Source organism: Xenopus laevis, chromosome 6S (genome assembly GCF_017654675.1).
Source record: "Xenopus laevis strain J_2021 chromosome 6S, Xenopus_laevis_v10.1, whole genome shotgun sequence".
NCBI classification, from domain to species: Eukaryota; Metazoa; Chordata; class Amphibia; order Anura; family Pipidae; genus Xenopus; species Xenopus laevis.
This window is the reverse complement of record NC_054382.1, coordinates 125,335,149-125,479,327: the sequence shown is the minus strand read 5'-3', so window position 1 is coordinate 125,479,327 and position 144,179 is coordinate 125,335,149.

Genomic DNA, 144,179 nt, shown 5'->3' with positions numbered 1-144,179 from the left:
CATCACTCATTATGTCCATCTCTATCGTGTTCTCTGCCAGAATTAAATCTGGTGTAAGGTCCTCATCTCCTTCATCTTCTTCTGGCAATAATGGTTGCGCATTACTCAGTTCAAGAAACTCATTGGAAAATAACTCCTCTGACCCCAGTGAAGAAGGGGCACCGGTGGTGGAGGAAGTGTTACGTGGGGTGGCCATAGCAGTGGAGGATGAGGAGGATGTTGTGGTAAAGTTAGAAACGGTAGAGGATGGGGTGTGCTGTGTAAGCCAGTCAACTACCTCTTCAGCATTTTGGGAGTTCAGGGTCATTGGCTTTTTAAAACTGGGCAATTTGCTAGGGCCACAGGATTGCATAGCAGCACGGCCCCTAGCACGGCCTCTGCGTGGCGGCCTGCCTTTGCCTGGCATTATTTTTAAAAAAACAACAACAACAACAAAAACTCAGTTGGTTTTTCTGGAAACGATAATACACACAGCTAGATGGCGGGTTGAAGAAAACACTGTGCAAATAATGCCTACAAAGTCAACGTATACACTACTACAGCGGTGGATACGGATTACGTAAAATATATGAATGCTGCTTGAAAAAAAGTAACTCAAGTGGTTTTTCTAGAGACGATAATATTATCAATATTTAGACAAAATGTGAACAAGCTCACACAGCTCGATGGCGGGTTGAAGAAAACACTGTGCAAATAATGCCTACAAGGTCAACGTATACACTACTACAGCGGTGGATACGGATTACGTAAAATATATGAATGCTGCTTGAAAAAAAGTAACTCAAGTGGTTTTTCTAGAGACGATAATATTATCAATATTTAGACAAAATGTGAACAAGGTCACACAGCTCGATGGCGGGTTGAAGAAAACAGTGTGCAAATAATGCCTACAAGGTCAACGTATACACTACTACAGCGGTGGATACGGATTACGTAAAATATATGAATGCTGCTTGAAAAAAAGTAACTCAAGTGGTTTTTCTAGAGACGATAATATTATCAATATTTAGACAAAATGTGAACAAGCTCACACAGCTCGATGGCGGGTTGAAGAAAACACTGTGCAAATAATGCCTACAAGGCCAACGTATACACTACTACAGCGGTGGATACGGATTACGTAAAATATATGAATGCTGCTTGAAAAAAGTGACTCCGGTGTTTTTCTGGAGACGGTAATATTATGGATATTTAGAAAGAATGGGAACAAGGTCACACAGCTCGATGGCGGGTTGAAGAAAACAGTGTGCAAATAATGCCTACAAGGCCAACGTATACACTACTACAGCGGTGGATACGGATTACGTAAAATATATGAATGCTGCTTGAAAAAAGTGACTCCGGTGTTTTTTCTGGAGACGGTAATATTATGGATATTTAGACAGAATGGGAACAAGGTCACACAGCTCGATGGCGGGTTGAAGAAAACAGTGTGCAAATAATGCCTACAAGGCCAACGTATACACTACTACAGCGGTGGATACGGATTACGTAAAATATATGAATGCTGCTTGAAAAAAGTGACTCCGGTGTTTTTTCTGGAGACGGTAATATTATGGATATTTAGACAGAATGGGAACAAGGTCACACAGCTCGATGGCGGGTTGAAGAAAACAGTGTGCAAATAATGCCTACAAGGCCAACGTATACACTACTACAGCGGTGGATACGGATTACGTAAAATATATTATGGCTGCTTGAAAAAAGTGACTCCGGTGTTTTTTCTGGAGACGGTAATATTATGGATATTTAGACAGAATGTGAACAAGGTCACACAGCTCGATGGCGGGTTGAAGAAAACAGTGTGCAAATAATGCCTACAGGGCAAATAATGCCTAAAAGGTCAACTTATACACTACTACAGCGGTAGTAAAATAAAAAAAGTAAAATAAAAAAAAAATGAATATTAAAAAAAAAAAATTAAAGTTGGTGCTGCTGAACTACTAGGAGCAGCAGATTAGCACACCAGTCCCACTCCCCAACACTGCTAGACTAATAGCACTGGGCTCTTATAGTAGTAGTAGTAGTAGTAGTAGTAAAACAACAAAAAAATAAATAAAAGCAGTCCTTACAAGGACTACTGTTATTGCAGCAGTCAGCAGATGAGATCAGAAGCAGGACAGCTGCCCACTGCAGCTACATACAGAGCACTGCAGTAGAAGGTAGATTACTAGCCAGCAAAGCTACCTAAGCTTAAATGTCCCTCAAACCCCTGCAGACTTCTGTCCCTCCAATAACAGAGCAGTATCAAAACGATTACTAGCCAGCAAACTTTCAACTGTCCCTGAAATCACTAACAGGCAGCAGCTCTCTCCCTACACTATCTCTTCAGCACACACAGGCAGAGTGAAAAAACGCTGCAGGGCTTCGGTTTTTATAGGGAAGGGGAGTGGTCCAGGGGAGAGCTTCCTGATTGGCTGCCATGTACCTGCTGGTCTGGGGTGAGAGGGCAAAAAAAAGCGCCAACAATGGCGAACCCAAAATGGCGAACGTCGCGCGACGTTCGCGAACTTCCGGCGAGCGCGAACACCCGATGTTCGCGCGAACAAGTTCGCCGGCGAACAGTTCGCGACATCTCTACTACGGAGTACACTACAAAGGAAGAAGTAATTGCTCCATGTATTTTATTTTGTCTTTCCTGCTGATAAAAACAACAGCCTTCTAATCACAGAGTTGTGTAAGCGTCAGTAGGGTGCAGGGCTTGATGTTAAGCTTTGTTTTACTCAACATTACAATAATGCTGGAAAGTAGGGGGTCATGAAAGGGACAGGATGCTTCCAAAGCCAAAAATAATAGGAAAATGGGTCAACGCTGGCTCTACAAGTTCTTCAAAGAGTGTGTGAGACGCACATTAGTTTCCTTGATGTTGTTCAGTAAGAAAGTAAAAACTTATTCAGGTACTGATGGTTAACAAGCTTGTCTTGTACCCCCCCAACAATACAGACTTTATTTATACAGAGTTTCAGATATACAGTGAAATGTGATATCACTGTGATAAGGATATTTTACTAATGTTTCTCCCTCCATAAACCCTCCAATGGTTTGACTGTAGAATGGATGGTACGTGCATCTTTGGTTTAATTTAAATTGAAGGTGCAAATTTTTGCCAGGTTTCATAACCCACGGCAACCAATCATTATTTCTGTAACTGTTAAATTCTTCCTGCTGATTGGTTGCTATAGGTAACTAGGCCTATAGCAAACTTATTAGATTACCCCTTTCAAGTCACTGTCGGCAATTCATAGTAAAGGGGAAGGACCCAACCCCCCTAGCTTCCATTCCTTTTCACTTAATTATTGTGACTCCGGCTAGAATATTAAAATCATTATTAATTATTTGGTAACTGAATTATTGAATTGCTCTAACAAATGTCATGCGTTAGAACTAGGCCAATGTGCAGTGGCGTAACTTTAGAGGAAGCAGACTCGGACTTTGCAGTCTGCTTCCCCTATAACTAATAAAAACCGCTCCTCCCCAGATGCCCTCTTACCCGCGATGAAGGGGATGCAAGTTGGGGGCAAGACGTGGGCAAAGTCAGGGTGGGGCATAGGCAGAGTTGGGTGGGACGTGGGTAGGGTTGCCACCTTTCAATAAAATTTGCACCGGCCGGTGCTTGGGGCGGTAAGAAGAGGTGGGACATGACTGCAAAGGGGGCGGAGTTGTGGCATGCAATTGGATGTGACGGCAAAGGGGGCGGGGCAAGATGTCAAAAGGGGCGGCGTGCAATTGGTCAGGCGCTGAAGAAAAGGTAGATTTTGTGCAGATTGGGGCAGGCCAAGGGCTTTAGTTAGGTATATTATAAATTTACCGGCAGCTACATTGCCGGTAAATTTGTAATACCGGCCCCGGCCTTGGCAGGTGTTTTACCGGCTAGGTCAGTAAAATACCAGCCAGGTGGCAACCCTAGACGTGGGCAGGGCAGGAAGTAGGCGGGGGGATGGGGATAGGAGTGTGCCTGACCCCTCTAAAGTTTTTTTGCAGAGGGGCTCTGGGCTCTCCAGTTATGCCACTGCCAATGTGTCAAGTCTCTCTCCTTCCAAAACTTATTAAAAACAGATGTATTTTGCTGGAAAGGAGGAGTGAGTGCCTCGCTGGTTACACTATAAGCAATAATGTTAAGATTTGTCAGAATTAGAGCATATGCCTTTAGATTGTAGTATGCCTTATGGCACCCTAAACCCACACAGAAAATGAATATAAAGTTGCTCAGAGAGCTTAACTTACCACTTGTACAATTTAAATTAATTTACTATTTTTGAATATGTCTTGAGATTTTAGCCGATTTTATAAAACAGGCTTTTATTCAGAGCTGTTTCGTTGTCGCCTGTAGAATTAACTTACTATGGAGGAGGCATTGCCATTTGACATGGCTCAGAAAAGTTCTCACAAGGTCCTAAATTTTAAAGTTGTATTTAATTTGCATATTCAAGCAGCATGACCCATAGCCTCAAAGGGGAATGTATAGGGTACTTGATATGGTAAATTTAAAGGAACAGTAACACAAAAAAGTAAAAGTCTTTTAAAGTAATGGGCACCAGTGGCTCTTGCAACTTAACTATAGAATTGGTTTATTAAAGAATGTAATCCACATAGGAGTTCAGTTAGCGATAAGCAGGAACATAGAACATCAGTGGATAGGCATATACTCACAACACTAATGGTCACTATATATATCACCGCAGGGTAAAAGAGAATACACAGCATCAAATTAAGTTCTCCCAACTTTCAGCCTTTACCCTAAGTGGAGCTCCAACGATGTCTCTCTAAACCCTAGCTCTGACACAAAGGGGCAAATTCACTATGCGCCGAAGCGCCTGACGCTAGCGTCAATTCGCTAGCGTTGGTCATTTTCGTTACTTCGCAAATTCACTAACGAACGCTGGCGTAAATTCGCTAGTGTTACTTCGCACCCTTACGCCTGGCGAATTTGCACAACGGACGTAACTACGCAAATTCCCTAACGCGCGCATTGTACTGAACGCTACCTTTTACTTCCTTCGCCACCTCAGACCAGGGGAAGCGCAATAGAGTAGATAGGGATTGCTTCCAAAAAAGTTCAAATTTTTTCTAAGTCCCAAAAAACGCTGGCGTTTTTTCTATATTATGGGTGATAGACTGAAAAAGATTGAAAAATTTTTTGGGGCTCCCCTCCTTCCCCCTTACTTTTCCTAACTCATGGCACCTTAACTATACAGTGGGCACATGTGTAGGGCAAAAAACATTTTTTATTTAATGTTTTGAAGGTTTCCCAGGTATTTGTAGCGATTGTACGTATTCCTCCATTGAAATTTGAATGTGGAGCTGTATGCAAATTAACCATCGCTAGTGTAACTTCGCTTCGCTTAGCGAATCAACGCTAGCGCAACTTCGCAACCTTACGTTACCCGTGAGCGCAACTTCAGATTTTAGAGAATTTGCGCATCGCTGACGAAAATGTGGCGAAGTGTGGCGAAGTTACGCTTGCTGCAACTACGAATCTTAGTGAATTTGCCCCATAGTTCCTATTTCTTGGCAATTAGTACCCATGATCATAATACCATTCAACACTCCTCGGTTGAGCCTCTGCTGCTTAGCTAAATAACCCTATCACTCTATCACTCCTAGTGACCTATTAAAGTGAGTTAGCCTATCACTTACTAAACCTGACCCTGTCTATGTTCCAAGTGCAACCCTTTCTGCCTGCTCAGATAAGGGGACTGGAAAATGGACTCTGAGCACGTGTTCTCAGCATATATATTATATTGCCACCTAGTGGCTAAGACCGAAATAACCAGTGGTCAGGCTTTGACCCTGGAAGTAGAGCCTGTGTTGTAAGTCTTTTTTACATTGTGGAACAGGCATATCTTTGATTGTGGCTATTTTTATCTTCATCTGAACAAAATATTCCCATAGGTACTTTATAGAGGACTTGCAAAAATTGAATTACTGTCTATTAATAGCAATGGGTAAATTTGCGCCTTTTCGGTCCTACGAAAAAATTTTCCGCAAAATTCACAAAACAGCGAAAAATTCACAAAACCGCGCCGGGGTCTTGTTTTTGATGCTGGCATCCATTTTTGGACGCTGGCGCACATTCGGTGGCGAAAATGCACCGGTGTCCAAAAAAACAGACGCCGGCAGACGCCGGCATCCATTTTTTAAAAATTTTCGCCTGTTTTGCAAATTTATTTGCCGGCGGCGAATCGCGCTAATTTGCGCCTGCCGAATGAATTCGCCCATCACTATCTATTAAGCTTTAAATTGCTCTTTCAAGTAGCTCCTGTGTAACTAAGGAACCCTTCAGTGGCCAAACTTTATGGGATTGCCCTATAGATAGGGAATACATTTATCAGTCACTTACAAATGTATTGCCCATGTTTGAGACAAATATAGATGTGTATGTGCTCTCAAAGACAAAAAAAACACTTGGGCAGGCAGCCATGTTGGCAATATACATAACCAGAGTGAAAAACATATTCATCCCTCTGTATGTGATGGGTCCTTAAAGGAGATCTAAAATGTAAATATATAAAGAAATAAGGCAGACATATTGTACATCATGTTTTGGGTCAGCCCAAGGCAACCACAGCCCTTTAGCAGTAAAGATCTGTGTCTCCAAAGATGCCCCAGTAGCTCCCCATCTTCTTTTCTGCTGATTCACTGCTAGAGATGTCGCGAACTGTTCGCCGGCGAACTTGTTCGCGCGAACATCGGGTGTTCGCGCTCGCCGGAAGTTCGCGAACGTCGCGCGACGTTCGCCATTTTGGGTTCGCCATTGTTGGCGCTTTTTTTTGCCCTCTCACCCCAGACCAGCAGGTACATGGCAGCCAATCAGGAAGCTCTCCCCTGGACCACTCCCCTTCCCTATAAAAACCGAAGCCCTGCAGCGTTTTTTCACTCTGCCTGTGTGTGCTGAAGAGATAGTGTAGGGAGAGAGCTGCTGCCTGTTAGTGATTTCAGGGACAGTTGAAAGTTTGCTGGCTAGTAATCGTTTTGATACTGCTCTGTTATTGGAGGGACAGAAGTCTGCAGGGGTTTGAGGGACATTTAAGCTTAGGTAGCTTTGCTGGCTAGTAATCTACCTTCTACTGCAGTGCTCTGTATGTAGCTGCAGTGGGCAGCTGTCCTGCTTCTGATCTCATCTGCTGACTGCTGCAATAACAGTAGTCCTTGTAAGGACTGCTTTTATTTATTTTTTTGTTGTTTTACTACTACTACTACTACTACTACTATAAGAGCCCAGTGCTATTAGTCTAGCAGTGTTGGGGAGTGGGACTGGTGTGCTAATCTGCTGCTCCTAGTAGTTCAGCAGCACCAACTTTAATTTTTTTTTTTAATATTCATTTTTTTTTATTTTACTTTTTTTTATTTTACTACCGCTGTAGTAGTGTATAAGTTGACCTTTTAGGCATTATTTGCCCTGTAGGCATTATTTGCACACTGTTTTCTTCAACCCGCCATCGAGCTGTGTGACCTTGTTCACATTCTGTCTAAATATCCATAATATTACCGTCTCCAGAAAAAACACCGGAGTCACTTTTTTCAAGCAGCCATAATATATTTTACGTAATCCGTATCCACCGCTGTAGTAGTGTATACGTTGGCCTTGTAGGCATTATTTGCACACTGTTTTCTTCAACCCGCCATCGAGCTGTGTGACCTTGTTCCCATTCTGTCTAAATATCCATAATATTACCGTCTCCAGAAAAAACACCGGAGTCACTTTTTTCAAGCAGCATTCATATATTTTACGTAATCCGTATCCACCGCTGTAGTAGTGTATACGTTGGCCTTGTAGGCATTATTTGCACACTGTTTTCTTCAACCCGCCATCGAGCTGTGTGACCTTGTTCCCATTCTGTCTAAATATCCATAATATTACCGTCTCCAGAAAAAACACCGGAGTCACTTTTTTCAAGCAGCATTCATATATTTTACGTAATCCGTATCCACCGCTGTAGTAGTGTATACGTTGGCCTTGTAGGCATTATTTGCACACTGTTTTCTTCAACCCGCCATCGAGCTGTGTGACCTTGTTCCCATTCTGTCTAAATATCCATAATATTACCGTCTCCAGAAAAAACACCGGAGTCACTTTTTTCAAGCAGCATTCATATATTTTACGTAATCCGTATCCACCGCTGTAGTAGTGTATACGTTGGCCTTGTAGGCATTATTTGCACAGTGTTTTCTTCAACCCGCCATCGAGCTGTGTGAGCTTGTTCACATTTTGTCTAAATATTGATAATATTATCGTCTCTAGAAAAACCACTTGAGTTACTTTTTTTCAAGCAGCATTCATATATTTTACGTAATCCGTATCCACCGCTGTAGTAGTGTATACGTTGACCTTGTAGGCATTATTTGCACACTGTTTTCTTCAACCCGCCATCGAGCTGTGTGAGCTTGTTCACATTTTGTCTAAATATTGATAATATTATCGTCTCTAGAAAAACCACTTGAGTTACTTTTTTTCAAGCAGCATTCATATATTTTACGTAATCCGTATCCACCGCTGTAGTAGTGTATACGTTGACCTTGTAGGCATTATTTGCACACTGTTTTCTTCAACCCGCCATCGAGCTGTGTGAGCTTGTTCACATTTTGTCTAAATATTGATAATATTATCGTCTCTAGAAAAACCACTTGAGTTACTTTTTTTCAAGCAGCATTCATATATTTTACGTAATCCGTATCCACCGCTGTAGTAGTGTATACGTTGACCTTGTAGGCATTATTTGCACACTGTTTTCTTCAACCCGCCATCGAGCTGTGTGAGCTTGTTCACATTTTGTCTAAATATTGATAATATTATCGTCTCTAGAAAAACCACTTGAGTTACTTTTTTTCAAGCAGCATTCATATATTTTACGTAATCCGTATCCACCGCTGTAGTAGTGTATACGTTGACCTTGTAGGCATTATTTGCACAGTGTTTTCTTCAACCCGCCATCGAGCTGTGTGAGCTTGTTCACATTTTGTCTAAATATTGATAATATTATCGTCTCTAGAAAAACCACTTGAGTTACTTTTTTTCAAGCAGCATTCATATATTTTACGTAATCCGTATCCACCGCTGTAGTAGTGTATACGTTGACCTTGTAGGCATTATTTACACACTGTTTTCTTCAACCCGCCATCGAGCTGTGTGAGCTTGTTCACATTTTGTCTAAATATTGATAATATTATCGTCTCTAGAAAAACCACTTGAGTTACTTTTTTTCAAGCAGCATTCATATATTTTACGTAATCCGTATCCACCGCTGTAGTAGTGTATACGTTGACCTTGTAGGCATTATTTGCACAGTGTTTTCTTCAACCCGCCATCGAGCTGTGTGAGCTTGTTCACATTTTGTCTAAATATTGATAATATTATCGTCTCTAGAAAAACCACTTGAGTTACTTTTTTTCAAGCAGCATTCATATATTTTACGTAATCCGTATCCACCGCTGTAGTAGTGTATACGTTGACTTTGTAGGCATTATTTGCACAGTGTTTTCTTCAACCCGCCATCTAGCTGTGTGTATTATCGTTTCCAGAAAAACCAACTGAGTTTTTGTTGTTGTTGTTGTTTTTTTAAAAATAATGCCAGGCAAAGGCAGGCCGCCACGCAGAGGCCGTGCTAGGGGCCGTGCTGCTATGCAATCCTGTGGCCCTAGCAAATTTCCCAGTTTTAAAAAGCCAATGACCCTGAACTCCCAAAATGCTGAAGAGGTAGTTGACTGGCTTACACAGCACACCCCATCCTCTACCGTTTCTAACTTTACCACAACATCCTCCTCATCCTCCACTGCTATGGCCACCCCACGTAACACTTCCTCCACCACCGGTGCCCCTTCTTCACTGGGGTCAGAGGAGTTATTTTCCAATGAGTTTCTTGAACTGAGTAATGCGCAACCATTATTGCCAGAAGAAGATGAAGGAGATGAGGACCTTACACCAGATTTAATTCTGGCAGAGAACACGATAGAGATGGACATAATGAGTGATGAGGAGGAGGTCCCCGCTGCTGCTTCCTTCTGTGATGTGTCAGAAGAAATTGATGCATCTGAGGAGAATGATGATGAGGAGATTGATGTTTTGTGGGTGCCTAGTAGAAGAGAGCAAGAGGAGGGTAGTTCAGATGGAGAGACGGAGAGTCAGAGAGGCAGTAGGAGAATAAGACTTAGAAGAAGCAGGGAGGACAGCCCGCAGGGATCAGCAGGGCAACAACATGTATCGGCACCTGTGTTCAGCCGGCCAACGCACCCGCCATTGCCGCCAATACCGCCAACTCCGCCAACTTCTACTGTTACCGCCAGATCGCACACTTCCAAAAAGTCAGCAGTGTGGGATTTTTTTAATGTGTGTGCCTCTGACAAAAGCATTGTAATTTGCAATGAGTGCAGTCAGAAACTGAGCCTTGGTAAGCCCAACAGCCACATAGGTACAACTTCTATGCGAAGGCACATGAGCGGCAAGCACAAAGCACTTTGGGAGCAACACCTCAAAGGCAACAGGCAAACTAAAAGCCACACTCCTTCTGGTCCAGCATCTTACTGCTCTACCTCTGCTCTCCTTGACCCGTCTGAACCACCCTCCACTCCGCCTTCCACCTTGACCACCTGTTCCCATTCCCAGTCATCTGCCACCAGCCAAGTTTCTGTGAAGGCCATGTTTGAGCGTAAGAAGCCAATGTCTGACTGTCACCCCTTGCCCGGCGTCTGACAGCTGGCTTGTCTGCACTCTTAGCCCGCCAGCTTTTACCATACCAGCTGGTGGACTCTGAGGCCTTCCGCAAATTTGTAGCAATTGGGACACCGCAGTGGAAGGTACCCAGCCGCAATTTTTTTTCTAAAAAGGGAATACCACACCTGTACCAACATGTGCAGAGCCAAGTTACCGCATCTCTGTCACTTAGTGTTGGGCCAAAGGTCCATATGACTACTGACGCATGGTCCTCCAAGCATGGTCAGGGCAGGTATGTCACCTACACTGCCCACTGGGTGAACTTGGTAATGGCTGGGAAGCAGGGAATGGGTAGCTCAACAACAACAGTGGAGTTGGTGTCACCGCCACGGATTGCACGCGGTTCTGCCACCACCTCTACTCCTCCATCGCTCTCTACCTCGTCTTCTTCTTCTTCTTACTCTGCTGCTGGGTCCTCCTTCTCCTCCTCCACACCTGTGCACCCCAGCTCCCCCTAGGCTATTCGACGTGCCAGGTACGCCGTTGTCACGCTGTCTTGGGGATGACGTGCCTGGAAAGCAAAAACCATACCGGATCTGTACTCCTGTCATCTCTGCAGTCACAGGCCGATCGGTGGCTGACCCCACACCAACTGCAGATCGGAAAAGTGGTGTGTGACAATGGAAGCAATCTGTTGGCAGCGTTGAGACTAGGCAATTTAACACATGTGCCCTGCATGGCACATGTGTTAAATTTAATAGTCCAACGTTTTGTCTCCAAGTACCCAGGATTCCAGGACGTTCTCACCCAGTCCAGAAAGGTGTCGGCCCATTTCAGACGTTCCTACACAGCCATGGCACGCCTTGCTGACATTCAGCAGCGCTACAACATGCCAGTCAGGCGTTTGATTTCTGACAGCCAGACTCGCTGGAATTCAACGCTCCTTATGTTGGAACGTCTGCTGCAACAACAAAGGGCCGTCAACGAGTACCTTTTTGAACTGGGTGGTAGGACTGGATCTGCACAGCTGGGGATTTTTTTCCCCCGTTACTGGGTGCTTATGCGCGATGCCTGCAGGCTCATGCGACCTTTTGAAGAGGTGACAAATATGGTCAGTCGCACCGAAGGCACCATCAGCGACCTAATACCCTTCGCTTTCTTCCTGGAGCGTGCCGTGCGACGAGTGACAGATGAGGCTGTAGACCAGCGTGACGAGGAGCTGGAAGCGCACGATTTCTGGTCGGAATCACCAGAACGAACCCAGGCACCTGCTGCAACGCAGGGAGAGGTGCCAGAAGTGGAGTCAGAGGAGGAAGGTGGCTTTGTGGAGGAGGAGGAGGAGGACCAACAGGAGCAGGCTTCCCAGGGGGCTAGTGGTGACCTTTTGGGGACCCCTGGTCTTGTACGTGGCTGGGGGAGGAGACCGTGGATGATGCAGTCCTTGATAATGAGGAAGCGGAGATGGATAGCTCTGCATCCAACCTTGTGAGAATGGGGTCTTTCATGCTGTCATGCCTGTTGAAGGACCCCCGTATCAAGAGGCTTAAGGAGAAGGACCTGTACTGGGTCGCAACGCTACTAGACCCTCGGTACAAGCATAAAGTGTCAGAAATGTTACCAACATACCACAAGTCCGAAAAGATGCGGCATTTACAAACCAGCCTGCAAAACATGTTGTACAATGCTTTTAAGGGTGATGTCACTTCAGGAACTCATCAACATTCCAGGGGCAGAGGTGCCAGTAATCCTGCCACGAGCACACCTGCAAGGACAAAGCCCTTTGGCCAGTCTGTAACGTCAGACATGCAAATGTTTTTCTGTCCAAGGCAGCGCCACAACCCTTCTGGATCCACCCTCAAAGAACGCCTCGACCGGCAGGTAGCGGACTACCTGGCATTAACTGCAGATATCGACACTCTGAGGAGCGATGAACCCCTGGACTACTGGGTGCGCAGGCTTGATCTGTGGCCAGAGCTGTCACAATTTGCCATGAACCTCTTGTCTTGCCCAGCCTCAAGTGTGCTCTCAGAAAGGACCTTCAGTGCAGCAGGAGGGATTGTAACTGAGAAGAGAACTCGCCTAGGTCACAAAAGTGTCGATTACCTGACCTTTATTAAAATGAATGAGGGGTGGATCTCGGAGGGTTACTGCACGCCGGAAGACTTGTTCTGACTTCTATGCAGCTGTCCTTCTCTTCAAGCCTCATGACTCCACACACAGCTGTCCTTTAGCGTCCTCCTCCTCCCTCCGCCACCGTTACAAACTAGGGTGCAAACCCTACTGGTTTAATTTTTTCTGGCCTCTGTGCTTCAGTGGCTGCAACCAAAAAAACTGGGCAAACAATGTCTACAAGGTCAACGTATGGCAAAAAATGACTATTTTCAGCATTTATATGGCATATTTTTTCTGGCAACTGTGCTTCAGTGGCTGCGTCCAAAAAAATGCATATTTTCTGCATTTATATGGCATAATTTTTCTGGCAACTGTGCTTCAGTGGCTGCGACCAAAAAAATGCATATTTTCTGCATTTATATGGCATAATTTTTCTGGCCTCTGTGCTTCAGTGGCTGCAACCAAAAAAATTTATATTTTCAGCATTTATATGGCATAATTTTTCTGGCCTCTGTGCTTCAGTGGCTGCAACCAAAAAAATTTATATTTTCAGCATTTATATGGCATAATTTTTCTGGCAACTGTGCTTCAGTGGCTGCGACCAAAAAAATTACTATTTTCAGCATTTATATGGCATATTTTTTCTGGCCTCTGTGCTTCAGTGGCTGCGGCCAAAAAAACTGGGCAAACAATGCCTACAAGGTCAACGACGTTGACCTTGTAGGCATTGTTTGCCCAGTTTTTTTGGCCGCAGCCACTGAAGCACAGAGGCCAGAAAAAATATGCCATATAAATGCTGAAAATAGTAATTTTTTGCCATACGTTGACTCAACGTATATGGCAAAAAATGACTATTTTCAGCATTTATATGGCATATTTTTTCTGGCAACTGTGCTTCAGTGGCTGCGACCAAAAAAATGCATATTTTCTGCATTTATATGGCATAATTTTTCTGGCCTCTGTGCTTCAGTGGCTGCAACCAAAAAAATTTATATTTTCAGCATTTATATGGCATAATTTTTCTGGCAACTGTGCTTCAGTGGCTGCGTCCAAAAAAACTGGGCAAACAATGTCTACAAGGTCAACGTATGGCGAAAAATTACTATTTTCAGCATTTATATGGCATATTTTTTCTGGCAACTGTGCTTCAGTGGCTGCGTCCAAAAAAACTGGGCAAACAATGCCTACAAGGTCAACGTATGGCAGTTGTTTAAAGAGAACAGTAGATTACTAGCCAGCAAAGCTACCTAAGCTAAAATGTCCCTCAAATCCCTGCAGACTTCTGTCCCTCCAATACAGAGCAGTATCAAGCAGATTACTAGCCAGCAAGCTTACTATCATCTGTCCCTGAAATCACTAACAGCTCTCCCCTACACTATCTCTTCCAAGCACACACAGGCAGATTTTTCAGATACATTTTTGCCCTTGATCCCCCTCTGGCATGCCACTGTCCAGGTCGTTGCACCCTTTAAACAACTTTAAAATCATTTTTCTGGCCAGAAATGTCTTTTCTAGATGTTAAAGTTCGCCTTCCCATTGAAGTCTATGGGGTTCGCGAACCGTTCGCGAACCGCTCGCATTTTTGCGCAAGTTCGCGAATATGTTCGCGAACTTTTTTTCCGACGTTCGCTACATCCCTATTCACTGCACATGCTCTGTGCTGCTGTCACTTACTGAGCTTAGGGACCCACTCACAATATACAGTACACATAGAATAGAAATGTCACAATATAAGGCTGATTAGTAATTAATACACATAATTACTACATGGCAGCACAGAAACCAGTGCAATTAGCATCAGAATTTAATAATCAGCAAACCTGTAGCATCAGCTTATATTACAGCCAGGGAAGCTCATTTTCTGGTGGATAATTAGTGACGAGCCCTAAGCTTAGCTTCTCAACAGCCAATCAGAGCCCACTGAGCATGTGAGTGCCACTGACACACCTAACAAAATCCAAGAAGGAAAACTCCTTTAACAGTGAAGGCCTGGATCATTACTACTATAGAAATGCTGAACCTTTAGGCTGATTCAACATATAAAATATGGCATTTCTAGCCATATTCCCCATCCACTCTGCTCGTCTCTAGTAGAGATGTCGCGAACTGTTCGCCGGCGAACTTGTTCGCGCGAACATCGGGTGTTCGCGCTCGCCGGAAGTTCGCGAACGTCGCGCGACGTTCGCCATTTTGGGTTCGCCATTGTTGGCGCTTTTTTTTGCCCTCTCACCCCAGACCAGCAGGTACATGGCAGCCAATCAGGAAGCTCTCCCCTGGACCACTCCCCTTCCCTATAAAAACCGAAGCCCTGCAGCGTTTTTTCACTCTGCCTGTGTGTGCTGAAGAGATAGTGTAGGGAGAGAGCTGCTGCCTGTTAGTGATTTCAGGGACAGTTGAAAGTTTGCTGGCTAGTAATCGTTTTGATACTGCTCTGTTATTGGAGGGACAGAAGTCTGCAGGGGTTTGAGGGACATTTAAGCTTAGGTAGCTTTGCTGGCTAGTAATCTACCTTCTACTGCAGTGCTCTGTATGTAGCTGCAGTGGGCAGCTGTCCTGCTTCTGATCTCATCTGCTGACTGCTGCAATAACAGTAGTCCTTGTAAGGACTGCTTTTATTTATTTTTTTGTTGTTTTACTACTACTACTACTACTACTACTACTATAAGAGCCCAGTGCTATTAGTCTAGCAGTGTTGGGGAGTGGGACTGGTGTGCTAATCTGCTGCTCCTAGTAGTTCAGCAGCACCAACTTTAATTTTTTTTTTTAATATTCATTTTTTTTTTATTTTACTTTTTTTTATTTTACTACCGCTGTAGTAGTGTATAAGTTGACCTTTTAGGCATTATTTGCCCTGTAGGCATTATTTGCACACTGTTTTCTTCAACCCGCCATCTAGCTGTGTGACCTTGTTCACATTCTGTCTAAATATCCATAATATTACCGTCTCCAGAAAAAACACCGGAGTGACTTTTTTCAAGCAGCCATAATATATTTTACGTAATCCGTATCCACCGCTGTAGTAGTGTATACGTTGACCTTGTAGGCATTATTTGCACAGTGTTTTCTTCAACCCGCCATCTAACTATCATCTGTCCCTGAAATCACTAACAGCTCTCCCCCTACACTATCTCTTCCAAGCACACACAGGCAGATTTTTCAGATACATTTTTGCCCTTGATCCCCCTCTGGCATGCCACTGTCCAGGTCGTTGCACCCTTTAAACAACTTTAAAATCATTTTTCTGGCCAGAAATGTCTTTTCTAGATGTTAAAGTTCGCCTTCCCATTGAAGTCTATGGGGTTCGCGAACCGCTCGCATTTTTGCGCAAGTTCGCGAATATGTTCGCGAACTTTTTTTCCGACGTTCGCTACATCCCTAGACTCTAGGTTCTTTTTGACTACTAAACTAGGCAACAATGCCACTAAAATACTAAAAATTATAATGGAATTTGGAACTGCACGGAAATCCCAAGTGTCATTTGTGGAGAATTCCTTATGCAGCCAAACAAAAAAATAGGGGTTGTTGCATCCTTGCATTATACAGGACATTTATGGCAATTTGGTATGATATAAACCATGATCTATACGAGTCTTCAAATTTGCCTTCATCTAGGGCCTCCATAGTCTGCTGAGCTCAGTTACTTGTTCTAAATTCTACATAACAGTTAGAGGGACAATTCCCTTTTTATTCTTTAATTGTTTCTATTGCCCTTTTTAACCCAGAGTGCATTGTATTTAGCTACAGTTCCTGTCATTTTAAATCCCAGTGCTTTTATATTATTCATTATGAACCTTGGATAAATGGGCACTCTTTTTAAAGAAGTGTTACAATTTCACCCTTAAAAATTTGGAAATACAGGTAATGTCATCCATTATCTGGAAATCCGCTATCCAGAAAGCTCTGAATTACAGGGCAGCCATCTGCTGTAGACTCAATTTTATGCAAATAATCCAAGTATTTAAAAATAAATTCCTTTTTCTGTGTAACAATAAAACAGTAACTTGTACTTGATCCCAACTAAGATATAATTAATCCTTATTGGAAGCAAAACCAGCCTATTGGGTTTATTTAATGTTTACATGATTTTCTAGTAGACCTAAAGTATGAGGATCCAAATTATGGAAAGATCCTTTATCAGAAAATCTCCATATCCCAAGCATTCTGGGGAACATGTCCCATACCTGTACCAACTTTTAGGGCTTTATTTATCAAAATCCATTTCTTTTTGTTTATTTTAATAAAAAAAAGTCTGACCAAACTAGAATCCACGATTGTACTTTATTTATTATTAAAAAAGCACTATTTAATTGGATCGAGGGAAAATCCTAATGGTGCGATTTTTTTCTGATATTTTTCCTGAATTGCAAGATTTTTCCAGGCTTTTGCCCCGATAAACCCAATTTTTTTAGATTTTTGCCCGAAAAGTTAGTTGAATTTTTGGACTAATTCCTGTGCAGACCACAGAAACTTACCAAATAGGATGAGGGATCTTACCCAATGACTTTATACAACCTCGGTAGGTCCGAGATGCCGGATTTTTGGATTCTGACTTTTTTCATGCTCGGGGTATAAAAAAAGGCAAAAAAATTTAGGTTTTTTTTCCACGAACGATTCAGATTTTATTGTTAAAAAAAACTCAAATTTTTCTTTTTTTTTTTCTTGTTTTTTGGATTCTGACTTTGATAAATAACCCTGTTAGTAAACCTGCCCTCCAAGAGAGGACCATGAGTAATCCTATCTTTTTCCATTTGGGTCTTAGTGTATCCTTGTCATGCACCACACAAAAGTAGCCGATTCTTGCTAAGCTCTTTAAGTGCTTATTATTATTATCATCCTGTCAGTATAATAAACAATCAGCTCAGAGCCAGACACGTGTTTTCCATTTATATCTGAAGAGAATGCCCGATATATTTGGGCGCGAGGTTCTGTTTTCACAGATATCTCAGTCAAATATTGGCCAATCCAGGAACCTCCCGGCTGCTGAGATACAAATTAAAAGCAGGGCTGTTTGGATTACTGGATGCTTCTATTACAACCATGATATGTATTTATCTTAATATGAAGGATGGCGGGTAACTGTCAAATTCAAATCTTATGTTAAACTGTCATTAACAAAGAATATGTGAAAGGTTGTCTTTTTTTGGAAATGGAATTCTGACTCCATATCTGTTGTCTTCTAAAGCTACAAAATGCCACATATGGAATTGTTTTGTCATGGTTTTTTTAGGACAAGTCTTAAGGAAAAGACATCTGGAATTGTCTGGCTTTAGAGAAGCAAACTACACTGGTCGCTCAGGCAGACACTCACCGATAGACACAATATTATGGCCTGAAACCTGTCTGTCCAACATCTCAAGGGGAATAATATGAAGTTGTTCCTCTTAGTGTTGCTAAAACAGCCTTTACCCTATACTTTTCTGGGAAGGGTTCCACTAGACGTTGCAACATTGTTGGTGGGATTTGCTTCCATTCATGCATTAGAGGCTGGATACTGATGATGGGGATCAGGACTGGCTGTCACGGCCGGCACCCAATACCAGAACAAGTGCCAAGCACCCTGGTCTCGGATCAGCTTCACCAGTAGTGTGACCACCGTTGGGCTTCGAGAGGAGCCCTCAGCTTACTTGGGTGCCTCCTGGACTTAACGAGGGGTACAAGGCGAGATGTTCTGGCTGGCGAAGGGGCACGGCTGTTAGCAAAGTCTTTTGGGCCGAAGGTCACGGTACAAATGGAACAGGCAAGGGAATCGTCAGACAGGCTGGGTCGAGGCAGGCAGATATCAAGAATCGTCAGGCAGGCAAGGGTCAAAACCGGGTAATCAAACAGATGGGATCAGGCAGAAAGAGTAGTCGAGATGCAGGCAAAGGTCAGGATTCGGATATCAGAATTGTCAGGAACAGGCAGGGATCAAAACCGGAATAACAGATAAAAGCTTTCAGGAACAGACAGCACAAGGCGTCAGGAACCACCAGAATCAAGATTCTATCACGGGCAACCATTAGCTATGCTGGGCAGCTATTTATACAGTTTGAAATTCACACCTTTGTGCGCTGGCGTCACTACGCCAGCGCGCCTGCGCCTTTAAATAGAAAGGAGGCGCCCCACGCACGCCCTAGAGAGCCGGCGCCTGCGAAAACACGCTGGCGCGGCCTAAGATGGCTGCGGGGAAGACAGACCATGCGGTGGGCGACCCCCCGCTCACAGTTGGAGTTCCAGTTCTTCCAATTCTTCAAAACCCATTCAGCATGGACCTTGCTTTGAAAGATTCAAGTAGGAATATTTACCCTTCTCGACATTTCACATGTTAATCAATCTTTCTCTTATTAGATGGTTAAAGGGCATGTAAAGTCTAAAATAAAATAAGGCCAGAAATGCTGTATTTTGTATACTAAATATAAACATGAACTTACTGCATCACAAGCCTAATCAAACAAATAATTTATGCTTTCAAAGTTGGCTACAGGGGGTCACCATCTTGTAACTTTGTTATTGTCAGGCTCTTTTGGAGATTCAATAGGAAGAGCAGTTAGAACTGCTGTTAGTGTACAGCTTGCTGAACTTGACCCGAAGGAATAGCTGCAAGTCAAAGCGTGGTCGGAGAACAGGCAGAGAGTCGGTAGGCGGGCAGAGGTAAAAGTAGTCAGGGACAGGCAGAGGTCGGAGGCAGGCAGAAGATATTCGTAAAGGGAATCAGGCAATAGGTCAGTAGGCAGGCAGAAGTACTCGTAGTCGGGAACAGGCAGAGGTCGAAGGCAGGCAGAAGGTAATCGAAGTCCAGATCAGGCCGAGGTCGGTAACAAGAAAGACAAATCCAAAGAATAATCAGAGAACACAGTAACTAGCACTAGCAAGGAAATCACCAAGCACTGTTTGCTCTTGCTGACGTCTTTTTATAGGGACAAGTTTGGCGCCAAAAACGTAATGACGCAGCGTCAACGCGCCCGCGTCCATCGCGACGCGCGTCCGAATGAACGGACGCGCGCCCGCGCAAAGACGCGCGCGCGCGAGACAGACGCCGGGAATCCTCAGGAACCTAAGCACCCCCGTGTCTGCGCCCCGGCTGCAGTTACAGGTACCTTACAGTTATACATCTTTGCAAGACTAAGACTGTGCACATGCTCAGTGTGGTCGGGCTGCTTAGAGATCGTCATAAACAAAGCTGCTTGAGTTCTGCATGGCTGGGAAGTAAGGCGGGGGCTCCCCCTGCTGTTCATAAGTATGATTGTTTCCCTGCTCAGTAGTTAGGGACCGTCTGACAATTCCTATCCACAGCAGTAAATGAAGGGAGAATTTCACTGCATACAGTCAGGTTTCTTATAAAAACGGTACACATTTTTTAATTAAAGTATATTGGGGATAGTTTTCTTTTTCATTAAAATAAGTAAAAATGGGATTTTATTTTTTTGCCTTTACATGGCCTTTAATACATCAAATATAAGCTTGGGTGAGTTTAGTGACTGGGGTGGGGCTTAGTTCCAGACACCCCAGTCCGACACTGATTATAGTTGTTGAGAAGGCCATTAATTTGTCCCCATAAATGGGCCCATAAGCTACCAGCTCTGGCGAGGCAAATAATATAATATAGTATATTCCCATCTTAAAAAAAAAAAATCATCATTCAGAACTCAGAAACAGGGCACTGTAAAAAATAATGCAGACACCGTTTCCCCTACAATAATCTAATAATTGTCATCATTATTATGTTACATTTGTATAACAATCGCCGGACAAAAGGCGGCACTTACAAGGTACAGTGAGGAACTTTACCCTCAATCACCACTAGAGGGCGTGAGCAGTGTTTGAATGCAGCTGGTAGGCCAACTATTGGACGCTGGCAGCAGATCCAGCTAATGCGTCTTTTTTTCTTTGTGTTTGCTATGGAGACCACCAAAATAAAGAGTAACAACTGCAGTTAAAGACAATGTTCATTTTCATCGTGCTCTAAATGTCACACTTCTTTTTTTATTGGACTGCTTTTGTAAGCGGATCCTGTATCAAGAGCTTAGAGTTGGTCACTCAGTACAAAAACATCATTATTGTCAATGGGGTACATAGCACGTCCAGGCAGCGGGACACTGGGATACATTGTGACTCCTTTGAGCTGAGGGGGTGGCATTAAAATGTTCCCTTTGGCCAATTTTTTTTTGGATCTTTTTTTCTTTTTTTCTTAAGAACAGCTGTGATTTACTACTTTGGAACCTTTTCTAAGAGCTTATCTCTGGCCTAAAATACCATGGAAATAAATAGAGGCTGGAGCATAGAATGCGCTTTCACTGTATCACACTGCACTGCCACCCGATTCTACTGGGAGGATTTGCATAGATTTCATATTTATTATTGGTTATTTCTTGTTTAATTATTCAAAGAAAATTCACTTTCCAGGAGCTGACCAACCCCTGACTTACAGGCTGTAAGTGACGTCACTATAAGCATGATGTGACAATACTTCTGGTGTGCATCACCCAGGAACAACTCAATTCTTTGTTTTTCCTTTTAACTTTGCCTTGTTTACTGTCAGGGCCCGAAGGCTCCGCTAGGATTTGCGGACCTAGGAGGAGGCTACAGTCCAACACAGTTCAAGGTAGCCAAAGGGGTTGAAGAAGAAGAAGAATAGTCAAGTTCAGGCAAAAGGTCAATACAGTCAGCAAGAGTTCTTAGACGATATAACAGGCCAAGGTCAAACACAGGAATCAATAAAAATCTCAGAAATCACACCCAGGAACACGAGAAGTAGAACCTATAATTGGGCAAGGTCTGTAGTGTTCTGGCGTCTTAAATGGTTTTCGTGCCAAACGAGCATGATGCTGGTCACGTTTTGACGCATTGGTGTCAGAACTGACCACGAGGACTGGGCACCGCTTTCTTGGCCATAACGTTGGAGACCGGAATGCCGATAAGTATTATTCCTTACATTTAACTGCCCACAGCCTACCCAACTCCCCCTGTAGGGTGCCCGTTGACCACCCACGTGGTCTGGAGACCAGGAGCGTTGTACCTTAAAGGGGTAAACTTTTAGTATGCTATAGAGCAGGGGTCACCAACATTTTTTTAGCTACAGTACATTCAAATATAAAAAAAATTTGGAGAGCAACATAGGCAAACAAAAAGTTCCAGGGGGTACAAAATGGCAAAATAGCTCTGATTGGCTATTGGTAGCTCCTATGTGGACTGGCAGACTACAGGAGGCCCAGTTGGGCAGTACGCATGATTTTTAAGCAACTAAAACTTGCCTTCAATCCAGGCATTCAAATATAAGCACTTTTTTTAAGGCCAGTGGGTGCAACATCCAAACGTTTGTGAGCAACATTGTTGGGGTTCACTGCTATAGAGTGACCAATTGCAAGCAAGTTTTCACTTAGTCTTCATTATTTATTTGTTATATATTTGCTATATATATATATATATATATATATATATATATATATATATATATATATATATATATATATATATATATATATATATATATATATAATCAAACAGAATGGAATGCACAACCATTAGTATGCAGAAACCTGGGTGCTAGTCTGAGAAGTATGTAGACAAAATGCAGGGATTGACAGCACTCAAAGGAAATACATCAAGTCAATAATTCAAATGAAAGTGGAGATTTATTGGTGATCCAACGTTTCGGAAATGTTCATCCCTGCATTTTATATATATATAATACACAAAAGCCATGAATATCCTGTAAATTATAGCCTTATAAACAGTGAGTTCTGATGTCATCAGTTATAAACGGTGAGTTCTGATGTCATTTCTGTCACATGACTCACTGAAACTTGTGTATTATAATAAATAAAGTACCCCCAGTTGCAAAATATGAGGATATTAGAAGTTATCTCGGAGTTCCATGACCTGTATAAAAACACTCGGCCTTCGGCCTCGTGTTTTTATATGGTCATGAAACTCCTCTGTAACTTATAATATCCTTATATTTTACAAGAGGGGGTACTTTATTCACTATATATATATATATATATATATATATATATATATATATATATAACCCTAGGGAGGTTATTTATTAAAGTACGAATGCCAAAAACTCCAAAAAACTTTTTTTAATATAAAATCCGAATTTTTAGTGGAAAATAAAAACTAGAATTTTTCGGAATTTATTAAACCCCGAGAGTGTTAAAAGTCCAAATAAAAAAGTACTCCAACTCAGACCTGCCAAGTTCATGTAGACATCAGTAAGAGAAGTCCTGAAGAGTTTCATGCAATAATCCGAAGATTTTGTGGTTTTTGGGCAAAAATCTGATAAAATATGAAAAAATCTGAGTTTCGGGTGTCACGATTTTTACTATTTCTTTGAGTTTTTTCTCACAAAGGAAATTTTCGGAAAAATGTATTGATAAACAAGGGAAAAAAACCTGTGAGGGTTTGGTCGGAGTAGCTTTTAGAAAATATTGAGATATTTTCGGATTTTGATAAATAACCCCCCAGGTGTTCCAGGTAGAACACAGATTACACTCAACTTCTTACGCTCAGTCAGAGCTCTACTAATATGAATACACCTAGAAGTAGGACCGGATACATACCAGTAAGGTGAATTAGGCACTTGCCTAGAGCCTGTCTGATCCAATGGGCTTGACCCAAGTGCTTTGCAGTTGTTCCTGAACTTGGGCAATACATCACACAGGTTTTAGCTGCTGCCTCTTTTTTTTTTATTAGAACAGACTAGATTTTATAGCTTGATAAAAATCCTGAAAATGCAAGTACAGAGAACTCAAATTAGTGTTTTATTGACATACTTTTCCCAAATCACAGGAAAAAACTAGAATTCCAGATGTAATAAAGTTTCTCCTTTGTGCCAGCTGTTAAAAGACATAGGGGCAAATTTACTAAAGGGCGAAGTGACTCATGTGGGCGAAAATTCGCCTGCGTGACTTCATTTCGGTACTTCGACGCTTTACTAACGGTCGCTGGTGTAAATTCGCTAGTGAAGGAGATAGACTCTAGGAGTAATTTTGGCTAATTTGCACTCTGTTGAATGGACGTAACTACGCAAATTCACTAAGATGCGGATTTTAGTGAACGTTACCTCTTGCGCCAGACTTGCCTTCGCTTTGCGAAGTGCAATAGAATAGATAGGACTTTTCTTTTTTCAGGGTGACAGGCTGAAAAAGAGCATACATTTTTTTTGGGGGTAACCGGCTTCCCCCCTACATTTCCTAACATATGGCACATAAACTATACACTGGGCTCATGTGTAGGCAGGGGCGCTCCACCAATGATGCGAGTTGAGACACTCGCCTCAGGCGGCAGCGCCCCCCTGGTTACCAGGGGCGGCAAAAATGCCGCTCCTGGTAACTAAGAGCCGAATTTCCAGTTTTCAAACCGGAAATTCAGCTCTTCTAGTGCAGAGAGCGCTATTGTGCTCTCTGCACTAAGCGTCGCGGACCGCCCCTGCCCTCTCCGGCGCTATAAAGGTTAGTGCCGTGGGGAGGGGTGGGGGCGGCGAAAGAAGGCCGCCTCAGGCGGCATTATAGCCAGAATCGCCCCTGTGTGTAGGGCAATATAACAACTTTATTTATTTTATCCCTGGGCTTGTGTAGTGTAATGTATTTGCTGCAACATATACGTCCATTCAAATTTAACTTCCCGCCATATGCAAATTAGCCAACGCTAGCGCAACTTCAATTCGCTTGGTGCAGTAACGATAGCGCAACTTCGCCAGCGTTCGGCGCCTTGGATGCAACTTCAGATTTTAGTGAATTAGCATTGTTCTGGCGAATCTACGCCTGCCGAATTGTTGCGCTGTGAGCGAAGCCGTCGCTGGCGAATTTTCGGAGGTTAGTGAATTTACCCCTTAGTAGGAAGGAGGTTCCTGCTCACACTCTTACCAAAAAAAACCCTACCCCCCACCCCATGTAAACCCCCTCCCTCCTCCCCCCCCAGGCTAACTGCCCCCCGGGGAAATGCCCCTAACTTTTTACTTACCCCTCGGCGCAAATTCAGGTATCGGAGTTCAGGGCAGCCATCTTCAGGGTCTTCAGTAAGCTGAAATGGAGACCGGCAAAGTGGTGCATGAGCAGTTGGAGCAATTTACTGGTTTGCGACAATTGCTCATGCACTAAAATGGACGGAAATTGCCGAAGCGCCGGAAGAAGACACGAAGACCCAGAAGATGTCTGCCGTGAACTCCGATGCCTGAATCTGTGCCGAGGGGCAGGTAAAAAGTTAGGGGCATTTCCCCGGAGGGGGGGGGATGGACAGTTAAGCTGGGTACAAGGAGGGAGGTGGGTTTACATGGGGTGGGGGGTAGGGTTTTTTTTCCTAAAATGTTGAATTCTCCTTTATGTTGGTGGGTACCAATCAGGGGTATAACTACACTTTGCCAGACCCCCCTGGAGGTGCCTGGTTCCGTCTTTCCTCTCCTCCCCTCCTGCTCACATGCCAGCTTGTCTGCTTCTGATACTTTGTATCACTCAAGTTTTTCCAGGACAAGAACAGCTATAGAGTTATAGAGGAAGTGGACCGGGCCCCCCTCTTCCCTGGGCCCCCCTCTTCCCTGGACCCCCCACGACCACTGCTTCCTCTGTAGTTAAAACACTGATACCATTAGGGAGCTAATAAATTCTTCCATTCACAATGTCTGCAGAACTGACTCATAAATGCCATGACTGACTCAGTTACTCAACTAGTGCTCCGAGGTAACAATGCGAGTTTTTAAGGAAGGGTTCCAGAGGCATTATGGGATGGAAATGCAGAGGTTGTGTTGGTGGTGTGACCAAGTGGTGGGTCTGAGAGAAATGGAGGAGATGAATAGAAACAAATGGACCCACAATAATATGTAGCACAATTATATGTAGCACATCAAAATACTTCTGTCTGGAAACAATATTTTTGTTTACTAGAGACTGAAGTCATGCCTCTAGCCAAATATCTATGAGGATTTTCAGTCACCCAGGTCATTATATACAGTATCTAGTAGAATTAAGTCTAAAGCAATTCGATTTTCTGAGTTATTTAGTTATTGAAGACGATGAAGAAGAAGAATGATGAAACGTTTTAAGAAAACTCAGAGAGTCCAATTGCTTTAGATTTAACTCTACTCAATAAGTCCTCTAACAAAGCATAATCTTAGGACAGTCAACTAATTTGGGAAAAAAGCAAACCCTGAACTTCATTATGACTTGTATCCCTTCTTATAGTTCATGCATTTACAATGATCTATCTGGGCATTAATTAATGTTGCAAAGTTAGTTTTAATAACGTGTGTCGATAATTCCAAGGGAAAAGGTATAATAACGAAAAAATATCTCATGGAAATGTCATTCTCCAAGTTCATTTCTAGGCTGCAGACGGTTATTATGCACCAGCGTGTTACCCACCTGGAGAGGGTTAACTTGGCAGGGTGGATCAAAGAGCATGGCCTATAGCCGTTACTCTAAATATATAAACTCATGGAAAAAGGTAAAGTAGAGGGAATTGAAGCATTTATTGAGCCAATAATTGATGTTTTTTTTTTCTTTTGTAGTTACACTGGTGCCTGTGTTATACAGTTGGTTTCTATTAATCACTACTACAATGAAAACCATCTTTGGAAATATATTGCCCAGCTGTTTTGGAGGGGGAGGCAGGATCCGACTCCAGACCTGCCGTTACCCTTTCTGCTCCTTGATGAAGGTTATAGATGGCTTGAGAATCAGGGACACTTCTAATAAATGCAGGACTAAAGTACCGGCCTATCTATTTAGGTTATCTTCTATTCTCTAACACTGCCATATGGATAGAGTTCTGCAGTGGGTCGGGTACCAGAAGGTTACCTGCAAAAAAAGTGGGTACCTTGCGTTATGAGGGTAACATTTCTGGGTGTGGGTATTAAAGCTGGTCTGCCGCTCATACAAAACTTTTTTCTGTCTCTACCAGTGATGGGCGAATTTTTCCCGTTTCGAGAAATGGGAAAAAAATTGACGACAGCGTAAATTATGGACACATCCGAAAAGTCTCTTGCATCAGTTTTGACGCAGAAGTCAAAGTCCATGGGCATCCGAATAGTGTTGACACGCAGAGATTTAGACGAGATTGAATTTTCGGACGCATTTGGACGAACGTGGAAATTCGCCGCAAACTCATGCCTGGTGAATAAATTCGCCAATCACTACCCAGGTGCTCTGTCCCAAGCTTTCAGCATAAGGGAGCGGACATCACCGTATTGTTTGTAGGGTAGGTCTTTATTGAAGTAAAAGTGTGGATTACAGCCTTACGCGTTTCGTGTTCTCACAACATTTAATCATAGGCAATCATAGACAATTGCAACTAGTTACAACTAATCGTCAACATGAAAAGTCATAGAATCACATGTCTCCATACATCTCAATTAAGTGGAAAAATTAAAACTGGGGCAAATTCATGCGGGAAAATGTAGAACTTTGCTTGAATGCTGACGATATACTTTCCATTGACATCTTGTGGTTTGGTGGTGTAATCTTCTCAAAAAAAAAACCCCCAGCTTTCAGCAATTTAGCACAAAGTCTGTATCTCAACCATGACTTTGCTGAGATTTGGAACGGAACAAGTACCTTGTGTATAATCCAACATTATTCATGGAAAGTTGTTGGAGGGGGACATGTTTTACATCTCAGATGCCTTTTTTTTTACTTTTATAAACAACGTGGCCCTAATCTTCCCCATTGATACCAGTATGTTGACTTCAAGGTTCAATAAGTATTTTCCCCGTGACGGCTTCCCTGCAAACACAAGGCTTTTCCGCTTCCAGCTTATGTTTTGTTAGCAGAATCCCCTTGATTGACATTTTCACATTGACTGACACAAAGGCGTGATTCCAGCTTCAGAAGAAATTCACGTGGCTATCGTATTACTGACGGGGACTTTCTTGTTTGTTTAGACTTTCAGCCTCTGCTTCTATCACTTGCCCTAAATACACATTTGTAGTGACCTAGGAAATGACCCAGAGGTGTTACTTCACTGCTGATTTACAATGGGACATCCATTCAGTAAGGAAAACAAAACATAACCAAACCTAAAAACGTAAAAGTTGACAGTCATATAGCAACATTTCTGGGAATAGTGTGGAGTTAGTAGATTCACTATTGTAATTATTTTGGCTATAATTGACTACTATCCCACTGCTACTATAGGCACTGTCTCTCCCTACTATACCTGCTATCCCACAGTCACACTCCCTTCCCAGAGACTATTATCCCACTGTTACTATAGACACCATCTCTCCCTACTATACCTGCTATCCCACAGTCACACTCCCTTCCCAGAGACTATTATCCCACTGTTACTATAGACACCATCTCTCCCTACTATACCTGCTATCCCACAGTCACACTCCCTTCCCAGAGACTATTATCCACTGTTACTATAGACACCATCTCTCCCTACTATACCTGCTATCCCACAGTCACACTCCCTTCCCAGAGACTATTATCCCACTGTTACTATAGGCACCAGCTGTCCCTACTACTGTATTCTGCTTACTGATACTATAGGGGTTGTAAAGCTCAAGAGCTAAGTATGTGGTTACATTTTGGAACTTATCTTATTTTCTTCCTGCTCAAAACTGTTGCTTAACAAGGCTGTAGTACCTGCAGATCCCAGGTCAGTAATCCTTGCTCAAATCTCCCTCTGATCTTGAAAGAATGACAGATTATATTGAGGACAAGGAAGTGCGTCTCAATCAAAAGCTTTCAGGTTCATTGTATCTGACGGCCTCACTGTGAACTAACCATGTGCATTTAACATACAGGTCATTATCATTAGCTTGGTTTCATTGCTCCCTGCAATAGGGATTTATCTCTTACATGTTTTAGCTTCAAAAGCTCATAATTAAAGCACATTTTATTATTATTATTATTATTATTATTATCATCTGTTCATTTAGCTCTCATTCCCTTCCATCCTCACCCCAGTGGAGCTTATAGTCTAATTACTATTATGTGCACACAACTCCATCGGAACTAGGGTCATATTACACAGATGCCATTTGGCCAGAATTTTTTTTCATTGTAGGGGTGACCCATCGGGGAATCCCACACAAACAAAGGGATTACATACAAATCCCACACAGATTGGGCCTTGGTTGGAATCAAACTCAGGTTCCTGCCATAAGACCAAATCTCAAAATTCAATTGAACAATGGCCTGTGAGATAAACAATTGTGTATCCCCGAAATCACATAGACTATAAATAGACTCAACATGTGGGAAAGTATATTTAAAAAAAAGAAAAATTCTAATGTCCTCAGTTGAATTTTTATCAAGATCACAATGGCCCCACTGGAGGTATTTCATTGGATTGTGGCTGTTTAGACTATATTAATGACCTCAACCTGCCCATGGGTTGCCTTAAACATGAAGTATGTTGGAAAATCAACCTTTTAAGTGGAAAGCGGAGTTAAAGTCGATTAACACTTACAAAGTATGTTAAACATTAAATCTGATACGATGTAGAATGTGGAATCCTCCTACTAATACCTAAGAGAGAATCTGCAGTTCCTCTGTTAAAATCTTTATTATGGTTACATGTTAACCAGAGGAAATGTTTCAAACCCCGCTCCTTCAAAGCCTTTACTCCATTGCACCTCACTGTTTTTCTATTTATTCCTGGTCTCCTCCAAACCTTTCAGACCCTCCATTTCTTCAGACCACCCACATCTACTGCCTTCTTCTGTCTAAAATCTTTCTCTTGATCTGCTCCTTTCCTCTGTAATTGAATCCCTAATTTCTCCATCAAAAGTAGGATCAAAGCGTCAACCATTTTGAACAGCAGAAATTGTTACTCTCCTATTTTATTTCTGTAAGTTTCGTACCTATAAAGACTGTCAGTTCTGTAGGGCAGGAACTTCCTTCCTCCTGTGTATCTAAAGCACATGCGGTGCCCGAAGTCGCCCGAAGGCGACTTTTCATCATAGCGGATGGGAAGACACGTGGCGGCAGTTCGGGGAGATTGTCGCCTAAAAGAAGAGGCGATTAGTCGCCAGGGAACAAAATCTCCCCTAATCTCCCTGTGTGAACTAACCCTTAATGTGCAGCCTCCTAACTGCTCCTGAACTGAACTCAACGGTTCCTCAGCTCCTCATACCTCTAAGCACCTGGAAACAATTTTTTATTTTCTCTCTTCCTGGCTACTTTCTAAGAATTTTAGGTCCCTTGGGTGTGAATCTCAAATACACAAACGCAACAATTAGCTCATTTATTCTCCCAGCGACAAGGGGAAACCTATCTCCTTACATGTGTGGCCTCAGTTCCTGAACCTGTGTTTGTGCATTTGCAAATGTAATGACTTAGACAGGAGAGCCAGGCATTGTGCTGAGTGGCCTGGGGAGGATTATTTATTTCAGGTGCTCATTCGTCTGTGATGATTTCCTTAAATTTCGCTCCTGTCTGTTACCCGGTCCTTTGTCCTCTCTCAAAACACATCACTGTAATGAGGTCTTGGCAGGTCCCACAATGTACAGAAAGAGAGATTATAGTCATGTGGTTACAAATCCAAGATTTTCTAGAGATGTAGCAAAAGTCAGAGAGTTAACAAGTAAAGCATCTAATACAAGATGAGGGAAATAATGTGTAAAAATGGGAAAACATTTTATTTTGGGACAATATAAATATACCCTATATTCTAATGACTATATCATACCTTTCAACACTGCTTATTTAATAAGTGTGCTAATGCACAAATTAGATGAGGGCTGTCAAGCTAAGAATAACAATTCACTTAAAATGACAGCTACGAAAGCACAAAATGTGTCTGTCTTGTCCTACATCCACTCCAGTATAATAGCTCCCTGATAAGGTAAAATTTTGATTTACACCTGGAATTGATGGTCCAATCGTGCTGTTCACTCTTGTACTCAAAAGTTTTCCCTGTTTGCCTCTTTGATTCTACTGGGAAGCTGCTTGCATTCTAGTCCTTCCTCTGTTTCCCCAGCCTAGGTAGGTCCCTGCAATGTTTTTGAAAATATCTGATGGGTCTAGCTACCACTTTGGGGTTCATATGTAATCGTATCTACATTCTCTTCTACTTACACATACTGCAGTTTAACTTGATTGCTGTGATTAGACGTTGAGTTGGTCCATGTGGAGACCATCTCTTCCATCAGGTTGTATATTCACAAACTGAGCAAGGTGCCATATTTAATTATCTCGAAACACAGCTACATGTTCAATATTTATGAGTTCAATGCCGACTTGGGAATCAAACACCAATGCAGACTCATGTTTTTCCTGGTGGGACCTATATGTCTCCAGCAGGGTCCACTTTCTTTGCTTTGACAAATACCTTTGGACCTTTGACATCAACGCATTATAGAATTTGTTCCTTCAAATGTATCATTTAGCTTGATATTTAAGATATTGGAAGTAGATGTGTAACTAGATTATAGCAAGTTCTTTGTAGCAATGCAATTAGCTTTGTTATGTTGAAAGTTTCAGAATGGTATTATGGAAAACCTAAATGACCTCGGGTATGGCGTTCCAAGAAGCAGTTATTTTAATTCAGACTGACTCATTTGCTCCCTGATCGTGCTATTTTTTGATTACTGAAATCCCCTACTAAGTCTTCTTCCCCCATAAACTTCCTCCAGGCAAATGAGTACTGGATGTTTTGGATAGGATTGTTTCTTTTACCATGTTCTCTACCAAGTCAACTACTGGCTTCTCATGGTTTTCAAGTTTATTGGTAAATCTAATTGTTGAAAGGAAAAATCCTACCCTTCTTGTGCTGGATTCATTACCTTCTTATCCAGGATTATTTCTAATCCATGCCTCCAAGACTTTCCTAGAGCCACACCAAGTCTTTACATCTTGAGTAATAGCAACATTTCATTGATTTTTTCCCCCTTACTTTGCCAAAAGGAATATTTTGTGCCTCTCGATGAAAATAATAGATGTTCTGGGTCAAAGATTGACAAAACAACAATGGCATTTTCATCAAAGTACATGTCAAAATCCTTTATAAGGAGTTTTTAAAGGGAAAAAATTAGTTGGAAATTAAAAAATCCTGAAAATAGGATTTTTTAAACAGCAGTAGCTGGTAAAAATTGAAAGAGTTTTCAATTTTGACTGTTTCTTTGTAACCTGCCCTGCCGTTAGCGCATCATGTATGAATACACCTGTGCCTGCATTTGGCAGCAATGTATTCATGAAAGGTCTGCTGGGTAGGCCCTCCCTAACACCCTGGGACATTGGTGGGTGCATTATGGCTACACTGTTGGCTAGTGGACTTGATTTTAAATGCACTTAAAGGGCAAGTAAAGTCTAAAATAGAATGAGGCTAGAAATGCTGTATTTTGTATACTAAACAAATAAAAAAACAAGCCTAATCAAACAAATAATTGATGCTTTCAAAGTTGGCTACAGGGGGTCACCATCTTGTAACTTTGTTATACATCTTTGCAAGACTAAGACTGTGCACATGCTCAGTGTGGTCTGGGCTGCTTAGGGATCGTCATAAACAAAGCTGCTTGAGTTCTGCATGGCTGGGAAGTAAGGCGGGGGCTCCCCCTGCTGTTCATAAGTATGATTGTTTCCCTGCTCAGCAGTTAGGGACCATCTGACAATTCCTATCCACAGCAGTAAATGAAGGGAGAATTTCACTGCATACAGTCAGGTTTCTTATAAAAACAGTACATATTTTTTTAATTAAAGTATATTGGAGATAGGTTTCTTTTTCATTAAAGAAAGTAAAAATGGGATTTTTTGTTTTTGCCTTTACATGCCCTTTAAGCAGTGTAGGACTCACATACGCACACAATCTCAAGCAAAAGTGCACAGCTTAGAGGGAACCTTGTTACCTACCCATATAGATTGCCAGTTCTGTAGGGAAAGAACCTCTTTCCTCCGGTGTCTTAACTTAAGCTTTGCAATTGTGTATTTTTATGAAGGGGCCAATGTAGCCGACGGTTTTTTTTTTTATATGTATTGCAATGTTTCTTTACCCTATCTTTACTATAAATAAATGAAACGTATACAAGTTGTGCTATATAAATATGGGTGCTACATAATATTTTTGTACAGGTATGGGGTCCATTATCCAGAAACCCGTTATCCAAAAGCTCCGAATTACAGGAACGCCATCTCCCATAGACTCCGTTTTATCCAAATAATCCAAATTTTAAACAAATATTTCCTTTTTCCCTGTAATAATAAAACAGTACCTTGTACTTGGTCCAAACTAAGATATATTTAATCCTTATTGGAAGCAAAACCAGCCTATTGGGTTTATTTAATGTTTACATGATTTTCTAGTAGATTTAAGGTATGAAGATCAGTTATCCAGAAAACCCCAACTCCCGAGCATTCTGAATAACAGCTTCCATTCCTGTACTTTGTAAATCAAAGATCATATTAAAATATAATTTATTCAACAAAGTGGTTCCCAAGCCTCCAGCAGCAAGGGGATAAAGGGGACTGATGGGTAGGGATGTAGCGGACTGTTCGCCGGCGAACTTGTTCGCGCGAACTTCGACCGTTCGTGTCCGCCGAATGTTCGCGAACGTCGCGCGACGTTCGCATTTTGCGTTCGCGTTCGATTCGAATACAAATCGTTCGACCATTCGACCATTCGAATTCCTTCGACTGCTAAAAATCGAACGATTTCCATTCGTTCGAACGATTGTAAGCATTCGATCGAATGAAAAGCATTTGATCGAATGCTTCGATCATTCGATTCGAATGAAAAACGTTCGATCGAACGATTAAAATCCTTCGATCATTCGAATCGAACGATTTTAGCGGGTGTTCGAAGTTCGCAAACTATTCGCGAACGTTCGCATTTTTTGCCGGTTTTCGCGAACGGCGTTCGCGAACACCAAATCGGCAGTTCGCTACATCCCTACTGATGGGTAATTAGATTTTAGCTGGATGTTTTATTAAAAACAAATATTTGCCTCCGTGCCTCATTCCAGAAGGTAAAGTAAGTCACCAGTTAAAGAGCTGTTAGGAAAATTATTCCTTGTTCCAACTACCTAGGAAAATAATTTCTCTGGTTAGTTTCCCTTCCCTATATATATTTGTGAAGATTCTCTTACCCACCCAGAGATGGAGGTCCTAGCTAAAGGGTTAAACTCTGCAATTGCTCCAAAACCATCCCGGTGGTAGATATTATCGCAGCCACTGAAGCCTCAATCCATAAAAACAAAGTACCACGAAATGAGGCTGAACAACTTCACATCCAAGTGTCTGCAGCCCTAGCCAGTGCCAAACCACCTCCATCACACCTGACATCACAGGAAAGAGAAGCACTGACATCCCTCAAAAAGGACTCGAATATCACCATCCTGCCTACGGATAATGGAAGATGCACAGTTGTACTTAATACATCAGACTACCATGCAAAGGTGACTACACTTCTGAGAGACAATAACACATATGAAGCCCTAAAAAGGGACCCAATCAACAGCTACAAGAAAAATGTCATAGACCTTTTAAAACAGCTGAAAGAAGACAAAGCTATTGATCGGGCCACATATCATTGCCTCAACCCTGGGGAAACCCCTCCATGTATATATGGACTCCCTAAGATACACAAGGAAGGGGCCCCTCTCAGAAATATTGTCAGCAGCATTAACTCTGTGACCTACAATGTGGCACAATACCTAGCCAACATCCTCGCCCCGTTGGTTGGAAATACAGAGCTTCCAGAATTTTACTGACAAAATCCAAGGGTTAGTACTGGGTACAGAAGAAACCATGATGTTACTTCTCTCTTTACGTGCATTCCCATCACAGAGGAGGTTAAAACAGTGAGAAAACGGTTGCTAAAAGACAACACCCTTGACAACAGAACGAAGCTTAACCCATGAGCAAGTATGTTCCTTACTGGACCTATGCCTAAGTACCACATATTTTAAGTACAAGGATAAGTTCTACAGGCAGAAGCATGGCTGCATCATGGGATTATCAGTTTCGCCCATTGTGGCAAACCTGTACATGGAGGAAGTGGAAAGAAAAGCCCTGGATAGCTTCAAAGGAATCACTCCCAGTCATTGGTTCCATTATGTGGGTTGAAATATACACACAGGAGGTACAGACTTTCACTGAACACAGTGGACCACAACATCAAGTTTACACAAGAAGATGTGCAAGATAACACACTGGCTTTTTTGGACTGTTTGGTAAGAATCATAGAGGGTGGTAAACTGGAAATAGAGGTCTACAGGAAACCTACCCACACAGACCAGTACCTTTTGACTCCCACCATCCACTAGATCACAAACTCTACATCACAGAGCATACAAGATGCCCACCAGCACAGAGGCTAAGTTGAAAGAGAGGGAACATCTCATAGGGGCCCTGAAATTGAATACCTCACAAATGGAACAGGTAGATAAAGCCATCAGGTGGACCAGGTTTAGATACTATAAAACTGTAACAAACCAGACACTTACTTAGCTAACCTATTACAAACTAAATCTCAGATTAATCAGATACCCCGCATTAAAACTTCACTGGGCACCATTACCTCTAACCCAGAAAAAATTAGGGATACATTCTTGGACTTCTATAGGAAACTTTATGCACAAACACATAAACCAGATTCTTGAGGTATACAGAATTTCCTTTCTCAATATCCCTCACCTACATTCTCTAACTCCGGTATAGATATGTTAAATGCTGCAATAACAGTTGAGGACATTGCTTATGCAATAAAGCATCTTAAGGTCGGGAAAGCACCAGGCCCTGATGGCTTATCAGCTAAATATTATAAAGTGTTTGCAGATATAATAATTCCTCACCTTAAATCTCTGTTTGACCATATTCGAGATGGTAAATCCATCCCCCAAGAATTACTGTCAGCGCATATCACACTGATCCCTAAACCGGATAAGGACCCTTTACAACCAAAACATTATCGCCCCATTTCCCTCTTGAATATTGATTTAAAAATTTTAACTAGCATATTAGCACGGAGGTTGTCCTCTATTTTGCCAGAAGGAATACATAAGGATCAGGATCTACCAAAACACCACTGGGCATATTAGCCTTGGATATAGAAAAGGCATTTGATTCCCTTGACTGGCAATATCTTAGAGCAATACTTGGCTCTGTTGGGATCAGTGAACCCTTTACTACTATACTCTCAATGTATTACTCTACCCCGTCAGCCTCCCTGAAATTACCCACTTCCTCCTTTCAAACTATTGTGATACAAAGAGGTACGAGACAGGGGTGTCCATTGTCCCCGGCCCTTTTCGCCCTCGCAATGGAACCTTTGGCAGAGGCTATTAGGAGTAATTAAAATGTTAAGGGCTATACTATAGCCAATACTGAACATAAAGTATCCCTTTTCGCAGACGACTTGTTGCTTACTGTTACACAGCCACTAACTACGTTTCCCAATCTTCTCCAAATTATTCAGGAATTCTCTAAGGCCTCGGGGCTACGACTGAACCAGGATAAGAGTGAGTTTATGCCTTGCAGCATCTCCAAGAGTATCAGTAAGCTTATTGAACTCAAGTTTGGGTTCCAAATAAATATCATATATAGGGATACACCTCACTGCCAATCTAGAAACAATGTATAAAAGTAATTACCCTCAACTGTATAGGAGACTGATACACTAACTACAGGAGTGGAGGCTAAAGCAGATTTCTTGGATAGGGAGGATAAATTGTATCAAAATGATGACTTTGCCTAGGTTGTTATATTATTTTAGAACTCTGCCCATTGCCATTTTGAGAAATGTCTTGATTAGTTTCCAACAAAAACTTATGGCCTTTTTATGGGGCAACAAGAGGCCAAGGATCAATAAACAAATTATGTTTTTCCACAAAACTAGAGGAGGATTGGGAGTCCCAAAGTTGCTCAATTATTACAGAGCAGCACATTGTGCCCAGATTCCCCCAATACATAGAGGACCTCATGCACCTTTGTGGGTGACCATGGAGACAAACATGGTACAGCTCTTCTCATTAAAGAGCTTACTGTGGAATCCAAACTCAGATATCAAAATTTGCAGAACTGTGTCTCCATTGACCTATATTATGGAACATACTTAAATTCAAATATCATTTGGCCTTCTGGACTGGTACCATTACATGGAAACACCCTTTTTCCCCCAAGCCGGTCTGAGTCAGCCTTTATCTGGTGGAAAGGCAGAGGAGTGACAACCGCTCATCAGCTTACTGATGGATCTAAGCCATTACATATGGAGGAACTTATCCAGAAATATCAGGCCCCGACTACTGAGATTTACCAGGCGATGCAACTATCACACTTTGCTACACATTTCTGGAATAAAAATATGGTCTCTTGAACCTTTTTGGAAGCTATCTGCATGACTTCCCCAATGAGTAGATATGTTTTATCAGCTATTTACAGCCATCTGAACCATGCTGCTCTACCGGAAGAATTCCAACATATGCTGGAATGGGAAAAAGACTTGGGGAAAACGTTTTCTCCGGAAACATGGCTCAAAAGCTATTTGAGAATTTTTAAAGGGAGTTATAATGTCACCATAGTGGAAACCTCACTTAAACTCTTTCACAGAGCGTACTATTTTCCAGAACGACTTCATCGTATATATCCAACTGTCTCGCCTCAATGCTTTAGGAACTGTTCTACTAGAGCAGGGGTCCCCAACCTTTTTTTATCCGTGAGCCACATTCAAATGTAAAAAGAGTTGGAGAGCAACACAAGCATAAAATATTCCCTTGGGATGCCAAATAAGGGCTGTGATTGGCTATTTGGTTGCCCCTATATGGACTGGCAGCCTACAAGAGGCTCTACTTAGTACTATACTTAGTTTTTATGCAATTAAAACTTGCTTCCAAGCCTGGAATTCAAAAATAAGCATCTGCTTTGAGGACACAGAGAGCAACATTCAAGGGGTTGGAGAGCAACATGTTGCTTGCGAGCTACTGGTTGGGGATCACTGTACTAGAGGGACGGTATGGCATACCTGGTGGAGCTGAGATTCGAAGTGAACAGCACCACAATATCCTGTTGTAATTAAAATGCCTTTGCACACTTATAGGGCATTACCGCAATGTTTTAGGCCTCATTTGGCCCTTTTTCAAGCCCCTGAAAAAGTGCCAAATTAGGCCTGAAACATTGCAGTAATGCCCTATAAGTGTGCAATAAAGGCATTTTAATTACAACAGGATATTGTGGTGCTGTTCACATTGAATCTCTGCTCTATTTGCTGGTGGGAAGTGGCCACTGGATAACCTGCACCCATACAAAGTAAGAAGATTTAACAAAGTTGTGCTGACTATTTTGCCTATGTACCTGGTGGAGCTGTCCTATAGCACAACCCTATGGCAAAAGATATCTCAGGTATTATCTAAACTCTTCTATACCCGTATTGATCCATGTCATGCTCCTTGGACATAAGCTTGAAGGCATGAACCAGTCGGCACAACATTTGACACAACATATCTGTATGGCAGCTAGGATTCATATTGCAGCACAGTGGAAATCAACTTGCCTCTCTTTCTTTTTTTTCTTCCTTTTTTATTATATCTTTTCCCTTTAAAGCAATGTATTGTACCATGCATTTATGTGTTGTGCATTACGATGTCATTGTAAACAGTCTTATGGGACAAGTGAAAAATGGTTGAAATAAAAAGACAGTTGACAAAAAAAATGCTTATAGTACCTGTGACTGAATCCTTACAACATGGCTTGCAGAGAAGACATTTATTGTGTATAAATTATTGAATGATTATTTCTACTTCCTTCCTTCTAATCACAGGAGTAGCCGGCCTGTTAATAAAACCTTCTTGGGTGGCATCTCGGCCGACTTCCAGGAATTTTTAATGGAAAGTCTGAGCACAGAAGCCCATTCTATAATTGCCATTTTAATGGACTTTAGCCATATCACTCTATACAAATAACATTTAACATATACTGCAATAAATCCTTCATGGTTATTGTTCAGATTATTAACCAGACCAGGGAGGGCGTTCTATTTGTTCTCTTTTTTCTTCCTGAGAAAGTTGTGATATATAACAATATGTTGCGCAATATGTTGGCGCTCTAAAAAAACACATTAATAATAATATTAATAACAACAACATGATTTTATTGTGCAATAACTACATATGAGCAAATGGAAGACTGACATATATATGGAGTTGGGTGTTCAATGCTGTCCAGGTTCTGGACCAAATTTTAGGAGACTTAGTTAGAGAGCCAGGAGTTTCCAACACAAGACTACCCAACTGGCTGCACCTGCCTTTCTAATAACACTTTTATTATTTGCAGAAAAATAAGAAGAATTAAGAAAATCGAAGAAGAGAAAAAAGAGCATGTACCAGGCTGACGGTAACTATATAGTAAGTGTGGAAACAACACCAGGTTCTGTGATGTCCATACATTGTTGGTGCGGCTTCCCCATATAAGATCATTTATTGCAGTGATGAATTTTAAAGTTGTTGTTCCGCTTTGAATTAACATTTAGTATGATGTAGAGAGTGATATTCTGAGACAATTTGCAATTGGTTTTCATTTTTTATTATTTGTGGTTTTTGAGTTATTTAGCTTTTAATTCAGCAGCTCTCCAGTTTGCAATTTCAGCCATCTGGTTGGTAGGGTCCAAACTACCCTAGCAACCATGCATTGATTTGAATAAGAGACTGGAATATGAATAGGAGAGGGACTGAATATAAAGATGAGTAATACAAAGTATCAATAACAATAAATGTGTAGCCTTACAGAGCATTTGTTTTTAGTCAGTGACCCCCATTTAAAAGCTGAGAAAAAAGGTTGAGAAGAAAAAAGTAAATTATTAAAAAACTGTAAACAATTAAGTAACAAAGGCCAAATGGAAATTGCCTAGAAATGGTCATTTTCTAACATATTAAAAGTTAACATTAAAGTGAACCACCCCTTTCATTCAAAGCGCATGTAAAGGCAAAAAAATATTTTTTAATTAAAAAATATGTACTGTTTTTATAAGAAACCTGACTGTATGCAGTGAAATTCTCCCTTCATTTACTGCTGTGGATAGGAATTGTCAGATGGTCCCTAACTGCTGTGCAGGGAAACAATCATTCTTATGAACAGCAGGGGGAGCCCCCGCCTTACTTCCCAGCCATGCAGAACTCAAGCAGCTTTGTTTGTTTCCCTGTAGTGCAGTTGGCGATTGTGTAGAGATTTGTATTGGATTTTAGTTTTGCCTTTACATCCTCTTTACTGTTTCCAACTCCAGCTGCAGGGACAAAGATCATGGAGCCAGATTTAAACAGATAAACTGGGATTCTATTTGGAGGATTATTTTGCTGCAGCCACTGGTTCTGCAGAGTTGGAGAAAGTTTGTATTAAACAATACAACAAACACAGGACCCAGTGCATTCTGTATATTCTGATTATTAATCAGTCTTGCTGTATCGGCTTCTGGCAGATATTATTTGACTTGTGCTGTTTTGATCATTTATGACGATCCCTAAGCAGCCCAGACCACACTGAGCATGTGCACAGTCTTAGTCTTGCAAAGATGTTACAAGATGGTGCGGCCAACTTTGAAAACATAAATAATTTTTTTAATAAGGCTTGTGGTGCATTAAGTTCATGTTTATGTTTACTATACAAAATACAGCATTTCTAGCCTCATTCTATTTTAGACTTTACTTCCCCTTTAAAATGCCGTTTAGGCAGCGTCCCTTGAATTCCAAATACTAACCCAACACACAGCAAGAATCTTTATTAAGGCATTAGATAACTGCAAAGCCCATACTGTACCCAGTTACAGATAGTCACAGCTGTGACCCAAATTAGCCAATTTCACTCTTCTCTTCTGTTTTTAGTGTTTTTCCACTTCTGTTCCCCCTTTTGTCTTTACTTTATCATTTTATTATGATTTTCCTATGTCTTTCTGTCCCATTTTTATTCTCTCCCCTTCCCTTCTTCTTTTTCTCAGCTTTTTTCTGTTGTTTCAACTTTTCATTTGACCCACCAGTTCCCAATTCCACCCCTAGGCTCTAGATTCACCCTTCTCGCTTCTAATTCAAAAGAAAGACTTTAGGGTACCATAATAACAATTAAAGCCATAAATGAGGCAATCCCCACTTTGGATTCAATTACATTAAAGGAGAACTAAAGCCTAACTAAAGGAGGAGCTAGAAATGTTGTACAGTGTGTTTTGAGCCTCTGTACCAGACCAAGGCAACCACAGCCCTTTAGCAGTAAAGATCTGTGTCTCCAAAGATGCCCCAGTAGCTCCCCATCTTCTTTTCTGCTGATTCACTGCACATGCTCTGTGCTGCTGTCACTTACTGAGCTTAGGGACCCACTCACAATATACAGTACACATAGAATAGAAATGTCACAATATAAGGCTGATTAGTAATTAATACAGATAATTACTACATGGCAGCACAGAAACCAGTGCAATTAGCATCAGAATTGAATAATCAGCAAACCTGTAGCATCAGCTTATATTACAGCCAGGGAAGCTCATTTTCTGCTGGATAATTAGTGACGAGCCCTAAGCTTAGCTTCTCAACAGCCAATCAGAGCCCACTGAGCATGTGAGTGTCACAGACACTTTCCAAGATGGTGACCCCCTGTGACAAGTTTGAAGTCCTGGATCATTGCTGCTATTGACAAGCTGAAACTTTAGCCTCGTGCAATAAGTTCACTATATAAAACATGGTATTTATAGCCATATTCATTTTTAGAGTTTAGTTCTCTTTTAAACTCAACACTTACTTGGTCACAATGGTGCTAGGATTGTAAAAAAAACCACTGCATTGTGGGTAAAAAGTGGCGATTGCTGTCTGAATCTGCAATTTGCACACTGCATTTGAGGTGTAGCTCCATACCAATCCTTTATTTTCAAGGAGAGTCAACTGACAATACTTCCACCTATAGGATTTGATATCACGCCTGTTGGGGCTTCCCTAAGATCTGAAATTTTGAGCTCATTACCCATACAGGTGACATCCTAGCCCTGTACTAAATGACTTTACACTACTTTTATTTTAAAAGAAACTGCCTTTGATTTGCCTTGGCATTTTTCTTAATCTCAGAGCAGCCCAGTGCAGAACAGATTTGATTTCATTACTAACTGTCACTTTCTACGAAGCTGATCGGTTCATCTTAAAGGGGTGGTTCATTTTTGAGATAACTTTTACTATGTTATAGACTGTCTGAATGTCTAACTCCTAGAAACTTTACAACTGGTCTTCAATATTTCTATTTCATAGTTTTTGAGTTATTCGCCAGCTTTCAAATCACTGACCCCACCTAAAGAACAAATGCCAGATTACAAATTTATTGTTATTGCTGCTTTTTACTACTCATCTTTCTATTTAGGTCTCTCCTGTTCATATTCCAGTCTCATATTCAAATAAAGTCATGGCTGCTTGGGTAATTTGGACCTTAGCAACCAGTTGAATAAAAAGCAAAATAACTCAATGCTGTTCACATTGACTATAATTCAAATACCCCTCTGTTGGTAAATGTTGAGTGGTAGCTAGTCTGCAACTGTGGGATAGCAGTTATAATAGGTAGAGATGGTGTCTATAGTAACAGTGGGATAATAGTCTCTGGGAAGGGAGTGTGACTGTGGGATAGCAGGTATAGTAGGGAGAGATGTGTCTATAGTAACAGTGGATAATAGTCTCTGGGAAGGGAGTGTGACTGTGGCATAGCAGGTATAGTAGGGAGAGATGGTGCCTATAGTAACAGTGGATAATAGTCTCTGGGAAGGGAGTGTGACTGTGGGATAGCAGGTATAGTAGGGAGAGATGGTGCCTATAGTAACAGTGGGATAATAGTCTCTGGGAAGGGAGTGTGACTGTGGGATAGCAGGTATAGTAGGGAGAGATGGTGTCTATAGTAACAGTGGATAACAGTCTCTGGGAAGGGAGTGTGACTGTGGGATAGCAGGTATAGTAGGGAGAGATGGTGTCTATAGTAACAGTGGATAATAGTCTCTGGGAAGGGAGTATGACTGTGGGATAGCAGGTATAGTAGGGAGAGATGGTGTCTATAGGAACAGTGGATAATAGTCTCTGGGAAGGGAGTGTGACTGTGGCATAGCAGGTATAGTAGGGAGAGATGGTGCCTATAGTAACAGTGGGCTAATAGTCTCTGGGAAGGGAGTGTGACTGTGGGATATCAGGTATAGTAGGGAGAGATGGTGTCTATAGTAACAGTGGATAATAGTCTCTGGGAAGGGAGTGTGACTGTGGGATAGCAGGTATAGTAGGGAGAGATGGTGCCTATAGTAACAGTGGATAATAGTCTCTGGGAAGGGAGTGTGACTGTGGGATAGTAGGTATAGTAGGGAGAGATGGTGCCTATAGTAACAGTGGATAATAGTCTCTGGGAAGGGAGTGTGACTGTGGGATAGCAGGTATAGTAGGGAGAGATGGTGCCTATAGTAACAGTGGATAATAGTCTCTGGGAAGGGAGTGTGACTGTGGCATAGCAGGTATAGTAGGGAGAGATGGTGCCTATAGTAACAGTGGATAATAGTCTCTGGGAAGGGAGTGTGACTGTGGCATAGCAGGTATAGTAGGGAGAGATGGTGCCTATAGTAACAGTGGATAATAGTCTCTGGGAAGGGAGTGTGACTGTGGGATAGCAGGTATAGTAGGGAGAGATGGTGCCTATAGTAACAGTGGATAATAGTCTCTGGGAAGGGAGTGTGACTGTGGGATAGCAGTTATAATAGGTAGAGATGGTGTCTATAGTAACAGTGGGATAATAGTCTCTGGGAAGGGAGTATGACTGTGGGATAGCAGGTATAGTAGGGAGAGATGGTGTCTATAGTAACAGTGGATAATAGTCTCTGGGAAGGGAGTATGACTGTGGGATAGCAGGTATAGTAGAGAGAGATGGTGTCTATAGTAACAGTGGATAATAGTCTCTGGGAAGGGAGTGTGACTGTGGCATAGCAGGTATAGTAGGGAGAGATGGTGCCTATAGTAACAGTGGGCTAATAGTCTCTGGGAAGGGAGTGTGACTGTGGGATAGCAGGTATAGTAGGGAGAGATGGTGTCTATAGTAACAGTGGATAATAGTCTCTGGGAAGGGAGTGTGACTGTGGGATAGCAGGTATAGTAGGGAGAGATGGTGCCTATAGTAACAGTGGATAATAGTCTCTGGGAAGGGAGTGTGACTGTGGGATAGCAGGTATAGTAGGGAGAGATGGTGCCTATAGTAACAGTGGATAATAGTCTCTGGGAAGGGAGTGTGACTGTGGGATAGCAGGTATAGTAGGGAGAGATGGTGTCTATAGTAACAGTGGATAATAGTCTCTGGGAAGGGAGTGTGACTGTGGGATAGCAGGTATAGTAGGGAGAGATGGTGCCTATAGTAACAGTGGATAATAGTCTCTGGGAAGGGAGTGTGATTGTGGGATAGCAGGTATAGTAGGGAGAGATGGTGTCTATAGTAACAGTGGATAATAGTCTCTGGGAAGGGAGTGTGACTGTGGGATAGCAGGTATAGTAGGGAGAGATGTCTATAGTAACAGTGGATAATAGTCTCTGGGAAGGGAGTGTGACTGTGGGATAGCAGGTATAGTAGGGAGAGATGGTGCCTATAGTAACAGTGGATAATAGTCTCTGGGAAGGGAGTGTGACTGTGGGATAGCAGGTATAGTAGGGAGAGATGGTGTCTATAGTAACAGTGGATAATAGTCTCTGGGAAGGGAGTGTGACTGTGGGATAGCAGGTATAGTAGGGAGAGATGGTGCCTATAGTAACAGTGGATAATAGTATCTGGGAAGGGAGTGTGACTGTGGGATAGCAGGTATAGTAGGGAGAGATGGTGTCTATAGTAACAGTGGATAATAGTCTCTGGGAAGGGAGTGTGACTGTGGGATAGCAGGTATAGTAGGGAGAGATGGTGCCTATAGTAACAGTGGATAATAGTCTCTGGGAAGGGAGTGTGACTGTGGGATAGCACGTATAGTAGGGAGAGATGGTGTCTATAGTAACAGTGGATAATAGTCTCTGGGAAGGGAGTGTGACTGTGGGATAGCAGGTATAGTAGGGAGAGATGGTGCCTATAGTAACAGTGGATAATAGTCTCTGGGAAGGGAGTGTGACTGTGGGATAGCAGGTATAGTAGGAAGAGATGGTGTCTATAGTAACAGTGGGATAATAATTGTGTTATCATTGACTCATCAGTGCTGTGTATCAGTATCCGTCTTGTTGATAACTGCTGAGAGATGGATAGGACGTTGCTGTAGTAATAAAAGAAGTTCTGGGCTTTAGTTTTATGGGAGACTGATGGGTTGAATGCTTCGTTCCACTACCCCAGTCTTGGAAGATCAGTGACTATGTATTATAACCACATTATTCCTATTTCCAGAGTTCTGTGTATTGTATTAGAAGTGCAGCCTCTTGAGTTGCTTATCATTCTGTACTTCTGTAAGGCTGGGGGGTGGGACATGGACTTTTTTTTTGCATCTGCAAATTGTTCACTGAAATTGGCTTAGTATGGGAAAAGTTTGCCAAAAATCTCCCTATTGAACTGCCCACACATACAAATTGCGCATTGTATACCCGTTTCAATTCTCGCATTCTTCTGCACATTCAACCACGGCACAGACACTGGTAATTTGCTGCGCGCATTTCTTCTGTAGAAAGGACTTATGACTTGCTCTCATGCAGCCAATATGTGACATTTCAGCTCAAACAATAATGTTTTCAAATGTTGCCAGTGAAGGCTGGAGGTTTCACTTAAACTGAAGTAAGACAGATGTAAGAGCCGCAGATGATTTTTTTTTTCATTCTGGTTGGGAAACAAAACAAGGCAGTGTTTACTGAGCATAAGGGCCGGCGGAGGGGGACGTTGGAAATGTGAGAGCAGGCTCTGTTGTTGATTTTAGCGTGGGCATTATTGAGTCGCTTATATGGACCTTCTTAAAGGAGAACTAAACCCTAAAAATGAATGTGGCTATAAATACCATGTTTTTTATACTGTACTTATTGCACGAGGCTAAAGTCTCAGCTTGTCAATAGCAGCAATGATCCAGGACTTCAAACTTGTCACAGGGGGTCACCATCTTGGAAAGTGTCTGTGACACTCACATGCTCAGTGGGCTCTGATTGGCTGTTGAGAAGCTAAGCTTAGGGCTCGTCACTAATTATCCAGCAGAAAATGAGCTTCCCTGGCTGTAATATAAGCTGATGCTACAGGTTTGCTGATTATTAAATTCTGATGCTAATTGCACTGGTTTCTGTGCTGCCATGTAGTAATTATGTGTATTAATTACTAATCAGCCTTATATTGTGACATTTCTATTCTATGTGTACTGTATATTGTGAGTGGGTCCCTAAGCTCAGTAAGTGACAGCAGCACAGAGCATGTGCAGTGAATCAGCAGAAAAGAAGATGGGCAGCTACTGGGGCATCTTTGGAGACACAGATCTTTACTGCTAAAGGGCTGTGGTTGCCTTGGGCTGGTACAGAAGCACAAAACATAATGTACAACATTTCTAGCTACTTCTTTAGTTAGGCTTTAGTTTTCCTTTAATGAACTCACACTACATTGTTTCTGTTTTCTCTGTTTAGGCTTTTTTGTTCTATAGAAATTGCCATGTTCTTTTTCCTTGGGAAAGTAAATTAAGGTGACTTTCTTTGTGACTTTCTACTGTGCCGAAACGTTGGGGTATTCAACTGGCTGGTATGTATCTATATGTGACAATACTGTTATGTATTTATTGCTTTGATAAGATATCATTTTGATTGATGTAGAGTGTGCTCTCATTCTATACATAAAGAAACCCTTTTTTATGCCACCTTTTGTTTGTATTTTTTGGCTTGTGCAAACCCAACATTTAGGGGGGTTATTTATCAAGGTCCGGATTTATCTCAGTATTTCTAATATCAAACTTCAAGCAACTCCGAATTCCCGAATGGACGTTATTTATGGAGAAAAAAGCCCGAAAAAATAGGGTCAGGCAAACTTCGGAGCTTTCCCAGAAAACTCCAAAGTATTCAGAGTTTTTGCAAAAAAAGTTTTTTTCTGAGTTTTTTGTGCCGAAAGCCCGAAATCATCGATATCAGTGTGGACATCAGAGCAGACACTGGGACCTTCCCCATTGACTTAGATAGGACCTTGAGAGTTTTTAGATGCCGGGGTTTCGGATTTGAAGTCTTTAGACCATCGGACTTTAATAAATTTTGAAAAATTCTTAGTTCTTTTTGTTTTTTGCACCGAAAACTACGAATTATTCGAGGTACGGATATTCGGACCTTTATAAATAACCCCCATAGAATATGGTGACCTCCGTTGTGCCCTGAAATGGGGAAAATGGCGCGTGAATACTTAAATAGAACTCGCACGTGTTTTGAGATGTAAAGGTACTTTGTAATCAAATAGGCCATTTATCTGATTCTTTCACATTTTGCTCTGGTGCTGGATAGTATAAGTTAAGGATGAATAAAAAATAATGTTATATTGTTTTCTAGGATTGTACTGGAGAATCAATGGCGCTCTGTACGTATCAGACCACTGCTTTCAGAGTTATGGCACATGAGATAATAATCATTTCATTTGTTCTGTTCAAATGCTAATCTATTTTCTCAAGCAACCAGGAAGATTTATAAATACATGGAAGTGAGCAATTACAATGATTTCTCTTTATTAATGAGACTACAGAACAGCACATGTTTCTATCTAGAACAGCGGCTCTAACTGAGGAGGAGAGTTCTACAAGCTGACGGGAGACAATTGTTAAGAAGGAAACAATTAAGAATTGAACTAATTTGTAAAGCAATATGTAAGGGCTTTGTGTATTTTCCAGACTCCACATCTGATGTTCAGATATATTAATCAATGTCTCATTGGGGAGGGAAAAAAATCACCAAAATCTTGTGCTCTGGGCAGTGTCTCCAAAGTACAGGGCTAACATGAGAAAATTGTATTGTGTGAGAGTCAAGCTTTCCTTATTAGGGTCAGGGCACAGATTCGGGGAGATTAGTCGCCCGGTCAGTATCGGACTGGGGGGGTGGCTGGGGTCCACCGGGACTGCTGTCCAGGGCTCCCCCCCATTCATACTGTGATGCAACGATCCGCTTGGCGCGCATGCGCAACTGGCGCCACACACAAACTGCGCGTCACAGAAAAACATTCTTTTTTTGTCACCTCAATATCGGTAGAGGCGGTCTGGCCCGGCCAGTCCAACCCTTCGCCCAGGCGATGAATCTCCTTTTCCTCTGGACGATTAATCTCCCCGAACTGCCTTCCACTGGCTAGAATGTAAATCGCTGGCAGGATAGCGTTTCTTTTTCCGAATTCGCCTGAAGTTTCCTTGTGAAGAAACTTCGATCGACTTTGGAAAAAAAAGTGCTCTGAGTCCTATCCCGGAGGCGATTTACATTTTACAGTTCAGGGAGATTAGTCGCCCCGAAGAAGAGGAGATTTGTCACCGGGCCACTAATCTCCCCGAATCTGCCTGTGTGCCCTGACCCTTTATATGTTGCTGCATGACGAAGCAGTATAATTCATAAATACTTTATAAAGGGATATGAGCAACCATACCTTTCTTTTTATTTTCCTTTTTATATATCCTTTTATGTTTTTATCTTCCCTTTTCATCCATCCAAAGTTCCTTGTTTTGTAAGTAACCAGTGACTGTCACCCATTGGTGATCCCAATACGGAACACCAATAGGTGCCACTATGGCCCAATCAAGTAATTCCAGTAATTTTATTGTATAAAAGTTCCTGCTGAATTGTGCTTAGTATGGGGGAATACTCATGCTGGCTTTGTTTTATGGCATCTCTCTCTGTACAGATTATAAACAACCTTTGGGGGCTGTTCCTGCTGAGTTTTTGTTCATGTCTTTGTACAGGCTATGAGAATGCCTAGGGCGTTATTTATTGTACATCCCTTTGGACTGACTGTACCCTCACAGATGTCATGCCAATCCTATAAATCTGAAACCATACCCCCTCTTTGGATATAATATTGTTATAACACAGTAGGAGGCCTACTCGGGGCATCTCAGGCAAGAGTGAAACCTAAAGTTATTACTCTTATTAACAAGTATAATAATATTTAAACATTGCCCATATAATATTTCCATTAGACACACTCCACTTGCTGTTGCACATGACAATACGTTCCAGGAGCCCAAAACATAATGTACAACATTTCTAGCTACGTCTTTAGTTAAAGGGGTTGATCGCCTTTAAAGGAACAGTTCATTGTGAAAATAAAAACTGGGTAAATAGACAGGCTGTGCAAAATAAATAATGTATCTAATATAGTTAGTTAGCCATAAATGTAATGTATAAAGGCTGGAGTGACTGGATGAGTAACATAATAGCCAGAACACTACTTCCTGCTTTTCAGCCAGGCCCGGACTGGCCATCAGTTAATTCGGGCAATTGCCCGTTGGGCCGCTGCCTGCGCAAAGTAAATGGGCTGCACCATACCAAAATCTTCTCCCTCACCAAACGATCCCCTGTGCGCGTAGTAACAGTGATCGAGGAAGATCACTTTCTTCTGTCTGAAGAGCCGTCCCAAGGGCCGTGCTTGTTTTCTTTTTTCTGTCTGGACTGCTCATCTTTAGCAGGGGGTGGGGTTTAAGTGTGCAGTGGAGAGGAGCGAGTGGGAGAACTAACGTAACTTACGTCCCCTGTGTGCCCTCAGCTATGGGACAAATGACAGGCAATTGCAGGCAGGGAAAAAGGCACCTGTATACGATTGCTTTGTCCAGTACTGAACAGGCAGGATGGATGGCAGACGCTGGTGCTGCAGATTCATCCTCTTCACCCCCCACTATCAGTGCAGAAAGAATGCTGGCCAAGTAAGGATACAAATCATTTTTATTACACTGCCTTGTGATTTTTAACCCTTTCCTTGTGCCATTTCTGGGGGAATTCATGGAATTCTCACTGTGTTCATCCTGCTTTTAGTTCTGGGGTATTATGCATGGAATTGCAACTGTGTCTTTTGGGTTTTAATAAGTTAAATTGCATCAGTGTCTTTTTTTAAAAAGAAATGTTTAGCTGTCTATATTCAATATTCCTCCCATAATGGGCATGGTCAGATGGTCACCTCACATTTCAGCAGGAACAGCCCCTAACTTTGCTCATAGTCTGTACAGAGATATCCCATAAAACTATGGCAGCATAGGTATTCCCCTGTACTAAGCACAATTCAGCAGGAACAGCCCCCTAAGTTTGCTCATAGTCTGTACAGAGAGATCCCATAAAACTATGGCAGCATAGGTATCCCCTGTACTAAGCACAATTCAGCAGGAACAGTCCTCTAAATTTGCTCATAGTCTGTACAGAGAGATCCCATAAAACTATGGCAGCATAGGTATTCCCCTGTACTAAGCACAATTCAGCAGGAACAGCCCCTAAATTTGCTCGTTTGGTGCCTGTTATTCAGAATGCTCGAGACCTGGGGTTTTATGGAAAACGGATCTTTCCAAAATTTGGATCATCATAGTTTCTAGAAAATCATGTAAACATTAAATAAACCCCATAATCTGATTTTGCCCCCAATAAAGACTAATTATATCTTTGTTTGGCTCAAGTATAAGGTTCTGTTTTATTATTACAGAGAAAATGAAATCAATTTTAAATATTTGGATTGTTTGATTATAAGAGTCTATGGGAGATGGCATTTCCATAATTTGGTGCTTTCTGGATAATGGGTTTCCAGATAACCAATCCCAAACCCGAGGTGGGCTGCTTTGATTTATTTTGCCAGGGCTGCTTTTTTCTCCCAGTCCGGCCCTGTTTTCAGCTCTCTAACTCGGAGTTAGTCAGTGACTATAAGGGGGGCCACATGGGACATAACTGTTCAGTGAGTTTTGCAATTGATCCTCAGCATTCACTTAGATTCAAAAGCAACAGATATGACTCATGTGGCCCCCCCTCAAGTCACTGATTGGTTACTGCCTGGTAACCAATCAGTGGAAAGCAAGAGAGCTGAAAAGCAGGAAGTAGTGTTCTGGCTATTATGTTACATATCCAGTCACTCCAGCCTTTATACATTACATTTTTGGCTAACTAACTATATTAGATACATTTTTTATTTTTCACAGCCTATTTATTTACCCAGTTTCTATTTTTACACTGAACAATTCCTTTAAATTAACTGTTAGTATGATATAGAGAGTGATATTCTGAGACAATTGCAATTGGTTTTCATTTTTCATTATTTCTAGTTTTTGAGTTGTTTAGCTCTCAAGTTTGCAATTTCAGCAATCTGGTAGTTAGGGTCCAAATTCCCCTAGCAACCATGGATTGATTTAAACAAGAAACTGGAATATGAATAGGAGAGGGCCTGAAAAGTAGATATAATGATAACATTGTAGCCTTACAGAGCTTTTGTTCTTCAGATGGGGTCAGTGACAACCCCCCCCCATTTGAAAGTTAAGAAAAAGAAGGCAAATGATTCAAAAAGTATAAGTAAGAAAAAATCAAAGACAACTGAAAAGTTGCTTAGACTTAACCATTCTATAAAACACTATGGGGGGAATTCACGAAAGTGTCGGGAACAAAAAAATGTCTTTAAAATGTCGTAGAAAGTGTCGTAGCAAAAGCCAACAAATTCACGGAGCGTTTCTCCGCCAATTTTCCGACATGTACGACACATTTGAATTAGTGTCGTTAAAAGTGTTTTTTGCGGCGCCATTTTTCCCGTCATTTTTATGAATTACTCGTAAACTCATTTTTTTTTACCGACAATTTTTCAGACACTTTAGGCTCTCCAAAATGAAAATGTCGGTCAAATTGTCTTTTGAAAAGTCTTGGTAAATGTCGTTTGTATGATGAAAAGATATACGACATTTTAGAAAATTGTCGGTCTTACGAGACATTCAGAGATGGTAACATCTGCCTTTGTGAATTTGCCGTTCGTACGACATTTTACAAATTTGTCGACCGCCACTTCTGGGTTACTTATTTTACCGACACTTTTGTGAATTCCCCCCTATGAGTTAACGTAAGGCAAACTACCCCTTTAAACTTTAGTTCTCCTTTAACATATTGCTGTTTACAGTGCTATGCACAATAGGGCATTGAAATGGTTTCATCATCAAGGGTTTCCTTTTCAGTTAAGCTTTAAAATAGAACTAAAACCTAACTAAAGAAGTAGGTAGAAATGTTGTACATGATGTTTTGTGCTTCTGTACCAGCCCAAGGCAACCACAGCCCTTTAGCAGTAAAGATCTGTGTCTCCAAAGATGCCCCAGTAGCTCCCCATCTTCTTTTCTGCTGATTCACTGCACATGCTCTGTGCTGCTGTCACTTACTGAGCTTAGGGACCCACTCACAATATACAGTACACATAGAATAGAAATGTCACAATATAAGGCTGATTAGTAATTAATACACATAATTACTACATGGCAGCACAGAAACCAGTGCAATTAGCATCAGAATTTAATAATCAGTAAACCTGTAGCATCAGCTTATATTACAGGGGAAGCTCATTTTCTGCTGGATAATTAGTGACGAGCCCTAAGCTTAGCTTCTCAACAGCAAATCAGAGCCCACTGAGCATGTGAGTGTCACAGACACTTTCCAAGATGGTGACCCCCTGTGACAAGTTTGAAGTCCTGGATCATTGCTGCTATTGACAAGCTCAAACTTTAGGCTGGTAAAATAAGTTTAGTATATAAAATATGGCATTTTTAGCCACATTAATTTTTAGGGTTTAGTTCTCCTTTAAGAAGTAAGAATATCACATTTATAGTCTATTGAAGGGTAATGCTCTCTCTACTTTCATCTCATTAATCTGACAAGGAGGTATTTACTTGCCTGTATGATTAGGCCAGTGTAAAGGTGGCCATAGATGTTACAATGGTTGCAGGAAAGATGGCGAATTGCAGAAATTCGCCACAAATCCATGCCTGGCGACATTCGCTCATCACTACACCATACAAACGCTGTCTACTTTATCCTTTACAGCGTAGTGTGTGTGGACGATATTTTAAACAGATGTGTCTCTGCTTAAATTCACACAACCCAAAAGCTTTAAAATGTGCTGATTTCTATAATTGTCACAAATGGACTTAATAAACAATTAAATGATTCCTAAAAAGGAAACATCGATCAGTTCATAATTTACTCTACAGAAATACGTTTGTGGCAATGAGTCATGATCTGGTTTTGGATTTCTGAGAAGCAAGTCCATTGACTTGGATCTACGACTGCCTAACAGACAACAGACTTCATTTACAAATAGCAGGCTCGGGGGTGCAACAAAAAAACACAAGCAGACAGTGGTTGTAAAACTCTGTATTGACACATTGCTATTGACTGTCAGGAACGTCCGTTAGCGCTCCAGTCTCTGGCGGCGTCGCATCCAAGATGGCGGCGTCCATGACCCACGTGGGCCTGCATGATGACGTCACGCGTCCTGCACAAAATTTGAAAATAAAAGAACTTCCAGGTCACGAGTTCAATGGCTGATTATACTATCAAGGGTCTGTTGGTTCCAAGTCCGGACCAAGGAGGAAGCTTAGGGGTTAAGTCTAGTGATGGGTGAATTTATTCACCAGGCATGAATTTGTGCGATTCGCTGCCGGCGAATAAATTCGCGAAACGAGCACGAAAATTCGCTGCTAGCGTCAAAAAAAAATTGTTGCCGGTGTCCAAAAAAACGGACGCCGGTGTAAAAAAAAAACGGGCGTCGGCGTCAAAAACCAGACGCTGTCGTCAAAAATGCCATTTCGCAAATTTTCCGCCGTTTCGCGAATTCCGCAAATTCGCTCATCACTAGTTAAGTCCGAGTTTGTGGTATCCAAAGGGGTCAGGCGTAATCGTAGTCAAATTCAGGGAAGAGTGCAATAAGGCAGGCAGCAAGAATCAGAGTCTAACAGAGGGTCAGGAATCCAGGACACAGTAATTTAGGAAAATAGGAAACCCAGGAACATGATTCAGCAATTCCTATAATCGGGCATTGAACCCATGACCTGGAAGTCCTTTTATTTTCGAATTTCGCACCGGGGCCGTGACGTCATTGCGCCGGAGTCAAGGCACATGCGTTGCCCAAAGGGCATCATGGGCACCTCCATTTTGGATGTGGCGCCTCCGGAGACAGGAGCGACAACGGGTGCTCCTGACATTGACCAGTTCTGTGAAATATTTTGTACATGTCTTAACTGTTACCAATGGAAAGTGCCCATGCTCTGCCCTTTTGATGCATATGCAACTTCTTCAAGGTACAACGTAATTGCATTCTGGGAAAAAAACAATGCATTGTGGAGGTCTGCACAGATTCTTGTATTTTTCCTCTTGCCCCTCCCCCCCCCAATACGTCTCACCCCTTTTGACAATTCTAGGCCTTCATTGAAGATCAATCTGTAACTTAAACCCATTGTGAGTTTTCCAATGTTTGTTTATTGACACTGGAACAAGCTTGAGAATGTTTCTCTTTTTACCAATAACATTATTTACATCTTGTCCTACAGTAATTCGCCTATTTCCCAGGACGCACGTAGAACATGTCTGCTATAAATTAACCAATTGACCTTAAAGCTCAGCAACAACAAGATTTGATCCGGGGAACAGAAATGTTTCCACCATCTTAACAGTTAAAAATCTATTCAGATTGGGTTTTGTTGTTTTCATGAATAACTCCCTTATGGTTCTGGTCCAGTAATGGATACAAAGTCTTTTAAGAGAGATTCTAGTTGTTGTGTTCTGCTTATAGTATGTTTCATACTAATGACATGATAGAAAGTGGCTTCAGATTATGAGCAACTACTGTAGCAACTCAACGTGGTCACTTATACAGCAAGTATGGCAGCTACTCTTTCCTCCCCTACTGCCACATGCGGAAATGGTCAATAGTGATGGACGAATTTCTCCTGCTTTGCTTAGCTAAAAAATTTGCGAATTTGCCTGTGAAATTTGCGAAACCGCATAACATTCGCGAAATGGCGTCGTCTACATTGATGGAAGTAAAAATTCAGACGCTGGCCAAAATTCGGTCGAGCATTAAAGTCAATGGGCACATTTAACTGACGCCAGCGGCGGAATTGTTGCCGGCGTCAACAAATTTTTGGCGCCGGTGAAAATTTGCCACCAAGTTTTCTTGCCAATTTCGTGAATTTATTCAAATGCAGAAATTTTACACAAATTCCCGACTGGCAAATAAATTTACCCATCACTAATAGTCAACTAAACCAATGGTTTAGGTATGGAGTTTGTTAAAGGATCTAAATCTGTTATTATGTGTTATTGGCTGTCAAAATTTAAATTCTGGCAGGTCAATTCTCCATAAATATTTGTGTGTTGAACTATTGGCATATATACGTGCAGAGTGGTACTATGCATCCAAAATTTTCCAGGGGGGCGGCAAGTAAGCTAATATCTCATAGCTTACTTCAGCTTCAGCTGTTGGACTGGTGGCTAGATATTCTCCTGTAGAACAGTGAGGTACATTCTGTGCATTTGATAAATACTGTTTTATTCATGAAAAATTAACCACGGGCATTAACAAGTGGAAATTAAACTACTATGACACGGACAAGTAAAATAAAAAATCAGTTTAAAAAGAAAACTGACCTTCGCAATGTTAAAGCTGAAAAGTGGCACTGTTATTAAAGGGCATGTAAAGGCAAAAAAATAAAATCCAGGTTTTTACTTTCTTTAATGAAAAAGAAACCTATCTCCAATATACTTTAATTAAAAAATGTGTACTGTTTTTATAAGAAACCTGACTGTATGCAGTGAAATTCTCCCTTCATTTACTGCTGTGGATAGGAATTGTCAGATGGTCCCTAACTGCTGAGCAGGGAAACAATCATACTTATGAACAGCAGGGGGAGCCCCCGCCTTACTTCCCAGCCATGCAGAACTCAAGCAGCTTTGTTTATGACGATCCCTAAGCAGCCCAGACCACACTGAGCATGTGCACAGTCTTAGTCTTGCAAAGATGTATAACAAAGTTACAAGATGGTGACCCCCTGTAGCCAACTTTGAAAGCATAAATCATTTGTTTGATTAGTCTTGTGGTGCAGTAAGTTCATGTTTATATTTAGTATACAAAATACAGCATTTCTAGCCTTATTCTATTTTAGACTTTACATGCCCTTTAAGGCAAGCTTTGCATCATACCAAATTCTTTTATATACATCAGAATGGGGCACCTGATGCCCATGTCCATGCTCTTAGTGCACAGTTAGATGGTGAGGAGGGAGGGGAACAGGCCCGGATTGGCAATCTGTGAGTTCTGGCAAATGCCAGAGGGGCTGTTGTAAGGTCCCATAGGCAGTCACTATTATGTGGGCTGGTGGAGGACTATTTGGGCCTCTGTGTACCTGGAATGCCAGGAAATATTTTGACTCCCAGTCCAGACCTGGAGGGGAATATGGGTAATGCAGTGCCATTGAGGAAGTGTAGCATGGAAAGTGAAAGTAATTGCCTGCCCCGCCTCTATGCCTAAGCCAAAAATATTTATTGGCTTTAGAAGTAATGGCATTATTTATTTATCATAAATCATATCTTTAATTGTTTAACGTCTTATTTCGTAGTTGTTTTATTATTACAGAGAAAAAGGAAATCATTTTTAAAAATGTATTTTATTTGGATAAAATTGAGTCTATGGGAGAAGGGCTTTCTGTAATTCACAGCTTTCTGGATAATGGGTTTCTGGATAACTGATCCCATAAATGTATCATGAATTTGTTAAGGGCTTTCCTTATTTAACTGAGCTGAGTTTTTCCCTGAGATAAGACATCCCTTGTAAAATGCATCAAGAAAAAACACATTCAAAAATATTTGATTGCCCTATAAAATGGTAGAGCTTTCCTTATTTAACAGAGTTAAGCTTTTCTCAAAGATTAGACTTGTATTGTTTTCTCTGCAGCAAGAAAAATATTAAAAAATAAATTGTAGGGACTTTCCTTATTTATCTGATCTAAGCTTTTCCCTGAGATGAGACTTCCCTTGTTACATGCAGCAAGAAAAAAACATTCAAAAATATTTATGATTGTTCTACAAAGTGGTAGGGACTTTCTTTATTTAACTGTGCTAAGCTTTTCTCACCAAAGCAATGTGTGGTTAGAGCTTTCATCAGTTAGCAGATACCCAACTATATACCTAGCCACTGGTTGGAGATACAGGTATGGGATCTGTTATCATGAAACCCGTTATCCAGAAAGTTCCAAATTACAGAAAGGCTGTCTCCCATAGACTCCATTATATTCAAATAATACAAATTTATAATAATTATTTCCTTTTTCTCTGTAATAATAAAACAGTATCTTGTACTTGATCTCAACTAAGATATAATTAATCCTTATTGGAGGCAAAACCAGTCTATTGGGTTTATTTAATGTTTACATGATTTTCTAGTAGACTGAAGCTAACAAGATCCATTATCCAGAAAACCCCAGATCCCGAGCATTCTGGATAACAGGTCGCATATCTGTCCTTGTTTGATAACATATCTACTATATACTTCACACATCTAAGTATTTTACAAAAATATTTATTGGCTTTAGAAGCAACGGCATTGTTTATTTATCATAAGTAATATCTTTAATTTTTTAACTTGGTAATTTTTAGCTATAAAGAACTTAGAAGCCTAAAACATACTTCCAGTTGCCCAGATAATTTTTTCATTTATTGAAACACTAATTCTTTCATTGTTAGAATAATAATGGGGTTCTCGATAACTGATCCCATACCTATATCATGAAATTGGTAAGGGCTTTCCTTTTTTTAGCTTAGCTGATGGGCGAATTTATTCGACAGGCGCGTTTTCACAGCAAATTTCTGAGTTTTGCCAACGGCGAATAAATTCACGAAATTGCAGTGAAAATTTGCCATCGAAAATTTTTTTTGACACCGGAGACAATTCCAACACCGGTGACAATTAAAGGTGCCCATTGACTTTAATGTACGACAAATTTTCACCAGCATCGGAATTGTTGCCGGTGTCGGAATTTTTTGGCTAAGCGAAACAGGAGAAATTCGCTCAGTGGCGTAACTAGATATTACTGGGCCCCACAGCAAATTATTTTTCAGGCCCCCAAAATGTTTAGAGGTTGACTTGTTTCTCCAATATTTATTGAAATTGTATATGAATTAGGGCCTCATGGGGCCCCTATACCTCCTGGGCCCCCCTGCAACCGCAGGGTCTGCTTCCTCTATAGTTAAGCCCCTGAATTCGCTTGTCACTACCTTTCACTTCAATGAAATTAGTTCTCTTCAGGTTGTACTTTCCCATATTAGACCTATAAAATTTTACAAGTCAAGCAAATCAAAATTCTCACTTCTAAAGTTTGACAGACACCCTTACTGCTGACTTTGTGTTGATCTTGGCACAGGCATTTGGTATGTGGAACTATTCCATGTCCCTAGAATTCTTTTTACTTTTTCTGTCCTCAGAGAACTAATTACATTGAAGTTGTTATCTTAATTATTGTGTCTAGAATAGAATTTTATAAGAAACATTGCCTTCCAGGTGCCACCTGCAGTTGTTCCATTTTATTGACATTGACACAAATTTCTCAACCCCAAATTAATCCAAAACTGTGTTCCTGAAGATTTTGGCTGGTCTATAAATCATTGATTTCTGGGAAACTCTCTTCAAATTGCAGTTAAAAGTTAAAAAAAAGAAGTTCCTGTTCTCTATGGAGGGGGAGTAAATGCTGCTGGAGTTCCTGAGGTAGGAGGCCTCAGTATTGACCTGTGGTGGGAACGGTATCAGAACTGGAGCAGAATTACATTAAGATAAACAAAGCCTTTATAAAGTCAGGGATAAGGCACCTTGTAAATAAGTTGAAGACAGTGGTAGGTAGGTCCTGTTATAAAACACACTAATGGCCTTATTTATCAAAATCCGAATTTTTTCTGACTATTTAAATAAAAAAAGTCTAACAAACTAGAATCGACGATTAGACCTTATTTAGTATTAAAAAAGCACGATTAAATCCTTTAAGCTAAAAATATACTCCAATTAAAAACGGGTGTTTCATTTTTCAGTTGGGATCCTCATTTATCTGCATTAAAGTGATACTGCTCTGATGTTCTCCTTGATAAAAAAATAGAAACCTTTCTCAAATCTTTCCTAAGCAGAAGAACATCAGACCAACCTTCTTTCTTTCTACTGACAACTTCCTTGACTACTTGGTGGTCAGACTGGTGGAAAACTAACCAGCAGGTGGCGCTGTTGTAACAAAATTCATTCATATTAACAGCACATGTATCCCTTAATATCTTGGAATGAAAGCAAAATAAACAGTGAATGTAAATTACATAAGAGCTTAGAATAGTACTCTCATCGATTTTACATTCACTTATTTTAAAGGTTTACTTATCCTTTAATACTGTAATGGTCCAGGCCTTCAGGTTTGCCTGCAGCAGTTACCCATTTTGGATGTTTTGTGTGTCAGTGGCACAGACAATAAAAAAGAAACAATTTTTTTGACCAACTACCGTATATACTCGAGTATAAGCCGAGTTTTTCATCCCCCAAAATATGCTGAAAAACTCTACCTCGGCTTATACTCGGGTCAAGCGCAAAAACGGTCGCCGGTGTCTAAGAATAGTCGCCGGCGCCTAAGAATAGTCGCCGGCGTCCAAGAATAGTCGCCGGCGTCCAAGAATAGTCTCCAAGAATATTCGCCGGCATCCAAAAACGAGACGCCGGCACCTCCAATGGGAGCAGAAACCTTCAATCTTTTTATTGAAACTTACCAGAAGCTGCTGCATTACTCACCCTAGGCTTATACTCGAGTCAATAAGCTTTCCCAGTTTTTGGAGGTAAAATTAGGTACCTCGGCTTATACTCGGGATGGCTTAGCAAAGTTGACAATATGGTGGTACAATGGTTATTATTGCTGGTTGCAGTCAGCCAGGGTATTATGTGAATGGAGTTGTATGTTGTTCTTGCATGGGTTTTATCTCCAAAAACATACAGGTAGGTAGAAGGTAGATTCATCTCCTGTAAATTTTATCATAGTATGTAATAGGGACCTTAGATTGTCAGCTATACTGGTGCACTAAACGATGGTTCATCTAAGAGTATTGTATTAAACACTTATTGAACTTGTCTTGATTCTGTTTTAACAGCAAGATTTCCACTTTCTATTTTTCTTTTCATTATACTGACATCATTGTTTTTTTTACATCTAATTTATTAATATGTACTCGCATCCCCTGGTTTTTCATAAACTTCATTTGCTAGCTAGTTGGCAGTTACATCAATTAAGTAATATTACTGCAATATCTCCTGGAAACTCAAATGTTACTTAATTCACAGAACTATCCAAAGCAAAATATTGAAAATGTGCAGGGCCAACTGTAGCCAAGTATAATACAGCTTCATGGCTGTATGAATTAATCTTCTCCATGTATCGGGATGATATTACTTCTCAGCTAATTGCACCTTGTTTGTCTAGGGGCCCATGTCTCATTGCCCTGCTAATATGTTGCATCTCAACCACCAATAATCACACAAGTCATTGGATTCATACAATACTATATTTGATGATACTAGCACCCTTGTTGTTTTCTTAATTTTCTGAATATCTAGCATTGTGACATTTATGTGATGCATGTAACCTCACTTTAAAGTAATGGTGTGATGTTCATGCAAATGGCCTGTAGATGTCACTGTGCTCATACTTATACTGTGCATACTTCCTGGTAGCTTAAAGGGATACTGTCATGGGAAAAAATAAAAAATATGTTTTCAAAATGAATCAGTTAATAGTGCTGCTCCAGCAGAATTCTGCACTGAAATCCATTTCTCAAAAGAGCAAACAGATTTTTTTATATTCAATTTTGAAATCTGACATGAGGCTAGACATATTGTCAATTTCCCAGCTGCCCCAAGTCATATGACTTGTGCTTTGATAAACTTCAATCACTCTTTACTGCTGTACTGCAAATTGGAGTGATATCACCCCCCTCCCTTTCCCCCCCCAGCAGCCAAACAAAAGAACAATGGGAAGGTAACCAGATAGCAGCTCCCTAACACAAGATAACAGCTGCCTGGTAGATCTAAGAACAACACTCAATAGTAAAAACCCTTGTCCCACTGAGACACATTGAGTTACATTGAGAAGGAAAAACAGCAGCCTGCCAGAAAGCATTTCTCTCCTAAAGTGCAGGCACAAGTCACATGACCAGGGGCAGCTGGGAAATTGGCAAAATATCTAGCCCCAAGTCAGATTTCAAAATTGAATATAAAAAAATCTGTTTGCTCTTTTGAGAAATGGTTTTCAGTGCAGAATTCTGCTGGAGTAGCACTATGTTTTGAAAAAAACATGTTTTCTGATGACAGTATCCCTTTAAAGGTGAAAGGGAAAGCTTACGGTTGTGTAATGCGTGCATGACTCTGCTAATAAAGCACTGTTATACTCGGCTACCCAAAACATAACAAATGGGTTGATAAGTGCAGTGCCATTGACATACAAAATATGGCCTAATACGATCCAAGATGAGAAGCTCCTGTGGACAGTTTTGAAGCCCTTAATCATTACTGTTATGAAGGCTGCTGAGCTGCTGGACTGGTACAGAATTTTCAGTAGATAAAATCCAGAATTTCTACCTATATTTATTTTTGGCTTTAGCTCTAATTAAATATATTTTGTATAGAAACTGATCACTAAAATCTTGTGTTCTGAAATGCATGCAAATCCCAAATTGGTGAGCCTTTCTCTATAGAGTTGAGGTCCCCCATTACCATTTCTGGAATCTCTAGTTTTTGGACCACATACTGTATTCTAGATAAGATTTTTACTTATTTCAAGTGACAAAACAGTAATGAGGTAGTTACCATTGAATTGTCACATATGGTTAATGATGGGCGAATTTGTCCTGTTTCATTTGCAAAACGCGAATTTTGAATTTTGGAAAGGCCACAAAGGCCCGGGCCTAGGGAGGCAGAATCTTAGGGGGCAGGTGTGCCGCCCAACCACACCCGCATTGAATCGGAAGCACTGGGGATTTGCAGAAGATACAATATTTCATGTATTCAATACTTCAGTACTCCATACTCAGTGCTGAAAATTTGCGTATGTGCAGAAAGGAAGGGGAGGGGATGGGGGAAAGAATGGAGGTGGGCCTAGGGATGCCTGCTATGGAAAACCGGCCATGCGCGGGCGATGCCGATGACAATTTTTCCACCGGTGACAATTTGTTGCGCGCCTATTTTGTTCAATTGCTTTAAAGTCAATGGGTGCCTATAAATTGTCGTCGGCATAAAAATTGTCACGGGTGTCAAAAATATCTCTGCGGTGAATTTTCACGTCATTTTCGCTAATTTATTCACCGCCAGCAAAAAGGTGCAAATTCGCCGTGAACTTGCGCTTGGCGAATAAATTCACCCATCACTACATGGTAATGGTAATTCTGCCTATAACAGCCACCTTTGGCACGGGGCCTAGCCCTCATCTATTCGGGGTGCCGCCAGGACAAGAATCCAGTAATTCTACAGTGGCAGACAAGGGCGCCAGACATATACTCTGTAGAAGGAGCCAGTAAGTAACGAGCTGGATGTAGTCAGCCAGGATGGGTTAGAAACAGATAACAGGAGCCGATTTTTGAGGCAAACCCAAGTTCAGGAACAAGCAATGGTCAGAACCAGGAAGTCCCACAGGGACAGGAACAGGTAGCAGGAGTCAAAGGTCCAACAATTGCAGGGAACAGAGCACCTAGAACAAATACGCTTGACTTGTAGTGGCCAGTGAATCAGTGCAGAGCAAGGGGTTATATAGATAGACTAATGATTGCAGAATTGCAATAGCTGAGTTCACCATGCCTACCAGGGAATACAAGGATACCTATAGCTGTGAACAAGGCCTTTAGGGAGGAACTCCACAATGCATCTGGAGCCGACACGTCGACATGCGACGAAATGCATGTAACGTGTTCGATGTTCTGAAGATAACAGGAAGTGAAGAAGAAATTATAGGAGAGAACTACAAGCTCGTTACATTTTCATCAGATAAATGTATATCTTATCTTCAGAACATCCGACACGCCGCATGCGTTTCGAAGTGACGGCTCCAGCCGCGTCGTGGAGTTCCTTCCATAGCTGTCAGCCTGAATAGCACAGTAGTATAGGAGATAACATAGCAGCTTCAGGTCACTGGTTCAAGCCCAAGCAGGATGTTACATGGATGGCCCAGAGAAGTCCTTATCAAAAGTCCTTTTTATAGCACATGTGATACAACGTGAAAACTGCAACTGAAAACGAAAGCCCATCTGCCAAAAGGGGTGAAAATCTCCTCCCAACCTTGTGCAAAATAAGCAGATATAATGTAACTCCTTCTAATATTCACTTATCAGTGATTATTCAGGTGTGACACACCAAACTGAAGTTGTTTCTTTTTTCTCGGCTAGTAAACAATGTTGTGGCTACTTGCTAAGGAACGGAACATAATGTGCTTTTTTTCTCAATGTGTGTTTTCACATTTTGGATCTCCTGGTCATGCCAAATTATTTATTATTTATTAATAGCCATAACTGTTCAGAATTTAATTTTCGTTTTAGTAAGTTTAGTTATTGGTCAAGTTTACAAGATCTCAGACTTGTTTTTGGTTATCTCAACCAACTGACATACTTACATATTGTACTTATTATCATTATTTACAGACCTTATTTGCATTTACTTACGGCCCAGCTATATTTGTTATGCAGTGCTCCCAACTTGTAGGACGTTTATCATTATTATCGAGACAATGGTATTGAATAATCTTTCAGTATATGCATAAAAATACTATATAATTGTTACACCCAAGTGCACAGTCTCTTTTTGAGAGTAAAGAGGTAGAAATAAGTCAAGAAATAGTCAAGATATTGGTGGCCAAGTTGGCTGCAAAATAGTTTATCTTTAGTGTCTCTAAAAGACCTTTTAGATTTAATCTAAAATACTTGCTCAGTAGCTGTTAAGGTCCATCAATAGCGCTACCATGTATAGGGCTACAAACAATGTAAATCAATGTTTGAAAAAAAAGGACCCTCTCAAGGTGGTGCTTCTTCATTATGCAAGGTGGCCATTACCCACCTTTACTAATAATACTGATTTTACAAAAGCCACAGTAGGCATCTAAACACCACATGCTATAGGAAGATCATGCCTAATGATAGGTGGACTTTTATCGCAATGGGGTTCGTGCCAGTGTTTAAAAAACATCGCCAATTATCTGGAGTTGAACTGTTTATTTAAAAGCTGTAGGTTTCTGTGAAGGTGAAGGTTAGCAACCTGTTTTGTTTCTTCTTTTACCTTTTAGGTCATAATTTGGAAAATGTACCTCCTTGGGCATTAAACATGAGGAGTCATTTATGAAGCAAGTGTAGTGTACAAAGTACGTCAGATGCATTAGACCACTGATCTCCAACCAGTGGCTCGTGAGCAACATGTTGCTCACCAAACCCTAGTTTTTTGCTCCTAGTGACCTTAAAGCAGGTGCTTATTTTTTAATTTCTGGCTTGGAGCAAGTTTTGGTTGTATAAAATCACATATCCTTCCAAACAGAGCCTCCTGTAGGTTGCCAGTCCACATAGGGGCCATCAAATAGCCAATCATATCCCTTATGTGGCACCTCCTGGAACTTTTTTCATGGTTGTGTTGCTCCCCAACTCTTCTGACAATTGATTGTGGCTTGTGAGTAAAAAAGGTTGGGATCCCTACATTAGCCTATACCTAATCAAGCTTTGCACTGTTAATTACTTTGCATCACCCCAAGTCAAAGGGTTACATTTTAAAGAAATGTGTCTCCCTTTAAGAGAAAGAAGCAGACTGATCTGGGGTGGTGTGGGGCTTTCTGCAGGTGCTATGGAAATCCTTTCAGGATTGTTAGTTTCAACTCATACTAAATATTTATCTTACTTCTTGTGTGTTTATTGTGAATTCTGGAGCTTTCCGTTCTAAGTTTCCTATTAAACTAGTGATGATACTTGCCCATGCCTGCCTAGTGCTCTTTTTATATTCTGTATTACCTTCAGATGATGGGCATTAGACTTGATTGTGTGAGATTCAACACACTCATATCTAAATAACTTGAGTGCCAGTTGTTCTTAAAGGAGTATTCAACCCCATCAACTTATATAAACCCTTACCCCCTACCCTCCATAGTCCCCCCCTCCCTGCTCCCCTCGCATAGGTATTAACAGCTGTAAATGCCCCATAGCCTGTAATTACCCTTCGCTGCAGAGTCAGCACAGCGGAGCTCACGGGCGCCATCTTCACCACTTTGCTAATCTTAGGTAAGTACTCGGCACATGGGCAGTTGGCGCAATCTTCGAGATAACTGCGCATGCTCCCCCTACATTTCCTACCATATGGCACATAAACTATACACTGGGCTCATGTGTAGGGCATTACAACAACTCTATTTTATCTTATTAAGGTTCCCTGGACTTGTGTAATGTAACATATACGTGCTTTGTACTTTCACTTCCCGCCGTATGCAAATTACCCAACGCTAGCGAACTTCGCTTTGCTTGCCGATGTAACGCTAGCGAAAATTCACCAAAATTCCAGCGTTCGACGCCCTGGACACAACTTGGCATTTTAGTAAATTTGCGTTGTCCTAGCGAATTTACGCCTGGCGAAGTGTTGCGATGGCTGCAAAGCCGTCGCTGGTGAATTTTTGCCGCTTAGTAAATTTGCCCCACAGTCTCTTTGGTGTTACATACCACATACTTCAGATACTTATTTCTTGGATTGTATTGGGCACAGGCAGAATATTATCAAAGGACAAGGAAAAGGCTAGACAATCACTTGCAATTAAATTAAAAGCTCAACTCCAATATTGAATTTTCATCAAAAACATACATTTTTCATTTAACATTTAGAGAATGCCCCACATTTATATTAGGAGTTCAGTTGGTGTCATATTGAATTCCCATTTGGAGTTAGCAGCATCCCATGTGGAGAACTGTGCAGTGGTTGAATTTTAACCCCCCCCCCCCCACACACACACAGGCACTTGACTGAAGAAAAATAAAGTAAAAGGTATTTGGTTCTGCAAATCCATTTGAGGAATACAAGATGAGCGATTTACTTGATTCTTTAAAAATGACCACATTATAGCTTCTTATTTATTTAAACTTGTTTTATGCCTTTCCTTGTCCTTTAACGCCCATAGGTAGTACTATCTAATAAACAAACTAGTCATCAGCACTTGTAGGATACTCACAGTTGTCCCCTTCTCCAGGAACCTCTTTATATCAAAGCCTAACCTCTTCTATGTTGGCAGGTGACACCACGGGTACTTACCCTTAGGGAGTTATTTACTAAATTCCGAATGCAAAAATCACGAAAAAATTTTGATTTTTTTTTTCTAAAATCGGATTTTTAAAAAAATCACGAATTTTTCGGAATTTATTAAACCCAGAGGATGGAAAAATCCGAATCAGAAAATCCAGCATCTCAGACCTGTCGAGGTTGCATTTAAGTCAATGGGAGAAGTCACAATGATTTTTTGATGTGCGCTGGGTTTTGTGCAATACCCAAAGTTTTCGGGCAAAAATCTGAGTTTTCGGGGTGAAACATCCAAAAAAATCGTGAAAATCGGATAAAAAAATCTGAAAAAATCTTGAAAATAGGATAAAAAATCAGAAAAAATCGTGAAAATAAGATTTTTTTCCACAAAGCAAATTTTTGGGAAAATTTAATAATAAATAATCCGAGCAGATTTGATCAGAGTTTGTAGCAGAAAATATTGAGATAAATTCGGACTTTAATAAATAATCCGCTTAAAGTCTACTTACTGGAGTCTCAGGCTGTTCAACTAACTACCCTCTACCTAACTCACACTCTTAGAGTCATCTATTACAGAATCTTCTCAAATATCAGCTATTCTTTCTGAGGCCTATCTCCCCTACAGAGTCCACATTGTGAGTCCTCTATGGATTCCAGACAGCCACGGACACTTAGGGGCAGATTTACTAAGGGTCGAATATCGAGGGTTAATTAACCCTCGATATTCGACAAGGAACTAAAATCGTTCGACTTCGAATATCGAAGTCGAACGATTTAGCGCAAATCCTAAAGGATTAGGATGCGTTTTTTTGATCGAAGGATTATTCGTTCGATCGAACGATTAAATCCTTCGAATCGAACGATTCGAAGGATTTTAATCCAACGATCGAACGAATATCCTTCGATCAAAAAAACGCAGGCAAGCCTATGGGGACCTTCCCCATAGGCTAACATTGAGTTCGGTAGCTTTTAGCTGCCGAACTAGGGGTCGAAGTTTTTCTTAAAGAGACAGTACTTCGATTATCGAATGGTCGAATAGTCGAACGATTTTTAGTTCGAATCGTTCGATTCGAAGTCGAAGTAGTAGTCGAAGGTCGAAGTAGCCCATTCGATGGTCGAAGTAGCCAAAAAAACACTTCGAAATTCGAAGTTTTTTTAATTCGAATCCTTCACTCGAGCTTTGTAAATGTGCCCCTTAAAGAACTGCCAGGGAAGCTTTAACCTGGAAAAGAAAATAGCTCCCCCACTACCAACTCTGAAATAGGCCCAGCCTTTGACTGAATGAACTCATCTGGGAACTGATTAAAATAAAGATGGGCAAAGTATCCTTTATTTGTATAACACTATATTACATATACATATTTATACAGCACTTACATAGACTTTAGTAACATGAGGGTCAATTTCTTTAGAAGCTAATGAACCACATGAGAGGAAAGTGGAGAACCTAGAGTAACCCATATGGAAACTGGAAGAACATGCAAACTCCTTACAGATAATTCCATGGTTGGTATCAGTCAATAATAATTCTGTCTGCCACCAGGTGCCCTAGCAAACAGAAAATAGTTAAAATTTTAACGTGGACAGATTTAGAACAAATTATTTTATAGAATGGTAAAAATGAAGATACTCAGCCAATTATAGATTATCTTAAAGCAGACATTTTTATATCATATCAAAAATACATTTAATACATTTATTTGAACGCATTTTGTCCTTTAATGAAACACAGACTGATCCTCCATGTGTTTCGCTACACTATAAAGAAAGAAAACAGAAAAAGCACAGAAAACAATTAGAACCTCAATAACAATGTAATGGATGAAGCCTAAGAAATCCAACACATCTTATGTTGGTAGAAAGATGCCAAGAGAAAGGCGGCAACATTTGGCTAAAACACAACGGTTACAAAAAAATAACCAAATTAAATCTATTATCTTTTTCAATATTTCATCAGATTGAAGTTTTTCTCTTTAAAAAAAAAAAAGAAAACTAGAATCGTACCTTCCAGTTCTTGTTTTTTAAGTTATATTTTCCAAATAATGCTAATATCCTGGTTCTTATCTTTCTTTGGACATAGTTATAAGCAATTGAAAACTCTCTTAGATGATATGAATATATCTAATCTAGCTGCGCATCTGCTCTCTTTGATCGGAATTAAGTTTATAGTTAGTGATGGGCGAATTTGTGCCGTTTTCGATTCGCTGAAAAATTCGCGAATTTTGTGCGAAATTCGCGAAACGGCGAAAATTTCACGAAACTGCGCCGGCGTCTCGTTTTTGACGCCGGCGAATCTTTTCCGCAAATTTTCGCGGGCGTTTCGCGAATTTATTCGCTGGCGGCGAATCGCGCAAATTCGCCGCGAATTCGCGCCTGGTGAATAAATTCGCCCATCACTATTTATAGTTTATGCATATTTATGAATCATTATATCACGCAAAAGAGCAAATTGTGTAAAATCTTTCCTGTGCGCTACGTTTAGAGTTTTGACTTTATCAAAGCAGGAACATTGAAACATCAATCTCTATGTTAGGTCTCTATGATAGTTATGCTACAATGTGAGTACGCTGGAGCCACTGGGTAGTTCTAAAGTCAGGAAGGTTGACATATTGCAGCTTGCTTCCAGCAGAACAATTGACCTCTGCTAAGGGGCAACTAACTTACGTTGAAGTGGGATATTGAATTTGACTCATTCTACTTCATTGAGTCTTTCCACCTCTTTACTTGTCTGTTATACAACTTTTTAGTTCTCCCATTGAATCCTTTACACTTTGGGCAGTACCCTTGTCAGCTAAAGGGGCATGTATACGTCTGCTTGTTCTCTCTTGCATTTCTGTTATGTGGCTGTCCCAATGGGCTAAATATCCCCCCTCCATGGGCTAAGTACTTCATTCTACTATCCTGTGATCCCAAGTTCCACCCAAATTTGCTTTCTATCCAGGACCTTTTTAGTCTTCTCCACCAGACCTGGATTTGTCTGGGGGCACTAGGGCGACCTTCACTCACAAAAGATTAAATACAATTACAATTAGCTTTAACAGGTTTCCCATACTTTGATGTAAACTGTTATTATTGGAGGCTGACAAGTGTGTTGGGGGGTTAATCAATCATTTGTGTTTGTTATATATATGGGAGTCAAGTTTAGGGCCATGGGTCAACACCCTGGTACAATGAAGGAGGAGGCTCAACAAAGTGGCCTCGGGCAGAATAAATGTTAAATACACGGTAGCTCTCCTATGTTTTGCTCTTTGGGGTTCCCAAGTTCTACTCACCTTATCCCAGCTCTCTAGCATCTCTTTGAGATTTTCTGGCAGAATTATTTAACTAATTGCTATGCAACCGCCTGGCAATATGTTGGACAAGAAGCAAGTACTAGAGCTTTAACGGATGCACAAGCATGCCCCTTAGTGCTCATTCTTAAACCCCTTACACTCATAATATGTATGCACGCTACACCTAGCTGCGATATAGGCAGTAAGCACACGGTCCCATTGCTGGTGCTCCCTAACGTGTGCAATGTCCAGGTTCCAGGAGTGGGAGAGAGTATGACCATGTGTCTTCCCCCACTTGCCCCTCATGAATATAGAGCTGTACATGATGGGGGAAGGAATGCAAATTCTCTGCTTTAAAGTTCAGATTCAGACATCTAATAAAAATGCCACATATCTTTCTGGGCTAAAACAGGTCTTCCCAAGCTAGTGAATGGTAGAAAATGGGTCACACTGATGAGCTGTTGCTAAGTGAAAAATGAAGGGAGATGGTGTTGGGGTGCTGCACCCCTCTGTTGTTGTGTAGAAATAAAATAAAGTGCTTTTTATTCTCCATAAGAATCCACAGGGTTCATACGCACAAAGCACTTGAGATAATATTGTGTTCGATTCAGATACAATCATAGGTAGAGCAGGGTTCTGTGACACCACTGTGGAGACAGCTTCATAGGTTTCAAGGTTAATCTTTAAGGTTTCTGGATCCCCTACAGCATAAATGGTTCAGAGAGTGAACATAACCTAAATCCCAATTCAGCACTGTGGTCTCTTTACTCAGACTAGCAAAGCCTAAGGGGGAGCTACCTTCAGAAATCACTCTTGGCTGCTCTTTCTAATTTTTCCTAATTTTGTTTACATTTTACTTTTACAAAAGCTAGCTCTGTACCTGACTTTACCTCTTTCACGGGGTCCCTGTTCCCCAACTATCACTAGAACGGTTGTCTCTCTAGGGCAGAACTCTTTCTGGGGCCTTGTTTATCCTAAGCTCCCCAGACATATTCACCTGGGTTAGCAAAAGAAGGCCAAATAGGAAGAACTTGCCCCTTTGCAATCACTATACTGATGCCTATGATTAAGTGCTGGGTAAGCATGAAACGTGTTAGGCTTTTTTGTGGGGTCTAATGGATTTTAAAATGAAATAATAAATTCAGTTATTTAACTAGAAATGCATGTGTCTGTAATTTTGTATTACTATACTGAACTGTGACGGGAAGTAGTCATTATCTCTAAGAGCAAATCACATGGATATATAAATGAACTAATCCAATAAGGGACTGTTAAACCTAAATAAACAGAGACACCAATCACAGCACTTCATTAAAAATAATTTATTTTTTCTCTGTAATAATAAAACTGTAGCTTGTACTTGATCCCAACTAAGATAGAATGAATCCTTCTTGGAGGCACAATCAGCCTATTGGGTTTATTTAATGTTCAAAGGAGAACTAAACCCCTGCCAAACGTTCCTCTTAAACTTTCTGCCATTGCTTCTTTCCCTCTCCCTCCCCATGATGTGCATTAGTTAAAAAAAAACTTTTAAAAAATCTGCCCCTTGCAACTCTTCGTATTATTTTCGGGTCTCAACGCCGATTTTCAAATGCGCATTTGAAGCAGATTCCTGACTTGGCCAAACTGTGTATACTCCCACGTGCTTTGTGCCAGCAAAGAGACCCGGAGAGAATACCAAGTGCCGGAATATGGTGATAGGGAGCTCTGCTTCTCTGCATTTAAAGGTGACCATACACAGGGAGACCCACTCATTTTGCGATGTCGCCAAATGAGCGAATCTCTCCCCGATATCGGTCTTTTCCAATAATAGGCCCTAGGGCCCAATGATCAAGCAGAACAGAGGCCAAACGGGCGGATAGCGGGACCACATCAATGAAAAAATGCGGCCGCAATCCGACGGGATTTTTTAACCTGCCCGATCGGCATCTAGCCAAATTTCGGCCAGATATCTATTGGGAAATTGCATCGGGTGGCTCTACACACGGGCCAATAGTGGGGGGCGGGCTGTTCTCCTTTAAATAGATTTTAGTAGATTTAGGGGATAATTTATCAAAGCTGATTTTATCTCAACATTTTCTGCTACAAACTCTGATCAAATCAGCTGGGGGTTTTTTACGCTTATTTATTACACTTATTACCGAAAATTTGCTTCAGATTTTCACTGTTTTTTCTGATTAGAGTTTCTCAGACTTCTTATGCTTTTTTGCCCGAGATCTCCGAAATATTGCACAAAACCCAGCGCACAAGAAATCATTGGGACTTCTCCCATTGACTTATTTGCAACCGGATTTTAGATGCCGGATTTTCTGATTCCGACTTTTCCATCCTCTGGGTTTAATAAATTTCAAAAAAGATTTTTTAAAAGTCTGATTTTATAAAAAAAAAAAAAAAATCACGAATTTTTCAGGATTTTTGCATTCGGAGATTAGTAAATAACTCCCTTAAAGTATAAAGATCCAAATTACTGAAAGAGCCCTTATCCGGAAAACCCCAGGTCCCAAGTATTCTGGATAACAGATCCTATAACTGTACTACTTAGATACAGGATATATTTCCTGACTCATTTTCTATTAATAATTTATTTTTCTCTGTAATAATAAAACTGTAGCTTGTACTTGATCCCAACTAAGATAGAATGAATCCTTATTGGAGGCACAATCAGCCTATTGGGTTTATTTAATGTTCAAAGGAGAACTAAACCCCTGCCAAACGTTCCACTTAAACTTTCTGCCATTGCTTCTTTCCCTCTCCCTCCCCATGATGTGCATTAGTTAAAAAAAACCTTTTAAAAAATCTGCCCCTTGCAACTCATCGTATTATTTTCGGGTCTCAACGCCGATTTTCAAATGCGCATTTGAAGCAGATTCCTGACTTGGCCAAACTGTGTATACTCCCACGTGCTTTGTGCCAGCAAAGAGACCCGGAGACAATACCAAGTGCCGGAATATGGTGATAGGGAGCTCTGCTTCTCTGCATTTAAAGGTGACCATACACAGGGAGACCCACTCATTTTGCGATGTCGCCAAATGAGCGAATCTCTCCCCGATATCGGTCTTTTCCAATAATAGGCCCAAGGGCCCAATGATCAAGCAGAACAGAGGCCAAACGGGCGGATAGCGGGACCACATCAATGAAAAAATGCGGCCGCATTCCGACGGGATTTTTTAACCTGCCCGATCGGCATCTAGCCAAATTTCGGCCAGATATCTATTGGGAAATTGCATCGGGTGGCTCTACACACGGGCCAATAGTGGGGGGCGGGCTGTTCTCCTTTAAATAGATTTTAGTAGATTTAGGGGATAATTTATCAAAGCTGATTTTATCTCAACATTTTCTGCTACAAACTCTGATCAAATCAGCTGGGGGTTTTTTACGCTTATTTATTACACTTATTACCGAAAATTTGCTTCAGATTTTCACTGTTTTTTCTGATTAGAGTTTCTCAGACTTCTTATGCTTTTTTGCCCGAGATCTCCGAAATATTGCACAAAACCCAGCGCACAAGAAATCATTGGGACTTCTCCCATTGACTTATTTGCAACCGGATTTTAGATGCCGGATTTTCTGATTCCGACTTTTCCATCCTCTGGGTTTAATACATTTCAAAAAAGATTTTTTAAAAGTCTGATTTTATAAAAAAAAAAAATCACGAATTTTTCAGGATTTTTGCATTCGGAGATTAGTAAATAACTCCCTTAAAGTATAAAGATCCAAATTACTGAAAGAGCCCTTATCCGGAAAACCCCAGGTCCCAAGTATTCTGGATAACAGATCCTATAACTGTACTACTTAGATACAGGATATATTTCCTGACTCATTTTCTATTAAAGACAACTGTGTTGCACACTCTGTCTACTTTTTTTTTTGCCTCTTCATATCTTGGCAGCCTTGAATGTTGGCACGGTATCCTCATAATGATTACAAAAATAATTATTGTCTGCTATGGGAAAAGAAAAAGTGGTTTAGTATAACTGTTCCCTTCGCATTATCGGAAAATGCTTGACATACTTTCTCACACAATTTCGCCCAATAAATGCGTGCATGTGGATGCGATACAGATTCTTCAACACGTTCATTATATTTACTAAGAGATTTATTCCCATTTGACACATTCGCGGCACGAGATGATAAAACGGAGCACAGTCACGGCTTTGAGCACAAGCAATTCTTTGGCTCTTTCTAAATGGGTTTCTTCAATTCTTATGGCACTTTGCTTCCAACAATTGAGAGATTGAGAGATTTCCATTGGTTGACAAAGAAACAGTTTTGTTTTGGGGCAGAAAGATACAATTATTGAGGATATTGATGTGTGCAAATCTTACTCTGTACTGAAGTTATATCTGGTCACCTTTGTTCACTTATTACTGATGAACTAATTTAATAATTTTATAAATATTAGTATCATATTAAGTATTATGTTAATAATATCTTGTATAAGAATATAAAATAGTCCAAAGCGTGGGCACCATGTGTAGCAACAAAACCAGGTTGCTAGTACAGAAAAAACTACACTGGACCAAGGACAGCAGTCCAAGGATTTAAGGCAAATAAAAAATCTAAATGCACAAAAAGAAAGGTTTATTACTCAACATTTAGGGGGGTTATTTACTAAACTCTGAAAAAATCTGCAAAAATCACGAAAAATCTGTGATAAAATCTGACTTTTAAAAAAAAAATCACGAATTTTCCGGAATTTATTAAACCCCGAGGATGGGAAAAATCCAAATCTGAAAATCTGGCATCTCAGACCTGTCGAGGTTGCATATAAGTCAATGGGAGAAGTCCCAATGATTTTTTGATGTGCTCTGGGTTTTTGCCAATACCCCAAAGTTTTCGGGTAAAGAAATCTGAAAAAAATCGTGAAAATCGGATGGAAAAAATCATGAAATTTTTCACAATTTTTTTTTTGGATTTTTTCCCACAAATGAAATTTTCTGGAAAGTGTATTAATAAATGAGCCCAAAAAACCTGTGTAGATTTGGTCGGAAATTTTTTTCAGAAAATATTGAGATAAATTCGGACTTTGATAAATAACCCCCTTGGGTCTCACATAGAGGCCTTGTTCTGGAGAGAAAATCAAACAAGCCAATTCTCTAAATCTTTGGAGTGCTGTCCTTGGTCTGTTATATATGAATCTATATAGGACAGGTATGGGACCTGTTATCCAGAATACTCGGGACCTGGGGTTTTCCTGATAACTGATCTTTCCATAATTTGGATCTTCGTGCCTCAAGTCCACTAGAAAATCATTTAAACATGAAATAAACCCAATAGGCTGGTTTTGGTTCCAATTATATTACTATACTATATTACTAATATAATTATATTATTATTACAGAGAAAAAGGAAATCATTTTTAAAAATTTGGATTATTTGGATAAAATGGAATCTATCAGCAATTCCGTAATTCAGAGCTTTCTGGATAATGGGTTTCTGTATAACGGATCCCATATGTGTATTATGATTATTATACTTACTTTGTCACATCCTTAAGTGTAAGTAAACTGCCTTGGAGCCCACCAAAACCCCCTATGGCCCCCCGCCAATACTGCAACCCTCCTCCAGCCGCCTCCCTGACCCCGCACATGTACCTTTCCATGGCAGGAGAAGGAGGTCGGGCAGCGGCGACAGATTGCGGGAGTTACTGGGTCTAAGCCTTGAAGAAAATGTTTAAGACTCAGTTGGAGGAAATAGCACAATGAAACGCAACTCAAAGCTTTTACGAGCGAGTTTTTATTCTCGTTCACTAGAAAAATGACATAATTCGTAACATTCGACTCGTAAAATAACATGCTTGACTGCTAAAAATACACAATAAGAGCTCGACAGGTTTTAGTTACTATATTTTTTTCATTCATCTTTTCAAGATTTGATTTTAAATTATAAATATGGAAACTGAACTTCTCCATTCATTAGTACAGGTATAGGACCTGTTATCCAGAATGCTCGTGACCTGGGGTTTTCCGGATAAGGGATCTTTCCATAATTTGGATCTCCATACCTTAAGTCTACTTAATTTAAATATTAAAGAAACTCAATAGGGTTGCTTTGCATCAAATAAGGATGAATTGTGTCTTAGATGGGATCAAATACAAGGGACTGTATTTGTATAAAAGAGAAAAAAAAGGATTAATTTTTAAAAATTTAAGTAATTTGTTAAAAAATGTTGTCTATGGGGCAGATTCACTACTGGGTGAATTTTCGTCAACGTCAGCTTCACACCCATCGCACCACTTCGCCAGGCGCAAATACGCTACAAATACGCTAATTCACTGGAATGCAAAGTTTCATCGAATGCTGGCGACTTTTCTCTAGCGTTACTTCAGCTGTGCAAGCATTTCTGTAATGGTAGCTTACCCTGGTGGTCTAGCGGGCCGGCGGGGACGCCCGCCACGCTGGTCTTCTCCTTGATGCACCGGTCAGCTAAGGGCGCGCGCGGCACGTCTATGTTCTTTTTAAAGGCGCAGGCGCGCTGACACGTGACGTCAGCGCGCAATGGCGCGAGGCCTTATGGGTATTTACACTATATTCTTTGCCCGTGATAGGATTAGTTTCCTGGTGGTTCCTGAGCCTTGTGCTAGTACCTGTTTTGCCTGAATTCTGTTTTGACCCGGCCTGGCTTTTGACTTTTCTGACCTCCGTAACCTGACCCTTGCCTGAAACCGACTCTGATTCCATCTGTCCCTCCTGATTGACTTCCTGGTTTGACTCCTGCCTGTTGTTTGATTCTGATTTTGCCTCACCCCATCTGATTGATTACCCGGTTTTGACCCTTGCCTGCCTGACGATCCTGCTATCTACCTTCCTCGATCCTGCCTGTCTGACCACAAATTCGCCTATTCCTGCTTGTACCGTGACCTTTGGCCTTAAAGACTTTATCTACAGTGGTGCCCCTCTGCCTATCCAGAACCCTCATCTTGCACCTCTCGTTTTAGTCCAGGTGGCATCCAAGAAAGCCGAGGGCTCCTCCCGAGGCCCAAAGGCGGTCACACTACTGGTGAAGCACGAGCCGAAACCAGGGTGCCTGGTGTTTGTTCTGGTGTTGGGTGCCGACTGTGACAATTTCGTATTGACACCTGTTAGTGAATTGGTAATTTCCCTACGGGTGGCAACGCTGGCGAAAAGTCACTAGTGTTAGCCACTTCACTCTTTAGTCAATCTGCGCCTATGGGAGATGACCTTCCAGTAATTTGGAGATTCCTGGAGTTTCCAGATAACGGATCCCATACCTGTAATGTCATTGTTATATTCTCAAGATGTGAAGAGTAAGCCATTCTCAGGATTAGCATTAGCAATACATTTGATGTCAGGTCCATTGGTTTCACAAGGCTCACAAAACTTGAGAACTTGATGGGCTTAGTTTCTTGATGACCATGACTTTTTGTAGGACAAGACACTTCTACTCCAGGATCTGATCTCTAAAACCGTTTGCCTTGTGCTGATGGATCATCATTCTCTAAAGGCCTTCTTCTGAAGTCCAATATGGAGGCATCAGTTCATCACATTTCAACAGTAGCACTACTATTTCATGTAGGAGACCGTGTTAGGAACGGCCTTATGGGTATTTACACTATATTCTTTGTCCGTGATAGGATTAGTTTCCTGGTGGTTCCTGAGCCTTGTGCTAGTACCTGTTTTGCCTGAATTCTGTTTTGACCCGGCCTGGCTTTTGACTTTTCTGACCTCCGTAACCTGACCCTTGCCTGAAACCGACTCTGATTCCATCTGTCCCTCCTGATTGACTTCCTGGTTTGACTCCTGCCTGTTGTTTGATTCTGATTTTGCCTCACCCCATCTGATTGATTACCCGGTTTTGACCCTTGCCTGCCTGACGATCCTGCTATCTACCTTCCTCGATCCTGCCTGTCTGACCACAAATTCGCCTATTCCTGCTTGTACCGTGACCTTTGGCCTTAAAGACTTTATCTACAGTGGTGCCCCTCTGCCTATCCAGAACCCTCATCTTGCACCTCTCGTTTTAGTCCAGGTGGCATCCAAGAAAGCCGAGGACTCCTCCCGAGGCCCAAAGGCGGTCACACTACTGGTGAAGCACGAGCCGAAACGAGGGTGCCTGGTGTTTATTCTGGTGTTGGGTGCCGACTGTGACAATTTCGTATTGACACCTGTTAGTGAATTGGTAATTTCCCTACGGGTGGCAACGCTGGCGAAAAGTCACTAGTGTTAGCCACTTCACTCTTTAGTCAATCTGCGCCTATGGGAGATGACCTTCCAGTAATTTGGAGATTCCTGGAGTTTCCAGATAACGGATCCCATACCTGTAATGTCATTGTTATATTCTCAAGATGTGAAGAGTAAGCCATTCTCAGGATTAGCATTAGCAATACATTTGATGTCAGGTGCATTGGTTTCACAAGGCTCACAAAACTTGAGAACTTGATGGGCTTAGTTTCTTGGTGACCATGACTTTTTGTAGGACAAGACACTTCTACTCCAGGATCTGATCTCTAAAACCGTTTGCCTTGTGCTGATGGATCATCATTCTCTAAAGGCCTTCTTCTGAAGTCCAATATGGAGGCATCAGTTCATCACATTTCAACAGTAGCACTACTATTTCATGTAGGAGACCGTGTTAGGAACGTACTACTGTACATTACAGCTCCTGGCTAGGTGGTATAGCCCAGGGATATTGCATTGCAATATATATCACATATTAAAGACTTTCAAGCAACTGTACAGCTAATGCAGTGCTAGCTAAATTTTATTAAAACAAGGAAATAATAGGTTTCACACAGGGATATAAATATGGCAGTGGAAAAGTTCAGGAAAGGGCAACTAAATGTTATACAATGAATGTTATACAATGAATGGGAAAATGAAGGCAGGAGGCAAAACCGTCACATCTCGGTTTGTTTTCTTTGGAAATGAGGCGTGTATCAGGGATACCTTAACTCTCTACAAATAAATGGAAGGTTCCATCAAAGAACTCTCCAAGGATCCACAGGTATGGGCAGAGAGCAAGAGATCAATTCTGCTTAAATGAACACTAAATTACGGCTGTTGCACAGTTAAGGGCTGGGAACAATCAGTCATTTTAATTCTGTGAGTTTGTGTGTTTATATGGAAGGCAATTATTTCATTTCTCCCACCAGCTTTGATTTAAGGGTTGCTCAACTGATAACTAAGGGTCGAATTTCGAAGTGGAAAATACTTCGAAATTCGACCATCTAATAGAATCCTCCGACATCCGAAGTCGGAGGATTTTATTCATCGTACGATCGTATTCCGATTGTAGTTACGATCGTACTTCGAATCGTAAGATTCAAACGATTTTGCAATGTACATTCATTATTTATTTTGTTTTTATTCCAAGATATTATGGGATACATGTGCTGTTAATATGAATGAATTGTGTTACAACAGCGCCACCTGCTGGTCAGTTTCCCACCAGTCTGACCACCAAGTAGTCAAGGAAATTGTCAGGAGAAAGAAAGAGGCTGCTTAGGAAAGATTTTTTTTTTCAGGAAAACAGGCAGCCAAAATCCTGACCATAAGGAATAATGCTATGATGACAGTGGCTAAAACTGTCAGTTATATCTAAATAGAGGAAGCAAATTCCAAATATTGGTCCCTGTGTGGTTTTCACATCAATGATGGCTGACTATTCGCTCCATATGGAATACCCACAGACGTTTCTTGTGTCTACTGCAGTCCACTCCAGGTGGATGAATTCTAGCTGGGCCTGCCCTGATGCCCACAACGTCAGATATGGTCACCAGCTGGCGGTTGAGAGGCAACATTATAGGGGTTGCTTAGCATCATGCCTTACAAAGTAATTATGACAGTCTAGAGCAGAGGTCTTCATGCTTTATGGGTTAAGGGCTTTTAAATTCCCACTTCCTGTCGTGAGAATATAGTCCATGATTAAATGCCAATGGAGCGTAGGGCAATTGGAAATGCTTACTTTTTCATTTCATCTCAATAAATAGTTTTTACTTCATATCTGTGGTCCAGTAGATTCCATAGAGTGCCTGGAGGCCCTTCTTTGTTTGTTTTGCTTAAGGCTCCATTTATGGTCCACCATATGGAGCTCATAAAAAGGTTACAGATTATGACATAGGGATATCCAAGGTGGCAAATAGCCATTCGTCCCCAAATCTCATTCAAACTGTACTTCAGAATGAAACTGTCCTGGGAGGAGGCAGCTCCACAGTTTGGGGACCACTGGTCTATATAGATAAAATAATTCAAAAACAAGACCATGGGATGTTGGGAAACAACAGCTAATATGTTAAGAACACATGAATGGGTTATTAGGAAATGAGTTACTGCAGTGTATATAGGAGGGGGCTCATCCTAGAGCTAAGAATGTAGGCTGAGTGTGAGAAATATATGATCAACAGTGTCAACAGCAAAGAGGTCAAGTGGTGTCAGGAGACTCTTCCGTTCTTCTTCCTTGGCTTTGAGTTTGCCATTTGTTACTTTTGTCAGAACTGCTTCATGGAGTGTGCACTGGGGAAACCAGGCTGAAAGGGGTCAAGTAAAGAGTTGGTGTTTAGACATGACAGATTGTAGGGGAGACTACTGCTTCGGTAGCAAAGGGCAAGGGGAATTGAGAGCAATAATCTGAGAGATGGACATTTAATGAGCAGCCTGACCAAGACACGATTTACAAGGGGAAGATCATATCCAGTAGATTGAAAGGAGTTCATACAATATGTAGATTCCCCTCTGGAATTGTCAAACAGAGTAAATCTTAGGCTAATCTTATGGGATGAATTGGTACTTACTGTATCTTTACAATAACTCTGACATATTTCTTACGTTTAACAAAGGTTGAAAAATATTGGTTACAATTTCCAATTATTAGTCACAAAAGCCTCCGTTTGGCTCATTTACAAGGTACATGCATAGGACCTGTTATCCAGAATGCCCGGGACCCTGTAAAACATGACAGCTTCCTACTGCCCCTACTAGTATTATATCCAAGATAACCGGGACAAACATTATGCATAGTTTGGAGAGACTTAACCTCTTAAAGATCTTGATATAATAGATCGAAGTTAGTGGTAACTGGTAAATGAAACTATAGATTTTTTTTATAAACATTGGAAAATAATGTAAACCCTCAAAACTAATGTGGAATTGCTCAGAGTGGTCTTCTGAACACTTTTGGAATTTACATTTGTTTTCTAGTTTTTAAGATATTAGACATTTTTTAACCTGAATTAATTTGATACTACAGCCACACGCTGGTCATAGGAGACCCAATCTGACACCAGCTGTATAAAGGCAGGTTAATCCTTTTACCTAGGGTTGCCACCTGTCTGGATTTCACCTGGACAGCCTGGTGCGTTTGGTGGCAGTGCTGTGTCTGTAGGCATGCGCGTGGCGCCGTAGTTGTGTGCATGCGCAAGCACACAGTTTTCTTCCGCGACCTGCGATAAAGGGGGTCGCGGCATTAATAGCCACATGGGGGTGCGGACCTGGGCCTGGCGGGGCCCACAAGAGCCGGGGGCCCACCGGGTTTTTTCCCGGTCCCAGTCCGACCCAGCCTAATATCAACATAATTCTAAAACATAAGAACTGCATTTATATCTGCTTGAATATTAAATGGTCTGTAACAGCACTTGTCTAAGAGAGAAAGCCCTTGTATAAAGTGGATGTGATGAATCGCAGGAATTAAAGTGTATGACAAGGTGTTAGACCCCTATTGTACTTGAACCTCAGGGGAACGGCAGAAGTTCTTAGAAAATACAAATATATAATCTGTCTGTGTTATTTGTTTTCATAGGAGGAGGCCTTCTGTCATCTGAGTGTTATTCTACTGAAATGATTCCTGGCCTGACCCGTATGCACAATCTTTAGGACAGAATGAGATTTTCCATGTCCTTTCGCTGACGATTGTAAGTTTGTTGTGTGGAGTTGAAGGCTGTATCCTCCTGAGAACAGAACAATCACTGCTTGTTTCATTATTTGCAATTGTTGTCTAGTATTGTTTTCCTCCCAGAAGAAAGGACTAATTCCCAACAAGACTAAGGTATATGAATCCAGCTTTAATCATAGGGAGGATCTCATTATGCAGGGGGATTACCTGGGAAAAGTCATTTTTATTAAATTACCCCTGCTTTTCCCATAATTGATCTGTAGATCCAAGGGCGTTGGATCAATGAAAGTGCTTTTAATTTCAGTGTTAGAGTGCAACAAATAACAACAACTATAGATTTTTTTTTTAATTAAAACAAGGCACAAGGACTGTATTCATCTCCCTGTACACTCGCCCTTTGGGAGACCTCTTTATTCATTTGGCTCTTATATATCAATTGTATTTAGCTGATATTCAAATATATTTATCCACTATAATGATTATCTTCACTAACCCCTGTAATTGAGATCTCACTCTGTCTATTTACTATTTGTTTCAATAAAACTTGATCAGGTTTCTATCTAAACGCTATCTAAACCTGGCTCCACCTTTCTCTTTACTATTACTACAGAATGGTATCACACCGATAAACTCTGTTGCTACAGTAAATTGCCTATTGTAATCTCTTCCCTCTCCTTCTCTAACCACATCAACACCAAACTCAAGATCCCTTGCATTTCAATGTGAAGTTTCTGCTAAAACACTCATTTGTTACCCTATCCCACGCAGACTACTGCAACCACCTACTAACCATCCTTCCATCCTCTGGCCTAGAAATCTGCTGCCATTATCCTTCTCATTAACAAAGAACCAAGTCCTTGGCTATTGACTCAAATCTCTCAACCTTAACAGCCCTTTGCTCATTTGCCCATCACTACATCTCTTTATACTTGTGCCTCCATACAATTCTGTCCAACTCCTCCATCCATGTTTCATAGGCTCCATGGGACAGGGACCTCCTTCCTCCTCTTTTCCTTCACACCTGGTACTTGATCTTGATTGTATTTATATAAAATTGATTTTCTTTTGTAATTGTTGTATCTTTTCCCCATATGTTCTGTTAATGTATTGATTGAAATGTACAGCTCTGTATATAAAACCAGGGCTATAATAATAAAAATATACATACCTGCATACATAGCGAATGCATGTTCATCACAAGCCCTAATTAGTGAACTCATGTTCAACAGGTGCAGTTTGCCCCTTTAACCTAAGAGAAGGGAGAAGAATATTCCTCGACTTACGTCTTGTGTAGGATACAATATCATTAAAACTTTATTTAATTAGAAAAGTGGTGCCAGGTTCCAGTGAAATGTGTTTATTTTGGACTCCACATTTTGGCTCCAACTAAGAGCCCTCTGATTTGCAGAGGAACGAGTGATAGATTAGACAAAACCAAGCTCTTCTCTTTATCTCATAGCTGAGAAATGCACCACTTAGAATGATGATACTGTGATTGCTGGGATTATTTTTGTAGGGCTTCAGGTTTTAAACAAGTCTATATTCTGGCCTAGTCATATCCTCTCCATGGATTTTATGATTTATCAACTTATCCTGGAAAGTAATATTCTTCGGGGCTTGTTTTTTAAAGCAGGGAAATGGTTTACCTACCTCCATACTGTGGTTTTGTAGTATCTTCTCCTTTGCCTGTTGAGGAATGGTGCATTTAAACTGTACTGTAATTAATTAACTACCATGGAACATTGTCCACCAGAAATACATGTTTTTCACCAGGTGACCAGCCCATTTGTGCTCTTTCAATTCTCCATGAGCAATAACGCCACCACACCGGAATCTACGTTCATTAATTCTCCTCTTAGGGGTCGAATTTCGAATTGAAATAAAGGTGGCCATACACGGAGAGATCCGCTCGTTTGGCAATATCGGGCTGATCCGATTGTGGGCCCTAGGGCCCAACGATCATATCCTAACGAATAGTAATGGGCGGTCGGATCACGGAACCGCATCAACGAATAGATGAGGCCGTGATCCGACGGGATTTTTCGTCCCATCCGATTGAGATCTGGCCGACTGTTTGCTCTTTTGAGAAATGGATTTCAGTGCAGAATTCTGCTCTATTAACTGATGTGTTTTGAAAAAAACATGTTTTCCCATGACAGTATCCCTTTAAGCCTTTCAAATATATGAAGATTGAACCTCTAATCTGACATAAAATAAGAGAGATCCATGGCATCTTCTCTCTTTATTTATATTATGCCCTTACCCTGTGCTACAGGGAGTCATTGCCCTAGAAATAATTTGTACTTTGGAGAGGGTTTTTTTAACAATTATTGGAACAAAAACATGGCACTGAAATCACATCGGAACCAAAGAGAAACTTTGGATTCTCAGTTCTTTTTCTTTGGTGACATTGGGAATAACATTCACATCTTTCCTTCTACAATCCCTGGTCAGCCTCTGGTTTAATGGCAGCTGGCATGTTGCAGAACATATTGTTCCGGAGGACACGGGGGAGTGAGCTCTGAGTATATTGTACTTGTACATGTATCCATACTCATTAATCATTTGCATTTTTTGTCGATGGATTCATGTGATTTGTGTTTAAGCTCAGCAGAAACATAACAGGAGTAATGCCATGGACATGAAAGCAGATGGCAGTAATTTCTGAACTACATCGACAATGTCAACCTGAAGTTTTAAAACATATCGCTGTAAGCTATTGAATATTTTGAGAAGACTTAAGCAGGAACTGCCCTAGATATTATTATAATTTGGAGGCAAACACCCAAGATTATGACAGAATTACACTACAAGGTTGGAATTCAAAGGAAAGGAGCAGATCCCTGGTCCATTTGTAACACATAAAAGAAACCAGGTTGCACAAGGATTTCATGCTTATCTCTCTCATCATTTTAGATCAACATTTGGTCAAAGTCATATTTAATTTATTGACTCATTTAAACTCACCCCAAGTCTTACCCTATTTGGATTTCAGGATGGGGATCCAAATAGATCTGAGAGTGACAATGTCATCCCTAGTGGGCTATCAAAAAGATCTAGGAGATCCCCAGATATCGGCCTATTTAGACTTCAGACTGATGATCTACTACTTTGGGACCTTTAGAGGAGCATCCTATAGTTTGGAGGCCTCTACATTAAAACAATTTCAGTGGATTCTTGGATCTACCAGTCAAAGCCCACGCAGATGGTCCAAACAAACAAGTCCTATTCCACTGCTGATTTCCTCATGAAGATTCCAAGGTTCACCAACGACTCTATTTTAGAAGCACTCCTAAGGACAATTAACTGCTCACACACAGAGAGGTGGTGAGGGCAAATTAAGTTTATAAGAAGCCAAAAGCGCAAAATTAAAGTTGTCATTGGCAGCTAAAGTTCTACAACTTGTTTGTGAGTTCCCACCTCCATGATGGATCAATTACTAAGATGAGATCAGACCTGAGCCCCAGGCTATCAATTATATTCTTATTATAGTTTAATAACATTGTATTGGACATTGCATTGGGGGGGGAAGGTACAAACAGTATAAGTAAAAACAAACCAGAGGACAGTTCACTGTGATTGATTGTACTACAAAATATGGAGGTTTATTTTTTAAGTTTTGCTTGCCTTAGGCTAATAATGGGCATTGATGCTTGGTCTTCTCCAGGTGCCTTGTAAATTTCTTGGTACAAAAACCTTCCATCTAGCACCAGTATCTGAAAATGGCTTTGCCACTAATTTACCTCCTTTCTAACTTATTCAAAATGGATCTAATGCAAACAGGCAGAAAGCGCCAGACATTTTACATGACACGGGTGTAGACACAGGCAGACTATTAGAGTAATTTATAAATACTTAGAAATCTGAATAATTCTGATCCCCATGTTCTATACGTGTGATTAATGACCCATAGTTCTGCTTGAAACAAATGATGTTGATCTTTACTTAATTCCTTGTCTCTGAACAAACACAATATTCCACAAACAGTTTTAATCATGTTTTGCTTCCATTTAACAATGGGATGAATAAATACAGAGAGCACTGGAGAATATCCGTATTTTCTGCTCACATCTGCTTGATATTTCCCCCTTACCGCAAGGGTCCCTGAAGAGTTCTCCTTATTAGATGTTTTACTGATGTTTTGCTTACGCTTTATTAAACTAGCAATAAACTTCAAACATTTTCTTTGCCTTATATAGTAACGTATAATTTAAACATATGAAAAATAATGATGACTTCCTGTTCTCTGCTTTTTAATTTCATACTTTGCCATATAATGATGTGTCAGGGTCTTGAAAACTCCATCCAGAGTGCAGCAATCTTGATTTTATTGGAGCTTTTATAGACATAAACTGTTGTAAACCCTCTAGTTCGTCTTCCACCAATGGACCTTTCCAGATGACCCAAGGGCATCCTTCAACATAAGAAGAGAGGAGGTTTCACCTTCAGGTGACTGTGAGAACAGTAACTATGGAATGCCTTCTTAGGAAGGCAATGTTATTATTACTATTTCATGTTGGGCCAGGACTAATGTCCATTTTAGAGTCAGTAAAATGTTTCCATTCTAAGTATAACTTCAGATTTTTCAACCATAAAGATCTCTCACCCTGGCAGATCTTCCCCATCTCTTCCATATATCTTAAGGTGGACATACACTGGCCGATAAAAGCTGCCGACAGACCTAGTCGGCAGCTTATTGTTTCGTGTGTAGGGCCTTCCGGTGGGCTTTCGTGATCGATATTTGGCCAAAAGTCGGGCAAGGTTAAAAATCCCGTTGGATCGTAGCCGCATCTATTGGTTGATGCTGTCCCGCGATCCGACCACCTGCTTTGGCTACATTATGATCGTTGGGCCCTAGGGCCTGATATTTCCCACCTCAATGTGGGCATATTGGGGAGAGATCCTCAATTCATTCATAAAACAATGTATTTAGTTTGCCTTCCTCTGGATCAGCAGTGGAGCAAAGGGATAGAAGACTAATGTCCCCTTTGTAACCCTTTTAGTTATGTTATTGTGCAATCCCAAACATAAGTCTATACGATGATGCAATGTTGACTACTAGTTGATTAATGACGATTTAATGATAAATTTAATAAACCCTGAGAGATTAGCAGTCAAAGGACAACTCAGCTTGAAACATCATTCAGAAAAAATACAGTGATAGCAAGTAAACGTGAACAAACAGCCCTTCTGTAGAAGGAAGGGTACTAGAATCCATATAAGTTGAAGCCTAAGCCTTTAGGACTGTGGAGAGCGATCAGAAGGGTCATGGGGTGGCACATTTATCAAGGGTCGAATTTCAAATTCATGTGAGTTTTTTTAAAACTCCCATATACTCCCATGAACTTAAAATTCCACCAACCAAAATTTTTTAATAAGATTTAATTTTCAAAACTCGAATGAATGGAATCGACCCAAAAACTCGAATCAAACTCTAATTGAATTAGATTTGAATTTAAAAAACTGGAATCGAATTTCAATAGCTCCCTAGATCAGAAGGGTCATGGGGAGGAACATTTATCAAGGGTCGAATTTCAAATTCATGTGAGTTTTTTAAAACTCCCATCAACTCCCATGAACTCGAAATTCGACTAATTGAAATTTATTAATAAAAAAAAATCAAGATCTGATCAAATTAGATTTAAATTTAAAAAACTTGAATCGAATTTGAACTCGAAAATTTAAATTTCGATTTCAATTCAACCCTTGATAAATCTGCCCCTATGAGTTGTGTTTTATTATTGTTATTTCTCATGCAAAGGGTTATTCAAAGTGGACTTTTGGCTGTAGATTAAGACACATTGCCACTGGCTTTTTTTTTAAAAAAAAAATGTTATTTAAGATTTACATTTTTGTTCAGCTGCTTTCAAGTTTAGAATAATAAATCTCGATGTTGGGACTTGGAAGATTAAAAAGAAGATATGCAATAAGAAACAAGTACAATAAATTGTATCGACCCTGCTGGGTGCCAAGTAATCATGCACACACCAGTCACCAATGGCTTTGAAGATCTAAAGCATTCTTTGCAGTGAGATTTCTATTTCTCTGTATTGTGTTGAAATATGCACAAACATTTGGAGGAATTCACCTTCCTGTTTTACTTCCCATCTGAGGAAGTGAGGTTCAGTCTAATGCTTATGTGTGTTACAACAGAATGCACTGAAATGAAGACCAGGGTCTTCTATGGTGTTGGGCTTCAGTACAGCTTTATACAAGCAATTGTGTCTTTGTGATGGTTACTTTAACAATCAGTCTCTAGGGAAACTGCTGGAATTCCATTACAGGAATCTCATTGAGCAGAACCTCTTCTGTCATTGCCCCGGGGGAATGAGACTGTGTGAACATGTGGATGGACTCTAAGGATAGCTTCAACTAGATACTTTGTGCTTGCCATAAAATGCATGGTTATTTGTAGCCGTGTGCTCACTGCAATAAACACCTTTGTTTAGTCACTCTATTCAGAGCTAATAATGGTTTCAATCATTCTACGGGTCATAAGTGTCTTTAACTATTGTTCCTTGTAATGAGAAGGAGGCACAGGAGCCCAAACGAAGTAATTGGTGAGACCAGACCATAACTTAGGGGGAAAGTGAGTTGATTTTGAGGTCGTGGAGGGGGACAGAGGAGGTAACAGATATGCACTTTAATGCACAACAAAGTGATGGAAATAAAAAATAGATAATGTGAATTATGGTTATAGGCACAAATATAGTACCTTATATTAGGTACAATCAGGCACAATTATTGCACTTTATAGTAAGCTTGGTAGTAGATTTTAGATAAGGTGTGATTGCACAAATAAATGGCACAAAATAAATGTTATAAATGAAGGAGTGGGAGTTAGAAAAATGGGTTTTCTTTTTTTGTATTTTATTTATATATTCTTGGCTTGAAAGTGTATACTGAAATATGTTTTGAATTTTTTTATTAACTGTCTATTTGTCATATTTATCAGCATATTAATACAATCATAATAGGACATAAGAAAAAGCAAACACAAAAGTGTAATCTAAACAAAATAAAATAATACAAACAAATCAAAACCATGCAAAGTCTAATCTTGATTGCAATGTGGACGTTAGTAATCCTATGTATATGTATCCTTTGTATATTGATATACTTCCATAGTAAATAACTGGACATAATGAATTTAAGCTGACACACATATATGATATTTTTATGAATTTGGATTATTTATAAGTTTTTATCATGGGATCTTCATGTGATGAAACTCCTGCATATTAATACAAATTCCTTGCATTCATTTTATATCTGTAGTATTTTGGCTGACCAGGATTTTAATATGATAATTTATTGTGATTGATTCAGTTTTGGGGCGATAAAAGTAGTGGTCAGATATTTTCCTCACTTTATTTACTTATTCTCTGAACGTTTGTGCCCTTGAAAGGACCTGGGGGATTAGTGGTGGAAATAGTCTGACTTTTGTTCTCCTGTTAGGCAGGCCACCACTCCTTTATATATATTGTATTTTTTATATCCACTAACCTTTATTTCTTTGCAGCAATATTACATACATAGGTAGTAGCCATGTTGTCTCTGAAATAGTACTAGAGTCTCCTGCCAAATCTGGGTGGAACCTAAACCTTAAATGGGAAGTGGTCAATATAAAACAAGATCCATGGTGAAACTGCAGAACTGTCTAAGGTGAACCATTGGTCATCCATGATACTTCATGCCACAAAGATTCCTGGATCCCATTGCAGTGAGTTCTTCTGAGCCAAGAATGGATACAGATACAGACAATAACTGATGGCAGTACATTTGATTACAAAATTCCACACAAAGCCAATGTGAAAGCCAATCCCAGGACACAAGAGAGTAGGCACATTAGGTGCTTTGATTGCATCAATAATATTTATGGAGAATTCCCTCAGGCCCAGATTTCCCTCTTTGTTGTCCCTAGGCCACCAGGTCCTAGCGCCTTCCCTCCCAGAACATTGGGTAGCTGTGGGTCACCAGTGCTCTTTAGAATGCAGTTGGGCGTCATGCTGCCCTGAAATGTTTCCACCTTAGGCCTGGGCCTTTGAGGTCTCAACACAAGGTCCACCTTAAAATATTCATCCATCCTATGAGTAAGGGTCTGAAGTCCTCTCCTGACAATCCTGTTATGCAAAAAGAAAGGAAAAAAGAAAACAGAACGAAAGCAATAACTAAGAGAGGCATTAGAATTTTATAAGTTTGACTTTATTTACTTTAATGTATGACATTTTATTGATATCATATTATTGTATGCAAGTCTGTGTCCACAATCGGAATTTTACAAGGTCTTACAGCTATGTTGACATGGACTTAGATGTATGCAACATTGTATAACAGATGCAGTGGAATGTACATATACTGCATTGCAAGGGAAATACGTTGTGAACATAACATGGAAAATAATAAAAATGATGGATACGAAAAAATATTCATCCATAGGAAGGCAATCTAGCTGCTTAATCTTCTTAACATATATTCTGATACCCACATAGTATTGGAATAACTGCCAGGAACAATTACTTAGATTGAGAAAACATTAGTATATACACCCTTATTATACAAATCCAGCTCATTTTGAATCCCATCAATGAATTACTGACTCTGCTTTTCTTTATTTCCCATAAACATGTTTGGCCACATGCTGTTCTGGCGCCACGTCGACTGTGGTGGTAACCACCTACTGCCACTTCTTTACTTATGAAATCCCAGGCTAAGGCTACATGTACACCCATGATGAGAAGTTTGCCTAATACTGAGAGTATGTTTCTATATTATTATAGATTAACAAAACCATCTGCTCGTGTACATAGAGCCAAATATCCAAATGTTATCCATGTACTAGAGCTATCAGTCATTTCGAGAATAGGGCAGGTTCAAGGATCATCTGTCGCAGCTCTTCTTCTCTTTTTTTTTTTGCGATTGTCTTTGCTGTTTGCATGAATAGAAATGCAGCCATACTGTACGCCTCTCCCTCATACAGTCTCTGCCCTTTCAACCTGTGGGTTTGTCAGAGAGCATACCAGATCACCCCATGTAGTCTTGTAAACAATATACTACCCTATGTACATAATGTGGCATTTGTTATGTCATTTAGTCTGCTGTGTATATGTAGCATTTCCGGAAAGCCTTTATTCTCTTGGGTCCTTCTCCTTTTTGAAAGCCAATAAAATCAGTTTATTCTGTGTTCCATTAACTCGCAAAAAGTGAGCCTCTCAAATAATTCATCTTCTCAAACTGTTTCAACAGTTTCTGATTCCTTCTTCTATTGGTTTAATGTCACGGCCTTTGTGTTGAAATGAGAAGAAATATGTGGTGTTCTCCTGTCTCTAAAATCCAAAAACAAAGAAGTCCTTTTTGAAGAGCTGCAGGGGTTGCCGTAAGGTAGTAGCTATAAACTGTCTAAGCCTGAACAACGAGTCTCCTAATGTTTTCAGCTTCTAATGTGACATAAATAGAACAGAGCATCTTTGAAGGTAAACACATTGTTGTAACACTTTCTATTTCAGGTAATGACCCTTAACAGGTCAATAGTTTTTGTAAATGTTTTAACTCCTGGGTAAAAGGGAGGCCTTTGTCTTTGTAGTGGTGTCCCTAAAATACTGTAGATTGTAAGCTACCACAACATTCTGACCTGGTGACTATTAGATCACAAAAGTTGCCACTATACAATTATATAAGATTATGTTGGGACAGCTTGGAATGTGGCTTGGAAGCATGGGTGCTGTTTGTTTAATTTTAGCAATAATTACTCTCATTATAATATATCGCAAACAGGATAGCATGCTAAAGTCTGAATGCAGTTGCAGTGGTAGTATTTGTTGGGAAAATATCACTAAAATAAAGTTGGCGACATCTAAAATATGGTTGGATAAAAATCCTGATTGGTGGGGTGGTTCCATTTATGTTTTAAGATAGGACCTACAGTATATTATAAAGTAGCATTAATCGAGACAGGAATTAATTTTTTCCCCCTCTGAGGCAAATTGGAGAGGCTTCAAATGTTTTCTCTGGATCCACTGGCAGTTAGGCAGGTTAAAATAGAGTTAAAAGGTTGAACTTGATGGACTTGTGTCTTTTTTTAACCTAACTTAATATGTTACTATGTATTAATTATATATTTTATTAATATAAAGTATATTCCCTAGCAGACATGAATTTAATAAAGGGCCTACCTTCTCAAGAAATTCTAGGACATATAGGCCCAGCCTTAGGTTAAACTAGAGTAAGGGACCCTGTGAAGGAAGATTAGACATTACAACTGCCATGTTGGATTTCATTAGAAGCAACAAACAGCTAAGGCTAAGTAGCAGAATGGCTTAAAGTTTCATCAAGTAATGATAGTAGGAAGAGTTATTAGAAAGAGGCATAAGTACAAGGAACCAAATACATAATAGTAGGGGTAGAGGTGATCACCTGGTATTGAGCAGAAGTACACAGGGAGTACATCAACTGACAGTCGCTTTGGTCTATGGTCACAATATTTTACTCATCAATCCGGTGAGTCACCACATCTGCTAAAGATGTGTCTGTACAGGATGCCTATGTGATCAAATCACAGGAGAAAAACAAACAGACCAACCTGAATTTATGGCCTGAACTGAACCCAAACACAAAAACACGAATATAGTAACAAGTTTTAGTAGAAGGGTTTTGTTATCAGTTCATGGTAATCGTTCTGCGGTTGATTAAGTGTGGAAAAAGTACCTGTGAAGTTATCTGGTGATTTCAGTTCTGAAAGGAAAACAAAATCAGAATAGGTCCAAAAATGCCAAATGCTGTATTTAACAATGTGTAATAAAAATGTCATTTACATCAGCTTTTGGGTCCCTTTTCCAGTTCCACATGTTAGCAGGATGGCCCTTAACTCATAACTAGGAAAATGTTGAAAATGTTGCTGTGTTAGGGTCTCTTCTATGGATCAAACGATATCTAGGACAACACACATGATTCCAACAAAATCTCATCATAGATGACTTTCGAGTTGGGCTTACAAGTGTATATAAGAAGCCAATACAATATTCTCCCCATATTCTACTCCACCAAGTCATCAGGTTGAGCTACCCTCTTTTGACCCCACAGAACCAGCCCTGCACTTTGGAAACAACTACTCTACTATAATGTATAGGCTACATTTATTTTTATTTTTCTAATTTTATTTCCTTCAGTAAAAGAAATTCAACTACAGTAAAACGGTAACAATGGCACCAGCCTGCGCTATGATAAATTGCTCAGGTGGTGGAACCCTTGCATTATGTAGGTTGTGTTCAGTAGATTGTAGGTCAGAGAGAACCAGAGAAATTATACAACCCCTCTTGTTATTGAAATCAAGAAAAAATTCTTACACATGCATGAACCTTAAATATCACTATATAGAAGGTTGCAGATAGGGCTATGATTAACTGGAGGCTTGTGGTAGGTGCTAGAACACTTGTAGGGTTGCAAGTTGGCCAACACAGATATTATATGTTACCATATATCCATCACCATTAGTGATGGGCGAATAAATTTGCCAGGCACTAATTCACTGGAAATTTCCGCATTTAGCCGGCGAATAAATTTGCAAAACTGCCAAGGAAATCGAAGTAAAAAAAAATAGGGCTCGCGTCGGAATAGTTGCGCGCATAAAGATTGACACGCGTCAAAATTATTTGAGCGCCCAGTGACTTTAATGCATTTGGCCAAAATAGGCGCGTGTTTAACAATTGTCACGGGCGTCGAAATTGATGCACGTCAAAATAATTTTGTCACCCATTGACTTCAATGCGTTTCGCAAATTTTTCGCGCCACACGTAATTCGCTAATTTTTCAACTAAGCAAAACGGGACAAATTCACCCATCACTAATCACCATCTTGCTCTACTGTAGCAATCTGGCTATTCTATGCTACTGACTGGTATGGCTATGAATATAGTTGATTTGAGGAATCAATTCCAAACAACAAATCCCATTCCTACTGTATGTAGTGATACACGGGGAAAGCAAAGCACAGCCCCTGGTTAAAGGTAAAGGCTGTTTGTATCTAAGGGTTCATATCTAGAGATGAACAACACACTTTCCCATTGTTTCCTGAATGAGGTACAGCTTCATCTCTGCATTTGGGTTTAGCAGATGTTATGGGTTTAGCAAGAAGTAAAACACAGCTGGCCTATGGATCATACAGCAGGGACTATGGAGGTTTGTTGGAAGTGATTGGTTTAGTCCTTGTGTAATGGGATTTCCCAAAGTGCCCAATCTTTGAACAGATATCGGTCTGGCAGGCCCACTGATGCACCTTACATACTGGTCTAGAGGGACCAAGTCTGTAGCTTAAGATGGGGTCCAAACTTGTAGATTGCACTTTTGGATCATCAACTGATGCACCTTGTTGACAGACACATGGTACAGACAAAATAGCATGGGTAGCCACAGATCATCTTATCTACAAGCAGATTAGATTTTTTGGGCCCTTAACTGAAGTAAAAGAACAATTTGCTCATCATCATTGTCATGCAGTCATAGGTCCTGAATTTCACTAGGACAGTTGCCAGTAGCAACCAATCAGGAAATGAGAACCTACAATGTGTTAGTAAATCAACCATAGTATTTATACATTGGATACATTAAAATTCAGCCAGTGCATGGCCACCTTAACACAGACATTTTCTCTTTTCTACACGTATCACTGTAAAATGCAAACGTAAAGTTTCCAGAATCATCCTGTAGCTCCATAGAGACTGCTGCATGTTATATCCACACCTGCTTCTATAGAGAGTTCCAAGCCTTGTCATATACAACCATACACACAGATGGACATTCAGACTATTTAATTTAATTCAAATTCCATGCATATCTTTATGATGGTCAAAACATAGGTGTTCCTTAATAATCTCAGAATACGTTGGTATGTATCCCTAGATGTTTATGTTTATTCCCCTTTGCTTGAACTGTCTTTAGGCTCAGAAAAAGGTAACTGCCGGCACTCCAGATGTTGCAGGAATACAACTCAAGGGGGGGGCTGTTATCCCTAGAAGTATAAAAACGAACAAACAATAGTCTTGTGATTTTTTTCTATATACACATTGGATGTACTGGTGCTAACTTATTTCAGAATATGAAAAGAAAAAAATATCTTCTCCAAAATTTGAGGAATTAGAGAGGGGGTCTAAGAAGATATAGGCTGGTGGGTCACATGTTGGATAACCTTAATGCAATGGTTGCACTTTTTCAGCACATGTTCCCTTGGAGGACCAACCTTATTTAGGGGTCCCTCTAAGTTCAGGTTACAGATAAATTAAAACATTGGTGTATCCATCAAAGTTCCATCTAGATCAGCCCAAATCTCATGCCAGTTAGGCTTCCAGCCAACCTTGTTAAGGTGTATCTAGGAAAGTAAATACACATTTCCCCCCAATTACACCATCTACAGGCTGAGCCCCCCTGCCAGATTCCTGCCAAGGGCACCAGCACCACAATTTGGGCACCACTTCTTTGATGTATAAATACTAGAAGTAACATAACATAATGAATAATATGACTCTTGTATTTTGTGCTAAGATTCCAGAGACCTAGTACAAACACCCTACCCTAAGATGTGCCCTACCCTAAGATGTGCACCACAAGAGTTAAAGGGATACTGTCATGGGAAATTTTTTTTTTTTCAAAATGAATCAGTTAATATTGCTGCTCCAGCAGAATTCTGCACTGAAATCCATTTCTCAAAAGAGCAAACAGATTTTTTTATATTCAATTTTGAAATCTGACATGGGGCTAGACATATTGTCAATTTCCCAGCTGCCCCAAGTCATCTGACTTGTGCTCTGATAAACTTCAATCACTCTTTACTGCTGTACTGCAAGTTGGAGTGATATCACCTCCCTCCCTTTCCCCCCCAGTAGCCAAACAAAAGAACAATGGGAAGGTAACCAGACAGTTGGTATCTTGTGTTATCCCTAACGCAAGATAACAACTGTCTGGTAGATCTAAGAACAACACTCAATAGTAAAAACCCATGTCCCACTGAGACACATTCAGTTACATTGAGAAGGAAAAACAGCAGCCTGCCAGAAAGCATTTCTCTCCTAAAGTGCAGGCACAAGTCACATGACCAGGGGCAGCTGGGAAATTGACAATATGTCTAGCCCCATGTCAGATTTCAAAATTAAATATAAAAAAATCTGTTTGCTCTTTTGAGAAATGGATTTCAGTGCAGAAGTCTGCTGGATTAGCACTATTAACTGTTGCGTTTTGAAAAAAACATGTTTTCTGATGACAGAATCCCTTTAAGTTATAGGATTGATTTCAAATAGCCTTTGATTTATCACAGTGACACTGCATAACAAAACAAAGTGCCTGCTTTGCTGCCCGAAGCTGTTTATCGATAATCTTGTAGGTTGGATGTCTGCGGAATGCCGGAATTTATGTTAAGTGGGAAGCAATATTATTGTGTGTGACCTTATTTAATGCAGGAACATTTTCCATGCTGATATTTTCCACAATTTCAGCTTATCCAAACATATTTGGAACATAAAAATAACAATGCCTTGTTGTGCTGCCTGAAAGCCGCTGATGTTTTTCCTTCTCCTGTAGACGTGAGGTAGCAGAATCAACAGGATTAAACAAGCTATTAATTATTATGTTCAATCCATAACAATGCTTCTTTATGGTTGTGCTGGGGAAATGCTCTTTGGTGGTGTTTTCAGTAGTAATTAAACGTTTTGCAGGTTGGCATTGTACCACTGGTGAAATGTGGGCCTGGATTTGTTCCCTTTAGTGGTTTGGCTTCTGTGCAATGGAGGATCTCTTCTTGCAAGTCTCTCCTAGCTTCTTGATACTGAATCCAACTTGTGGTTGACCTAAAGGATGGCTGTCTCTTGTAGCTGAAATTCCATGTGGCTAAAACCCCTTGAGTTGGCTCAGCTGCAGATTAGATGTATAATTCAGGCCCCTTAAATTGGCCATACACAAAACAGCAAATCTTTGCCCAATCTAACCACAAAACATACAAATGGAGATCAGATCACATGGAGGACTTCTGCCATGGCTTAATTTAGTCCTTAACCAATGAGAATGTGGATTGGGTAGACGAACCCCCCATACAAAGACTTTGTCAAATAATGTGTAGACAATTATATATTTTTCTTTGGCACCCAAAATATTCAGAGAATGGCTTAATTTAGTCCTTAACCAATGAGAATGTGGATTGGGTAGATGAACCCCCATACAAAGACTTTGTCAAATAATGTGTAGACAATTATATATTTTTCTTTGGCACCCAAACTATTCAGAGAATGGCGCAAGAGAAAAACTTATGTGGTCCTTACTAGTGAAGTTGGGTGCTATCAAACACCTATGGTCTTCTTCATGGTGATATTTAATTACTGTACTTCCCCCAATGTCATCTGCTCTATGTGTAAGAACCGGAGAACAAATTGAATTAATATTTAGCTCGTAAAGAATGGTGAAGTTCTTCACAAATTAGGGAAAGTTAAAAAAAAAATGTCAGAAATGTCATTATGAACCTTTCCATCAAACCAGTCTGAAAATAAACCAGGAAAAAGTTAAATGTGCAGTATTAGAGCATTTTCGCTGCACTTAATGAACAGGGTCCTTCTCTTCTTACTTCAGTTGTTACATATATTTATATGATAATTACCTTGTAAATATGTCATTAGAGCCCAAATGCCTCCTGCTTATATTTCGTGAAAACTATTTCCTAAGTAAGAAGGCTGGGAGCATGGAAAACAATTGACTTTTGAAATCCTGAAAGAGAAAGTTCACCTTCTTAAACATATTAAGGGTCATGTACAAATTTGGAAGCAAATATCCATATTTGTTGCACATGGTGCAGCATTTTCCCAATATATACAGTGTAAATATACCCATGCTCCAAGCTACTTTTGTGCAATGGTGCCCAATGGGTTGAAACAAACACGACAACTGGGCTCTTTTGGAACACTAGTTCAAAATGGCATTTGCATTCTATGCATATAGATATACATATTATATTGAGTCTTGTGCTTTATTAACAATCTGCTGAGGGAACCCTGGACCTACCTCAAGGTTGAGGGTGGTAGAGACTACAGCGTTCACCAGTGTCAATAAACACAGTCATAAGAGGTGGAGATGGACACATTGGCACCATGTGAGTGCAGGAGCATGTTTCTACACCTACTTGAAATTGCATTGGTAAGGTACCCCAATTTTGTACAAAAAATAATAACAAATAATGACTTTATTTAGTTGCTTTATATTATGGGGGTTATTTATTAATGCAAAAATCATGAAAAATTTGTGTTTTTCTTGTTTTAATAAAATCGGACTTTTAAAAAATCACGAATTTCTCGGGAATTGATTAAACCCAGAGGATGGAAAAGTCTGAAAATCCGGCATCTCAGACCTGTCGAGGTTGTATATAAGTCAATGGGAGAAGTCCCATTGTTTTTTTGATATGCGCTGGGTTTTGTGCAATAATCAGAAGTTTTTTGGAGTTTTCTGGCAAAATTCTGAGTTTTCAGGTTAAAAAATCCGAAAAAATCATTAAAATGGGATGAAAAATCCAAAAAAAATCCGAAAAATCTTGAAAATCTGTTTTTTTTTCCGCAAATTTTTTTTTGGGAAAATGTATTAATAAATAACTGAAAAAAAACGAGCGAATTTGATCGGAGTTTGTTGTAGAAAATATTGAGATAAATTTGGACTTTGATAAATAACTCCCCATGTATTGATTCACTTTTTCAATTAAAAAAGGAAGCCCTGTTGCATGGAATAACTGTGCTCCTAAAGATGCCTCTAGTTGCTCCCCATTTAATTCAGATTTTTATTCTAGTTTTTTTTGTTGGGGCCCCAAGTTTTTTTTTAACTTATAAGGGGGCCCCTGCCACCAATGTTTTTTTTTTTTTTTAAAAATGTAAATTTTTTTTTTTTGGGGCCCCAATTTTTTATAAGGGGGCCCTGACCATCGATAGCTTTTTACAACTTGTGTGGGGGGGGGGTTACTTTTTTAGCGCTGATGTCTGTGTGGTCTTTTAACTGCGATGTGGAGTGGGCGGGATCTGGGGTGGAGCTTGGTCGTCAGTGTGGGCTGACGACCAAGTTGTTGTACTGGGCCCCGTGATTTCTAATGGCGGCCCTGTCAGCCTGTACCACTGATTCAGGGAGAGAATTCAACATCTTCACAGCTCTCACTGTAAAAAACTCCTGCCGAATATTTAGGTGGAACCTCTTTTCTTCTAATCGGAATGGGTGACCTTGTGTCAGCTGGAAAGACCTACTGATAAATAAAGCATTTATTATATGATCTCCTTATATACATAGGTGATAGTCATGAATACTGTGAGTAGGACAAACACCTACCAGTGCTAGTGATGGGCGACTAAATTCGGCAGGCACGTATTTGCGACGAATTTCCAAGTTTCGCCGCCCACCAATAAATTAGTAGTGATGGGCGAATTTATTCGCCAGGTTTGCAAATTCGCGGTGAATTCCAGAGATTTGCTGCCGACGAATAAATTAGCGAAACCGCCGCTAAAAATTCACCGGCGTCCAAAAATTTTTTTGCATATTTTTTGCCGTTTTACAAATTCACAGGAAATTCATGAATTTATCGATGAAGCAAAACCCCCCAAATTCGCCCATCGCTATACATTAGCGAAACTGCGGCAAAAATTTGGTGCCAAAAAATTTGCTGCCACAAAAAAGATTGCAGTGTCTCAAAATTGTCACGCACATAAAAATTGTCACACATCAAAATTATTCAGACGCCCATTTGACAAATAGTCACAGGTATAAAAATTGTCGCTTGCATCAAAATTGTTCTGCGTCAAAATTATTTTGACGGGCATTGGCTTTAATGCTCTTAGCTAATTTGATTTGCTAATTTCTAAAAAAAGAATTCTAAAAAAATTCGCATGTTTTACAACTGTGAGCAAAGAGCTTTAAAGGCGTTGTCACACAGGGAGCTTGTCTCTGCACCAATTGGGGGGGGGGTAAGTGCTAGAAATCACTCACCGTTCAGTTGTAGGAGAACTGCCACTGCATTCTCAATGCAGATTGAGTGAAGGCTGTCATGCAAAAAAATCTCTTTGGAATTGTGCCCCTTGTTGCACCCTAGGCACATGCCTATGCTGCCTAAACCTAGTTCTGGCCCTGCAACATGCAGATGATTACCATACAAGTAATTGGGGGGGGTCATGATTTGGAGTATTTTGTTCCTTGCCCGTGGTGCTACTAACCACCTGCTTTACAAAAAGAGTGGACTTTTTGCCAACTGTCATTTCTTTAAAGCTGACCAAAACTATTTTAATTATTCGTGATAGCCATCCATGCCAAGACATCAGGGCATCAGTATTATTGAAATTAACCAAACCACTCTTACATTTGAGCATGTATTCAGGGGGCATTGCAAGACCAAATTCTTATAATTCTAGTGGATCTGGGAAAATCTACCCTGATAGAAATGTCATTGATTGGTCAAGAGCAAAAAAGCAAGAAGCAAAGTGGAGCCACATCTGCTCTTTAGTTCCATCTGTTTTGACAAATCAGTCGGCTGGATGAACAGAACAGTACAAAGGTGGCCGCACCTGCATTACCTAATACTAAATGTGTCTATTTGGCTCACATTCCGATTAGCATACAGCAGGGGTCCCCAAACTTTTTTTTTACCCGTGAGCTACATTCAAATGTAAAAAGAGTTGGGGAGCAACACAAGCATGAAAAAGTGCCTTGGGATGCCAAATAAGGGCTGTGATTGACTATGTGGTAGCCCCCTATGTGGACTGGCAGCCTACAAGAGGCTTTACTTGGCACTATACTTTATACTTTTTATGCAATTAAAACTTGCTTTCAAGTCAGGAATTCAATTTAAGCAAATTATATTATAAAAAAATAAGCACCTGCTTTGAGGACCCCGAGAACAACATCCAAGGGGTTGGGGAGCAACATGTTACTCACTTGCTACTGGCATACAGTGTAGTTTTGGCCATTAAACTGGAAGATCTTGATTAATCCTGAGGTTTGCATAGTAAGGAAGGTCTCAGTGTAATAGAATACTCTTTAGTAGTGATGGGAGAATTTATTCGCCGGGCGCAAATTTGCCGGGAATTCCTGCGATTCACCGCTGGCGAATAAATCTTCGAAACTGCTGCGAAAATTTGCTGGCGTAAAAAAAAATAATGTATGCTGGCTTCGTTTTTTTTTTAAAAAAAAACAGACGCCGACGTCAAAGAAGAGACGCCGGGGCGTTTTCAGGGCAAATTCGCCCATCACTACTCTTTAGACCAGGGATCCCCAACCTTTTGAACCCGTGAGCAACATTCAGAAGTAAAAGGAGTTGGGGAGCAACACTAGCATGAAAAATGTTCTTGGGGTGCCAAATAAGGGCTGGGATTGGCCATTTAGTAGCCCTTATACAACCAAAACTTGCCTCCAAGTCTGGAATTCAAAAATAATCACCTGCTTTGAGGCCACTGGGAGCAACATCCAAGGGGTTGGAGAGCAACATGTTGCTCACGAGCTACTGGTTGGGGATCACTGCTTTAGACGATTACTGGAGGTGGCAGAAGAAAAGCAGAAAAGGTTTGGAGCTAAAGAGGAGGTATTTAAGGACATCTGGGTTATTTTGTCTCAAGCATTACACTAAACCTTATTTCCCATAATGACAGCTCATTCTGACAACATTGAACTGGGCCCATTAGAGAAACCGACACTTTGGGGCTGATTCACTAAGCTCGAGTGAAGGATTCGAATGAAAAATACTTCGAATTTCGAAGTATTTTTTTTGTACTTCGACCATCGAATTGGTTAAATTCGTTCGAATTCGAACGAAATCGAACGAATCGAACGAAAAATCGTTCGACTATTTGACCATTCGATAGTCGAAGTACTTGCCCTTTAAGAAAAACTTCGACCCCCTACTTCGGCAGGTAAAACCTACCGAAGTCAATGTTAGCCTATGGAGAAGGTCCCCATAGGTTTGCTAATCTTTTTTTGATCGAAGGATTTTCCTTCGATTGTTGAATTAAAATCGTTCGAATCGTTCGATTCGAACGATTTAATCGTTCGATCGAACGAAAAATCCTTCGATCGTGCGATCGAAGGATTAGCGCTAAATCCTTCGACTTCGATATTCGAAGTCGAAGGATTTCAATTCGAGGGTCGAATTTCGAAGTATTTTTAACTTCGAAATTCGACCCTTAGTGAATCTGCCCCTTTGTGTCCACAATCCTTAAATATAAATATTTTTTTTAATATATATATATATATATATATAGAAGCATGGTGAAAATAAAGATACTGATGGAAGTTATCCTGGGATGGGATTATCTATGGTCTAGGTCCAACCCTTCATACTACTGTAGAATAATAAAGTCAAAATCAGCCAATCATTTCTCTGTTGCTATATGTACTGTACTCAGTACTAGTATGGACTATTTACAACATAGGATACAGAATTTCAAATATAAAACTGGAAAGGGGGCTTTCTTCTCGTTGCACTTTTACAAATAATAACAAGACAGCGTTGCATTGGCAAAACAAAAGAGAATTGGTGCAAGCGCACACCTATCCTGGCTCTGAGCCAATCAGTACGTGTGTTCTTGGATACCAGACACATTGCACACAAAGCTAAACTGGAGTAACTATGGAGGCATTGATTGCAACATGTGTATAAAAGAAACAGCTCCATCTGCACTTTTGTATCTCTCACTTAAAGTGTTTGGATGAAAGACAATTACAAACTCATTAACATTTGTTCATAAACCATGACACACATCTCATAGCAAAGTACAACTCGCTGAACTTATCCATAGTGACCTATAAATACAAACAGCTTGAGAGTGTAGACTGATTCCTGCTGCTAAGAGCTTACAGTTTATTGAGTTATTATTTTATTATGACTCAGAAAACAAAATAAATATTGCATTCCAAAGGAGACTTTGCTTTGGAATTTCTTTGAATCCAATGTACATGGAGGTTTTATGATAAGGCAGGAAGAGAAGTCAAAGCAGGATGACAATCTTTCTGGCACTGAGGATGGTAAGATACCAGATACTGAGCCTAACGCATTTCAGGCACCATGCATCCTGGTCCTTGACCATCACAGGAGGAAGAATAAAGGTTGATAACAGTTTAAAGGACTCATTATAAAGTTAGATATTAGTTAGTGGGCTGCTGTGGCATACTGGGAGCTATGTGGGAAAAGGTTGGACATTTCAGAAATTACATCTCGTTTTAAACGTTAGGCTAGGACTAGATTAGGCAGATCTTGGTCTGCAGAGACCAAGAACCCGGTCTTCTCCTGCTGCTATTCTCATCTATTTGCCTGCACCCAGAATTATTGTCTCTGACCAAGTGTAGGCAGAAGTAGTTGGTGCAGGTAAATAGATCAGAACAGCAGCGGAGCAGCAGATTCTTGGCCTTCATTTCTCCATAGACCTAGATCTGCCTACTCTGCCCATTTAGACTGGAGAATCAGCCTCCCTGTAATGACTGGGGCCACAGTGTATAATGCCATTACCAAATGGGTGGTGGAACAAGGAGGAAAGGTTTTTTGATTGGTTGTTGTTAATCTCTTTTTAATGGTGATTATAAAAGATGTGTATGGGGGTGTGTCCGTTAGCATATGAGTAAGTGCCCCAACAGGCACTAAACGCGATAGGCAACTTTTTGTCCTAATAAATGACTCTATACTTTTAACATACTTTTGTTTTTTTGAATTTTTGGGAAAAACCCATCTTAAATCTGTATTCTGTAATGTGATTTACACTTTTGGACTGGGGTGGATTGTAGGATTCCCTTAGACTATTACTTTAAACACAGATTGCCCAATGTACAAAGTGTGGTGCTCCACCTTTATTTAAACTATTTATACTATTGGCTAAATATGCACCACTCATCAACCCTCCCTCCGTAGGGCTAGATTTTTCCAGTTTACCACTCTAAGGGGCCCATTTACTTAGCTCGAGTGAAGGAATAGAATAAAAAAAACATTTAAATTTCGAATGATTTTTTTGGCTACTTTGACCATCGAATTGGCTACTTCGACCTTCGACTACGACTTTGACTTCGAATCAGACGATTCCAACTAAAAATCGTTCAACCATTCGATAGTCGAAGTACTGTCTCTTTAAAAAAAACTTCGACCCCCTACTTCGCCACCTAAAACCTACCGAGGTGCAATGTTAGCCTATGGGGAAGGTCCCCATAGGCTTTCTAGCAATTTTTAGGTCGAAGAAAAATCGTTCGATCGATGGATTAAAATCCTTCGAATCGAACGATCTTGTGGAAATGGACAGTATGCTATTTTATAGTTTGTGGGGGTCATTTATCAACACTGGGCAAATTTGCCCATGGGCAGTAACCCATGACAACCAATCAGATTGCTGCATTCATTGTCCTACTTGCAGATGGCTTCAAAAAGCTAATCACTGATTGGTTGCTATAGGTAACTGCCCATGGGCAAATTTGCCCAGTGTTGATAAATGAGCCCCTGTGACTTCTTTCCCTGTATTATGTGTTTGACGTTGCCCTGCTATATACATGACTTACCCTAGATTCAGAATCTGTATTTTATAGAGCGACGCATGAATTGGTAGATTTCCCATCATCTGTTTATTAGATTGGCCGACTTTCCATTTTGGATGATCATCTATGTTGCATATGTATTGCAGTGCTATTGTTCAATACATTGTGGTTGCCAACACAAGCACAGACCAGTAATTGTCCAATCCAGTTGAAAGTGATGACCTGGTCATTGTATGTGCAGTATTATAGCCATATCATCTGTCACATAAACAAAGATCTTTATAAAAATGGGCAAGACTTTATTTTAGTGGCACAGTCCGATTTAGTAATTGCTCCGCAAGCAACTACATATCATACAAACTTAATAACACATAATTGTCTCATTTTGCTCATGATCATACTAACCTTGTAAAATTAATCACCTATGGGTTAATGGAACTCCAAGCATCATAGGCACCAGTTTGTCTAATGGCGTCCCTTGCTTATTGAACGTAAACTTATGTTGATGGTTTTCTTTTGGTAGAGTATTAAATCTGTGTTCGTTGGCACGTGTTGCCGAAGCATTGCTGGGAGAGGAGTTTTTAGAGACATTCTGGACCCAGAGAGAGTGAAAAAAGTTTCCCAGACTTCAAATGACTTTGAATAAACACAGAAATGACCCATCTCATACCATAATGAATTACCCCAATGACTATTAATGAAAAGCAAATAGCTTCCTATTGGTTAAGATGAAATGATTCTTAAATATTGCTTTCAATTACTATCAAGAGAGCTGTTTGCATTCCTTTTTTTTTTCCATGCACAAAAACCACATTGCAGCCCTTTGTTATGTTTAAAGAAACTTCTTAAATTGATGTTCTCATCAACAAGATGGAGTACTAGTTTTGGAATTTATGAAAGGGGATGTAAAGTGTGGGAAGAAGCAGGTCCTGTGCCCTGGGCCCTCCACTAAGTAGTTTCACAATGACTTTTAGGTCACTCGCCATTTCCTCTTTAATCGTCAACTAGAAATTCTACAAGGAGTTGTAATGAAGCCCATTATACCAGTCGATGAACCAGAAAGGGAGACTTTGTTCAAGTATAAAGCTGAGTTGTTTCTAATTTGATAGAAATAAATAACGTACAAATGTTTTAAATGGCCAAAACTTGTAAATGACCATTGCCGCATACACGTCTTCATGTATTAAAAGGAACTGTTTGTTTTGGTACAGGCAGGGAAAGTTCCAAACTATGGGAATGCCATTTTCCATATTCATATAATCTTATTTGCTTTTACTCTGTATTACAAAGTCACTAGCTTGTACTTGATGGTAGCTAAGTTAGCATGGATCCATGTTCTTGTCAAAACAATACTGTTGGTTTCTCAAATGCTTTTTAAAGGAGAACTAAATCCATGTTAAAACCTGGTGGAGGTCTCCCCCACCCCTTTACCTTTACTCCAGATCCCCATTAATGCCCCATTTACTGTACTAGGCCATAAAAAAAAGGCTTGGCAGGACCCTTTCCATACAGCTTGATCTCCTCTTCCCAACGAGTTTGTGCCAGGAGTATGCACAGTTGAAACGACCCAGCCCTGGCTTCAACTGCACTTTAACAGGCTGACAACCCACATACATAACTTGGTGTGTTTATCAGGCAAGAGAATTTTGAGGTCAGGGAAATTATTTTCAACTAATTTTATTTGGTAGTCAGCACATGATGTTGGTTCCACTAAACCCAGGTTCATAACAGTAACCACAAACAAATTTTTTACATCATGCTTCACACAAAAAGTGCATGTGTAAGAGGAATCGGTTAAATACTTAGGAATATTGCTACCTAAGACATACCAAGAAATTAGTAAACTAAATTATTCACCTCTGATAAACAAGTTAAAAAAAGATCTGATACTATGGCAAGGATACAGTATTTCATGGTTAGGTCGTATATATAGTGTAAAAATGAATATATTATCTAAGATTCTATATCTGTTTAGAACTCTACCCGTTAAATATCCTAAAAATTATACAAAGAGCTATAGAGAATTTTATATGGGAAGGTAAAAAAGCAAGACTAAGTAAAAAAATGCTGCAGAGAAGTAAATATAAGGGTGGACTAGGAACCCCAGACCTGTTTTTGTATTACAAAGCAGCTCAATTTACACAGATCCAAGCTTGGCATAGGAAGTTAGAGAAGCCTAGGTGGGTCCTATTAGAACAGGAGTTACATCCTAACTTTAATCTGGCTGACTCTATGTGGAATGTGTCCTTATTGCAGGAAAAGAAACAAGCTACATCCTGTGTGGGACATTCATTGGGATTGTGGTTAACCTCATAGAATCAGAGATAGATTATCTGGGCAAAGGTCCCTGTTGTCACCCCGATTTCAAAATGCCACATTTAAGCCTGGTATGATAAAAAAGGATTTTCAATGGTGGATACAAAAGGGAATCACAAGAGTAGGAGACCTTTTAGTTGAAAAAAGGATCATATCATTTGATAGCTTAATAGAACGCCATAATATACCCATAGGTGAGCATTTTAGATATCTGCAGTTATCACATTGGATAAAGGCTTTAATAAAAGAGTGGTGTGATGGAAACTATACCAGGTATGAACTGGAGTGTAAAAGGGGGCTAAAGTTCAGGGGATCTATCTCTAGATTATACGATCACTTTATCCACACAGGAGTTAATAGGCTCCCGGGATTTCAAACTAAATGGGAAGAAGACTTAGGTATTTTAATAGAGGAGAAATCATGGAGTCAGATATACCAAAATATCTTCAAAATCTCAACAAATACTTTATTAAAAGAGAACGGATATAAAACAGTTGCAAGATGGTATATGACACCGCAGAAACTCCATAAAATGCAAAATACGATCTCTCCCCAATGCTTTAGGGGATGTGGGGAAGTAGGGACATATATGCATATGTGGTGGGATTGCCCTCAAATAAAAAAGGTATGGAAACGGGTATTTCAGGAAATATGCAGGATATGCAGGTTAAATATTTTTCCCTGCCCAAAAATTGCCTTATTAAATCTAATACCAAAAAATAAAACATATAACGAGCCTACTGCTTTACTGATACTTAAAATATGCTTGGCTACTAGAATGTGCATAGCTAAGCATTGGAAAGGTTCAATTCCTCATATGTGGGATTTTATTCAGGCCAAAATTAGGGAGGTATTGGTAATGGAGAAAATAACGGCATTGGTAAATAATGAGGTTAATAAGTTCCGTCAAATTTGGGAGCCTTATATCTCCAAATATCCAATTTACACGGGAATAGACCAACCTTGTTCATAAGCTATGGTTAATATTGCTAGCCTTTAATAACTCCATAGGATAACAACCTTATGTGTACTTATGTGTTTTTTTTTTTGGGGTTATAAATGTAATTGCATGCATAAGAAGGTATATAGTGAGCGGTGTAAATAATGCTGTATAATGAAGATAAATGTCAGCAGTATATTGTCATATTAAAAATAAAAAATTTTCAAATGGAAAAAAAAAAAAAGTGCATGTGTAGCCAAGCATAGACTGGTATACTACAATCTTTGGACTCTTTGCTCCTCCAGGTTACACAAATACAGCGGGGGGTCATGGTTCAATCAGAATTCAATGGGAGGAATGATGGTTCTTAGGCCTCCATACATCCCCATGACATGCTCATATTCCTGGTCATCAATGAGAGAAGAAGACATCACCCCTGCTTGGCTACTTTGCTTTTTATAAACAAGTAAACAAAAGAGGAGCTCCTCAGGAGTAAGACTTCTGGATGAGACCTTGGGTTTTAACATGGCGCTACATATTCCTTGTCTGGAAAATGCCTCAAGCAGGAAATGTCTTAATGTATTTTAGATTTATTTGTATGAGCCTTTGATTTACATTCCTTTCTTCTTGCTACTATAGAGAGCCTTGTAGTTCTTCTGGTTCCTTAGTGATCTTACTAAAGATGAAGTGTAGCCACCATCGCCTAATGAGAATAGAATTGCCTCCACCTAGTGCCATTCCCATACTATACACCCTATGCATCATTTTTGGAATTGGATGAATTCTGAATCCTCTACAAGACTCAACCAAGTCTAAACCCTAATTTACAAAAATTTGAGATTCATCAAAAATTGCATCATCTGGGGACAAATATTTGTCAGGCTCAGTTGTCCAGAGCTTTAGAGTCAAGTGAATTTAATTGTTCTGTGAACTGTATACAAATCCAAAGGAGTCTGCCGAATCCAAATCATGCAAAAAGTCATTGGATGTGGCCAAATACTAAATGAAAACCTGGATTCAGTACATCCCTAACTATGACTGGTTTAATTTTACATAATGAAAAGTGTAGCACAGTGTTAGCCATACAAACAATGAGAGGAAGAAAAACAAAACAAAAACAAACCAAATGTGAAGGTGATACTGTTATGTCTAACTGAACAGATAATCATTGCAAGGTTTCAGTTTGTATCTGGCAGATTACCATACAATAAATATAACAGCATGTTTTTCCTTCTAAAAGCCAATGTTATTTTACAGAAATCAGTTTATTTACTGAACATTCTACATGACATGGAGATACTTCACCCTGTTGTCTAAAAAGCAAGTTAAAATCAGACGCTTCTTGTGGGAAAGACATTGAGATCTGAGACTAGAGCAACTGACCTTTAGAAGCAGTAGATGACTCCCCAGTATTAAAAAGTTGTGATTTTATGATAATAAAAATGATGTAGGGTTATTATAAAACATCAGACACACACACAATCCAGCCATATTTTCCCAATTAAGGGAATGGCATTCCATTTGGCATCAATAAAGTCAATAAAGACTGGTTCATTTGTTCTGTGAGCATGTTGGGGCTGGAAGGGTTTTTTGGTAAATCTTTGTTATTAATGTACACTTTACAACACTAAACTGAGACGTGGGGGGTAACAACAAAAATGAAAAAGCATGTGACATGACCCGAGCTTTTGTACACCCCTGTGCTGAAAGAAGCTGGTTCATCTCCAGAGTCAAGGACTGCTAAGAGCAAGAGGTTTTGTAACAGTATATTCTAGAGAACAGCAAATGTGCCAGAGTGCTTGATGGGTACAGTCAATGACAATAGTGACCTGGGGCAGTTGGGAGTAAGTGGGCCATTGTACAGCTGACTGCATATGGAAATACTTTTCTTATATCTGACTGAAGCTATAGAAGAGTAAACACAGAGGCTATAGGCATTCAAGATTGTCCTAACCTTTAAAACGAATATGTCTAGAAATGCCATACTATATATAGTGAACTTATTGAATCAGCCTAAAACTTCAGCATCTCTATAGTAGTAATGATCCAGGACTTCATGGTAGTCACAGGTGTTTCCCATCTTGGATTGTGTTAGGATTGTTTGTGACACTCACATGCTCAGTGGGCTCTGATTGGCTGTTGAGAAGCTAAGCTTAGGGCTCGTCACTAATTATCCAGCAGAAAATGAGCTTCCCTGGCTGTAATATAAGCTGATGCTACAGGTTTGCTGATTATTAAATTCTGATGCTAATTGCACTGGTTTCTGTGCTGCCATGTAGTAATTATCTGTATTAATTACTAATCAGCCTTATATTGTGACATTTCTATTCCATGTGTACTGTATATTGTGAGTGGCTCCCTAAGCTCAGTAAGTGACAGCAGCACAGAGCATGTGCAGTGAATCAGCAGAAAAGGAGATGAGGAGCTACTGGGGCATCTTTGGAGACACAGATCTTTACTGCTAAAGGGCTGTGGTTGCCTTGGGCTGGTACAGAAGCACAAAATATAATGTACAACATTTCTAGCTACTTCTTTAGTTCTCCGGACTGGCCAACTGGGATACCAGGAAAACTCCCGGTGGGCCCAGGTATCAGTGTCCCCTTGCTTCTAACCATTTGGCCTATTTCATGGTCATTGCCTATTTCTATGAGAACGAAGAGGCTAAATAGATGGAATAATAGATTATAGTATGTAAAGAAAAGAGACTAGGAGAATAGAGGTTGAGTGAGGAGAAGAAGAAAATAGTACTGGTCTAAGATTTTTTGGGCAATCCCTGGTGTCCCAGCCTGACACTAAACAGAGCTTATTCCATCCTTAAAGGGATACTGTCATGGGAAAACATTGTTAAAAGCATCAGTTAATAGTACTGCTACAGCAGAATTCTGCACTAAAATCTGTTTTTTAAAAGTGCAAACTGATTTTTTTATATTTAATTGTGAAATCTGACATGGTGCTAGACATATTGTCAGTTTCCCAGCTGCCCCCAGTCATGTGGCTTGTGCTCTGATAAACTTCAGTCACTCTTTACTGCTGTAATGCAAGTTGGAGTGATATCAAGCCCCTCCTCTCCCCCCCAGCAGCCTAACAACAGAACAATGGGAAGGTAACCAGATAGCAGCTCCCTAACACAAGATAATAGCTGCCTGGTAGATCTAAGAACAGCACTCAATAGTAAAATCCAGGTTCCACTGAGACACATTCAGTTACATTGAGTAGGAGAAACAACAGCCTGTCAGAAAGCAGTTCCATCCTAAAGTGCTGGCTCTTTCTGAAATCACATGAACAGGCAAAATGACCTGAGATGCACCAACACACAAATATTACAAGTAAAAAGTAGAAGCTCTCTGTTTTTAGGATAGCAACTGCCATATTAGCTTGGTGTGACATCACTTCTCCCTGCTCACTTATACATCTGGGCTCAGATTACAGCAGGGAGGGGGAGAAAGGGAGGGGGAGAGGGAGAGAGGAGCAAACTGAGCATGCTCAAGCCCTAGCCCTGGAGGTTTAAGTTGAAAACAGGAAGTCTGATACAGAAGCCCATGAGTACACATTTTTTTTGACAGAGGACTCAGAGCAGCATTACTTTGAGGGTTTACTGGTGTCTTATATAGACCTTCCTGAAAAACTTTTTTTTATTAAAACATATCATATATTAATAAAACAATTATTAATGAATTACTGCCTCCATTGGGCTTAGGTTGAGCACAGGTGTATATTTTACATTCAACATAAAATAATTCTCCCAGAAATAAATAGAACAGCCCAAGAATGTTTAATAAAATCCTGCATGGGCTGTGGTCAGTAATACTTTATATGAATGTCTGAGCCCCTTAATGCTTGTGGCCGCTCTGGAGGCCCCATATGATTTACAAGTCCCTCTGAGGATACAGGAAGTGAAGATCATAATCTGCCCACATGGGGTCATTCCAGTCATTATTCTCTCATTTAAATGTTGCCCCAAAGCAAGAATGTACAGAATAAAAACACTCATCCTAAAGACAAACAGTTGCAGCATAACATAATAAAAGGCAGTGTACAATGTGAACAAAAAAGTCACAATTTGCCATTTTTCGCACAATGCCTCCGGCTGTTGCAGCATTGCCACACAAGCCAAAACAGTATGAATAAAGTGCTGCCTGCAATTGGCAGTGCTGAATTCATGGGGGGCAGGTAGTGGAAGGAATGTAGGGTCCCCCCTCCAGCCCCCTATCTGTTCACTAACTTAGGCTTCAAGTGACAAAGGATGCAGGTCACACCAGAGCCATGTCAGGGCTGATCTTGTACTGAATATTTACCCAGCTCGAGGTGCACAGCAAAGACATTTACCTGGGAAGAAGTGCTCCATGGATGTATATTAAGTCGCTTTTGTACAGGCCAGGATTTTGGCCTTCGGGTACCCCTAGGCACATAGGGTTCTAGGGTTCGCGAGCACGCCCCCCCCACACCATGCGAGCCCGAGGCCCAGGAGTGTAGGGGGCCCAGTGAGACCCTAATTAATTAGCAATTTTAATATATCTTGGTAAAATAGGCCAACTTATAAATATTTTGGGGCCCTAAATTGAATTTGCTATGGGGCCCAGTAACAACTAGTTACGCCACTGCCTAGGCCTGAACCTTTGTGGCCTCACCAGGTCTGCTCTTGTGCCCCTTAGGCCTGTTGCACTACTATCCATGGGGATTTTGAAGTGAACTCGATAAAAATTTGCTCCATTAAACCTTAAAGGAGAACTCCAGCTTCCAAACAAAAATTTAATAAAGAGGCCCACATAACACAGAAACCCCTAATATACACATCACAGTTACCTGTATCTTCAAAAAGTATAAATACATTTTTTTTTCTATGCTGAAATCCAGCTGTTTAACAGTTCTTCTCTTTTTGAAATCCTGGCAGGGAAGGAGGGACTAAACACTGATGTTACAAATTGTAACAACTTCTCCACAACTTACAGACAGCATGCAGGAACTACATTACCCACAATGCATTGCACTGGGATGTTCCTTTCCTTATTGAAATCACCTGTGCAGGGAATTGTGGGGTTTGGAGGATGAAGGCTGAGGACAACTGGCTGCTGATACAAAGTAACAGTAGTCAGTCAGCTCACCAAAGTAGTCAGACAGATCAACAGGAGAACAGCTAGGTTTAGGGAACTGTTCCAAACCATTAAAAATCATGAAAAGTTTACATATTTTTTAATTGCTGTATATTGCAAAGTTGCTTGAAATTGTGTTTACTTTTCAAAAAGCTTAAGTTATGGTTTTGTGGAGTTCCCCTTTAAGTAATATGAAACAATGATATAAGCAAATTCATTTAATGCATTGCTCAGATATCTATTGGCCCGTTAATGTGATCTTCTCCCTGTAACATTCTGATTATTAGCCTAGGGGACAAACAATTGGATAATCTGGTTGGGTGCACCATGTGAGTCACCTAGTCAAATGAGTGGGTCTTTTTGTGTTTGACCAGAGTACACTGAATACAGAGTCAGCACATGGCATGGGATAATAAGGGGTTGTGGGTAGACAGGGGGCAAATGTAAATTGTGGGGTATCTTATTAAAGGCACAGTAACATTGTCCAGGTAAATGTGCTAGGGTATAGAAGTTATTACATAGGAAATTAATCAACTAGTGTTTTTCCAAAAAACATAGATCTACTGTTATACAAAGTTGGAGCATGCTAGAATATTTTTAGACAAGAGGCAATAAACCAGCAGCTCATAAATGCACTTCAATATGATACTAACTTTTAAGACAGCTGACTAACAGCAAACAACTACTGCTACTGAGTTGGATAGAAAAATGTCTCACAGTATTTAAGTTATAAAATACTTAGTTTAAGTATGAACTATTTGTTCAGGATCACCCAGGTGGCTTGGCACACCTTAAGGTTTTTTTTTTATTATTATTATAAAGTATATTCCTGAGGATAAAGCTTCTGTCCTATTTGTTGCACATCCCCAGAAAAAAAGCAATTGTTTCTCAAACACTGTATTCCAAGCCACAGGCTCTTGGCAAAATATTGCTTTTCCCAGTATTGCCATGACTGTCTTGTTCACTTATGAAAACTGGTGGTAAAGAAAAAAAAAGTTTGATCCATTTAATTAGCTCATGAAATTGATATTTGTGTTTTTGGTTAGAGCCACAGAAATTGCTCTGGACCTTCTTTGTTCATGTTAAAATGTTCCCACTGTATTAGTCCCCCGGAGACTCCATCTACTTTATCCATAGCTTTCTTTCTGTCTTCCTCGTTTCAGCTTTAGTGTCATTTAGCCCTCGTCTTCTTCAAAATTCTTCCTTCCTGATCTCTTTTCATCATCTAGATTGATTGGAAATCTTTCATGTCCCCTCTGGAGCATCCCTTGCCTGACCATGCAAATAGAATTAAGAACTGCTTTGTGTGCAAAATCTTTTAAGTAGTGATGGGCGAATTTATTCGCCATGCGCGAATTCGCGGCGAATTTGCGCGATTCGCGCCGAGCGAATAAATTCGCGAAACAGCCGCGAAAATTCGCGGTAAAAATTCGCCGGCGGCAAAAAAAAATTTTTTCGAAAAAAAATCGCCGGCGTCAAAAACGGGCGCCGGCGTCAAAAACGGGCGCCGGCGCCAAAAACGGGCGCCGGCGTCGGAAAAACGGGCGCCGGCGTCAAAAACGTGCGCCGGCGTCAAAAACGAGACGCCGTTTCGCGAATTTTTCGCCGTTTCGCGAATTTCGCGCGAAATTCGCGAATTTTTCAGCGAAGCGAAACGGCGCAAATTCGCCCATCACTACTTTTAAGTCCATTAGGGCAAATTGACTTCTAAAGATAGTGTCTCCATGGTTTCCCTGTGTGACTCTGTGGCCCCTGCTGACCACGCAGCTTATTCCACACACATATATATATATATATATATGTGTCATACTGGGATGCATTGAGGTTGCTTTATAGAATAAATGGCTTTCTATAGCTCCAGGCAAATAAGCAACACTTTGCTCTCCTTTGCACAGTTCAAAATGCTGATAATACACACTCCACACACGTAGGGGCAAATTCACTAAGCGCCGAATGCGCCTAACGCTGGCGTCAATTCGCTAGCGTTAGTCATTTTCGTTACTTCGCAAATTCACTAACGGACGCTGGCGTAACTTCGCTAGTGTTACTTCGCACCCTTACGCCTGGCGAATTTGCGCAACGGACTTAACTACGCAAATTCACTAACGCGCGCAGTGTACTGAACGCTACCTTTTACGCTAGACTTCCTTCGCCACCTCAGACCAGGCGAAGCGCAATAGAGTAGATAGGGATTGCTTCAAAAAAAGTTACAATTTTTTCTAAGTCCCAAAAAAGCTGGCGTATTTTCTATATTATGGGTGATAGCCTGAAAAAGATCGAAATTTTTTTGGGGCTCCCCTCCTTCCCCCCTACATTTCCTAACTCATGGCAACTTAACTATACAGTGGGCACAAGTGTAGGGCAAAATAAAAATTTTATTTGATGTTTTGAAGGTTTCCCAGGCATTTGTAGTGATTCTACGTATTCCTCCATTGAAATTTGAATTTGGCGCCGTATGAAAATTAACCATCGCTCGCGTAACTTCACTTTGCTTAGCGAATCAATGCTAGTGCAACTTCGCAACCTTACGCTACCCCTGAGCGCAACTTTTTGTGATTTTAGTGAATTTGCGGAGCGCTGGGGAAAATACGATTCTTAGTGAATGTCCCACATAGAGAGGATAAACAGACGTATTAGCAAGAAGGTTTTCCTTTACAACGCAATAGGTGGTTAGAAATAACATGTTGCCCAATGCTGGTTCCTAAGTCCAGATAACTATACCAGTTCCTTTGCATAGTGAAAAAGGAAAGAGCGATACAATCACTTATTTGTAAAGGCTCAGTAACGTAACTTGGTGGGGGCGGGCCCTGGTGCGGGCCGTGCAGACAGGCCTGCCCCCACCCTCGTCGGCGTGATTTTTCTCTGCCGCTGCAGCCGACTCCACCCGGCTGCAGCGTGCACGATCTTCCGGGGGGGCCCTGCGGGGGTGGGGGCCCTGGCCCAGTTGTACCCCCTGCTCCCCCGGTAGTTATGCCCCTGTAAAGGCTGCACAGTTTTCTGGCAGTATGGAAATAAATGTTGATGTACAATTTACTTTCAAAAGCACCAGATTTCACAGATGTGAGCATAAGCAAGTGAGGCTGACTACAATGGCATTGCGTTACTGTAAAAGTTAAAAAGCACAGTAGTGTTTTTAAAGACATATACCCCCATATGTGATAAAAGGCACTAAGTTTGCCCAGGAGCAGTAACCCATGGCAACCAATAAGATGTTTGCTTTTAAACAGGTGACCCTTAAACGCTGCCTTCTTATTGTTTGCTATGTGCCTTTTATTACATAAGTGCCTTTTATTACATAATCCCTTTTGAGTTCAAACCTGCATTTATGATACAACCACATAACCCAGGGGTCCCCAACCTTTTTTTACCTGTGAACCACACTGAAATGTAAAAAGAGTTGTGGAGCAACACAAACATGCAAACAGTTCCTGGGGGTGCCAAATAAGGGCTTTGAATGGCTATTGGTTGTCCCTATACAGGAGGCTCTGTTTGGCAGAACATCTGGTCTTTATTCTAAAAAACGTACCCCCAAACCAGGAATTTAATAATAAGCACCTAGTTTGAGGCCACTGGGAGCAGCATCCAAGGGTTGGTCAGAAACATGTTGCCCATGAGCCACTGGTTGGGGATCACTGACATAACCTATAAGAAGTCCCGTACTGCTCAGGAAGTTCTGTTACCTATGTCATGTGGAAGTGAGGTTTCCATAACTGGTCCAGGGATTTTCTGACTACTTCCGCTACATAGGTTATATAATAGGAGTGAGCACATGGCTCATCCTCTTTGGTTGTTCTGGGAGCCTGGAGCTAAAGGCCCCAATATCAAGCTTTGGACCCTATGGAGACTATGGGGTGCCGTTTGTCCCAAATACATTCTGTATACAAAACTATCCCTAATACACAGAATGAATGTCTCTCATGTTATATAAGTATTTGTGACCATACACAGAGAAAACAAATATACAAAAGACTTATTTCTATTAAAGAATGAAAACAAAATCTGGTTAGTGCACAAAAGGATGTCATTATATCACAAACTCCATTCTGTACAGTTTAACAAGCAATCTGTCGCACAAATGTATAACCTCCATGTAACGGACGCACTTATGTGCAAAGTTACTTACAGAATGAATTATGTAAAAACAAAGTTGGACATAATATATAATAGTGTAACTAACTAGTGCTTGTCAAGCTAGATTTGACTGACAAAATAGATATCTGTGACAGAAAGCAAGATTTTATAGTACAGGATTCATTCTTTCCACAAAATGACAGTTTTGTTTTACAAAACAGATAAAATAACCATTCTGTGAAGCAATACTGTCAGTCACATTCCTGAACCAATAAGAACAAAGCTTATTGCCATATACAAACAAGATGAGAAGTGACCAGCTCTGCTCCACATGGCTAAGGCAAAGTATCTGACCTGCTATAGAGGGCGCCCTCTAATGTCCCCTGTGCTGCATAGTAATAAACATGAACAAACCTTTCCTAAAAGAGCTGCTGTTAAACACTACAGGTTCACAAATGGAAGTTTTTACAAATGGCTGAGAAATATAATGCTGCACTTATAATGATTGTAGAGAAAGAAAAGTATGCAAAACTTATATAAATATGATGATTTTAGGTGATATGGCTATTCTTATTGTAGTAACCTACTTGTGTGGCCATTTTGGTTAAGGGCATTCCTGCTGTTTTGCCATTATCTTATGACTCACTCCTGTTCCTCTTCCTGTCTAAGCTGAGAGTAATTATGGGGCAGCCCACACCCACCTGCGATGTTGTATTAAATGTACCAGAAGTTACTGTGCTTGTCTGGCTGCTTTACCTGACTCTCAGAGTCAGTTATAAGTTTTGTATATGATAGTTAGACTCCAATGTCTCCTCCTAGCTGTAATCTTGCACCAATTAGCTTGTAGTAGTCTCTTAATAATGTGCTTAGCTATAGTTCAACTACTACATAATAGCTTTAGCCAGAGACTTTGGACTGATCATGTGCACACACATTGTGTTTAGTATGATGTGTAGGTTATATGAGCACCACTCCTGAGTACTGTGTGTAAACAAAAGGCTTCAGGACTTCAACTTCCTTTCGCGAATTCTGGTCTTTTCGCCGCTTTGGGACTTCATCTTCGTCTTTTCGGCACTTCCGCATTCTGTAATATGCGAAATGGCCGCATGGCTCGGGTGCTCGTAAAGCGTTGTTGCTTCTATATAAATCGATTATGATCCCCTAAAATTGCCCCAGCCTAAATGACCCCCTTTTGTTTACACACAGTACTCAGGAGTGGCTGCTCATATAACACATCATACTATAGAGAATGCGTGGTGCACATGATCAGTCCCAAGTAGGGTTGCCACCCGGCCAGTATTTTACCGGGCAAGCCGGTAAAATACCTGCCGGGGCCGGTATTACAAATTTACCGGCAATGTAGCTGCCGGTAAATTTGTAATACCGGCCCCGGCAGGTATTTTACCGGCTTGCCCGGTAAAATACCGGCCGGGTGGCAAGCAGCCAGACAAGCACAGTAACTTCTGGTACATTTAATACAACATTGCAGGTGGGTGTGGGCTGCCCCATAATTACTCTCAGCTTAGACAGGAAGAGGAACAGGAGTGAGTCATAAGATAATGGCAAAACAGCAGGAATGCCCTTAACCAAAATGGCCACACAAGCAGGTCACTACAATAAGAATAGCCATATCACCTGAAAATGATCATATTTATATAAGTTTTGCATACTTTTCTTTCTCTACAATCATTATAAGTGCAGCATTATATTTCTCAGCAGCTCTTTTAGGAAAGGTTTGTTCATGTTTATTACTATGCAGCACAGGGGACATTAGAGGGCGCCCTCTATAGCAGGCCAGATACTTTGCCTTAGCCATGTGGAGCAGAGCTGGCCACTTCTCATCTTGTTTGTATATGGCAATAAGCTTTGTTCTTATTGGTTCAGGAATGTGACTGACAGTGTTGCTTCACAGAATGGTTATTTTATCTGTTTTGTGAAACAAAACTGTCGTTTTGTGGAAAGAATGAATCCTGTACCATAAAATCTTGCTTTCTGTCACAGATATCTATTTTGTCAGTCAAATCTAGCTTGACAAGCACTAGTTAGTTACACTATTATATATTATGTCCAACTTTGTTTTTACATAATTCATTCTGTAAGTAACTTTGCACATAAGTGCGTCCGTTACATGGAGGTTATACATTTGTGAGACAGATTGCTTGTTAAAATGTACAGAATGGAGTTTGTGATATAATGACATCCTTTTGTGCACTAACCAGATTTTGTTTTCATTCTTTAATAGAAATAAGTCTTTTGTATATTTGTTTTCTCTATGTATGGTCACAAATACTTATATAACATGAGAGACATTCATTCTGTGTATTAGGGATAGTTTTGTATACAGAATGTATTTGGGACAAACGGCACCCCATAGGAGACAAGCACCTTTAGAAAAGTCAGCCCCATGAACATAATAAAGGCAGTAGATAGTAGTTTCTGTCTTAGCACTCTCATAGAAGTTGTGAGTAACAGTCCCAGGCCAGCTAGGAAAAACAGTGTTGCCAAGGAGGACTATTGTGGTTTTAGTATTCCCAGGTGACACTAGTGGTGTAACTACCGGGGGAGCAGGAGGTGCGATTGCATCTGGGCCTGCAACCCTTCAGGGCCTGCCGGAGATCACGATGCAACAATCATAGCAAGGAAACTACACATCTAGAGGGGAAGGGGGTGGGTGCACGTTACTGGGTGACACTTGCCTAAATGTAGGGACCATAGACTGGAAAGGGACTCCAGCTTTTTATTTCCCTAGCAGATTTCCACTGGAGGGAATCCATATCAATAATGTGTTTCCCTACTGGTGGGAATATTATTTCACAAGTTTTGCTCATACAGGTAATGGTGCATAAACTTCTGTACTTGCTTAACCTTTTCTATATCACAACAATCCCATATTGCCTGTACTCAGGAAACACATTTCTATGGTTTAATAAATCACCTTTTTGGTTAAAGGTGGCCATACACATGTCGCCAAACGAGTGGATCTCTCTCCGATATACCCACCTTGAGGTGGGCAATATCAGGCTGATCCGATCGTGGGCCCTAGGGCCCAACAATCGGATCCTAACGAATGTGAACTGGCTGTCGGATTGCAGGACAGCATCAACGAACAGATGCGACGGGATTTTTTGTCCCATCTGATCGAGATTGGCCAGATCTCGATCGGGGAAGCCCGTCAGGGGGGCCCCATGCATGGGCCAATAAGCTACAGACTCGGTCTGTCGGCAGCTTTTATCGCCCCGTGTATGGCCACCTTAAGAATCACTGGTGCCTGAGTTTGACTTGCAACTCTCACAAGTAACACTTGTTTCTAGGAGTTGCATGACACATTGGATAATCCTAATCAGTTGAACTGAAGAAGCTGCTCGGATGAGTAGTGAAACGTCTTCATTGATTACTCAGCAAGTCCAGTTGTTTTTAGATTTACCTATACTAGCTATACCATGATCTGGATGAATGAAAATCTTCATAGTCCTATGCTGGAATCAGTTATTTGAATTAGCTCTAATACATCTGATAGGGAAGGGAGCCCTCTTAAATGATATATTAGATCTGTCACTCCCAATGCCTGAATGAATAGAAAATGAAGACAGGCAAACGCTGAGGGGGGGGGGACTGAAGAATAACTTGTTTTTTGTAGGGCAGGACTACGCGGCCGATTCCGCCGCAATCCGACGCGCTATGCAAAATCGCAGGCGTCACGTTGGATGCGACGGAAATAAGGTAAGCAATTTAATTGTCGCATCGTGTCACTGCATTGATGCGACGCAACATGACTGCATGCTGCGTCTGCATCTGACAGTCGCGTCGCATCAACAATGCGACACTATTCGACACTGCCATTACTTACCTTGTTTCCGTCGCATCCGGCGTGACGCCTGGGATTTTGCGCAGCACCTCGGATCGCGGCAGAATCGGCCGTGTAGTCCTGCCCTAAGTGTGATAAAGATAAGTTAAATATCCCATGGATGACCATCAGATCTTTTCTTTTCTGGAAATCGTAAAAGCTCCATCCAATGTAAGTCACAGAAGCTTCTGATCATGAAAGTCAGTAGGGACTTGTTTCCTTTGTTATTATGTTTTTGTTGATCACTGTGCTTTTCGTTGTAAAGAGAGTTTAAAGTCTGACATCTGATTGACCTATGCATTAGGCACATTTTGCACTCTAAACCTACTACATGCTCACTCGCAGATGTAAAATGGTTTAGGTTTTAAAGCACACAATAAAAAGATCTGGAAGCAATCTTGCCAAGCTATCAGATGCAATTTCCTTTCAATTACAGGTCAGTATGAGCTATAACATAATACTCCATGCCAATGTTATAGATGACAGTTGGTAAAAAAGAAATTCCAAAATCAGGAGGCCATGACATCTAAATCAAATAAAAGGAATGTTGACTTTGGTCTGTGGGAACTCAGCAGCATTAGGGGAGGTAATTTAACTTGGTTTGGGCTTTGCATGGCTTAAAAACTTATTTTCTTCTTGACATCTATCTCCATTTAAAGGAACAGTTCAGTGTAAAAAATAAAATCTGGGTAAATAGATAGGCTGTGCCAAATAAAAAATGTTTCTAATATAGTTTGTTAGCCAAAAACACTACTTCTCTAACTCTAAGGGGCCCATTCACCAAGCTCGAGTGAAGGATTCGAAGTTAAAAAACTTCGAATTTCGAAGTGTTTTTTTTGGCAAGTTCGACCATCGAATGGGCTACTTCGACCTTCGACTACGACTTCGAATCGAAGGATTCAAACTAAAAATCGTTCGACTATTCAACCATTCGATAGTCGAAGTACTGTCTCTTTAAGAAAAAACTTCGACCCCCTAGTTCGCCACCTAAAAGCGATTATTCCTTCGAACTTTTTACGCAAAATCCTTCGACTTCGATATTCGAAGTCGAAGGATTTTCATTCCCAGTCGAATATCAAGGGTTAATTAACCCTTGATATTCGACCCTTGATGAATTTGCCCCTAAGTCAGTGACTATAAGGGGAGCCACATGGTACATATCTGTTCAGTGAGTTTGCAATTGATCCTCAGCTCAGATTCAAAAGCAACATTTATGACCCATGTGTCCCCCCTCAAGTCACTGATTGGTTACTGCCTGGTAACCAATCAGTGGAAGCCAAGATAACTCAAAGCAGGAAGTAGTGTTTTGGCTATTATGTTACACATCCACTCACTCCAGCCTTTACACAACCCATATCCACGTTATCTTGCTTTGTGCACTACTTCTGTGCTTGCCTCTGGTTCCAAGTGGAGAAGTGTACCTTCTGAGTCTGACCCACATCCAACCCTTACCTGCAATGGTTTTCAAATTTAAACCCGAACCCACCCTATCGGTGGTCAACCCGCACATCACTACTACCATACAATCCAATGAAATAAATGGTACCCCAAAGGTTCCAGATGCCATAGATCTTGTTTTACTTTCTGCCTCCGTAGTAACATTTATTCGATTGTGACACGGTTAGCCTAAAGAAGAATCTTGCTGCATTCTAGACTGTAGCTTCAACATTCATTCATCTGTGTGTACAACTTTCTATTCTCTCTTTTCTTGCCGTACATCAGTTTAGAAACATCTACTTACATAAGGAATAACCATTTAGATCTTCTCATATCAACTTTCAGATCCCCCATGGAGTAGATGACTTTTCCATCTTGGCATTCATCCTCCTCTTTAAAAATGTTTCCCTCCTGATTTCTATAATCCTTTTTCTACATTCTATTGTCCCCATTCATTCATTATTTGTTTCATATACAGGATCATACATCCTTAATATACTGTAGCTTTGTCAGAGCTCTCTCTTTCATTAGTGTTTAGATTATTCTCATAACCACCAATAAACTACCAGTATACCGTCACTTATTATACCACTGCCATGCTTTCTTATAAATCATATTGTCCATCGTGTTATTGTTCTGCATTGTTTACTTCCTTCCTTAGTACAATTTCTTATTTATTGTTTCCTGTAGCATCGATGAGACAGTTATTTTAATGACTAGGGGGCCCATTTACTTAGTTCGAGTGAAGGAATAGAGGAAAAAAAGTTCGAATGGTCGAATATGGCTACTTCGACCATTGAATGGGCTACTTCGACCTTCATTTACGACCTTCGACTTCGAATCGAACGTTTCAAACTAAAAATCGCTCGACTATTTGACCATTTGATAGTCGAAGTACTGTCTCTTTAAAAAATTCTTCAACCCCCCTAGTTCGCCACCTAAAACCTACCGAGGCCAATGTTAGCCTATGGGGAAAGTCCCTATAGGCTTCCTAACAATTTCCTGATCGAAGGAATATCCTTCGATCGATGGATTAAAATCCTTCGAAATCGTTCGATCGTAGGAATATCGCAAAATCCTTCGACTTCGATATTCGAAGTCGAAGGATTTTACTTCGACGGTATATATTCGACCCTAGGTAAATGTGCCCCTAAGAGAAGAGGTTTGCATGTAATATTCTATTTTTGTAACTGTAACAAGCCCTTGTTGATAAGAATGCTGATTAAAAAGATATAAGCAACAAAGAATACATTATAGGAGCTGGCAGTTCAATCACGCATGTAGTATGATGTGTATATGAGTGATTTATAGTAGGACCAGTTTAAGAGATTGGGAAAGTTTATCTAGTGATTGCGGCTCAGGGTGGAGATTTCTAACAGCTTAAACTGACTCCAAATGATGTCATAACAGATGGTAATAAGAATTTTATTTGAGGGATCTGAGAACTGAAACACAATGGTTTATGGTGATAAAGAGATTTCTTTGGTTTGTGTCTTCCTACATTTACATGCAAATTATAGACCTATATATATAGATATATAAACTATAGATCAGACACAAGCCAATTTATATGCTTGAATTGAGCATCACTTACATTTATACTGCTCATTCTTCAGCTCTATTTTTGGGGTACACTGAAGCTCTTCCTTCTGATAAGTCAGGGGTGCTTTTGGTTAGTGAGAGTCTGGTCACAGAAATGGATCTTCCTAGTGGACTATGAACAATGAATATAAATAAGATTCTTACCTAAATAATGAAATAATGAGCAGAGTCATAATCTGATTATCTACCCTCTCCCCCTTCTACAAATGGCTACAGAACCTGGAAGTCAGAAACCAAAACTAGTTTCAATTTTCCAGTTTGCCCTGTTTAGCTCAATAATTGAATTGGTTTTGAGGTTGAGTTTTTAATAAGTTCTATTAAAAGATATCATGGAGAGTTGCTCTAAACACCACAGGGACCCAATCTAAATCCATATTTTAAGATTCAAGGTGCTACTCCTCAAACACGGCTCAAGTTACCTGCAATATTTATTGGGTTTTATCTTATAAAATTTAGTTTGAGTTTAAGGGGGTTATTTATTAAAGTCTGAATGCTAAAAACTTAAATAATTTGAGTTTTTTTTTTACTATAGAATCCAAATTTTTAGTGGAAAACAACGTAATTTTTTTTCGAGATTCATTATACCCCAAGGCTGCAAAAAGTCTGAATCCGAAAATACTCCATCTTCAACCTGTCTAGGGCGTGTAGAAGTCAATGGCAGAGGTCCCATTTACAATTTGAAGATATTATTGTCTGTGCTGGGTTTAGTATGATAATCCAAACATTTTGGACTCTTCTGCCGATTTCACAAAAATCTTAGATTTTTCGCATGGCAATCCAAAAAAGTTGTGGTTTTCGTGGCACAAAAATAGGGTAAATTGTGGATTCCAGTTTGGTCTGACTTTTTTTTATTTAAAAAATCTGAAAAATGTGGATATGGATAAATAACCCCCTAAATGTATTTTAAGTTTAATGGAATGCGTTTCATTTTGTAAATAGTTTATTTCATAAATATTCTAAACAGATGCAGCGGAAAGAAATGCTGTTATTTCCTTCCCATTAGGATGGGATTAATTTCACCAATATAAGGACAATAGAAGACTTATTTTTGGTGAAACTCTAGCTGTTTGAAGCATCTTTTCATGCGCCGACCATCTGGAAGTATGAAATATTAAATAAGAAACATCTTGCCTGTTGTGCTAGTAAGATAATTAGTGAATCTGCAACAGCATCCCCAGAAGTGGCAGAACTGATGAGTAAATAATAAAGTCTAAGTAACTTGAAAATGAAAAGGGATAAAGTACATGATTTAAAGGTTTCTGCCTTTATAATAGAGATGTCAACTAATTTTGTGTCTCAGAAATGGCTCATTATCAGCATCATGACATGGAGTTAATTTATGTCTCTTTGATTAATGTTTGTTTTACCCCAGTATACAGAATATTTTTCTTATAAGAGATTATCTGCACTAATGGCTGCACTTGGTGCAGCTTTGGTCTACTTTCATGTGTTGTTTGAGCCTAAAAGTGATATTGATACTGCAAAACTACTCTTCAAAATATAAATGTACATTAAAAGTTGACTATTGGTCAAATTGATGCCCCTAATATTTTACTTTTCCCTTGGTTCAGATTTAGACATCGGAGTTCACGGGCGCCATCTTCAGCCACTACGATAATCTTCGGAATAAAACTGAATGATTTGGCAATTTAGGGGGTTTATATCAAAGTCCGAATTTATCTCAAGATTTTCTGCTACACATGCTGATCAAATCCGCTTGGGTTTTTTACACTTATTTATTATTAAATTTTTTCGAAAATTAGCTTTGCGGAAAAAAAAAATCAGATTTCCACTAATTTTTCTGACTTTTTCATCCAGTTTTTTTACGATTTTTTCTTCACATAATTTTCACCGAAAAGTTTGGGGTATTTGCCGAAACCCAGCGCACATCAAAAAATCATTGCGACTTCACCCATTGACTTATTTTGGATTTTCCCCGCAAAAAATGTCGGGAAAATGTAATAATAAATAAGAGGAAAAAATCTGAGTGAATTTTTGATCGGAATTTGTAGCAGAAAATATTGAGAGGGACGGGGGTCTATGTAGGGTAGGGGGGTAGGGATTTTTTAACTTTAGGGTTGAATTCTCCTTTAACCAGTGCTGGTCATGGGTGGTGAGCAACAAGGTGCTTTGCTTCTCTTTTTTGTATTTTGCACATTGTCCCCTGTTATTAATGAGCCCATTTGCCTATTGGTCCATGCTTTACCCCATCAAACAATTGCTTCCACATTTTGTTAGACCGTTTAGAGGACAACATCAGGATACTTCCAATAAGGGTCTTCTGGGTGATGTTCTCAGCAACTGCTGTGGTGACCTGGAGCATTAAGGGTCCAGTGAGGGTCTTGAAAAAGCAAATACATTTTTCAAACTATATCAGCCCACTTAGGGTTTGAAGGACAGGGGAGCTAAGAAATGACGTGATATGTTGATTGTTTCCCTCACTGCTACTCAAGTGTATTTCTGTCGGGTTGGACATGTGTGGGTTCAGTTTCACACTAAGGCCAGTATAAAGGAGCTCCTGGGGTCACACAGACTCCATTTTGAACCCAAATGACATCACTGCCAGTGGTTTATTCATTTGTTTCTCTGTAGTTGTTCACAGAGATGAGTAAACCTTTGCAATTAGTCTATAAAAATGGTTCTTTCCTCTACACTCCTACTGGTTAGATTTGCATTAGAGAGGTAGGACCCCCTATGGTGACCTTTTCTTCCTCACTATATTATTACAGCGCCTCTCTGGGCTCACTAATTCACAATTTATTGCCTTGTTTATAGCCTGTAGGACCCCAGGCTACCATGAATACTTATATCCTCTTCCACAAAATATTCTCCCCCTTGTCTAATATACTTACTATGTAAATAAGCATTTTGAGAGATGTGCCATTTTTTTTTACACTTTAACACATTTTCTGAGAGTTCAAAATGATTCCACCCACAGACATTAAGAAACACCACGAGGGAGAGAAAACAAGGATTACACACAGACACTATATCATGGTTTATTAAAAACATATTACAGGCTCATTGCCCAGAACTGATCCATTCCAGATCAAAGTGTTTATATTGTATCCAGGTTCAGTAAAACATGTTCATCAAAATGTATTCTTGTTGTTATGCTACACCCTTCTGCTATCTCAGCTGTGCAAATTATCATTAATTGCTCCAGATGTATATTATAGGCTGAAGATTTATGACAAGAGAGTGAACAAACAATGATTAGTGTTTTCTCCATAGGGCAGATATCTGGTCTCTATAGCAAAAACCCAATCAAATGGGAAGGGAATGGGGAGAACAAATGGAAGAGGAAAACAAAGATAAACTCTCTCCACCACAGCTCACAGTAAGCTGGTGTTGGGACTTGGCTGCCAGACCAGTTGGAGGCTTTGCTTCTCTTTGATCTCATTTTGGATATGGATAGGGAATGTTGATATACTTTCAAGTCTGTAGTGTCTGTAAGACAGATTTACGGTTCGTGAGCCAGAGGTTCAGCTCCAACTTGATGGGTTAAGTTGTAAGAGGTACCTTTAGCCTACCACTTTGGCCCTTCTTGTAGCTGGAAAACTACTCTTGTTTGTAATCTTATTTTTGTCTTTTGACGTGTTGAAAACTGTGGCCAATTTCCCCCACATGATTGCCCAAGTGCTTATTTGTTGGGTATTGAGCTGGGCCACAGCTCAGCATGGCCTGAGTTGGTTTGGTCCTTTGAACCATGGATACATTTTGGAAGCTCTGAAATGTTATGAAAATTGCTGGGTAATGACTGGGGTTAAAGTTTTTAAAAATGCTCCTCAAGGTTCTCTACTAGATTCAAAAACCAATCAGAATATTTTTGTCAGGAGAAGGTTCTACCTGGGTTAGAATGATTTTTTGGGGACAAAACATAGGAACAGACGCTAGAATTAAAAGCCAGTATCTGGACTGGCTAGCAAGAATTCTCAAGGCAAAGTAACAGACATTTCTAAAGGTTAAGAAAAGTTGGCACCACATAACATTTCTGATGCTGAACCAAGTGGTAAATCTGAACAAATCACACCAGGGATGTCATTTGGTTATTCAATAAGCAGATATGAGCTATATGGGCACAGGTCATAAGGTGTCTTAAGTTACCTTTGAAGTCTGGCTTCCATGTTCTGTTGCAAGAAATTGTTCATGAGATGTTAATGTCTTACAAACAAAGGTCTTCTCTGTCTCAGTGAATTAGTAATCTTTTTTCTCATTGTCTGTGCCTATACTGTGAAATCCATTAAATACAGCATTTACAGCATCTCATCTGTGAAATAGCTTCAGAAAAGTGGAGTGAAAGCCATTTCAATGTTCTACAGTTTGGTGAGGCCATGTTGCTTTCATTTCTAGGGTAGAGATATAAAGGCTCATTACAAATGTGTCACACTTCATTTCTGAAACTGTATGTTGCTGCCTTTGTAAATATTATCCAGCTTTGTCTCAGCCAGACAAAACCCTGATGGGTGGATGAGGGGGTGCTTGTGGACCTAAAATAAATAATGGAGTAATGATAATTATAAGGTAAAATGAAACAAATGCGTTCTATAAATGTTCTCATCCTAGTGACTTCACTTGTAGGCTACCACTTCTCTGTCTTCTGAGTATGGATTCTCTGTCTTATTTTCTGTGACTTTGATCACACGTAGACTTGTTTGGTCACAAAATATAACAAATATGACTTTTAGCTGTTTGATAGAGCAAGGCTTTTGGCTAATTTGGCCTACACAAAACGGTTTCATCTACACGTGGGATTGACACTTGACTAACAGTCTTCCTTCTGTTTGCACATATTCTCAGTCTATGAATGGGAAGGCATATATTTTTATATGATTGTATGTTGGCGTATACTGTAACTGTCGGAGGGAGATATATTTTGTACATTAAGGATGGGATGAGCAATCAACTTCTGGAGCTGCTGCTCTACTGGTGCCTATCCAATATGACCAGGCAGTCCCCTCTGTATCTGGAATCTACAGTAGTTCATAGTTATTTTGCTTATTTATTTTACTTGCCCATATAGCAAAGGTGTGCCCACTGAGTCTGAAGCAACTGAACTTTTCTATGTTTTCTTGAAACCTTTTTTTCCACCCACCCAAGCGGCTTCTTCACTTCTAGGAACTAATACAGTTCATATCTAATATCCGTTGTAGTTGGGATATGCAAGTTACTTTAGCCAGAAAATCAGTCATGCATGAACATAACTCAGAATAAAAACCATTTAGGTGGAAGCTTTGTCCTTTGCAGAAGTGTCATGACCAGCTTTGCAGTCATAAATCAGGGACATCTAAATATAAACCAGAATGAACTATCCAACAAAGAGAGTTTTTTTTTTAATATGTTCCTCATAACCAAGATCAGCATAGAAATTTACCTTAGACATCGGGCGGAGAACGTGTGAGGCAGACAATCTGCCATGTAAAACAACTTGAACTACAGACAATTTATAGCTCACTTTCATTTAAAATAAATACCCAATACATTAAATTCTTTAGCTTAGTGAAACACTGTACCATATGTTTGGCTGGCAAATGTAGAATTCATTCCATGATGTATCTACTATGAACATATTTCTTTCCAGATTCTTTCTTGAATATTTTTTGCAGTTTTTAAAATTATTATTTTGTGCAGCAGTCTTTGTTTATGACGTTCGGATGTTCGGTGGATACATTAAATCGTTGGACTTTTTAGTAGCTGGACATGGACATGTAGCAAAGAAAGTAAAGAAAAAAACTGAATATTCATAAAACTATGTATAATGTTTTTTAGTTTGTGGTTTGGTGCTGATTCTATGTACACGAGAAAACTGATAATAAAAGGTGTACTGCTGGCTTGCTTACAACCTAGGTGTCTGTGAGCCATTCATTTAGGCTGGAGTACTACCAACATTTGTTTTGTTTAAGATCCTAAGGCCCCATCTAGACTATGCCGTACAGTTTTGGTCTCCATCACTCAAACAGGACATTAATGTATTAGAGAGGGTACAGAGAAGGGCAACTAAGCTGGTAAAGGGAAAATCTTAGCTATGAGGAAAGACTGGCCAAGTTGGGGATGTTCACGCTGGAGAAGAGGCGCTTAAGGGGTGATGTGATAACTATGTATAAATATATAAAGGGATTATATAATAATCTCTCTAATGATTTATTTACCAGTAGGTCTTTCCAGCTGACACAAGGTCACCCATTCCGATTAGAAGAAAGGAGGTTCCATCTAAATATTCAGAAGGGGTTTGTTACCTTGATACTTTCCTATCTGTGGGTTTCACCCTGTGAAGGTTCCTGTATGTGCCTGATAACCACCCCTCCAACTTTCACATGTTTATTGATTGCATTGGGTTAACCTGTACCTGAGTCCTGGATTCATTAGATCATGACTTTCTCACCTGATATTGATTTTGCTTTCTTCATATACTCTTTACACAGTACCTTACAGCTACACTTCCTAGGAGAACAACCTGATCTTGCGACTAAAGTTATCCATACAAGTATCAAGAAAATAAAACTGTTTTCTCTGGTTTTTATTAAAGGGGAACTATCGTGAAAATGAAAATTTAAGATAACCTTCCTCATACTGAAGTAAGAAACTTTCTTAATACAATCAATTAAAAATTCTGCATTTTTTCTAATAATAATCAAGTTTATCTTCACTATCAGCATTTGTTTCTCTTCATTCCGTCTTTATGCAGCAGTTGGGTGTCAGATGAATGATCCAATATATCTTATAGGGAGGCTTCCTTTCCTAGCAGATATATTAGAGCTCACTCAAATAACTGATTCCAGTACAAACAAAATCTAACAAAATAACTGCCTTTTGCACCAATCCTGCATGTAGAGAGACATGATGCCTGGTGATTTTAATAGAGTGAGCTCCAATACATCTTCTAGGCAAAATGAGCCCCCTATAAGAAATATTGGAGTCATAGACTACACAAAAGCTCAACTTTAAGTAAACTAAGGGTTCTATAGGGGAAAAGAACACACAAAAAAAATTGGTGGGATGCAAATCCTGAATGGCTACATAGTTTAGCCGAAGTGATATTTTAATGATTATTTTAATTTAAAAGGATAATGTCACTTTTTAAAAAAACTCAACAGGATGTCACACAAAGGATCTGAGATCCTGAGAGTGACTTTATGTGGGTGACAACAATTTTTTGTCTGAATGACTAAGGACCTGGGAAGATGGGCAGCAACCAATCAGGACTAAATATGGAGAGAAATGTCACTACCTGGACATTGGATCTTGAGGATCACGAGTTCATGTTTTTTTATTTTTTAAATACATTAGCATTCTATTATGGTGATACTTAATCGGCCAATTATGACTTTTGGTCCAAATGCAGGTTGTGGATGAGTCAACTGAGAAATAAATTATAACTAGGCCCCTTTTATATCTGTATTTGTGTGCAGTGAGATGTATAGCTCTGTATTCCTCAATTCGCTGAACATGAACAGTAATGTCAAACACAGATTCTACAGTTTTCCCTGATTATTCAGCAATCGACAACAGTTTCACTGCAGTTTTTGGGATGAGGTTTCCCTTATCAGCACAAACAGGAATAATATCATAGCAGCTTCTAATGTTCTGTTAAACAGTTTGATTCTGGAATTTACAATAACATACTCATTTATTTGCACCCAATTAAACAATGTTGACATAGACCTACTAGATCTATATCAAGCCATCAGACATGGTTTTTCTGGATGACTGCCCGCCATGCTATACCAGGAAACTCGATGCATTACTAAAAACCATTAGGATCACTGTACTTAATTTTAAAGGGCATGTAAATGCAAAAAAATAAAATCCCATTTTTACTTTCTTTAATGAAAAAGAAACATATCTCCAATATAATTTAATTAAAAAATGTCTACTGTAGAACATTGAAATGGCTTTCAATCCACTTTTCTGAAGCTATTTCACAGATGAGATGCTGCAAATGCTGTATTTAAAGGGCATGTAAAGGCAAAAAAAGAAAATCCCATTTTTACTTTCTTTAATGAAAAAGAAACCTATCTCCAATATACTTTAATTAAAAAATGTCTACAGTTTTTGTAAGAAACCTAACTGTATGCAGTGAAATTCTCCCTTCATTTACTGCTGTGGATAGGAATTGTCAGACGGTCCCTAACTGCTGAGCAGGGAAACAATCATACTTATGAACAGCAGGGGGAGCCCCCGCCTTACTTCCCAGCCATGCAGAACTCAAGCAGCTTTGTTTATGACGATCCCTAAGCAGCCCAGACCACACTGAGCATGTGCACAGTCTTAGTCTTGCAAAGATGTATAACAAAGTTACAAGATGGTGACCCCCTGTAGCCAACTTTGAAAGCATAAATTACTTGTTTGATTAGGCTTGTGGTGCAGTAAGTTCATGTTTATGTTTGATATACAAAATACAGCATTTCTAGCCTTATACTTTTTTAGACTTTACATGCCCTTTAAATGAGATCCTGCTCTGGCTACACTGCTGTTCTACTGCTATCCTTCAAAAGCAAAGTATAAGAAATTATTATGATCAGAAGTTCAGAACCCAACTATTGCTCCCTTCATTGTGTCATTGTTTTGTGTATCATTTCTCTCTTCATTTGCCATTTCTTTTATTAAAAATGTGGTCTTGCTATAAATGGTTGGCTTCCATGCTATTTTGGAATTTAAAACTGTTTAAAACTTGTGAAAATTAAAAGCTTCATCTCAAGGAAATAAAAAATGATTGAATATCTTTTGGGGCTCCCTTTGCCTGAAATATGTATTTGAGAATGAGGAAGATACAGTACCTCCTCGACCACAACGCTGTTCTTGTGGAGCAAACTCAAAATAATCCTTCATGTGTAGAAAAAGGGTTTGTGCCGGTATCAGTTATATTGAACGTATAAATTCTAATACATCCTCTAGGCAGTGATCCCCAACCAGTGGCTCATGAGTAACATGTTTCTCACCAACCCCTTGGATGTTGTTCCCAACGACCTCAAAGCAGGTGATTATTTTTGAATTCCTGGTTGCAAAAAAACCAAGTGTTCTGCCAAACAGAGCCTCCTGTAGGCTATTATTCAATATAAGGGCTACCAAATAGTCAATCACAGCCCTGATTCGGCACCTACAAGACCTTTGTGTATGCTTGTGTTGCTTCCCAACTCTATTTATATTTGAATATGGCTCATGCATAATAAAGGTTGTGGACGCCTGCTCTAGGCAAAGGGAGCCCTCCTCGAAAGATCTAATGGACCTTGTTTTAATGGGTTGGTTATTTGTGGTTCTGCTTTAATGTCTTCTATCTCTATACTATCTCTTCCTCTCTGCATTTCACCTTTTCCCTATCAGCAATTGCGATTTAAGCAGCCCCTTTTACCGTTAAGAAATGCCATAGAAGTATATGGGTCCAGGCATATTGGCCCTGGTGCAAAATTTAGTGCATGACCCTCCTTACTCAATGAAGCATCAAAAGCATTGATAGTAAAGATTTACTCTGAAAGAGTTGGTACTAATGTTTAATTCTGTTATGTTTTCCCGTCTTAGCTTGTCCAACGTGGAATGAGCATTCTTAAAGGAGCAGGAAAGGTACCGAAGCAGTTTATTGTTAATCGATTAGCCACAATAATGCAAGCTATAACACTAGTTATTCTGCGGAATACTTTACCATACCTGAGTTAACAGCTCTAGAACCTCTCTCTGTTTATTTAGGATCGCAGCTGCCATATTCACTTGGTGTGACGTCACTTCCTGCCTGAGTTTCCCTGCTCAGTCATAGCTCTGGGCTCAGATTACAGCAGAGAGGGGAGGAGGAAGGGGGAGAGGAGCAAACTGAGCATGCTCAAGCCCAAGCCCTGGAGGTTTATGCTGTAAACAGGAAGTCTGATACAGAGAAGCCCATGAGTACACAATAGAAGGAAAGAAATGTGGTGTTTCTTTTGACAGAGGACTCAGAGCAGCATTACTTTGAGGGTTTACTGGTGTATTTATATAGACCTTTCTGATAAAGCTTACTTAATTTTAGCCTTTCCTTCTCCTTTAAAGCTCAGCAATAGTACTCAGCTGGATTCAATTGGAACACAAAAGGGTGCAGCATAGCAATGTGTGGGGTATTATTGTGCTTACCGGTGACTTCATATCAAGCAAGACAATATCATATGGAGATGAAGTAACATGCCTTTAGTCTAATCTATGTCACTGTACATAAAGTTAATCCAGAGCTGGCAAGATTCAGGCTACAGGGCCAGTTATTAAATGTTTAGATGTCCTCTTTTTGTGTGAATCTGTATTTAGTCCTTTAGACAGAAGGGTATTTGACTACTGTGTTTCCCCCATGCAAAAATGACAAACCAATTTTCAGATCAATGCAATATAAAAAAAGGAAACCCGAACTTATTCCTTGTAAACAACAACATATAGAAGTTATACACACTTTGTGGATGAATTGATCCTTAGTTATTAGATGGGCAGGGTTCACCTTCAGAGTAAGGCACCGCCAGACCTTCCGAACTTTCACAAATTGTAGATAACACTCTGGAGAACCGATTTCTCTAGTCAGTAATTACTTTATTTGTATATTTCACTGTGCAATTTTCAAAAAGTGATTACTGACTAGAGAAATCGGTTCTCCAGAGTGTTAACTACAACATATAGAAGTGTATATTCATGTTAAAGGTTGACAGATATTTAAACTGAGATCCATCATATTTTGCTTCTTTATGGCCTGAGGCTGCATGATCAATTATTTGTTTCCTTCACAGCACAGGGATTATAAATGGGATTTATGGCTCTGTAATATAAATAAACAAAGTCATTTATTGTTATAATGATTTCAAATGAATTTGCCACAGCACAAATCTACATCCTCTAGAGGTCAGGAATGAACTGATCTGGCACTAGCTACACCAGTGATCCCCAGCCAGTACCTTGGGAGCAAAACGTTGCTCACCAACCCATTGGATGTTGCTCCCAATGGCCTCAAAGCAGCTGATTATTTTCAATTTCTGCTTTGGAGGTGAGATTTTTTTTGCATAAAAACTAAGGGGCAGATGTATCAAGGGTCGAATTTCGAGGGCTTAAATTCGACTGGGGAATAGAATCAAATAGGCAAATCGGGCGAATTTACGCCCTGGGGAATAGTCGAATTGACGAATATTCGCCAGGCGAATAGGCGCTCGATTGAATATTCGCTCGAAGGATTTTCATTCGATCAAATGCCTTTTTATTTGATCAAAAGAAAACAAGCCTATGGGACTTTCCCATAGGCTTTTAAAGCAATTCGGTAGGTTTAAGGTGGCGAAGTAGGCAGTCGAAGTATTTTTAAAAGAGACAGTACTTCGACTATCAAATGGGCGAATAGTCGCAGCGTTTTTGCGCTCGATCCAGTACTTCAACTATCGAATGGCCAATAGTCACAGCGTTTTTGCACTCAATCTATTCAAATCATTCTACTCATTTACGCCAATTCGATAGTCGAGGAGCACAAAAAACTACTCGAAATTCGAGCTTTTTTTCCCTCGATTCATTCACCCGAGCTTGGTGAATGGGCCCCTTAGTGTACTGCCAAATTGAACCTCCTGTACACTGCCAGGTCCAGGGCTACCAAATTACAGCCATTATTTGCATTCCCCAGGGACTTTCTTTGTGCTTGTGTTGCTTCCCGATTCTTTTTACATTTGAATGTGGCTCATGGATAAAAAAGGTTGGGGTCCCTCAAGCTACATGGTAGTCCTCTCTGAAATGGCAACAGATGATTGATAACATGTTAAAGCATCAAATATGATAGAGCTTTGACAGTACGGTACCATTTTTAAAGGATAAAGAGGCAAGAATTCATGAATATGATACTAGGAGCTTATAAATACACTATCAATGGTTTAGGTGACACTATATTTTCAGCTGGGTGATCATGATTAATGGAGGATGTGCCTACTCCCATGTTGATGGTGTAATGGTGGTTGATATGAATGGGGTTTTTAGCATCCAAATCCATTCTTTCTTATCCTTGGATTTTGGAATTTGATGATGGTATTTGCAAATATACTTTTATGAACAGCTTTGATTTGCTGTATTGCTACCAAGTTATTTAATTTTCGGCCACATATGCACACATTTCAAAACAAATTGACCAAGATATGTATTTGGCAAGCGTTGTGATTTCAATGATAAAAGCAGAATTTGGGCCAAATATTTTTTTTTTCATACACCATTTAAATTCAAACGTTCCATCAGTTTTTCATGGCACTGGATCAATGTGGATTCATTGGGAGATTTTGGCTGTGTCACCGACTAAAATTTTGCTCAGACTTACACAATACATCAGAGCAATATGATTTCAGTTGCTGAAAACAATTGGGTATTTTTGTTATTGTTGCTGATGGAGCTGACTACAGCAAAGTGGATTCAAAGATAAATGTAACAACAGTGTTGGTGGGATCGACAAAAATCAAAATAAATAAGAAACAGCCCCATCAAGGGTGGCTTGCATTGTTTGTTTATCCAGGGAAGGCATATTATATACAGACTACAAAGCAAAACAAATTTTGGAAAAGAACAAACTGGGTGTAGGAGATATGGCTCATAAAGAGTCTTTCCCATATGAACCTGATTCTCATTGGGCTCTCTTGCCCTACGGAGCTGACACGTTTTCTATTTATTGTCACAGTTAAGTGGATACAGACAATAGTGGAAATTGAAGGACTGCACAATATCAGAAATGCTCAGGCTATCCTACTGCCCAAATATTTATATTAAAAAATACAAACACTACAGTTTGTAGATGGCTTAGTATTTCTGACCAAGCTGTAATATCATTTAGTTGTATTTGCCCAGCCCAATGTAGGAAACAAAGTTGGATGATTTCCAAACTGATGTTGCACTCATTGTCCTGCTGGATGAAGAGATGGATATCTGGCTCCATGGCACATGTGTGCTCAGTTTAACAAGTGATGCTATAATGCTTTATAAATATATATTCCTAAGAGGAAAGACAATCCTTTAAATTTCCTACTAAAATGTTGTGTTTGAGGGTAACCGATGCATTGATTCTGCTGGTTTTGGGACAATCCAGTGATAGCAATGGAACAGTTTCTCCATGGATCCAAGAAGTATACGTTGAAGAGTTGAATTTGGAAATAACATACTGTAAAAACATGGAGATAGTCAGCCACACATACACTTCCACCCTGGAAACACAAAAGTTTTATGTAATTATTGTTACCGGTGCAAACAACCCGAATAATTAACAGGAATTAACGAGAATACAGAATATTAGTTATCGCCAGTTGGAATAAAAAATATACAGTTCAGGCAAAGGGCAGAGTCCCACTACAAGAGCACTTAGATTTTAGGAGAAGGGCTTCATTCTCTTTTCTCAAGTAACTTTTTCTCTGCCCACAAAGCATGGCCAAACGTATCCCAACAAACCACATCTGAAGACCCCTATTAAATTGCATGTCCTTAATTGGAACACTGAATGCCACATGCCAAACTAGGACTGGTCATCACAAGAACAGTCAAGAAATGAGTGAACATAATAAAGACTTGTTGAAAAGTTACTTAGGATTGGTCCATCTATGACTCACTAAAAATACATTTAAAGTTGGACTTACTGTCTAGAGCTTCAATAAATTCTATTTTTCTTTTGACAGTAAAATCATGATAAATTAGCAGAAGTGAACATGTGACTAATTTATGTACAAAATGCATCACTGTTACTAATATGATCCGCTCTCAAACTGACCTGTACTAGAAGGGAACTGACAGTTGCACAGATAGGAGAAAGGGCTGGTCTGATCAGGCACCAACACCCTGAGGGTCAGAATAAGTGATCTTCATGGACTTCTGTAGACTTTCAGTCCCTATCTTTTTTGGGATTGGGATTGGGAACCTGTGTTCCAATGGATCTGTTACTATAGAGTCAGCATTAAATGGGCAATAGAACAGGAAAAATGTGAATTCAGAACAGTTACCACATAACTTTTTTTTTTTAAATTGAATATCTCATGTGCTGCTGGTAAACCCTACTATGATGTAATAGGATCAATGTGTTGAACACCTTTCTGTGTTGTTGATGTCCAAAAGATCGGGCAGTATGAATGAAACGAACCAAAATATCTGTTTTTATTCCATTTGTGTTAAACAAGGACTTGGAGAGATTGCAACCTCTTGCTTTTATTATTCTTGTAATACAAATATATCTATTTTGCGAGGAAAAAAAATAGAAGATTTGGAATCAGCTTTAGCTGGAAACAATAGAAACAATTCAAATGATGATTCTGTAAAACACTGTAAAACACGGCCCATTATATTTTGTAAGATATAAATGCAGAAAGAAGAGCCAACAGTACTACAGTCCAGCAGCATGGGATTCATTGTTGGTTGAAAAAGCAGAACTTTCTGTCAGTCTTCTTTCTGCTAGCCAGGAACATTTGTCATATAAAGTACAGATTGTTCCTTAAACTTCTACAGTAGCTAAAGAAGGAAAAGCCAACCCACCATAGATGTGGCCAAAAATAAACGTTCTGTACCTCCATAATTGTAAAATATAAGGATATTAGAAATCCCCAAGGAGTTTTGTTAAGATAAATAGGCAGAATACCTCCTACCAAGGTCATGATACTAGTAATTTCACAAGAAGGCAACTAGTAATTTCACAAGAAGGCACCTCTTATCTTCTACAGAGTCTCTTGTATTTGTAGTACACAGATAACTCTATTAGTGCCTAGGGCTTGACATAGCAGACCCCACAGCTTCTGGGGCACAGAAGAATAGGGGCCTGATGGAATATAGGGATTACTGTACCTCCAGAATTGAAAAATATAAGGATATTAGTGTCAAGTGTGAGGAAGGGAGGGATGTGGAGGTAATGGAGGAAGGTGAGTCCTTTAGGCAAGAGCTGGCTGAACCCATGGGACACGGACAGGAAAAGGGCAGAACCAAGGTGAAGAGGGCAAAGAATCAGACTGGACAGGAGCAGACTGAGTGGGAGAAGGATGGAGCGGGCATAGAACAGGAACAGACTGGATAGGACAGAACAGGATGGTACAGGCATAGATCTGGACAGGATGGAGCGGGCATAGATCAGGAGCAGACTGGAAGTAGGAGAGGACAGAACTGGACAGTGAGGGCATCGATCGGGAGCAGGGGGACTGGAGCAGGAATGGGAGGGCAAGGCAGAGCAAGGTTCAGATTGAGACAAAGGAAGATATAAGACAAGGTGCAAGGTACAAGGCAGAACAGGACTGGAAGCAGGAACAAGGTCAGATAAGGTAAGGCAAGTCGTCTGAAATATACGAAACGCGTAAGGCTGTATCCTTGTGCACCAAAATAAATTACTAAATTATCTTACAAGTCTGTCTGGAAGATTGGTCTTTGGAAGTGCCTGCTCTCTTTTATATACATGGTTATCCGCACCCTCACCCTTCTTGCAATTGGTAAGTTAATACTTTTTGAGACCAGAAGACCTTCATTCTAACTGCTATCAACTTGTGTTCATTGTCTAATTATAAGGTAAGGCAAGGTCAAGGCAGGAACAAGGCATAAGGCAGAGTAAGGTACAAGGCAGGAGGGTCAGGATGGCTGGCCTTATATAGTGCAGGGTCAGCCCTGATTGGCTGACCCCAACCCACCAATCAGGATGCTGGGGTAAGATGACTAATCCTGGGACCCAGTAGAAGTATAGATAGAAACTTGCTGGCTGCTCCCCTGGCCAAGGACACAACTTCGCATTTAAGTGAATTAGCGTAGTGGTAATGAATTTGCGCCTTGCGAAGTGTGTGAAGCAGTCGCTGACGACAATTTGCCCTTTAGTAAAAAAGAAAAATGACACCCCAGGTGTTTTCTTACTTTCATGTTTGATCCTTAGTTGAGAGGCTGGGAAACAGATCTGTTCTCAACATTTGGGAAGTAGGTTACCTTGACATGGTTAGCGGTTTTCCAATATTTCCCACTTCTTCAAGCTCTGCTCAGCCCTTCTTGTACAGTGCTTAATAACATTGTCAGCCACACACTATGAAATGCATACTCTCTCTCCATATATATGTGCAGACATTGTACTGCTTGACACAAGCACGACATCTGGATATTGTTCAGCGCAATCAAGATTTGTCAACGTGAAATCATTTTAATAAGTTACCAATGTTCGAGAAATTACAGTAATGTGCTCCTTTCTATGAATAATAAAAAAGTTGATATTTGGACAAGAAAATTATACGTTTTGCCAATTTGAGCTTTCTAACCTAATATAGTATAATGCAAGTATCTGTCCCAGGGTGCATACGGGCCCCCCACTGTTATCTGGTTTAGATTAGATGGTTTTAAGAAAAAAAAAAAAAAAAACATATTGAGAAGCAAGAGAAAAACCTGGCACTGATGGAAATGACATCCTCCATCTCCTTTGGATCATTTTGTTTGAAACCAATTATTTGAGGTTCAGGAGGGGCTCCTGTATGAGGGGAGGATATATCCATATCGCCACAGCTTGAGCTTACTGTATTTCATTTGGAGTTTAACTGATATCAAAGAAATACCTATTTTTCACTCTCCTGACATAGTAATAATTAATGATGTTTCTATAGCAGCATGATCTTACATTCTGGCATATCTATTCACAAATAGGAACTATTGTTCAAGCATTTAAAAAGAAATTGACACACTATTAGAAATCTTGCCTTTTCAAGCCCATGGCTCATTTTAGGGGGACAGTGGGCAATGACAACTTTTTGCTCAAATCATCTACCAAACATATTTAAATATGATAATATATAAGTTCGGTCACATTCTCCTATACAATTGTCCAGCAACTATATTATCTAAGTATCTCGTTTGTTCCCGAGACCAATGGCTTGTACCCTATATATAATGCACAAAGCCAGAAGAGATGGAATGCCTTCCATTTACGACTCAGTATAGCCTGGCATCTGCCTTGTCATTTTTATTGAATCTTCTGACCAATGCACTGGTCTCTCAGGTCTCTGTGTGGCTTTCTATAGGGGAGACTATAGTGAGAATGAAGGTGTAAGATCGCCATTATAGAATATGATTTTAGGTTTCTACAGCCACATGGCCTGGCTTTGGGTTTCGGAGCAGTTATTGCACCTAACACATCCATGTTTCAACTGCCTACAACCATCTGAACATAAATTCTAGGGTTACTGGAACATAATGGGAATAGGGATGAAAGAAATAATATTCCAATAGAATGCCTTAGGATGCTTAAAGAAGAAGGAAAGCTACCGAGGCAGATCATTGGCAAAAGATTAGCCGCAAAAGTGCAAGCTAGAACATTATATTTATTCTGTCGAACGCTTTATCATACAGCTTTAGAAGCTCTACCTGGTTGTTTAGGATAGCAGCTGCCATATTAGCTTGGTGTGACATCACTTCCTGCCTGAGTCTCTCTCTGCTCACTCATAGCTCTGGGCTCAGATTACAGCAGGGAGGGGAGGAGGGAGGAGCAAACTGAGCATGCTCAAGACCAAGCCCTGGAAGTTTAAGGTGAAAACAGGAAGTCTGATACAGAAGCCCATGAGTACACAATAGAAGGAAAGAAATGTGGTGTTTCTTTTGACAGAGGACTCAGAGCAGCATTACTTTGAGGGTTTACTGGTGTATTTATATAGACCTTCTCCTTGAATACTGGAACATGTGAAGGCTGATTGTAGAGTTGCCTGCAACCCCTCAATGATTATATTCTTCTGCAGACATGATCTGCTATCATCCAGTGTTGTGACCAATGATACTGATGTCTGACTTTCATGTTGATGTGCACCTTAGCAGAGGTCTATTAAGAAGAAAACCCTCTTAATTTGCTTGCACATTTGACATATTGCTCTTGCATGTAACCTAGTGGAAGGACAAAAACAATCAATCTGTGAATGTCAACAGAGATGCCTTCTGACCTCATAATCATCATCATCATCATTTATTTATATAGCACCGACAAGATACACAGTGCTTTATCTCATCATCTTGACCCAACAGTGGTCAAGGCCAACGTCTGTGTTCTAAATGGAGACCATATCCTTCTACACATAGGATTAAGGCAGATAATAGATAATAAGATAATAGATAATAAAGCTTTTTTTGCAGTTTCAACTGAAAGTTGTAGCTAGTTTTGTGAAACGTACTGACTGGGATTGAGGCCCTATTGTGCAGTTCTACATGCTTAGTCAAGCTTGCATTCATCTTCAGTACAAATCTAAATGTTAGTGCCACTGTAATTATATATAACGAGTGTGCTGGGCTTACATCCACCACAAAGACCAATTGGGACACTTAACAATAAGTTGCTGCATGTAGAACATGCCCCATTGAAGCCTCTTACTTGCTGTAGACTGGATCAAGACATGCTTTAAATGAAATTACACACAGGGTAGTACAAACCAGCAATAGGTCTCTTTAAAATTCAAGCAATAACTGTGGACAGGAAGATGAGACACTTTAGAGCACTTTAGAGCATTAGAACAAATAGCATTAAGGGGAAAAAAACAGAACAATGAAAACCAAAATGCCAACATATTTTGCATCTATTTTGATATATGTGTTCCATTCCCTATAGGGATGCACCAAATCCACTATTTTGGATTCGGCCGAACCCCCGAATCGTTCGCGATAGATTCGGCCGAATACTGAACTGAATCTGAATCCTAATTTGCATATGCAAATTAGGGGTGGGAAGGAGAAAACATTTTTTACTTGTTTACTTTTTTTTTTTGTGACAAAATTCACGCAATTTCTCTCCCCGGATTCAGTTCGGCCAGGCAGGAGGATTCGGCAGAATCCGAATCCTGCTGAGAAAGACCAAATCCTGGCCAAATCCCGAACCAAATCCTGGATTCAGTGCATCCCTAATTCCCTATAATGGTTACAAAATTAGTGCAAGAGCATAAGCAGAATTCCATTTTTTTCTTTGCATTGTTCCTTCCCTTCTTTATTTTTAATTATTTCTAGTGATGGGTGAATTTCTCCAGCTTCGCTTCACCGAAAAATTCTCAAATTTGCCGCGATATTCGCGAAACGGCAAATATTTCTGTCGCCAGCTACAATTCCAACACCAGCAACAATTCTGACTGCTGGCGACAATTCTGATGTCAATGGGCACCTAGAATTGTTGCCAGTGTCGGAATTGTCGCCAGCGTCGGAATTGTCGCCGGCGTCAGAATTGTTGCCGGTGTTGGAATTGTCATTAGCGGCAAAAATTCTTCTGAATTTTCCCCAGCGAATTTTCATGCCAATTTCGTGAATTTATTTGCCGGCCTCGAAATGCAGAAATTTGTGCGAATTCGCTCCTGGCAAATAAATTCGCCCATCACTAATTATTTCCTAAAGGACTGAGTGCTTTGTTATAAATCTGGAATAACTGGAAACCAATTACATTGGGCTTTAGGCTGGGCAGGAGAATGAAGCCCTTGCACAATGATCATGTACTAGATCACTGCCTAATTTACTGCATGTACAAATATATACATAGCCTTTGTGCACACACTCAGCATTTAAAGTGGTCATTCGATATCCTATAGACCAATGTGATTAGTTGTGTCTTTTCAATCAAATGCTTTTGCATTGACTTCAAAAGGAGAATTTGAATATCAATGACTTAAACAGCTGTTTCATACTAAAGGGCCAGACATGATTTAGAGCTTTGTTTCTACTAGTGCACAGCTTTTGCAAAGGGCGGCGTTGACTCACTCGCAAGATTATGAATGGTTTAATATGTGCAAATATTATATAGAAGTACACAGACTAGACTTCCCTCTTATAAGTGACACAAATGGCCAATTACACAGTTACTTAAACAGTGCTATACATACAAATGGCATTAAAGCTTTTCAGTGGGACACTTATCCAACCAGGTCAATGTGGCTATAGGCTTGCCAGACTGATAGACTTTAGGGCAGATTTCTCAAAATTCACAGAATTTTTTTTTTTTTTCAAAATGAATCAGTTAATAGTGCTGCTCCAGCAGAATTCTGGACTAAAATCCATATCTCAAAAGATCAAACATATTTTTTTATATTTAATTTTGAAATCTGACATGGGGCTAGACATATTGTCAGTTTCCCAGCTGCCCCCAGTCATGTGACTTGTGCTCTGATAAACTTCAGTCACTCTTTACTGCTGTACTGCAAGTTGGAGTGATATCTTCCCCTTCCTTTCCCCCCAGCAGCCAAACAACAGAACAATGGGAAGGTAACCAGAAAGCAGCTCCCTAACACAAGATAACAGCTGCCTGGTAGATCTAAGAACAACACTCAATAGTAAAATCCAGGTCCCACTGTGACACATTCAGTTACATTGAGTAGGAGAAACAACAGCCTGCCAGAAAGCAGTTCCATCCTAAAGTGCTGGCTCTTTCTGAAATCACATGATCAGGCAAAATGACCTGAGATGCACCTACACACCAATATTACAACTAAATACACTTGCTGGTTCAGGAATGACATTTTATATTGTAGAGTGAATTATTTGCAGTGTAAACAGTGTCATTTAGAAATAAAAACTACATCATAAAAATCATGACAGAATCCCTTTAATGACCTGAAGGAGGGAATTTTAAGTACTGTCTCTATTCGGCTCTACTGATGATACTAAACTGTACATACAGGATGGGACTGATGGCTCCTAAATTGTAGAGTTTGGGGGGTAACTCTTGGGGAGCAATGTTTAGAACCCATTCATGGGCAATAGGTCCAGTCAGCAGCCAATGTCAACTTTATAATCTCCAGCATGGATGCCTACAACTGCAAGTTCATCGGTGTGGGTTTAGTTGTTTCTGAGCAGAGACAGTGTCTGTGTCTTATTTATGTACTGTTATCTTTGGATAGATGTTTAAGAATCCCTCAGAACATGTGCCTACAGCATGTGGGAGTCTGTCTGATCTCATCACTAACTGTATACACAACTGGCTATTGATTTGAAAGCCACTGCTGGACTTGCCATGAGTGATCGGTTAAGGCTGCAGTAAAGTTCCTTTGAAATCTCCTAGCATTTCCGACAACTGATTCTTTCTAGGGTTGAGAAAGTCTAGGAAACAATTTCTAGGAAATGCAGTAAGCAGTGTCAAAGCTCTCCAGAGAGGGGAGGTAAAGACTCCCCATTCCTCAAGTCATTCTAAAGACCCCCTTTTTTGCATTTTCAGTGATTTTGGTGAATATATGTTCTGGCTTTGCTGAACTAGATTGACTGGAGCAAGGCTTTTTGAGTTGTAATCTGGAAACAGCTGGAGAGTCTAGGGTCAATCTTCCTTCTCTGTAGAAATAAGGAAAACTGTGGCCCTCCAGCTGTTATTCATATACAGAACTGTAATGATGGGCGAATTTATTCGCAAGGAGCGAATTTCCGGCGAATTTGAGCCGGCGTCCTAATTTTTTTTCTCGAAAAAACGGATGCCGGCATCCAAAATGGGCACCGGCATCAAAAAAAGGGGCGCCGGCGTCAAAAACGAGAC